Raw genomic sequence first — 144179 nt, 5'->3', positions numbered from 1 at the left:
CAAATGTGCTAAATTAAAACTTAAGAAAATAAATAAAAATTAATAACAAATAATTGAAACTCAATAAAATACAATAGCAACCAGTGGCATAGCCAACAGGTAGGCCTGGTAGGCCCGGGCATACACACTTTTCTTCAATAATGAACGTTTTTATTTAATAAAAATATTCATTGATAATCCTTATTCCATCAAAATATCGGGCATACCCAAGAAAAATTGTCTAGCTACGCCACTGATAGTAATATAACTATTTTTAATAAATATAAGTTTAACAAGATAGTATTAGATACTAAATAGACACTAAATAGTAGTCAGCATAAAGATTATATAGTAGTTAGTATCAAATAGTTAAAATAATTTACCTCACTTTGCTTTGTGGATAAGCAAAAATTTTTTGACAAAACCCGTTATCATCTACAACGTCTTCATCGGGAGACCATCTGTTTTCCTACAAGATAAAAAATTTAAATATTCCATTTATAATTATTAATTTACTTTATTCCACATAGGTTATATTAAAAGAAAATCTTACATTGTTCACTTCAACTAAATCGTGTAAATCTTTCTTTATGATAGTTCTTGCTCTATCATAGTATAATTGACTAATTTTTGTGAAAAATAAATTATCAATATTTTCAACATATTTTATCAATTCATCATTTGATTCTTCAAAAAATCCTGAAAAATTAACATTATATAATGGTATTTTTATTTAATGATATAAAATAATATATATTATATTATTACCTAATTCACTTAAATATTTGTTGAATTCAAGAACTTCATTCAGATCTTCTCTAAAATTATTAAGATTGTGATATTTCACTGGTATGGCATTAAATATTACTATGTCTTTAAAATGTTTACAAAATTGCTGACTTGCATAGGATCCTAAATAAGACATAATTTGTATTTCATTAATGTCTGCAGGAAGAGTGGAACTTAAAAATTCAAATACATTCTTGAGTTTCTTTATTATTGCTGACAGAAATTCATCTTCATTATTGGAAACTTTAAGAGTCATAGTTGAGACATTCACAAATTTTACCACATCAACTTGTAAGTTTTGAATAATAATTGGTTTTACAATTAAATTTATTAGCTTATCTGCAAATTGTTTGACTTCAATATTAAGACTGTCAAAATGTTGCAATGCTAATATAGTATCACAAATATCCTCCTGACTACCAGATATTTTTAAAATCACCCTCCAAGAGTCTTGGCTATCCGAATCATTCTCCGACCATTCTATTTTTTTTCTCCAGGCTGCTATACAATTTGAGTGTAAGACATCTGTTAGTCTTTGGTGCTCTCGCATTAACGGTTTGTACACGTCTAATTTCGTTAAATGTTCATTGTTTAATAAAATGTCTTGAGCAGTTTGCAAATTTTTTATCCTATCAGCTAATGACAGTTTAGTTTGACTGTCACTTGTTAGATTCATGCTTGCTTCCAAGACTTGTTCTATAATAATCAAGCTGTTTTTATTTTCTTCCAAAGTAGATTTGAACATTTTCAAATCAGACATTGCATCAACGACTTCTCGCTTAGTCTAGAAAATTTTTAAAAAATATTTTGTTATTTTTTATACATTAGTATGGAAAAATTATTTAACATAAAAATTGACAAAAATAGAGAGAACACTTTACAAGTACCAAAGTGATTAAGCCTGATATATACCAAAAGTCCATGGCCAAAGCTAGATAAAGTAGATATAGAAAGCAAAATAATAAGTATTTTTCTAGTTGACCTGATTGTCGATGCGAGATATTAAGTTGTTAATTTGATTCGAATATGACTGTGCTGTATCTAATAACGATGCAGCGTCCCTAGATACCACTGCAAACTTCATGTAACGCTGTTCCATCGCTTCTTTGATGTCGTATTCAAGGTTTGTGATTTTGTGTTTAAGTTCCGATACATTTTTGTCCAAGTCCGTCATTTCTACCTCGCCTTTAGTATTCAGTAGCAACAACGAAAAATGAAAACAAACACAACGATGGCAATGATTAATATAAAAAAAAAAAATAAAACAAAAAACGAAAGAAATTTTTAAAACGATTTTGTGTGTACAAAAATATGAAACCTAAAAAAACCTCACACGACGTACCTGCGGAGGCCAACACGGCAGCCAGAAAGCTCATATTTAGGATTTTCCCCGCTGATGTTTATAAAAACATGAAAAATGTCAATTTATATCGTCAGTTGAATCTTGAGTCGAATACTGAAACACACAACATACAATATACTGCAATCATACACTAACACATACGCGTGTCTTGATAACGTCAACGTATTTCGCGGCGTTTTAAAAATACAATAACATTGTCTGAATAGTCTTAGATAACTGTTATCAGTCATGGTTTCACCCACAAGATCAGTAATAGAACCACAAATACAGATGGTTACTTGAAAGTATCAAAATGCTACCGCCAAGATATGGCTTAAACTTTAAATTACACATAGATAATAAAAAATGGATAGGCCATTGCTAAATTAACCAAATAGAAGGAAGTGTGCCGGTATGGAGAAGAGAGAAAGACAGATATTTTTCGAGTAAGTACCTATATAATATTGTAAGCCTTGCCTTACTATAATAATATGTTCTGTACACTATACTGCATGTATGATGTATATAATATACTTTTGTACAGAACACGTATCTATAAAAACCTTCTAAAATTACAATGTGTCACTACTGGTACTTACATATTATCTGTAGACTTGTGAGTAATCACTTTATAGTTCAGCAATTTCTTTAGACCGTATCAATACGTTTTCCCGAAGCGTCTTGACTCCACATCTATTGTCAACATTTCCCTGCAAGGAAATCGTACCTCAATGTTTATGTACACAGCTGCTGACGGAATTACTATGATATTAAAATGCGTAATATTATATATTTATATAGTTATAAATAGGGTTCGGATTCAAAAGCATAATGAGCAACTAAAAATTCACACGATTTTTTTAAAAAAGCAAAAAAGAAGCATATTTATTAAAAAAAAAAAAAAAACATTAATTATTAAAAATGAATTAAAAAATTTAAAGTATTAATTTAAATTAAAAAAAGAGAAATAAAAAGTGGGTAAGTGGGCATCACTCTGCTGTACATTAGATGCCGTGTGCCCGTGTGAATCACTATTATATATTATAGGAGTGTTAAATTATTTAAATTTGAATCCAGTGATAGGTATCATTGTATTCGAAAAACGATTCTGAACGAAGATGATTTGTCAGCCTAGGATATAATTTCCAATGGTTGGTGAACAAGGTGGTTTATGTTTTAATGGCTTGAATACACCAAAATTTAAGTTCTTTTATAATTATTATGTAAACTAAACTTATGGAAAATCTTGTATTAAATGTTCAACTCTTAGCTACTAATAAAAAAATTTTATGAATAATGAATTATACCTACAAAATAATTTGCAAATATTCATGATTTTGACGAATTTTTGTCAATATTTAAACTTCAAATGCTAATAATAAAAAATTGTGGCTATGTATTCTTATAATATTTTAATCACTATAAAAATAATTTATGAGGAACTTTGTATTAAATTTTCAAGTATTTTGACAGAAATAAAACAAAAAAAAACACACATCATTGTAAAATCAATACATTCATATCTTTGTTCAGAAGCTAAAAGAATTAACTAACATGTATTTCACTAGATTTTTAGTTTCTATCCTTACATTACCTGGAAATCCTAACCGCAGACTAAAAAGGAAGTGGTGTCGCGACTTATTACAAAACTTTAATGTCTAACGTCTGTCAAAAAAAAAAAAAATATATATAAATTATGTAATTGTATAAAAATTAATTAAAACAATTAATCAATTAGTCAAGAGTCACTAATGGGTGGCTGCTTAAATCACGCCTGTCACGTATCATGTACTATTATCATATAAGCTTATTGTGCAAATTGTACAGATTGTTTATTTCAAATAAAAATTAAAAAAAAAAAAAAAAGATTTTTAGTAGTGAAACTGACTCTACGTATTGTTCAACAGAATATTTAACATTTAAGTATTTAACATAGGAAAACGAACTGTTTATATCCACTGAAGTGATCGGTGCATACTTCATACAAGAGGTGTCTTTCAAATTACAACCCTAAATCTTAAATTTTGAAATGGTCAAAGTCGATGTCATAGACATACTGACCGTATATGTACTGTACTACTGCAGGCTATAATATACGTAGATCGGTAATCTATACATTTAATACAATTAATAAACAAGCCGATAACGAAAACAATAATAATCTAATACCTGCATTCTGGGTTTTTACATTTTTTATTAATTATTTTTTTTTTATAACAATAGCATAATAATAATAAATATATAAGAAATTCACAGCTGGAATAATTGAAAAAAAACATTTACCTATACATAAGAAAAAGCAAAAATAAATTGGTTTATTTGAAAACAGAATGGGGTGAACGAATTTGTGTATAAAAATTAGATTTCTAAATCATGTATAAAAAAAGAAGCATATTATGCTTTAAAATCCGAGCCCTAGTTATAAGTAGTTATATTAAATATGACATTGGTACTTTCAATTATTTATATATATATCTTAGCCGGTCGCCGGTGATTATAAAGTACATTGACTTCAACTTCTATTAAATGTAAACGGTTCTCGAAATTCGGTTAAATCTATGATGACATATAAAATTATCATCTCCCTTACATTGAAAATGCCTAGGCATAGATACCACTGTAGGAAAAACCTAAAAGAAAATAATAATAAGTATAACAGAAGGGATTATTGTAGGTGATTGTCTATTTATATATTATAAGACTATAGTATTTTACATGGGCAGTGCTAGAGATAAGTCACTTTTTTGATATTGAACCGCTTTTAGTTACTTATTTAGAAAATAGGTCTCTTATGTTACTTGTTATCTAAATTTGTCTAAATTAAAATTATTTGTTGTTATTTGTTAGTATATATTTATAAATAAGTGTATTTTGTTCCGAAAAAATATTTATTCCTATGAACTTTTGTTCTATAAACCACTTGTTGAAATATTTTAATACATAAATGAATAAATAAACATAAATAAATTTGAATACATAAATGTATTCAAGAGCTACATCATATAGTCTATACAATTTTATTTGTTCACTATAGTTTATTTGTAAAACTAATTGAACTTAGTACGTGCATGATTATTTGTACTTGCTAGTTACTATACACACTTTTAATGACTTTAAAACGTTCATGACGAGGGTTTATAGCAGATAAAAAACCTATTTTATTTTTTATTGTTATAACTTTATAAGCTTATAAATTAATAATTATATTTCACTGAAACTCATTCGTACCATCCGCTTTGGTTTTACATTAATTTAAACCTACCTATCTAACAGCTAAAATGCTATCAGTTGATATAATAATATATTATATAGTTGGGTGGGCCACTAGTGGGTGTATTGTGTTTGCGCTGCGATTTTGGATTTGAAAATAACGTAAATCATTATACATTAAAAAAAAAAAAAAACAATAAATCATTTCATTTTAAAAAATTATTTTAAGCAAAGTTCAGATTAATATATTTTATAATGAAAAACCTACACCAATTTTTTAAAAAGCTTAAATTAAAAAAATAAAAAAATGGTTTTTTAGTTTAAAAAACGTAAAACATCATTCAAAGTACAAAATTATATTTTTCTCCTCTGTCCATTTACAAAATTTCAAATATAGCCATTGGATATTTATGAATTTCACGAAGAAATTAGTGTTTTACATTTAATTTTATAACTCAATGTTCGTATACGTATTTCATTATTTTATCAGATACAGATGTACTATAGTTTGAGCAATTTTGAATACTGGTCTCCTACAATTTTAATAACAATGTACTTGCGTATATTAGTTTATATTCAATCAGTAAATTATAACTTATAAATAGCTTTACTCGTAAATTATTTTTATGAGCACTTAAAATTTTTTTAAACGTTCTATAAACACCTGCGTACTAAATCGGGCGCTGCTCAGAAAATCGTTTTTCGAATGCCGTGATTTATCGCATTGCTTTAAAATGTTTAATAATAAAATATTGGCTTCGGTCGAGGTGAGTGAAGCGAGACGAGTGTCCAACATCCCAGTATATATTATATAAATATACAATAATATAAAGTATATCCTGACATCCTGTCCATATACACTTTTAAATTACATCATACTACTATATAATACTATAGTATATAGTACCTATGTATAATAAGTATAAGTATTATGCGTATATATAATGTTATAATAATATACTGATCATGAAATTCTCTCAGCAAGGTCATATCTAACATTCATCACACATAATACTTAATTCTGTACCTACTGTATGATACAGGATGATTTTTTTGAAGTTATAAACTCTGGAATAATGTTAACTGATTTTTTTCTATTATTATCGTTGTTTAAGGTTTTATTTTGTTGAACGACAGTATATATTTTTAATTTCATTTTTTTGAGAACTTCAATACTGTAGGTATGATGATTGAAATTTAAACGAATAATTATACAATTATGACTTTTATAAGTATATTTAAAGTTTACATAAGCGAATTAGTGCAATAACATTTAGTGACAACTTCTATTCCGTTCGCCCATGGGCATGGATGCATACCCATCTTATACCACTTTTCCAAACTTTAAACATAAATTACTTATCATGAACAATTATTCAGACATAATATGTATAATTATATATATATATATAATATATACATAATTTGTATGTGTGAAAATTTTCTAAAAAATATTCTGCTTCATAATGTGTAATTACAAATGTATCTAGTCATTCAAAAATAGCAGTGATATAAGACATAAGTAAATAATAACCATAAAAAATAGTAAAAAAATTGTACTGCAATGGTTTTAAATTATCTAAAAAACATATATTTCAAAAAATTTAAGACTTTTCGAGGAAATAAGTGTTTATTTTTAAAAGACTCATCCTGTATATATACATGTACATTATGTATAGGTATATAATATATATATAGTATATACAATATACATATGTCATGTATACAATAGTGGGCACAATATTATGTACAATTTTTATTATTAAATAGTTTTTAATAATAAATTTTTATGATTTGACGAATATTTATCTCATTTTTTTATATTTCATGAAATACAATTAAAGTATTTATTACGTTGTGTATAATTTATAATTTGAGTATTTAAATCGTAAATCTTGTCAATTTTTAAAATTTTTGAAATTTTTATCACTGATAAGTTTATTGTAATATGCATTTATTTATTTTATACAACGATTTATCTAATTTTGTGTTAATATTTTAATAACACCTAAACTAAAAATTATTGTAAAAATGTATTTTTGACCTGCAGTTATCATTCGGATTATATTTTTATCGGTGTACAAAAGACATTTAATTATAATTAAATTAAAACAGTTAATGCAAAACAAAAATTCATAGTAATGGTAATGGGTAGTATAATATTGTAAATCTAATGTGACGAATTGCAGTGACGATGATGTACGTGGCGAATAATTGTGACACGTCTCCGATCGTTAATTTAAATGTATTATTTATTATTATTTAAAAAAAAAATCTTTTGCGATACATAATTATATATATACCATGTACATATATTTGTTTTAATTTTACACGTCTTCGTTAATAGCCTTATGGTTTAATAATTAGTTGAAAATATATGGTCTGTGTGTTCGTCATGAGACAGTGAATACCAAAATAGTGATTATCGAACATTTTTAGGTGTATTTAATAATTTTACTAAATCTGGGCTATCCTATACAGATTACATAAATACAATAATAATTTTAATGAACATATATTAAATATACTCGTATACTAGTACATACATATTATTTATGAATATTATATAAACCAATAATAATCGATTTTATTATAAAGCAATAAAATGAAATTAGCATGCGATAGTGCAAGTTTGTTTTGAAATATAATATATATACATAATTAATTTTTTTTTTTTTTTACTTCGGGCTGCGGTATATTATTAATATTAAAGCCCTTTTCCATCAAAAATGATAAAAGGTGCGATTTGTTTTTAAACAAAACGTTATTACCAACAAATCGTTAATACTAAAACAATGTTTCTAAAATAATTAATGTGATTTTTTAAATTCATATAAATTGTATTATTTGATCTTGGTCTTGTTATAATTTCTATTGTGTTGTATTGTATTTACTATATTTACCTATGTTTTTTTTTTGTACATACCTATGTAATTATTACATTTTTACGTCGTGGTTCTCATATGATATTTGGCGGAAACAGGAATTGTATTTCTTTCGTTTTTTGCGGAAAAGGGAATCATAACTTTTTCATTATACTAGCAGAAAAGGATTATGTCCGTCATTAAGTAAGCCATTGTAATGCATGTGTTAAATTTTTATTAAATTATACATCATTATTCATTACAAATGAAAAACGATTCTGAGCTAATAAGATGGTCTGTCAGTCTATTTTACTTACAGTAATTACTAGTTAATTTTATTATGATACATAATTATGTGAGGTAAACGTAATTATTTTTTTTCCGAAACACTGTATTCATTAAATTATTATAATAGTATATATTATATTTATAATTAATATCAAATATTAATGATATTTGAATCGGTTCCGACTTACTTGCAATAGATCCGTGGAACAGTTAATGAATTTATGATATAAATAGGCAATATAGCATAAAATTAATCTTAACGTTTTGAAAAATTCATTGTATATCTACTTATAAGTATAAAACATAGATGTATCAATATTTTAAATCTCCACAAAAATAATATTTTCGAATTATAACAAAAAATTTCAAATTTCTATAAATTAAAAAAGAATTGAAATATTATATAGTATATTCTATATACCAGTGGTATAATACCACGTGTATAATGAAAATCATTAAGCGTGGATATACAATTTCGATGTAGGTTCATCAAAATTTAATTTAAAACGCTTATAAAAAATATTTGTGGAATGAAGGCTAAACTTATTTTTGACATATTATATATCTATATATGTATATAAAAAGAAGTGTACATTTTGAATACATTTTATAACTTAAGATCCACCAAACCGATTTCGAAAAAATGCTTAGGGCATATTAAAATTGATATGTAGATGGTTTCTGTGAAGTTTGTATGCTATGCGATAAGTAGTTCCGGAGTTATGGCTTCGGAGAAAATATTAAAAAGCACGATACGATTTTTTAAATACATTAATAACAACTTATGAGAAACTTTGCATTGTATGTTAACGATTTTTGACTAAGCTATTTATATTTTTTATCAACAATTTTAAAAAGAAAACATTAAAAAATAGTACATTTCTGTGTATAAATAGTTTAAAAAGAGTCAAAATATTTTGAAAATTGTACAATGTATAGAAAATTATAATTTTTGAATAACAGCAATAAATAAATAAGAAAATCGATTTTGTTGAAAACTGATTGAGGAACAATTTCGTTTTCTTTAAATTATTTTCTCAAGTATTCAGAAAATTAATGAAAATATTTATCTTTTGAACCCACAAAATACAACAATCTTAAATTTTGAAATGGTCGATATCGATGTTAAAGGCATACTGTCCGTTTAGGTACTGCAGGCTATATTATGTAGATCGATAATCTATACGTTTAATACATTTAATAAACAAGTCGATAATGAAAACAATAATAATCCAATAATATCCGCAATCTTGGGTTTTTACATTAATTATTAATTTTTTTTATTACAACACCATCATAAACATATAAAAAATTTACAGCTGGAATAATTGAAAAAAGTAATAAAAAATCAAAAAAAGCATTTACATAAAAATAGCAAAAATAAATTGGTTTATTTGGAATCAGAATGACGCGAAAAGAATTTATGTACCTATAAACATAAGATTTCTAACTCATATAAAAAAAAGAAGCACATATGATGCTTTAAAATCCGAGCCCTAGATATAACTTTAATGAGTACCTATATATTAAATAAAAATAACTGCAATGTTTATTATTTTGTTATAATTCAAATGCACTAACTAATTTATGGAGACTTAAAACTTTAACGTATTTATACGTACTTATATTATTTACCTTATGCAATGATGACATTTTCAAAATATGTATATTTATTTTAAGCCTCAAGGAATTACCCATATTTAAATTATTGGCTTATTTTAAATTATTCATAATGCTTTTCGGTAAGGTGTTATGGACTCAAAAGTTAATAACAATAATACTATAGAATTTATTAAATCCAATGTTTTTTCTTCAACAATTAAATTAACCTACTGTGATATTGTAATAATAAATAAACGACTTTAATAGCAATAATATAAAAAAAACATAATATCATGAAAATATATACTTAGTGATATAGGCTGACAGACTGACTCAGAATTGTTTTACACGTATTCAATGATAATATATCATTGAATTAAAATTTAATACAATCATCATTGTGACCCACTCGACACCCACTGTATAGTAGAACAGTACGCACTTATATTATTATCTTTTTTTAAATACATTTTAAATTATTTTAATTTTTCTAATTCTAAGTATTTATTTTTGTTTAATTTTTGTTCGCGTTTTTAGTATGATATAAAATATTTAAGGTATCTATATAGGTATATTATACCTAAAGCTATTATAAGTACAATCTTCAGTTATCTTGGCCTATAAAAATATGAAATTATCATCTATATATTTTTTGTGTGATGTGATTAAAGTTTTAACCGTTCTGCCGCAAGTAAAATAAAAGGGCAACTGTCCATCAATATCTCCTCCCCTTTTTTCACCCGACCTATTGCATCCTGGAAACTATATTACCTATTAAGTTCACCTTAATCTAGTATTTATAGCATGGTAGTAATAAATAGACATTGGTATCTATATTTTATTCCGATGTATAATTATTCATTAAGATAATATACAATAATTAAACTTTCAAATCACAATCTAAAAATAAAAACTGGTTTAGACGTTATATTCAAAAACCTTAAATGTAAAGTTAATTGTATAGGTACGCCGGCGTAATAACGTTTTCATATTGACGAAAACAAATATCTATACTACGGTAAGATCCTTCACCTACAAATATATTCCTACAATAGGTATATACTACATACCATTAACTGCAGTATTTTTCCTTCCTAATTTCAGGAATCTTAGTATATTTTATAATATTATCCTATACAGACTGTATATCTACAATTTATATTCGGTAATTATCTATGTCGAACACGGTCGATCTATATCCTACTTCTATATAGAAACTAACTAGAGGTATTTTTATTATTTTATCACGACGAATTAACCTTTCTTCCCCTTTCTCTTTCCCTCGGCACCGTTTTCTAAGTGTGCGTGGCGTTTGTGTACAAGAACCGTGTATATAATTATAATCGTTTATATTAATTTTATTCGTTAACGACAGTATAAGTAGGTATACTTACATCCTTATAATATAAAATATGCAAACATTAAATAACACGCGTATTTTAGTGTGTCTAAATTCGACAACGAAATTATAATAATTTAAAGTAAATTTTTTAGATTTTTTTTTTGTCGTTTCGTTCATATACTGTTGTACTGCTGTGGGGATGAAATACGTTTATACGAGAGACGAATATTGATAACACAATGCAAACCTAATCTAATAATTTACATTAAGTTAAAAAAAATTACTCTTTATTTCTCAACAAAATTAGATTAATATATGACGTGTTGCACGTTAAACACTATTCTACATTTCTACCTATCAGCTGATATAAGAACGATATAAAGTTAACGAAAACTATAAATTATTTTAAATTGGTTAAAATGAAAAAGTGTATGATATAACAATATATTATATAGATATGTATGTACTACATACAGGTATAAAATATTTTTTAGTAAGCATAACCATAAATGATATATTTTTCCTTCGATTAGGATAAATAATGTTTATATTAAACCAATAACGTATAATAATGTAATGATTACAAATTTAAACCTTACATATTATATAATTATATTATAATAATAATTAATATATTATGTCCTATAATAAATTAGTTATACTTAAAATCTGCAAAGAATAATGGAAATTGTATTAAACACGACATATTATCCTGTATATACAATATTCTGTCCGTGATATGTATAAAAATATAATAATATTTTAATATATTTGTTATATTTTATTCTGTTCAGTTGACGTAAATTATGAATAGATTAAATAACAATTAATTGTAATATGTTATTTCAGTACTTGATTACATATTTTAGTATTTACCAACCAAGTTTATTTCGTATAGTACTATAGTATAATTGATAAGTGATAACCTAAAAATAATATGAAAAACTGCCAATATTAATATATGGATTTTTACCTTATACTTACTGATATTGAGATACGTCCAGTCTCATTGCAAATAATTGAACTCAATTATAAAAACGCTTAGTGTTAAACTTAACTATTACGGCTACAACAAACTACAAAACCAATGTTTTTTCTTACTATAACATTATGTTTTTGACGAGCATGCTGGAGATTTAACAAGGCGTTCGCGAAACGCAACACAACAATCATCTGCTAATGTATCGATATTATATCGATCAAGGTATACGATGAGTCTTAATACTCGTATAAAGAATAACAGTTATACATAAAATAATCTTTAAAACACTTTTATTTCATGTTTTTATGTACAAAAATAAATAAATACGGAGAAGATTAATATTATAAAAATAGAAAAAACATAGTTCCTGAGACTATACATTATTAGAATTGGAAACAAAAACTTTATTTTATAGAAGTCCAGAGTTAAGTCAGTCTTTTAAGCCTACGTATTAATACACGTGATTTTTTTTTTTTTTTGTTTCATAGTGTTCTAATGTTTGTTGTTAATCATTTTGATGAATACAATATAAGTTCAATTCCATTATATATAAAAAAAAAAAAATAATAATGATAGTATAATAATAAAAATAATAATATTTATCGTTCATAAATAACATAAGACTGAAATTAATATATTGTTAATGTTTAAATAATTAACAATAAGCAACATTATTTTAATTAAAATCCAATGTGATTTAAGAAAGATTTAAAAATATTTTTCAAGCTTGGAACGTATTCATAATAATAATAAAAATAAATAAATAAATACACAAACCCTATTCCACGGGGACTATGATCAGCTAACTAATACAGATGTCCATATTCCCAATGAAACTAATGTGAACCCAGATGATAATAATAAAAAAAAAGCGAGGAGGAAACGAAAATCTTAAAAACAGACAAATTTAACAATAAAACTATTTTGAGATTTTAAATAGTCAAAAAATAATAATGATAATAATAATATTCTGTTGTGAATATCATCATTCATCGTCCTCCTCGAGTCTTATATGAGGAAATTGAACAGAATTTATTGTCTTCATACAAAATCTTGATTCCAGCGAACTGTTGTTTGAGGCCAGTACAGATGCCTAATTGTGCCGTGGTAAAAGGTGCTGACTTTTAGGGCCATGATCTTGGAATTCGTGTTTTTTCGTAAACCTATAAGCATAAATAAAAAGATATTCATTAGTTATTTTGTAACAAAATACTTATATATAGGTGAACCACTTGATTTGTTCCGTGTACACAACTATTTTATTACCATAATAAATTATTATCTCACTATATACTCGTTATTAATTTTTGTTTTGGTACTTGAAGTTTTATAACGAAATTATTAATAATAAATATCTCGTATTATTTCGTATTTTTAAATATTATTACGATTAAATGTAGAAACGTGAATTATTTTTTTTTTATAATCATCAGAAGGTATTCAAATTTCTAATATTTATATACTTATTCATTTTCTATTCATTTTGCAATTCATCTCGAAAGGATAAACATATTTTTATTATGGAAGATTTTTTTTTTTTTGGTGGACTCGCCTACGCCGGCCGATTATTTGTCGGCCCACAGACTTCCTGCGAATACATCTAAAACACACCTTTCAGGTCCCCACGGTTCATAGTAAATTACGGAACGTGAGATTTTATTTTTTTTTTATCATGCAATTGCGATTTTCCAGGTTAAAGAACCTTACGATTGCTGCTTTCCGGTGCGAGAATATTAACCTACTCCAGGAACCTGCGGTCAGACCCGCGACCTTCGGGATATCCTCGATGTGAAACGTGTTTCTGATGATATACTATTGCCTACTATTTAACTACATTATTTATTTATTTATTTAAATTTAAAAACTTTGAATAAACTCAAAAATTAAAAAATATGTCAAATAATAATTGTACGTTTACGTGCACGAATGTGTACTGTGTAGAAAATATTCGGTTTAAAAATATTTTAAATCAGTTTGAAAAAAAAAAAATTACGAGAAACGCGTTAACGATCAACGAGCTCGTTCTTTGTATAATAACAATAATTAAAAATAATTGTGTACACCGTCAGAGGTATGATGATAATAATAATGATAAATAAAGCTTACCTGATTTAAACATAATGTTGAATTGTGTGTGGCTGTTGGCTGTGAAGTGCATCTACACTGGTTAGTAGAGGCCAGTTGGGTCGAGTTTTGGTCCTCCTCCGCACATAATGTTAATTTTTTGCTGTGGATGCGTTCCGAAATACGAAAGTTGAGATTGAATTTTGAAAAAAATTCTCGGTTCCTTTTCGAATGCGTTATGCCCAAGACCGTTGGGTGCGATTGCGACGGATACAGGTAGATTGTCGTCGTGTGTGTAGAGCTACGGCGTCAAGCGTACTCAGTACAGTCCAGTCGGATCCAAACCCATCGTTGCTGCGGCGGCGGAGAAAATTTTCAAAAAAAAAAAAAATTCAATTTAATCGAAACACTTCGGCGACGGCGATATCTTTCGGTAATATCGTAGTATGTGCGCGAGCTGCTGGCAGAACACGGTCGCGGTATACACGGATAGTAGAAAAAAGCAAAGAGCCGCTGAAGTGTCGTCGGATGAAAAGCCGGTCGGATACTGAATGCTGTTGAGCGCGTGCACCCCGTATTTATAATGGCCCGGTTTAAAAGCCCGGGAAAAAATACACACACACACACACACACGAGAGCGCGGACTGCTGCACCGACGACGACGGAAGATGATAGTGTAATAAATGATAATACGTTCAAGTGGTGTATATATATATATATATATATGTGTGTCGATATTTATTATAATAATAATATTTGCTGCAGGGACGACACTAGAATCGCGGCCGGTCAAGGAACTAAAAAAGGAGAAGACGTCGAGAGAGAGATGAAAAACCGAACACGACCGATGACTCGAGCCGCCGCCGTGTGTGTGCTTTTCGTCGATGCGTCTGCCGCGATTTTAAAAGAAGGTGTATCTGTCGACCGACACACACACACACACACACGGGAGTGCGCACGCACAAACGCACACACACTCACACACACACACACGTACACACTCGTGCGCGCGCGCGCGCGGCGGCGGCGGCGGCGCTCCCACAGGGCTTTTTACCGGCGCGCATGCGCAATGACCAGATTTCCCTCCCCCCGACCGTCAGACCTATACTGACGGACCGCCCGACCGAACGACCGCCCGCCCGCCAGCGTATACAGGGTGTTCCACGTGTAAATATGGTCATAACAGCAGCGACTCGTCGTATTATAATAATAATAATAATAATAATTAATAAAATATTACGTAATCGTACGACAAAAATGAACATTTTTTTTTTTTTATCGTTTTTTCAAAACGAATTCATTAAAAACACGACGCTAAACCGCCGTTCGAAATCTGCCCCGTCCGTCCCCCGAATCGTATTTTCTGCGTTTTACGACTACGAATTTTTATACGATACGCTATACTATACAAAATATCGTAATACCGAATTTGCGTTCTTATTTCATTGTATGCAAATTTCGAAATCCAATGTTTGTAGTTCGGGAAAAAAAACAAATAGTTTTGGTATCAAATATCGTTGGCTTTTTAAGACCGAGTTACTGCTGTGCCTGTACGACTCGTCGAGTGTTATTAATTTCTTATTAACTATTTTATATAACAACTCGAACGAATTCAACACGTCATGTTTACTTATATTTTAATGTATAATATAAATAATTTTATAACCACGTTTTCAGTGTGGTTGTAATCGCGATATACCGCGGTTCGAATTTATCAATATCGCGCGGTATAAACTTTTTAAAGTATTTAAAATAACATTTGCGACGATTCAAAAAAGACAACACGGCGTGATAACATTTTACAGTTTATAATAATATGACGATGATTATTATAATGTTTTTTTTTTTTTTTTTTTTTAATCGTATATTCGACTTCACAACTTGCAGACTAGGTGCGGTGGCCATTGTCGGCGGCGGCTTATATCGACGTATGATCGTCGTCGTTTTATAGTATATTGGCAATTATTTTTCGTAGTCATTTCGATTTGCGTACGTACATAATACGTATGTATAATACGATGTATAACCTACCCATACTATGTGTGTGCTCGTATATATAATAATATTATCCCGATCGGCGGCGATCGCATGTTTTGTCGGCGACGAACGATATTTTCATCGACGGCTCTCACACATTATTAAAAATTACATAATCATAAGGAAACATAAATATTTCGGCATCGAACACAAAATCAGTGTAATACCATACGAACGGCTGTTATAGCAATAGCATATACTGTGCATGGCCTACACTCGATGACCATATAGGTATACGACGATCAGTATACATAATTATTACATCGACACACCCTGTATATAATGTAATATATACCTGTATACTATTACTATATAATGCACTACTACTACTACTACTATTATTATTATTATTATTATTATTATTATTATTATTATATAGGTACCGCGGGAACACACGCACTGTGTACGCCGGCTGTGCGGCTTAGCAATGGACTCTCTGGTCGGGTCTAGGACGGCGGGCGGGTGTCGGGGGGGTAACATAATCGAGTCAGCTGTTCGTCAGCAAAGTCGTTAACCTACGTCAACGCGGAACACTGCAACTGACCCCTTCCGTCGTCATCGTAGTCGTCGGCGGCTCTGTACACTCGCGGCACGGGATTTGCGCCGCCGCCGCCTCCGATTCACGCTCCCCGAACGACGTGCTGCACGCCGATACCTGTTAAAATGTATATTAATATTATAATGTTATATTTATACATATTATTATAATATTATGTATGCTCACTGCTACACCATAGTACTACACGTTCGTGTTCTTTTTTTTGTCTCGTACACGTTTTCGTAGACAAACACTGCAACCGGTTACCGGGTATCCGGACATAATAATATAGTCTCGCGCACCGCCGCCGTGACTTGGGTACAACCCCGCGAATGCGGGCGGACGACGGTTTATTGAATCGCTAAGCTTTTTGCGAGCGCGTCGTCTAAGTTTTTGATAGTCGCAGGTATATATCTGCAGCGTATTGAGTTTATTCTTCGAGTATATCGTTTTATTACGACTATTATAGATTTCCTGTTGGCTGTCGGTCATTTATCAAACTATGGTAATAATTTATTTGAAAAGTTAAAATATAGTAAATATTGATTCAATGTCAGATTTAATATAGGTACACGTATCGACGCATTCGTTTTTTAATTTTTACTTTTTTAACGGGCCAAAGAATGCGATTGACAAAAAATTAGTACGCATACACCCCTTGTGCCTCAGAAAATGACGCATCTGCTTTCACTTACAGTCGGACACCCTCGCGGATCCTGGAAGTGGTTGTGCAATAGCCGGATCTGCGTCCGGTAACTCCCTGGCGGACGATGACTCCGCGCCTCGAGAATCGGGTTACTTGTGCAATGTTTTTTATTATTATAATTATTTTTCCTCTCCCACGCGTTGTTCGCGGTAGACCGTGATAAATACTAAACGTTTTTTTCCTTCTGCTACTTATAAGTTACAAATAAACTTGTTTTGGTAAGTAAATATTACAAGTTGATGATTTACTTTACACCATGACGCTTCGACGGGGTCACATATTATTTAGTTATAATATAATAATATGATCCAATAATAAACAGTCGTGCCGACGACGTGTCGAAAGGCGATCGCCCCGAATTTCTAAACGAGTCAATACTACGACATTGAGAAATGAGACCGAAAAATTGCACAACTTAGGACACACGCGAATACATAATGACTAATTTTTATTTTTATCCATGACGATTATTAAGTATTTGTACATAATATGTATTCTTATGATCTTATGTATTATATATAAATATATATTTTTATAAATGCATACACGAAAATAATGTATGTTACAGATATATAAATACGGCTCAGAAAAAAATATTTTTTAAATTTGATTAGTTCCGACCAATATTATTTTCTAATAAAATATAGACTACTAGTCCCTCCTTCAAGTCTTAACTATGTTATCGACGTTATCGTTATAATAGTATTTTAATATATAATATTATGATGTTGCCGATGTAGGTATATACTATATACAACATAATATACTTTATAAAATCGAACACGCGATGCGATCATATTTCGTCATAATGTTACTTATTTTAGGTACAGTAAGTAGTAGGTACACACAAAAATCTGAAAAATCAACCCAATACCTCGCATAATATTATATATTGAATTAGCTGATTAAATCATTTACCCGCTTATCAAATTATATGACACTACAATATATTATGGACTGTTTTATTAAAATTTTTATTTTTATAAAAATCTAGATGTTACAAAATATGATTGGGCGAATTAATCATGACAAAAATGTAAGTTGTCAGTGTAAGTCCAGAATGATCTAGGCGATGTGGACTTGTGGTTATTCGTTTGTGTGTTAAGATAGATATAATATATACTCACAAATTTGAGTAATACGACTTAATGAATTATATTTTAACGAGTTAAACGATTTAATAAAGTTATGAAATTATTGTTACTGTTCATAATTAAATTACCTATATTATTGTTTAAAACCTTACTATTAAATGCTAAACGTGTTAACCAGTTATTCACTCTATACATAAAATATTGGTAGGTATATTACAAATAACTGAATAAATATAATAAAGATATGATTTAAAACTTTAACCGGAAAACATATACTTGTACGATAACAATATAAAATAAATAATAATATTAATAAAAAATATATAGTTAGCTGCGATTAACGGTGTTTAACTTGATTAAATTAAATGTCTTTCCAGCAATTGTAATATATTAGAAACAATTTTATTAATATTTATCTGAAATGCATTTACCAACATTAAATTTTTACTAATTATTTTATCTTCATATTCAACTGTGGTATGTAAATTACAAAACATATGTGTTGTTATTAAACAAAGTTGGTTTTTTGAATTTAAATTTAACCAAAGAGAAAATAATTATTAATAATATTTCAAACTATTATAGTTTTCTTTGCTAATGTTTTACTAATGACGTATGTAATGTAACTAATTGAATATGTAACTGGTAATTCAATTGTCCTACAAACCAATCGACTAATTGATGGTTTGTATAGGGATATAGTGATCAATAACGACTTAGTATTTACTTTTAACTAGATTTTAACAACTACTGTAACTTTATCGATTCTAGACCCTTTTATTCTATGCATTTCTGTTTTATTCTGAGTTACTATTATGTATATAATATTAAGTCTAAAGTAAGTTCACTGTGACTAAGTCTGTTTCTTTAATTTTTGTTACGCACTGTCTACATAATATAATAAAATAAATACCTACTGAAAACCTATAACCACTGTAGGTCTTGTACCGTCGTTCGATTATCGAATGTGAATATAAATATAAAATTTTCTAAGTATATAACAATACAATTTGGATACTCGAACACCAAATTTTATAAAAATTTAACTACCTATGTTTCTATGTATACAATAAAAATAAATAATAATCTGCATACTACTAAGTAAAAAAAAGGGTAACAAATTAGTAAGATGGCCTGCTTAAAAAGTGTAAATGAATAAATTAAGTATATATTTGAATAATTTTCTATAATATTAATTACCTATTTAATTTATGCAGATTTTCTATATTGGTATTGAAAACATTGTAAGGTATCTATAGAATGTTAATAAAATGTATTTATTATGCAATGGGTTATCGTGTTTTATAATATACCTGCAGCGTATTAAAAATTATAATTTATCTAAGTGACTTTAATATTTTGTTATAACTATTTATTATTCATTCACATAATTAATATAATAATATAATCTTGGTACAAATATGTAACAAAACATTTAAATTTTCTATAGATATTACGTATACACATACATAAAATATTAATTATATATCCGTAATAGCGAACACAGGAATGCAGCTGCTACGCTAAGAAGAAAGCATGAAAAAGGAAGTTAGAAAATTGGAAGGTTAAGTAAAAGGGATAAATTAATAGTAATATATTTGGAGATAAAATAAGACCAAAAAAAAAAAAAAAACAATGAAAAAAAATTAACTATTCATTTTTTAGTACTATTGATCGAATAATATCACGCAAATATTACACACAAATGATCAAATTAAATTTCTCGTAAACTCATTAGGTTTTCGCAGTTATTATTTAAAATAATTCAATAATAATTCATTTCTGATTGATGTAAGTATATAAAAAAAAAAATGGACAAACTGGATTAAGGAGTACTTGTATATAGTTATCGAATTATTATTATTCAAGTTTGTAATGTAATTATTATACGTGTATATATCATCTTTATCATTTTTGTGTATAATTTATAATAGTGTAATAATATAATTTTTTAAACATTATACTTATAAAAATATAATACAATTAGGTACATATATTTATGTAAATATATACATATTTTGTATGGGACAGCACTTAAACAGTGATTCAGTTAAATCACACATATTTAACGTAATCGAATTTTTTTTAATGTTATCGACGCATATAACTACTTTACATCATATTATGTAGGTATATATTATAATAAGTATATAATAATATAACTGTTTATGATAGGTAAAATAATATACGCACCGTCACCCCAAAAGTGTTTGATAATTGATATTTATTTTGAATAGGTCAATAACACAATATTATATGGTTACCTACATTAGGTATAAGACATGCATTATATGACTAATATGTACCTATTACTGTTGAAATATATATTATATTGTGACCTGCAATATGATGTATTATAGTGGGCATTAAATACAAGGTGATCCATCAAAGTGTTTGCACTCGTTATTTCGAAATTTTAATTTTACATAATTCAATATCATCCGCGATCGTAACTAAAACGTGAAAATTTAAAGTCTTGTATTTTGTAATTATATGAAAAGAAGGATATGATGAATACGCTATTACTCAAATGATAAAATCATATGACAATAAAAAATTGCCAAAAATCAGAATTTTTTCAAAAATGTTGTTTTACTGCAATATGCGAATATTTTATTATACAAAATATGTTTTTTTTTAAATGAGTGTAGACTCTTAAACGGATCACCTTGTATACATTTACTTGATGGGTAATACACTAATTCCGAGAAAAATGAACATGCTATAAGTGAAAAAAAAACCTTTAGAAAAAATATATGTCATCACCACGCGAGTTGTGTTATAAATATAAATTATGCAAATGTATGTAGGAGCCAAATTAGCAATCGGTGAGCGTCAAGTATATGCAGTATGTAAAGCAAATACTACATTTATATTATATATATATATATATATATTTATATATTATAATATCGAATCTTTCACCCGCAGACGTGTAGAAGCGAAAAAAATTAAAATTTGCATAGAAATCTCAGACCTAATTATGACAATGGTTACCGACACCATTGTGCGCAAAACCTAACTATAATACACACACACACACACACACACACATACACATATACATACTATATTTATAATATGCATTGACGATGTATACCGCGAAAAACATTGTTGCGAAAATTAATTCGTTGCTCGATTTTAAACGGCACAATGCTGTTCCAATGAAATAATAATATTATTATAATATATATATCATAATATACACGTATACTTATTATATGTTTTATAGGTGTATGCTATATGACTTTTGTCGGCGTATATCTGTAAGTATAATATAATATATAAGTAGGTATACCTAAATCAAACGACGTATTGTGTGATACTAATATACTGCAATATCACGTCTGTCCCGAGCAAAAACGGACGCCGCCGAGTTTAAGCATCTTATTTTGTTCTAAGATTATTTTCCGTATTCGGATTGTGGTTTCCGAGAAATTAGGAAAGTGGCTTTTGTATAGAAAATATACATGCGTTACACAGAACTTGCGTGTTGTACGGATGTATACGGAAACGGTCCTTATAATGTAGCCGCCGTTTCGGGCACACGCGCGTCAAACCGCCATTATTCGCCAGGCCTTTGACGGACGCCGCACCACTCGTTACACATTATTAAACATCGGTTCCGGGTCCAAGCTACATCACATATTTTAATCCTCGTTTATTATTCTTATTCTTGTTATTACTTTTTTTTTTATATAATATAATACATATAAATCCAAATAATACACGATCCGATCACGTAACGGGACGTTGGTGAAATTTGGGATACCTTAGGGCGCAGAGGTGTTTCATTGTGTTATAATATAATATTCGTATGAGTACTAGTATAACGCGAAAGCGCCTTTGATCTCTGCGGGTTAGAACGGACGGGTCGCACGCAGTATATTATAGCGCCTTTTTCTCCTTATTCTTGAATAAAATTCCTGGTCGTATACCCAATCCATATAATATCAATAGACAAGGCATTTATCACAATAACGCTGTCCCGGACGCCGGACGCCGGATAATACGCAACATAGGTATGTAAAAAAAATAATATAAAATATAAGATAAATAGAAAAGCCGATACGGTACGATATGGCGCAGTGTGTTATTATATTATTATATTATGTGATCTGGGGTGAAATTTCTTCATCTCACATGTATAAAGGATATTATATTATATTATGTATTATAATACACTATATCGAAAACCGACATAATATATAATATGTACACACGTCCGTGCACAATAGGACTTAGACTTATCGGTTTCGGGGTAAAAATGTGGGACGTTACGCGTATACGTATATACCTTATACGGGGGCGATAAATCTAGCCATTGTGCGCGCACACTTGCGGCGTTTTTTTTCCTCACACAATACGACGTGACGTCCTTTCCAAACGGTCCAGGGTATTGCACATAACACACGTAACATTTTATTCCGTGTTATTTATATATAAATATTTGATTTGCGCCACCACCATTATTATAGCTATACATATTTATAAAAACACACGCAGTGTACTCGGCCCGTTGATTTATGATGATCCCACAGTCACTCTAATTTGTGGTCGATTCACAAACTGCATGTGTCGCGCGTCCTTTTTCACGTTATTTTCCTTTTTTTCCCTTACAGTTCTTTCACGACGACGTCGGTTCCCGAAATCCGTTACTTTTACCTGGGCAACGGTCGGTGTGTTTATATCTCGTCGCTCCGCAGGTCCCACCGACGCGGGTGCTGCGGGTGGTGGCGTGTCGGGGGCGGATGCGTATGTTATGTACTTATGTGTATAACATGTAAGGATGTGATGCGGGTACCGATTTTTTCTCCACCCATTGATAATATAATTTATATGAAGCTTATTTTCTTCGTGTGTGTTTTCGATTTGAGTGAAATGGTCGTACATTTTTATGGCCGTTCGATAAAACGATAATGGCCATTGTGTGACATACTTTACACCGAAAAAGTAAATAAATAATAGACTTACATTTTGACAAGCCACCACTATATTATTATTATGTGATCTTACAAATAATAATGCGCACTTATGTATACTTGAATTATATTATATCGAACGAAAATACATTCCGTAACGATGACCGTAACGACTTATAATACCTTTTATAATTTTTTTTTTTTATATAAAACTCGAGCATATAATTTATTTTATTCAATTTATAAGCGCTATAACTTATTTTTAAAAAATAGATTAAAATAAATGTATAAAGTATTTACATAAACATAATTTATTAATACATACTAATTCAAAACAATTAAAAAATATGCTGATCCCATCAAACATTTATTAACGAAAAAAATGATTAAAATTCAAAAACGATAATTTAAAATAATATTAGGTATTTAAAATTCAAGAATATCGATGTACTCATAATTAAATAGTGTGGTAATCAGAAAGTCTGTAACCCTATAGTTCGATCAGGATGTAATGTAAACAGCGAATATTTTAATGTAGTTTATGACTTATGGCTCATTTTCTTTTATGATAATATATTTTATTTTATATATTAAATTAAAAAAACTACTCTAAAATATTCTTACTATATATCATGAAGATTACTGACTTTCTAATTAATAAACGTACTATATATTCTACCGCATGTACTGTAACTTATTTTAGACTAGTTTTCGGGAGGGAATCGAATGCAACAAAATTTTTTTACAGTCGCACGGAACTCTATTTTTCAATATCATTTATCCCATACATTGTATTTACTCATCGCAAATGGTAATGAATAGGTAATGTACGAATTTAGCAGGATTAATAGTATCGTGTATACTGCTGCAGATACGAACTGATAGCATTGTTAACATCAAGCCTAATGGTTTACAATTTTAACCTTAAAAATAAATTGAATTCTTAAAAAAAATACAACTGATATACAAATATACTTGTTTTAAAATAGATATTAAACTTTATATTATTAAGCTTACTTACTTATAAACTCAAAATTATATCTGCAATGGTGCGTGCATTTGTGTGCTAATGTAATATAATTTCCACGTCATTAAAAATAAAACTAATCTAGTACATAAAATACTTGTAAGTAATGATAACTACAAAAATGAGTAAATTAATACAATAAAAAAATTATAATTACCTATTAAATTTAATTTCGTTCACATTTAAATGTTAATTTCGAATTCTATTTTTGGGCCAGACCCGAAAAGTGTTTGTGGTCTATACGTCTGTAGACACACAAAACACCATGATGTTCAACCCACTCTCAACCTAAAAAAACAATACTGGGCTTTGTACATTATAATAATATTATATTAAAATAGAAAACCTGTTGGCTATACTATGCGATAATATACAAATTTATTTTACATTTTTTGTCTTAATGCAGTTATTTCATCAGAATTAATTTAAACAATTAACACGTAATAACAGCATGCATATTCAATATAATACATTAACTTTTTAAATAGATATATTCATCCATTTGTCTACTATTTCAGATGTTTAAATAAATTAATATAACAATCAATTATCTGAAACGTAAAAAACATTATATTTTATTTATATAGAATAAGTTATTAATAGGCTAAACGATAAATTAATTCATATATCGAACGCTGAAAAATGAAATATATTATGTATTATCATTATGTATATAATATATATACATATTTCGTCTGGGCGTATAATAGTTTATTACAAAATATTTGATTACATCTATTATTCCAAAGTATAGTATACTTTAAAAAAAAATATAGATACTAATTATTTTTTAATTATAATAAATATATATTTTTAAAATTTTATCTTACTGAATTGAAATCGATTAATAATGTAATGTGCATTTAAAAATAATTAGAAATTAATTCTATATTTTTTCAAAATACTTATGAATTTATAAATCAAAATTTTGAAATTTGTGTAAAATAAACTCGCTATAATATTAGCCAGCCTATTACAAAATTTTTTGTTTTAAACATTTAAAATTTACCTCTTTTATATATACCTACAACCAATTACCTACTACCTAGGTCCTAGACAATAATATTTTACCACACACGTAAGTATATTTAAAATAATGATATAGTACGCTTTTAATGTTATCTCGCCATCAGACATCATTACTTACGAAGTAATATAATATGTACCGTGCGCGTTAGCCGAATCAATCAAAATTTGCGATTGTAAGTGCACTGACTTACAAGTCACAAGTACAATACGAGAGACGGGAAGACGGAAGACATTCTCTTGTAGGTCGGTCAGTCACCGCACGAGATACCAACATCATACACGCAATATATTCTTTTTTCTACTCCTTTGTACGAACCAATTATGTGATGTGTTTCATATGATGTTATATCGTTTATAGATACTTATGATGTGATTTTTTACTTTTTACAGTGTTCAAATATTTTTTTCTGGACATAAATAGCACAAATACATAACTATATACAATAATTATTATTACTATAATGTAAATACACATATCTTATATTATTATATATTATACTCGTATATACCTAATGGCAGCTGGTAGGTTTAACTCTTAACTATTATACTTGGACAATAATTATTATTAATTAGGTATAGCCGGTATAGGTTAGGAATTAAAATTACAACACGAAACAAGATATAATACTCCATTCGTGATTAAAATTGATTTTATGTATAATTTAATCCTAATAATATCATAGGTTAGGATAATTGGATGTAATTATTGAGGACAAACTTTTAATCCGAAGTGTTATATTTTCATATTATTTTCTAGCCATATCTTTTGTTAATAAATGAATTGACTCTTGAGTCTAGATTATATTTATGATGCATGCATTATATTAAACCCATAAAAGAATTTTCATGAAATCCGTATGTGTATAGAGTATAAATTTCATTATTTACATAGTAATAATTTGATGTTATATATTGTTACTTATTAGTTATTACGTAAATATGTAATCAGAAAAAAAAATACCTAATAATAATAATTATAATATTCGAGTACCTAATAGGTTGTTGGTGCTAATTATTAGATATATATAGGTAGGTGCGCAACCGTCAGAAATTCTGAATAATCTTCGAATGTTAATTTCGGTGTACAACATAATTTGTGACATATAAGTATAGTACAACATTTTAAAGTCTAATACAACAATTATAATAGGTACATATTATAATTTATTTTGTAATAGCTATTGGTCAAACTGATGTAAGTCGTGAATTTTTCAAAAACTATGTATATACTATGTATATATAGGTACTACACTATCGCTGCCTGCAGAAATACCGTCGAAAACGTTTCGAGTCGACATTTATAATAATATATTATATTACCATCGCGACACTGCAGGTATACGTGTAACAACGCACGTGCGCAGATAAGTTAGGGGGGGGGGGATTATTAAAAATTGAACTTTTGCCATCGTTGTATAGTAAAGGCACCTAAAGCACGCAACACTGACAAGATGCGAACGTTTAAGTCAAATCTATGTAATACCGCATTATATTTAATATAGATTATATATAATTATACACATAAAACAAACATAAATATACATATACCTACATAATTGTGTTTGTATATTTATTTAGCGTATCAGAGGCGTGTCCTTTGTGTCCACCGCGGCGGCCGTGCGTGTGCTGCGTATACTCGTATTATTATTATTATTATTATTGTATACTCATGCCCGTCGGTGGTGGGGCACCGGTAAGTCTGTCTGACGGTCGTATTGCATATAGGTACCTTAAGGTATATACCGTCGTCGCAGCGCTCTCCCCTCTCCGTCGGGACCCCCACTACCACTGATTTTACCCCCCCTAACCGAAAGCGGGGTACCACCACGGACATAAATTACGTTATGTCTAATAATATTGGGTATATGTATTATACACACATATAACGTATATGTTCGTATACCCCTTACCCCCGCTATCTGCGCCCTCCACTATACCGAACCGCTCCTCTCCTATCACCACCACCTCATCCTCCCCTCCCATCATTCACAGTCCTCTCCCTTCTCTACAAGACTGCCACCGCCACCTCTTCCCCTATCACCCACCCCACCCCCCACTGACGACGGTCTAACTCCTTCCCAGATTTGTGCCGGCAACGAGTCTTTACATCATATACATAATATACATATACACACACACTAATAAGTGGTTCCAACTTATTTTCGGAGTTCGTTAACCCTTTGCCTTTCAAGCTGACCATAACTGGCCTCTGCCCCCCCTCCCCCCGCCCTACCAGCCGTTGAACCATTATTATTATTATTATTATTATTATATATATTTGTGTATGTGTGTGTGTGAGTATAATGTGTATTCACAGACGACGAATATGTGAGTACAGGTATTATAATATCTATATATATACATACTAATATACTATGCATTATCCACACGTGGTGTCGTATTTAAGCCCTGTGAATGATTCTTTGTGTTTACACCCCCTCCCTCACAACCAAACACTCGTTTCTACAAAAACATTATATATTTATAAATATATTATTGTTTTATTATTTACCTCGTGTCGCCTATAGTATAATTGGTCTGCAGTATGCCAGTATGATCTATATATTCCGTGATAAATTGATAAATGATGGATTGCCGCTGGCTGTCTTGAAATCTCCTAAAAACCTTAACTAATAATGATGTAATAAATCTATTTTTTATAACCCTTTATATGTATACAACCGATGGACTGATTTCAAACGGCTCGTAATCTGCGTAGAGTTGCAAATACGCATAGCACTTGTCTTGTACGCTTCTTGGCTTCTTAAACTCTACTGCATGCAGATCAGAGCGATATAATATTATGCATTATTAGATGCGATTATTGAAGCTCGTAATTTTTAAGTATCATGTAGCCAGAGCCGCAACACCCACGTAGTATATCTGAAGTCAATGCTCCGGGATAAGACTTCCGAGCTATTACTCAGATTTAATGTTATCTTTAATCCAAAAATATAATACAATATAGTAAATATAGGTATGAATGATTAACAATTTTCTTTAAAATAATGAAATTGTATCAAATTAATGTTAGTTGCACTTTTTAAATTATTTTAGAAAGTCTTGTATACAGAAATTAAAATCGACTTTAAAACAAAATTGTACTTGATATAGTTGAACATAGATGAATTTCAAAAATAATAAAAAAAACGATTTATGATATTTTCTAAAAGCCAGGAAAAATAATTTGTGTACAATGTATTGTATAATTTTATACTAATAAGGTTATAATAATAAAAAAATTCTAATATTCCTCAAGCGTTGGGAATTTCTGCATCTTTAAAGACTTTATAACATAATTAATATCTAAGTATACCGTTAGTCTGCGTTTGCGTTATTAATACATATTAGGTAAGTAATAACTCATACATTTTAATTTTTAATATTCACAAATTTTAATGTTCCTTGGTTTAGTATTATATATATACATATATAGAGAGAGAGAAATAGAGAGAGAGAGAGAGAGAGAGAGAGAGAAGGAGAAAGATAGAGATAGTAAGAGAAAGAGAAGGAGAGTGACTGCCGACAAGGATTTAAATAAAACAAACAATGTAAATATGTAATATATTATGTAAAACGATAAGATAGTGCCCTATGTCTCCACTACATAGTTCATCTTCCGCTTTAGAGAAACATATTATAATAATAATCATAATATGTATATAGTATGTATACACACATTATACAGATAGTAATATTTTAATATGTATACGTTTATACTTATATAGTAGTCAGTAGGATGTATAATTGAAATGCTGCGTTTAGGAAAATTCGATCAATTTGAAGTATCACGAGTAAGTTAATAATTTATTAAATACGAAACAACGAGTAAAAAAGTAAAATAATTTTTATAAGACGTAATAATATAATATATGATATGCATACTGTTTAATAACTTGTCGTAAAAATGTTCTGCTGTACAAACATATTCGTTTCTATAGCGTAATAATTTTACAATTTGTTTTAATTTTGTACGTTTTAATTTTCTATTACGTACCGTCCAAAGGTATACGCCTATATCGGCCATAGATAGACCCTATACTCATATTATTTTAATCACGCGAGAGAAAAACCTCCTCTCGAACATAGTATTAATATAATACCTATACGCAATATTATTTCCATGTAAAAATTCGCGATGGTCATTAAATGTACAATACTTTCATTATGCTTAACTGCACAATGCGTTCCTTACCCTAAACACACGCCCGTACAGGTGTGCACGGATCGTACCGACTTTTGGAATATGACGAATTTGCCGGGTGCCACGCAACAATACAAAGGGGTCAAATTCACGAAAACTTCAAACGCGTTGAAGATGTGTGTTTCGAATTGAATTTGACATAGAAACCGGTCCTTGACCCCCCTGTCCCCCGCAGTGTCGACGAGTGGCTTCTTGCGAGCTAGTGCATATTTTGACGTTTCGCAGATGACCTCGCGAGAATCGTACACCTAATATTATATACGCGGAGAGGCTCACGATTTCGAAACACTACCAAAACGATGATGTTTATATAATAATATTATATTATTCTCGTCCGGGCCGTTTGTAGCTATTTATATATTATATTAATCAAATCGTTTTACATTACTAAAAAGCGCATCGACGGAAAATTATAACCATAAATACGATGTATATATATTCGTGGTATATCAGTCGTATAAATCACAAACCGTTCGCGTAGACATTTCTCACAGCAACAGTGTGATGCATTGTATGGTACATAATATAAAGATTATAATTTATCGCGACATAATACGCTGTAACGGCTTCATCTGTTCATCCCCTATAAATATTGTGATGTAATGTACGGAATATTACAATACACTACCCCGTATAGGCCATAATATTATAGTGGTGACATAATATTATTATTGTACAACGCACAATATTGCACAAAATACCTGTACGATGTGCAGCGCCCCATCCCGCGGCGTGCATTGAAAAGTCTGCGCAGGTGGTTGCACGTTATCTATCGCAATTTATTTCAGAGGAAAACTATTATAATATTATGTGTACCTACGTTCGGATGGCACGCAAACGGACGAACCACGAACGAATAAAATTATATTATACGAATGCGTCGTGTTATGTGTATATGATGAATAGATGCGAATGATATTATAATCCGTGGATCGAAAAAAAGAACCAAACTCAAATTATAGGAAATGATCTGTGGGTCGTGACTATAATACGACTTGTGATTATAATGCCGATTCTAATAGTATAATTTCGAAACACGACCAGTGTATTGCTATATAATATACATACATTATAATATATATATATTATACGTACAAAAATATGATCGTGTATAATAGAGACAAAATATTTTATGCTACCTATTATAATATGTTATAAATTATAATATTATAACAATAGTGTCCGAAGCGTACGCATTCGTTACGTCACGATGATGATCGCTGGAACGCCGAGCAAATTATCGATTCAATTTACAAACAAAAATCAAAAATTATAAATAGTATTATTTTATAATTACGCGCGCAACGCAGTGCTTCCTTGACCCATTATATAAAATAATAAAATAACTCGGGTGTAACGTTTAAAAATAAACGTTCTGCGTTATTACAATAATATTATGCAGGTATCACGTGTTTATTATGCGTACTTATAATACACCTGTGGCTCGCAAACGTTTCAACGGATATATTATATTAAACTTGGCGTTGTGTCAAAAAAATATTTTGTTTACACGTAAATATATTTTTAAAACGCATTTTAACTAAACGTCGGCTTGACCTCAGTGTTTTTTGTTTTAAAATATACATAGGTATCCGCACTTATAAACGTTTTTGGACATTTTTTCAAATGAAGCGTTTATCATACGTACAACATGTCATGAAATTATTGAAATTGACATTTGAAGCATTAGACATTATCGTAATTATTTGATATGGCAAGGCGTATTTATCATATTATTATACATTATATAATTTAACGTGTTTAAGTCACAGGTTTAATCTTGTGTGAGGAGGTGTGGCAGTTTCCCCTGTTTAAAGCTTTAATTTATTGTAAGCCACAACACTTTTTTTTTTGGTATTATGTATACATTTTGTGTATGCTTCTCCGTTTTATTAAATTACCAATCAGCCTTAAAAATATTTATGTTGCAGAATAGGTACGTATATTTAAAGCTAAAGTTATATAGACATTATTACATGGATATACCTACGACAAATATAGAACTAATTTAATATTTTCGCTAACTATATGATTCTACAAGACTTCAATGATTGATATATACATATATAGTGCAAATAAATTACAGGTTTGGATTATTATAAGCTGTATTTTAATTACATATAAAAAAGGTCCAAATTACATACCATTTTTAGAGGAATCTGGCCAAACTTCGAATTGTCCGCTACCTTTTACAGGAGTGTCCAAATTGCATGACGTTCCAATTTTTGTTAATTTTTTTGGCATACAGGTGCGCTGGATTGTTGATAAATTATTCAAGGAGTAGAGGACGTTATCACCCTCCCCCCTCCTCCGGAGAAATTACTTGGTTCACTGGTTTAAGTGGTATACTCTTTAAGTGGTGTAATATATATTATTACTTATTTAATATAATATGTATATATTAATATACGTAATGTATTATGTATCTAAAACAAATACGTTTAAAAAACTAATTTACCACTTTTTCTAACAGTACATCAGCATCGGCCATCGTATTAATGTATTTTTAGATATTAGATTTCTTGAATTTCTTGTATGTACATTGTATAATTTATAAATACATAATAATAAATCTTTGTCAATTATCTCTGGTACTTAAATAAATGTCACCAATAGTTTTATCTGTTCATTTTGGAAAAAAAAATAGAATTTTCTTAAGAAACGCGAGAATCTACACGATTAATTCGGATTAACTGTAAATAATATCAGGATACATACTATTCAACTATTCGATAATTGGATTCTGGATAATAAATTGATAATTTTTGTAAAGGAAATAATCTTTAACACATCTAAACGTTTAGACCGTTTAGTGTTATTAGTGTATACTCAAAAATAGATTAGACGAGAGACATAGACGAATAATCGGTTTCATTACTATCTTATATTTTATTATTAGTATAGAATACAACAGTTTTATATCGGACATATAAGATAATTAATTATTATCATTACAGCATTCTTTAACTGATGTAAACTCGGTAAATTTATTAGATGAATTCCGACATTTGAAATTGAAAGTATGGTGCGAATTGCATATTATAGGTACCATTTGGTTTTTCGACGTGTTGTAGAGCTCTAAAATTAATGTTTATAGGTGTGGATGATGTCGCATAAATTACTATATTGTTTTTTTTTTTAATATTTTGGAGTAGATTATAATGATTTTATACTCACTTAAATGCACTTATTGAAGATACAAACTACCATCTCCTGTGACCTGTATTATACATGTTGGGTTTACATATTAACATATTATACATTTTTGCCAAATGCTATGTATATAATATTATGGATAAGCTCGTCCAAATTATTCTTTAATACATACCTATTAGTATTGTTTATATAAGTTTCTTCCAAATGACATGTGGTTTTAGAAATTTCGCCTCAATAAAAACCACTCTGAAATAATACTTATGTTGGTGAATAGGGAAGGAACGATTCAGGGTATTTTCATCACTCATTTAGTTGCAGTATACATAAACTATAGATATATACCGCATAATACACGAATATAATATTTTTAAGATCTATCGCGTTAAAACGACTCGTTGCCATCGGCTTATTATTATTTATTGCATTTGGTCGTGTTGAGTTTAAACGATTAATCACGCCTCACATTACGTATTAATTGTGCTAAACGTAATAGATTAATTACGTGTAATAAAAGGTGTAATGCCCGAGTCACTCGCGCATAATGTAAAATGTAAAATACGGTGTCGAACGCGGTGATTATTTTGCACATGTATGTAGATGCGTATGCGTAAGCAGTGTTCATATACAAATATAAGACATTAAAAAAAAAAATACGTACATATATTATGTATAAATATATGCACGTGAGTACAACAACCCTCATTACCGTAGCACACATATACCATGTACAACATTATTATATTATACTGAGGTACACGCGCATCACCGCAGGTATTTCGCTTATAGGCGTTATTATTATATAAAGGCATTATGCATTTGTGTTTTACAGATTCATGGAAGGCGATTTGAACTTGAAGAGCTCGCGAGCGTTACACGTATACATTATACTTTATGAATGAGCATAACGAATTTGAATATTATAATATAATAATATTAAGACTGAGATTTTAATATGTAATCAATTTTTTTTTAAATCTCAAATTGTTGTCCCGTTTCATGTGTTTAAGATGATCTGCAGTTCATTTTAATAATAATTTTATTTAGACATTTTTAAAGTTTTTTAGAGCATTTTTTAAATTTTTAGAGCATTTCGCAAGGTTTTAAATAATTTTCTTACAATCAATTTTTCTAATGAACATATAATGTTTTTGTATAAAAATATCTCGACCGAGTCTCGAGAAGATAACACATTTCTCCCAATGTAATAGTGCTCACAAAACAGTCCATTTTTTAGATTTTTTAGTCATTTAAATTCCAGCCTTAATTCTAATAATATATAGGTAAGTATTACAATATAATATGGTGCCATTTGATTATTCTTAATTTATTATTATTGTGAGTTGCTACTGTTTAATAGTTCGACTGCGTAAAAGGTGTACCTACTATAATGGGTATCGCATTATATTTTAATGATCGCGATTGAGCACTGAAGTGGTTAACAATTTTAGCTTGGAAGGGAAAGAGTCGAAAAGATAATTTGTATTTGTTATTAAATACAAAATGATAGAATGGTTACAAAAAAAAAAAAAAAAGGTTGTTCAAGTAAAAATAATATCCTTTCCTTTACTAAGTTATATAATATTAATGATTGCACTCGTCATCCAAACGCAAGCGTATAACAATAAATAGTTAATATTATATACTTTTTATTTCTTATTTCTTAAGCAGTTGGGGGAGGAACGACAAACCCTCTACCTCCCCACATGTGAATATGAACTATCGTTGAGTATTTTGATTTTGGACAATTTGTATTGTATTGGGTACTTGTCCCTTTTTATATACAAATATTATTCGGCATTGTTAATTTTTTGGAGATTCATCTGGCACATGACAATAGATTATAATTAACTGCGAAAAAACAAAATTATAACCGCAATGCCATCCTATTGTTACGCTAATAGCTGACAAAATTAGGAGATGATCATATTTTTTAAAATAAAATGAGTAAATATAGGTACTTTTAAAAATCTTGTTCGATTTATTTTTATCCAATTACGTTTTTAAGACATTAACATACGTGGTACGTAACATACATGCCATATTCATATCCGATTAAAAAAAAAAATGTAACTATTTGGAGTGTAGTAAAATAAAGTATCTTTTTTAAATGATCTTTTTACATATATGTATATATTTATTTATTTTAAATTTTAAATTTCTTTTAATTTTTAATCAAAATTGAAAACCATCATTTTAGTGTGTTATAAAATGCGAGAATGTGCGAAAATCTAATATGTCAACTGTCAAGATTACCTACAACGACGACTTAAAAATACCACTTAATTATGATAAATACCATGGATAAAAAGTAAACCTATTTCAAATTGACACCACTGTACAAGTGTTGACAGGTATTGAATGCTAAATATACAGGGTGATTCATCAAGCACGTTCACCCCCATTTATTACATATACAATGAATTTATTCGAATTTTATTTTTGTTATTTTTTAATATGCTCGAGGACCCATATTATTTTAAATTATTTAGATTTGTATAGAATTTTTATAGGTTGTATCCTTGCAAAAAAATTATGACATTAACGATGATCATATTATATAGTACCCCATATCCAACTACATAATAGGTATATATATTTAAAAATATGATCGAAAAATTCTCGATCGATTTCGAGTAAACGCATTGTTAAACAATAAACGGGGGAGGGGGTGTTAGCGTATTCGGCAAATCAGCCAATATATATTATATTATATACGTATATATATATATATCATATAGCGTAGCGAAACGTATCGAAATCTCTCGCCCCCGGGCGGCACCGGTGCCTACGTGCCGGTCAAAAATATCAGTCAAAATTCGTCGCCGTCGTGACCGCGTGCCGTCGAGAAAAGACGAAGACCGCGCGCGCGAGCTCGAGTATAATAATAATAATAATATATAATATCCGACGAGACCCACGCGAATTTTTGCATCTCCCCCCCACCCGCGCGCAACGTTTTCGGGTCCCGCCGATCTCCGCTGATACCGCGCGCAATCCGTCTCGCGAGAGCGGTCGTAACGACGGCGGCGGCTCACCGCGCGCGACCGATCGCTCGCCCGCGTACATTTTTTATGTACGCGTATAGTATATAATATACGTACGTATAGGAAGTAGGTCGAACGCGGCTATTGACCGTGCCCCGCGCCACTGCCCCGTCGACCGCCGCCGGAGTGGGCCCCCCTCCGTCCACCGTTCCCTCGTCGGTCGATGGCCACCGCTCCGATGTGTGTGTGTGCTCGCGCGCCCCTCGCCACTGCACCGGTTTACCCGCCCGCCCGCCGTTCCGCATACGAACGTGTCTTCCCGGTCCACGCACACACCACCGCACGTTCGACTGCGCGAGACACGATCCCGATGATGTATAATAATAATAATATAATATATTATTATTGTATATTGCCAACTGTTTATACTCCGCCCGGGAGAAAGAGCAAACATTATTATTATTATTATTATCGTCGTCGTCGATATATTATAATATTATTATCATAATAAAAACAATGTCCTATAATGACAATAATAATATTATTACAGTCGGCGATGAAAACGAATCGATTGGATCATTACACGACCGTCGCGTCTTTTGTAAAACTTAGAGCAATATTATTCGAAAAAGAATTTTGTTTAGCGCGATATTTATTACACGCGTCGATCGCAATCACCGCAGCGATCCAAACGGTGCTAAAAATAATGAGCCCCTGCTGCCGATTATAATGAAATTATCGCGATACTCGTCGTTTTTTTGGTATTCGTTTAGGATCGTTTCGATCCTACACGGGTAAAATTTGGATCTATTTCTTCGAGACGTGCGATTTTTTTCATTCGATTTCGCGCAAACCAAAAATATATCACAGCAGTATACCTACGCCTAAACATCAATTATTATAATAATATACGATTCCTGCTCGTCGCGCGTTATATCATATTTTGACGTTTGTGTATAATAAATCGTGAACGCCTCGGCGGCACGCGCTCCTCGTTGCCCGACGACTATAATATTATTACAGTCGTAGTATACGCGACGCAAGTCGTGACGTCACGAAACGCGCAAACGACCCTTTCACCGCGCGCCGCGCGACGACGGTGACGTATCGCCGGCGCCGCCGACGACCGAATGTGCTTCCGGTCTCGACGACGACGCGTCATCCCAGGGCCATACCGCTCGCACACGCCGCCGCCCATGTGCGCTCGTATACCTGTAGCGTATACAATAATATACGCCGCGTGTGTACAATTATAATAATAATCTGTACACGATATCGTATATCACGCGACCCGCGCTCGTCCAGCAACCGTCCACCGCCCGCAGCCCCGTCCGACACATCATAAGCGACGACACGAAATTCCACAGGTCTTTCCGTCCTTGACGCGGTCGTTACGGAACACGCGCTGTTAAATAAATTTTAATATACGATGTGTGTGTACCTATATTATAATAATATATACCTACGTAACGTCGTCGTCGTCGGAAAAGGAGAGCACAGCCCCTCCCCGCCCCTCGCCGTCCCGAGACCTCGTATAGGCTCGTCGCAGCGGCGTTATAATAATAATAATAATAACGTCGCGGCTGCGCGGAAGGCGGTCGTCGTCGGGAACTTTATGGGCCGCTCGGGTTTATGAGACGGAAACACCAGCTGTTGCAAGGACGTCGTCGTCGTCATCTCCTCCATCTCGTCTGAACGTCATTATATAATATTGTTGTGCACCATCACAAATCGCTACCGACGTCCTATGTGTATATGTATAAATCGTATACTACACACGTTATACGGAACGACAAATACCGTCTAATAAAAAGCAATGTTTATGTGTGTAGTAGCGATTCGCGACCTATCGCTCTCGTACTTCTGAATTTTGGTACACGCATAACGCGTACAGATATCCGCATCCGCGAAGACGTGCACCTAGAAGCAAAATTTTTAAATTTTACACCTTTAAGATGGATTTGTCGGCTACTCGCGAAAGACACGTCATGTGTTGTTGTTAGTTAATAAATCGAAATAGTCATATTATTATATAATTTGATTTGATTTTAGACCTGCGTATTTCATATGTGTCTGCAGGTGAAAGCCACCCAAAATGACGCGTGTTAAAAATATGCGTAGTTCACGTTTAACGCGCGCGGAGTTAAATACGTGGTAAATCCAAGTGGAATTACATAATATTTTGTGACGGACAATGGTATCAAGCGGAAAAAAGGTTTCGTAAACAAAAAATAATACGTATCGTGAATTTGTTCAAATGTCAGGCAGAAAAAACTGGTACATTGACTATTTGAATCAACTGAGCGTTAAAACTCATAAAACAGTTTAATATTGTATTATCTCAATAATATAGTGTAGCATGTGGTATTCTTTAATATATACGTATATTAAATAAGGACTACATATTATATAAATTGATAACCTATGACGGCTAGACCGTCTGCGCTATCATAATGAATATAATATGATCAACGCGTGTCTCTGTCTACAATACCTTGTGTATTTCGTCTCAACCACGACGAGGTGATTTGACCATAACCGTTACAGCGAATTTTTATCAAACCAAAAGAAAATCGTGCATCGAATCCGTTCCAATAATATATTTTTATTAACATTTCTACATTTACCTTAAACAATGGACAATACTAAAACGAATTTATACAATATTTGTCGTAGATTTATTTACACGCACAAATACGGAATTTGAATCGAAAACGACCGACACTATGCCACTACATACATTATATACTACAATACTATAATACTACAGAATGTAAAATATATTTTGTAGGTACTAGGTAGTATTATACTCTCTCGTTATTAGATTCACATGTACAAAGATTTTTGTTAATTTTGTAGGATAGAACTAGGCGCCACCAAAAATTCAAAATGTCAGGGTCATTAAAACCGTCTGCAGAACATAAGTTAATTACTGAGTCACCATATATAATATTTCTGAACCGAAATAAAAAATGTCAAAGCAAATAATCACTATATAGTGTAACTAACCATCAATCATCAGTCATCACTGCACGAATTGCAAAGACTGCAGCAGCATTTAAAACGTTTTAAATCTAAAAACTGATTATAGTTACGTTCGGTTGGAAGTGGAGCGTTGTTCGAAGGAGGGTTGATATTTTACGGTTACCTACCCTAATAAGTTGCGCACATGTATATTGTCCATCGGGCCGTGCGGCACTTGCCGACTTGCGCGAATCTCAATACAATAGTACGCGTAATCGTGTAACATTAATATAATTACATATCATAAGAACGTGTTAATATACTATATGTATGGATATTATAATAATTTTATAATTAAATCAGTACATCACATTATAAGCGGGCAATGCGTGTGCGCGAAGTGCGACTGTTTCGTTTTTACTTTTTACACTCAACGTAACTGCAATGATTATAATAAAAAGTAGGTATATAATCATTAATATGTATATATATAATAACAATGTAATGATGCATAAAACCAACACGATTGCATGGTGTTAACTGCAATTTTAGTGCATCGCGCGCGCAGACAACCGCAACAATATAGCTAGTCTATATTATGATATAACATATTTTATAAGTTATAAGTTATAACTATATAATATTACATAAGATCTCGAATATTGATGAACCTACCTACTATCAACATCTTGTAATTATTATTTTAATTCAAATTTTTCGGGATTTCGACAGTCAACACGTAAATGTGAAATTTATTTGACTAAATATAAGTCTAATATAAATAAAATTAAATCGTCTCTGCACAAACTTCACTGACGGAAAAATGATACGGTTATCCGATATATCATACAGTATTATGTGTATGCGTGTATTTGTCTATATTAATTGTGTTCATCGATTTTTTTTTCATCTCGTTTATTTTAAGTCACCTTGAACTTTGTAAATTAAATTAGTTCGAAACGAATCATTCTATATACACCACATGGTCATTAAAGCGTTATATAAATAAACATGTAATTAGTATTACAAAATAAAAATGTATCTTATAGAAAGATGAACATATAATGTATATAATGTTGTGTTGATAAAAATAAGTGTTATACATACATAGATAAAACCTGATGACATGCCATGTACTTGATAAATAAGCGTATAAATCAAATGTCTTTAACGTTTTAACGACCATTGTAAACGACTGTTGGATTTCTTCGTTCGTCGTATCTATAATAATATGAAAACGAGATTAAAAGGTCTATAAGACGGGTGTGAAAATGTGAAATTTTGTAAGAGCCTAAATAATATGACAAAATATGATAATCTGCCGTCGAGCAATACATTATATCTAAGTATTCGATAATAAAGAATTTGTTAGTGCGAGTTTAATATTCATATATAGTATAGTATTATACTAGTGTAAAAGTGTACATTAATACATTATGCACTATATCGATCGAAATCGTGTTTTTACAAATTTACAGCTATACCACATACGATACACAAACAGTCGCATATTACTTTTTAATTATTATCTATATTTTACGTTTTAGTTAGTAATTGCAGTATACACGACGGTGAAATTTAATAACAATAAAATACCTTAACACTGCATTCGACCGAGTGTGCAGAAGCATAATAATTTATGATTCATCAGTGTGTTGATTATGTGGCCTACACGTCAGGCATGTACCTACAGAAAATACGTGTGCTTTGGACATATCGCGTGTAATAAATTTTTTATTTTATTTTTTTTTCATAATTTTTTTCCATCCATACCATGAAAATGTTTTATGAAAATAAGAAATTCCGATCAACTTCAAACACACACACACACACACACACACACACACACACACACACACACACACACACACACACACACGTACTCATATATATATCATATATAATGAATGAATGGCGTGGAGAAAAAAACTGGTTCCGCGTTTTTGTGCAGTTTGCGAAGAAAATCGGATGTTGTGCCCGTAACCCGTTATTTCCGTGCGATAACTGCCTTTTTTCTTCCCTGCCGTCTCCCGATCACAACTGCTGGTTAAAAAAAAAATAGATTTCACACGATCATAACGCGAACAATTATTATTACCTATATAATATTTGTATTAAATAATAATATGTAATAAACATTATATTATTATCATTATTACACGAGCGGTGTGTACCTACGTACTTATCTATGTTAGCCCAGAAAAATAAACCGAAATCGTAATCCTAACTGAATATCGTGTATAATATTAAGACAACAAATAAAAATGTATTAATAACAGTTAGATAATTTAAGTAGGTACTTAAAGTACTTAACTGTGAGTATTTTTAAAACACTTGAGCAAAAATAGATCATAATTAGTTTTAATATTAGAAACCTATAGCAGTACAGCGTATATAAATATTTTTTTATGTCTCGATGAAAATAATAAAATCAATTTTTTAATGATAAAATAAAAAAAAATAGTTTTTAAAAACGTTATGATACATTTAGTTAGTTACGATAATCAAAGTATTTATAGTATAACATAGAAAACAACCGTGTTTATTATAGGGTGTGCCACCCTGTCTGTATTTATAGACCTTATAAATAATTTTTATAAAATAGACATAAGAATTAATATATAATTATAAAATTACGTGATTGATTGTTATTTGTTAATTAGTTTTATCTAATAACGCCCCAAAATGAAAATAATAAAACGTTACTATAGATAGGTACAACAGTGTTATTGCTGATAAATCATTTCGAAAACTAAACATACATATAGCTAAGTTTTTTTTTTTTTTTAAAAAAGATAATATTCTTTTAATAAAGTAGTATAATATTATAATAGTTTTATCTATGATTTTATTATGCTGGCAGACTGCTGAGGTCAAACCGATACACGGTAATTTGTATGCATATAGGTATGTATTTATAAAATCGTGAAACACTAATACTATTATATAATTAGTTATTTTTTAATTGGAATATCTTTATGATGTGCCTACCTATATACGTGTGTAATAAATATTTAACTATTATTATCAGAACTATTACGGTTATGTAAGTATTATTTTGGTCACCGTCACGAAAAATTTACATACTGCCCGTAACTGATAGATATAAACCTGACCTATACAAGCGGTTATGTCAAGAATCCAATAGAACATCATATACAGGAAAAACACCGGAGATCGATAATAATTCATCATTTACATACATATTATACATATCGTATCATATTATTATGTATGATGGCTATATAATACGTATGGGTATAGGTAGGTACATATTATATAGTTTTCGAACGATCTGATGATAATAATATATTAATAATAAATAGAGTTACTTTAACGAGAGATCGCTCACAAATATTATCTGCAAGCCCGTGGCACCATCAAGAGTGTTCATTAAAACCGAACAATGAAGATACCAATATAATATGTGTCTATTGATAATAAAACTTCACTTCGAATGAATCGGTTTAAAACCAGTCTTGGCCAATGGTGATGGTGATGGTGGCGGTGTCGGCCGTTGGGTATACAATCAGTGTGAGTTATTATTTATTTCGTCGTACTTTGTTGTTTTGGGTCACACACAACAGCATAATAATATAATAACGCACTGACATTTAGTGTTATGAACTCATCTTATTTTGCCATCTTATGATGATTAAACAAAAGACGTGAAAGAAATATTGAAGTACTTGTTCAAAAAAAAAAAAAAAAGCCAAGTCTTATAATGTTGTAATCATACGAAGAACGAAATTAAACTGTACTAAAACACTTTCGGGAATTCATGGTGACAAATAAATAGAATCTTGAATGTGTATTATTATTATTACATAAATCTTCTTTTTTTTTCATTAAAACTCCAAAAATGGTTTGCTGTATTATAGGAAGGAATTTATATCATTTACAATTTATAAAATATTATACTAATATAGTGTATGCACGGGGCCATATTTACGCACTGACAAAATAGACATTTGTCCTGGGCCCACTGGTGACTATCACTAACTATGTAATATTATTTACTTATTTTGTTGAAATAAAAATTTATTTTTTAATTTGTCCTGGGCCATATATTTGGTAAATCAGGCTCTGTGTATGCATATCGACAGCTATCGTACTCGTAAACACAACGAACAAACAAGTGATAGCCATAAAAGAGTATAATATGAAAACAATGAAATTATACACTACGTTAGTTTTAATCATGACACATTGTTATAATAATTAATAAGATCAAACCATTGATAATCAAATGGATAATACTGATTACTAATAATAGTATATAATTAATTATTATTTTTTGATTATTGCATTTATTTAAAAGAAAAATTTTATTAAAAATGTTTAAAATATGTATAAATGAATCATTAAAATTTAAAAAAATACATTTTATATGAGTTAAAACAATATTGATATTAAATCATATATCATATCTATAATTAAACTCAAAGAGACATTGAACATTGCATTAAGTTATAACGAGTTAGTTTAAAATATTAATTTACGATCATAAATACAATGTGATAAACTAATAACACTTTACTTATAAGTACCTATAGTTGTACTTAGAATACGTTTATTATTACTGCAAATTAGAAGTTTTATTGTATTATAAAATAATAATGTCTACTTAAACGATTTGAAATACGCAAACTTTCAATTTAATGATTATTATTAAATTGCAGGTAAGACTATTAATAAATTAGTGTTTTGCACGAAAATATAAATTTATTTAAAAGTACCATATAAGTACGCGTAATTTTATGCAAACGTACAATAAATAATGCCGTTATGGTTTACAAGTAAACGTATTAATAATATACGCGTACAACCATTATTGAAATTGCATCCTAAAGGTTTTTGTTGTGATATAATATTTTGAAATTACCTCATCGAAGATCCAGTTTAACACGCCGATGGTTAAGGTCAAAAAATACTCCTTATAGTCGTGTTTAAGCTTCGAGGCGGTTATTCGGAACGGAGTGGGGCGCGGAGGGTTTATAGCTTTTGTTTTATGTCCATCAGCGTGGCTTTTTTTTTTGGACCTTGACCTCTGTTTTTTCGGGGCTGCATCCAAAACCACTCGCAGGTCGAGTTGATCATTATAAAAATAAACCGGTTCTAACACAACACATTATTCAGAAAAGTTATTTAACGTTGATGACCTATACACTCTTATCTATTGATCCATCTGTGAATGCCTCCCTCGAGACTATCGCGTAATACTGAAAGTGTCAAGACAGAACAATCGACTACCGTTTTGGCGAATTCGCAAAGTGAAAAAAAAATTCTTTCGTTAATTATAGTTTTTCTATTGTTTTCATCCAGAATTGTTTCAAACAAAATGACGTATATCATTTTGACTTTTTTTTTGGTGTTTATAAAATTGTATCTATTATACGATTCTATTCGGTTAAAAGCATTTTTTTATAATATACCTATACCTATACGTGCTTGGGTTTGATTCTTTGGTGTAAATATTATTATAATATGTAGTATAGCTAGGGTGATGGCAATGTGGCATCAACCGAATACTTCATAAAGCAGAGCCAGAAAGAAGCTGTCAAGTGGTTGGGTAATTTAAAACTACGTTTATAATCTATCGTCTAGACTAGAGAATATTCAAAATTGAAGTATGGTCATCATTTTAATGATATTTTGAGCTAGTCACCCTGTCTGTTTTGTATTATTATTTTATTAGTTATAAGAATGAATTATTTTATTTATTTATTTGCAAAGTTTTCACGAACAAACCAAAATTATGTCATATTATGTATAGTACATTATAATAGGTACCTATATGTCAGGTACCTATACAAAAATACGCACTAAGACGCGTTTGTGTTATGGTTTGATGTAAATAATAATAATAATAATGGCAACGAAAAAACGAATTTCGCAATACACAGAACGTAAACACAAAATACTTTCGAAGAAAGAACGGGAAAAAAAAAAATTACTCATAACATAAACAACATTCTGTTATGGGAGAAATGTTTTTCGTAAGAACGCACTTACGAGTTGTGGCGTCGTAGAAAATTCGATAATAGAAAAACCTTTCTTCTCTTTCTTCTCATTCTTCTTCCTATTCCCTCTTTCTCTTTCCCTCGCGTCCGCGACTGCAGTAATAATAATAATAATAATAATAATATATCGAGTTAACGTAACCGAATAACGGTACACGCCCACATGCACTTTATTATTACTATTATTATTTTCTTTCCCGTATATAACTACATTATCATCGTCATCGACTCATCGTTGTCATCGTGCGCGCAGTCGTCATCGTCATCGTCATCATCATCACAACCGCCGCCGCTTTACGGTCAGCAGCGGTGTAGCGGAAAAGCGAGTGACCCGGTAACGGTAAAATCACTCCCCCCTTCCCCACCTCGTTCACCTCCCGCTTCTTGTTATCACGATATTATTATATATTATACTTAACATTATTACGTGGCGGCGGCGACGATCGGCTCCCACTAAATTCCCGACCGCGGCTCCGGTCTCGCGCGATGACTACGACTACATAACGGGCACGGCAATTATTCCCTCCGCGCGCGTATTCCCTCGGCGTGCGATTGCGCTTGCGCGAGGTCCGCGCGCGCGTGTCACCGAAGTCCACTGCGCGGCACAAGCACACAAGCTGCGGCCACCCCCGCTACCGCCCCTCCGTCACAAGTTGGGCGCGCAACCGGTTTCCAAAGGGGGAATCGACCGCGCGGACGGAGGAGACGGCGGCGGCGGCGGCGACAGGAACGTACAAATGACCTATATTATAGTCAGCGGCGGCGGCGGCGGCATTGGTTGTTTTTTATATTTTCTTTCCTACCTACACACACACACACACACACACACACACACACACACACACATATATGTGCTCTCGCGCGAAGGACACATATTATATGCCGCCACGTAACGGTATAATCGATTGATCGGTGTGCGACTGTGACATCGGTCCTACATATATATAAACATTATACACCCAGCAAACGTGATGTATATATATATATATATATATTATGTATTACGCGTATAAATATTATGTGCGTGTGTCGTCTACGGTATTACGTAGTATACTGCACTATATAGACGACGACGGAGATGACGCAGCCGCGAAGGATGAGCTGGACGTACGTCTCGTCGTCGTAGTTTTTGTAATATAATATAATAAATAACGATAAATTCGTCCGATGTTATATTACGAAAAAGGGCCTGTCCGCCACTTGAAGGCAAAACAATAATAAACTACGTTGTATATTATATATTATACGAGTTGTATACTTATCACGGTTACGCATATTGTTTGCTTAAACTTGAAAAAATATAACCTATTTCTTTAAACATTGTTCACCGCGCACTTTATCGCGTTGATGTAATAATATCGAATTTAATGCGTAGTTGACGTATAGTTATAATATCGTACGTTATATGCGCGTTTAACTCGTTCTTACCAAGTTGTTTCTCTTACATAACTCGAATACTAGACGTTTGAATTTGAAAAAATCACATGCTTTACCGTTCGTAGTATAGGTTTATACAAAGCAGCGATATTCTCGCATTTGAAATGACGATGACGAATGAAATTACGTGTAAATCGATTTGACATTATTCTTTAATTTTTAATTATTTTGCGACTGGAAGGAAACCAAAACCTTTGTTGGAAAAAAAACATCGGATCAGAAACATATATTTTGAATTGTAATTTGTAAGGAAATAATTGTATAATTATTTATGCGTTTTTAATACAGCAACGAATTATTATATCTCCAAAACAATGCAATATTAAAATTTTTAACAAAATATTTTTTTATGAAAATAAAATAATGTTGATATTTTTCAATTTTCTATAATTAAAAAAAAAAAAATCCTACAGAGTATATTATATAATAATATATAGACTTACATTATTTTGATTCTAAGTGATATGTTTAACTTGGCTTGGCTCGATGCTTAATTTGTTAGTCCAGTTGTTTTTTCTCTGGATTTATGTACTTATACATGAAATATTGAGATACATAAACATGACTGTAATTTTATTATTTTCTGATATTTATAAAATATAAAACCACTGTAACAAAGTATATTATTGTTGTAGAATTGTTAATTGGGGTGTGGGGTGTGAAGCCCCCACGGATCTGTGTTATAAAATTCAGATGGTGGTGGTGATCGACCTCTAACAGCAATATTTGTCACAAAAATAAAATATTTCACGCTGCCACCGTATATATGTAAATTTGGATATTCCAATGACTATCATCTCAGCATTATATTTACATTAATAATTGTAAGATATGGATATTTTTTTAAACCTCGCAAGTTTGAAATACGCAGAAATACCTTACCGTGCGTCCGTGTTACTATAATATTCACTTTGTATAGTTATTTTATACACGCATATAGTTATGTCACATATTATCATTTATTTTATTTCACTTAATAAATTATCAAATATTTGTTTAGTAAACTGCGTTGAATTATTTTTAAAACTAATTTAAAGTAACCCTAAACTATTTTTAAATTGTGAGTACTTGAATTAAAGTGGAGTATAAAGTTATATCATCGTTTTTTAGCTTATACAGTTATAGTAATTATACAATAAATTATTATTTTTACTCATGTTTATAATTTATATTACAGTATATGTAAGCACCAATAAAAATTCAAAACTCAATATAACTATTTATAACTTTTAACTACCTATATTTATATTTGGTTTGATCGTAAAGTACTTATATAATCTATAATTATACATCTTCGTTAGTGAAAGAAGAGTCAACAATAATATAATTAGCAATTTTTATCTCGAAAAGTTATAAATTAAAAATTAAATAGGTTTATAGGACTTCATTCAATGCATATTTTTAATTGCGTTAGAGTTATTTATATCCCATTAGTTGATATAATGGCAATTAAATAATATCATTATTATAATTTCTAATGACTCACGTTTCCTATTGTATTATCCCAATATAAAATAAAAGTATTTAGTATACATACAAAGATATTCGGTCACAAAATAAAAACCTTCGATAAACCGTAGTACTATCAATACCATATATAAATAAATAATAAAAAGTATGAATGTATAAGAGTGACAATATCACAATGAATCTTCAATATTACATGTATAAATTCGTATTGCAATAAATAACTTGCAATAAGACCTTTTATTGTTGTTATAACTTTTTTTTCGGAAATAACTAAAACCCCAATTACCTGCTACAGAGAGGATATCGGTGAAATTTCTTTCTCTTTAGCCATAAGGTTATACACATACATATTTTTTTTTATATTTGCTCGACATTTTATACGTACCTATACGAGAGAAATGTGTGAAACGGACACCTATTGTAATATTGTATACATCGATTGACCCTCGGCGGTCTCATTGATGTTATCCTAGAATAGTATTCTCAAATAAAAAAAGGTGCAAAATCGATGCGTGGAGCAAAAAAAAAATATATAATTTTACCTGTCCGAATACATCGCGTCAATGGAGAAAAGTATAAATAGGTATTAGGTAGGAATACGGAGGTATTGCCATGTATTACATTATTGTATAGTTCGCCAATTTCATTAATGATAAAATTTGTCCAAAAAAGATTGTATTTTAGTTACTATATATACATGGAGTATATATGTACATATACTTTATATATATAAAGGAAAATTAAATGTGTGTACCCATTATCTGAACTCTAAAAACGATTAAAACACAATGCTCCTGATTATTGACCTTACCAGAAAAAATTTCACGACTAACATATGGTACGGCTGTCCATAAATATCAGTTTTTTTTTACTCGTACTTTCAATTAAATAACAAATTATTAAATAACCTATGTCCGTACGAGTATATAATATTGGTATATACATATTATTTGTATTGTTACTGTTCACCTTTCATTTTTTCTTCTATTTTTCCGACAGGTTTGTCCATTCGTTACACTACATAGATATTGATGTTACATCAGGCACTGTCTACCTTTCGATATATATTCTATTTATAGTTTGCTGACAAAAAGCCAAGTGTTCAAAAAGCCATGTATGTACATAAGATATTACATCAATAATTATACGTACATGAAACTATGAAAGCTTCAGTAGTGTCTGCACAGGGTTACGATTATTTAAATACTTCGTTTTCTTGTAATTTGTCATAATACCTATAATTGTATTGTAAAATATTATAAATTTAATGTTATACAAAAATTAATAATAATTCAATAGAATTTTATCTGATTAAATTTATTTATGTGTTGTATAGGTAATTGCATGTGTAAGTGTTATATTTTTAATTCTGAAAGAAACGATGAATGTATTGGTTTTACAGTGACGTATATATTTTTTATTGTCTTACCTATACGTGAATAAAATTGACTATTCAATTCTTAACCATCAACCAGTTTTTTATGATAAGCAATTATACATTGTATACAAAATAAATACTTCTTTTTCTTCAAACTATACAAATTGGTTTAGGATCGCTTTTGTTTTGAAGACAACATTATACCGCTTACAATGCTTACATATTATTATGCCGTAATGATAATTTTCTGAAAAATGTGTTTTCTGTATTTCAACTTTAGTGTCTATTATATGATTTTTACAATTATTATTCTTTGCACATTCGTAATATTTATTTTTCAATGATTAATTAAGCTATAATAATATGATATAACGGTTATATAATAAAATATGTATTTAAAATAATAGCCAATACGCACTTGTATAATGTTTATGTGTTATCGAAATAGTAATGTACGAATTTAAGTTTAAAAAAATAACATACAGCACTATCATGATTTAAGGTAAATTATTTTGTGACTGTTTGTTTTTTTAGAGGTTCTCAATTATCCTGTTATTTTGTCAGTAAGAACAATTATAAAATAATTTAAGTACAAAATAGTATATGATTTTTTAAGTTTATAGTAGTCTTATTAAAACAATATAGTATAATATGTAACCTGTACCTAAATACTTTCCGGTTGGTGTTTTTTTTTTCGTATTTTCAATTTCAATCATGCGTGTAGTATAACGAATGTGAATATTGAATAATATTATGCGAATGCAACTTGTTGAGATATTATAGCATTCTTAACGGTATTATGAAGTATCCATTTAGATTATACAAATACTGAAATACCAACCTGTCCTACAACACTCCTACCAGTCCTAATAGTAAATATGAATTGCACTATTGCAGGACTGAATTTAAAATTCAGGATAATGAGATAATTATAGTATTCAACAATGTTTTCAATGACATTAACATTTTTCTACTTTTTAGTTTTCATTAGTTTATATCACATTTTAAATTTTTTTGCAATTAAACAATTTAAAATAATTATACATTTCTTACGCTCTTTAATTAATAATACTGTAATGTGCAAAATAGGTGTTTAGAAAACTAATTTAATTAATACTCCATGTGTTATATATTATGATTAAATTTTGTTACTTGAAAAGTTGAAAACATTAAATAAAAGTAGGTACATAAGGTATAAAAAGTTAAAATATTAAATACCTACATATTTATTTTATATTAATATATTATATAAGTATACAACAAAAGTACCTAATTGGCAGAGTATATAAATGTACCTCAACAATTTTAAATTAAATATTATTATTTATTAATAGTTTATGCAATGATAAGAGTAAGAGATTATACTATATACCTTTATAATACATTAATACATGTTTAAATATTTTAATATTTTGATAAACGTATTGTAATAGTATTTACAAAAATATAAACATTTTTAAAGGAAAACCATCTATAGTTATTATCACCATTCACCACGTACTTGACTCGGTGATTACTTAATTTATTTTGTGAAAATTAGACGATATCAACATAGATGAAATATTCTTATTTTTTTAAAAATTATACTTGAAATTGAAAAAATTAATAAATTATTCGAACTAACGAATATCATGTATATACTTACTTGAGTACAATATATGCAAAACCACATTTAACCAATAGTATAAGTTTTGAATAAGCACTAAAACAATTAAATTATGAGAATTTAAATTTAAAGTAATTTTCATAACTCGGAAGCGTATATATTGTATGTGTTTTACAGCGTATTATACATTTATATTAAGTATAATATTCTACAATATGTCATTAAAATATGCTTTAATAGTTTAAATACAACTATATAATATTTCCGGTATTTACTGACTACTGCTTTTCTCGGCGGCACATTTGAAATGCTGGTTTATCCATAGCTTCCCTTTAATACTACCCTTATTATCTAACTCTGGTAATACAACTCTGTCATGCAGCGTCAAAGTGAACTCGTTATAATGTTTGTTTTAAAAAACACTACCACCCTGAACAAATAACCCAAAACAACATAAAAATATTATATTCATCCCCAATCGAGTGTCTAAAGCACATAATGTTTGTTATGCATCTTGCATTTAATATACGAATGCATTTTTTTATAATATGATTTGGTGTATTATATACTACCTATATGTATAATATATTTTTGCCGACGAATATAAAGCACGTTCGTGATAACGAAGAAAACAATGGTTATAATATTTCGTATAGTCATCAGCTGCTGCAGCGGCTTTTGCCCACTCGATGATAAGTGGGCAAAATCTATCCAACCTATATATACCTACATATGTTTGTGTGTGTGTGTGCGGCGTGTTAGGTAGTGCGATATGTAAAAAAAAAATTACGAATAAAAACCCGGTGGGTAGGTATATACTATATAATATAATCGTTGGTTTTAAGTTTATTGAACTCGTCGCACACATAATAATATATAAATACGCAAACTATTATATATATATACATACATAAGTGTGCGTATATAATGGACCTGGCCTATCTTCCGCGACTTGGTCACAGTCAGCGTTTAGGTCATCCACCTTTGGTCCAAATTTCGTGTTCTCCCGATGAATTATTCACAATACGAATATAATATTGTGTTCGCGCGCCGCTATGACTGTACACATATAGTATATATTGTATAAAATAAACTTATATACATATACACATTGCAACAATCTCTGTATATAATTTTATTATTACAGTTCGTTCCCAGACCAATGCCGTGGCGGTGGCGTTACATCTTTTATGCTTATATATGTGCACAATTGCAGCACAACTAGGACACTGGCCGTGCTAAGGTGAGTGCATATTATTACACACACACACACATACACGCGCGCGCGCGTGCACATGCATATGTATATAATAATATTACTATATAATATGCATACAATCGAGATTAGAGTGAGAGGGGTTCGCAACGGGAAATCCCCCTGTTGCCTAAATTAAATTTATGAATATTCCTCTCTCCACACCCTTTTACCGACGACACACGAAGACGATGTTTTTCACGTAATCGAATAGTATCTGTTGTAAGTATGTTTGTATAGGTAGACTAAACATCGTTTATTTAGTTATTTCTAAGATTTTGTGCCATTCGAAGCTTTTATAATGATTAAAATATAGTCGGGTATGATTCAAAATTGTTTAACAGTTATTATACCCACATAAATAATTAATTATTGTTAAAAAATAGTAGTTGGCCCACGCGGGTACGAAACCCGTGAATTTTTGTTAACTATAAGAACATCTTCCTTGTTAGAAGAGCATTCTTAACAAAAATAGTTCGACTTACCAGTAAGTAGAAGTTTCCCTGAAGATTGTTATTACTCGGGAACGAATGCAAAATCAATCCGGACGGATAAAACGGTGACTGAAGATCTTACGACGTTGGTATGAGGATTGGAACCGGATTATTACAGCTTCCGGCAAACCTCAGAAATTGCTTCTGGACTTTAACGAGTTATTTTCGTAGTATGAGTCTTATGCGAAAGGTCACTAAATGAGTGATATTGACCACATGTATCCGGTAAATGAACTTAATCTGACCTGGAAACAAGCATTTTTTTTTTTGATAATGAATTAAATGAACTTTTCATTTATTTATTTTTTAATTTGTTTGGTTTCTTCTCATTATTTATTTTAAATAAAAATTATTTCAAGTGTAAAGTGTATTATGGCGTATAAAATTACTTCTCATGCACTTCTATCTATACGGAAAAAACTCGTATATATGCATGAAAACTATTTTCACCCTCTATCTACCCTCGGAACTTGAACCGTCAAGACGAGAACCGTCCCTGTTACAGGAGATCCCAGACAATAACTATATTGGAATATTTATGCTGACGTAAAATATCGCATGTGGATGTTGTGTGCCTCTAAGACCGATTGATGGCAATAAAAATAAACTAATGCAGATATACATATTGCAGGTATAATAGGTATGTATACATTATAATTTATAATATATACCGGATAGTCATATATAGATACATTTTCGATCGTCCCGTGTTATTCTGTCGTGACGATGTCAGTCTGCCGCCCGCCATATATTATACAGTATATTGTATTATATAGCTGGGTTTGAACGATGAGACTTGTGCGGCGTAAAAACTACACATAAGCCTGACGTTTTTTTTTTTTGCTCGACAAACGTTATTATTATATTATTACATGTTGTACTACGGTCGGTCAGCTTAAGGTATCGGCGACAAAAAAAAAAAAAAAAATCGTTGACGGCATTTTTTGTTCCTAAAATTTTGTTCGCTCTCCATCTCTCTCCCACCCTCTGTGTGTCACCCCCCGATGCCGCACTTTTTCGACGGTCCGCAACTATATAATATACTGCAGTCGTTGCGCTGCAATATAAAATAATATAATACATAGTTTATGTAGAGAGACACGCCATATATATATACGATATACCCGTTTCGTCCTGTTTTGTTTTTCGTCGGTATTTTTTTTTTTTTTTTTGGTGATGTGATTTCCTATATACACTACCTACCTACATACACAGCAGTGCACCACGCGTTGCACCGGCCGACCCGAAATAATATTCCGGCGGTTATGTAACTTCCTGGTCGACGTTTACGTGTAGTACCTATATGCATCGTGTGTATATTAACAGTCGCGATGAAAAAAATCCCGAGCTCCACGGCGTACCGCACACGCTGAAGGGGGGAGGAGTGGAGTCGAGGATGCTGCAGCGATGTACACGTATTATACCTGTCTATATATTATATATACGCGGGCGCGTGTGTGTGTGATGGTATAACATAACATCGCGGTCGGCCCGCGGCCAAATGGCCGCCCGTCCTGCTGTCGGCTATATTATACGACGATGTACCGTTATGTTTCGTATATAATATGTAATAATGTACACACTGCACACACATAGTTACTGTGAGTATGTGTATGTGTGTGTTCACTGTATATAGGTACCTACCTTTTGGATATAAGTTATGTGCATCTGGCCCCCGTCCGTGGTTTTTGTGCGGCTATTGTGTTACCGACCGTATATGACGTGTATTACGCGTGTGTCCGCGGGTGTGTGTGTGTGCACTATATATTCTTCCTTGAACCCCATAACATAAAGCTGTTGGACCGCGCACGTTTTCATTCCAATCGATTTATTCTCTTCCTCGTCTCCGCATCACTACCGAAATATTTATCGTATTTTCTTCCCTCTATACATAATATACGCCTATCCGTGTGTAGTACACGACGATATTACATTATATAGGTAGGTACCAGCTATTATAGCTGTATATATAGTGTATGCGATGTGCAACGCGTGCACGGCGCAATAAACTGCAGCAGGAAGAGACGAGACTACCGATAATGCCGCTTCCGTCGCCTTCGCCTTCGTTATAAAAATATATACATGGATTACCGGTGGTTTTCGTACACTCACACATTTACTATACGACGTGCTGTTATAACGGAAACTTCCGCGAAACGTATTCGTATATTATTGATAATATTATGTACAATAAAAATATACATTATATTATATGTATGTATTAGGTATACATACCTCCGTGTAAGCTATAAACGCGTATAACCGAGCGGGCTGGTTTCGCGCAGTGTGTAATAATAATTTGTTGCACTTGTTCCGATGCATCGGTATTATACACGTCTGTGTAACTGTGTGAGTTGAAGTACTGGATACTGTGCTGCAATCTCCGTCGTATATTATACATACCTGTACACACGAGAAATAGGAAATTGATTTCGCAAACGGTTAATAGTTTACACACATACATACACCAACGAGCGTAATGATAAACATAATAATATAGCTATAATACTAGATATAATCTCACTCGATTCATCAGTTAAAGAATGTATATTATATGATATGTATACATTGCCAACGTGTGTGAAGTGTTACAATAATAGTCTTTAGAGTGATTCGCCAAGAATGCTCGCCTCTTTTTCGTCTCCAATAATTCCATATCGTTCAAAATTTAATTTTTGCGAATTTAAATATATACTTAAAACTATAGATCAAATTATTGAGATTTTTTTTTATTACTCAAGAAGTGTCCTACGGAGAAACAAACTTTTGTTTTTCAAACGAGAACCTCATCTTTCTACAACAATATAAATGTATTCAGTTGATTTGTTGAATATAATAATAATACAATTAAATGGGTTTACAAGATATGGGAGTTATGGAAATTTGAAAATTTTAATAATTAATATTAATTTAAAAATTGTAAAAATGGTCTAAGTATAATAAATCTAATATTAAAAGGTATTTTATATTTTTGTAAAATAATTTTTAAAGATAATTACCTTTAAAATAAACATTTCAATAACTGAAAAATTACTCGTTTTGAATTAGGTATATTAACATTTTTATCCATTAAATAATTCGCAGTAAAAATGGAAGAGGAGAGGGGTTCTTGTTAAAAAATAGAAGTTTGTATCATCACAGGATATTCCTTAAATTGTACAACAAATCTCAAAAATGTGAAAATATGATCTTTATTAAGTATTTTTGAAAATGTCGAAATCAGAATTTTAATTGTGATCAGGTTTATCATAGTAATATTTAATATTTAAATTTTATCGTCTCTGCAGGTTTGAGTCATTGTTTAATTTATCATCAAACAAGTTGTAATAATTATTATCTCGTCTTCTATTAAGGAGACAACAGGATATATGCATATAGTTGCGTCCGTTGTCAAGTATAATGATATGATATAGATTAAATTTAATGTTGGCCACGTGTATACAATGTGTAGATAATTTAGTTATTATAATATAATATAGTATTATATAGTATTATATTATATTATTATATAGTTGTGGCTTTGTGACCATATTCTTCACGATTTAAAAAGTACAGATTGTAATTTGTAGATTATTTGAATCATATTATACATATAGTTCTTGCCAGAAAATTTCTTTCGACTTATTATAAAAAAAATTCCCATTTACCGAAGATGGGTCCTAGGTCAAAAAGTCTGAGAACAAAAATATTTTTTAAAAACTTTACAAATTTGTAGAATGTAAATTTTACCATAAATACAATTTTGTACGTATATGTAAATAATATACTAACATCAATTCCAAATTTTAAAATAAATATATGCATTACATGTCTACAGAACATAAAAGAATTTAATCTTTAAATTGTTGTATTTTATATTTAGTTTTTAAGTTAAGAACGATTAAAATACGGTTAATGAAATTGTTTAAGATTTTGTTTGTATTATTAATAATTCATATTTCATAATACTATATTAATTTATTACTTTTCATACAATAATAAAAATAGATTCAATTTTGAATTTTAAATTTTCGTGTATTCAAATTATTTACCAAATTTTAAAAATTATCAAAGTGAATATTCATAAAAACGTCTGATATAGCAAGTAGTTGGTTGTTTATTTATGCAGTTGTAAATTATGCCATAAAAACGTCATTTTTCTTTTATTCATAAAAAAAAAAAAAAAAAAAAATGAAAGCGGATGTACACAGAATTTCATTAAAACAATTATATGTTGTTATACTTGGCTCTTCATAAAATCGACGTAAACAGTTTTAGAGTGGTGCGTTCAAGTTAAGACATAATTATTAATATTGACAATGAATGATATAATACTACAAAATATTATAAGTAGCCACCTACACTGTTGTGTAAAAATAACTATTATATTAAAATTAAAATTAAATAATATCTGTTCAGAATTCGATATCGCAGAAAATACTCTTATCGAGAAAAAAATCTATATACAACGAACTTGTATTCCTGCATAGATTACTGTTTGTGTTAAAGAGTTACTTCTTTAAAATTTTGGATATTTACAATCCCTAAAAAAAAAATCCTTCATAGAACCACTAAAGACACGGAAAAAATATACACCGATACATATATAATATATATATGAACATATCAAAAAAATACAGAAGATTAAAAAAAAAAACGTGCCAAAAATTCGGCGATATAAAAAAAACTGCACCAAAAAGAAAATAAACAAAAGCAAGCAAAAAGAAAGTGATTTTGACCTACAACTCCTTTCACCTAGCCAGAATGAAGTAAAAGTGCCCCTCGTGTAATTGTAGTGACATTGGGTAGGTATACATAAACACAACACACTCACACACACATAGCTCAGTAACGCCCTAGATGAATGAGTCCGCCTTGGACGCCTTTCTTTCGCTGGGGGAATTTCAGATGAGGAGAAAGTATGATAAAATCTGATGTTATATATTACCTACAGGAGCTTTTACTTTCGTCAGTCTATATACAACCATGGTCACGTGTCCCTTGTTAGGATTAAATCTATGAATTATTATACCCATATAAGAAATAAACATAAAACTATAATATACACCAAAAGAAGAAAAATAAAAAATTTATAATGATATTAAAACGTAATATTTTACAAGAAATATATTATTGTCTTATGACGTGAACGTATAGAGTAAATTTTTTCCCTGACCAACACACTTGACCTGAATTTTACTTTTTGACCTTGTCGCCGCAACCGAGGTCCGAGGCTGTTCGGATATGATGACATGACCTTCAACTTTGGTCAGGTCACGTTCAAGGTCAACTTTATAACAGTTAGATATTCTATACACTTCCTTACAAAAAAATGTTAAGGTCAATCGTTGATAAAAAAAAAAACTGAACCATTAGTATTAATTTATCCATATTATGTTATACGTAAGGAACACATATTATATAGGTACGTTATAATATATACGGTAAATATATTATATGCTTCGAAACATGGTTTTTTGAAAATAGTTATTCTAATACCTAACATAGTAACCTTATCATTAATAATTTCGTATAGTTCTCTAAAATAAATAAATTAAAAAATAATAATTATATATTACTTATTAGGCGTTAACTATATTAACATTATAATATTTATATATAATGTATTAATATATTGATATTTTTACAATTGCTCTTTAATATTTTATTAAAGACTTTAGGTACCTAAATCATATCATGTACAATATATAAACAATAATTACTTTGTACTATGTGAAAATTATAAACAATACTTTTTCATTGTAAAAGCATTAAAAACAATAGTAAATAATATAAAAATGTTGCCGTGTTAATAACAAAAACACTTTTTATCTGACATTTTTTACTAATTATTAAATTTATCATAATGATGACAGTAATCTTGAAATACATTTAGTTTGATTGTTTAACCATTATGATAAATTTAATATATTTCCTTCAAACAGTTTTTAACATTAGAGTGATTGAATTGTTATTTAAACGGCTTTATTGCTCTCTTGTAGTATAATTAAAAGTTTTAGACACGTGGTGGTGTCATTAGTGAAATAATTTGTAGAATGTGACATCAACATGAAATATAACAAAACATTATGTATACCTAGTTTAAATACACAGCAATTCATTTATAAACACAAAATTTAATAAATTAAATATACAATTAACTATAATATATTTTAATGTATATTTTATTAGGAAGAAACATAATAAAAATAATAATTTTTTTCGAAAACCTGGAAAGTCAATGATGCACATTGTAGTGTTAATTTTGATCGAAAATATCAACCTATACAAAATCAACTATTAATAGAATTGTCTAAATGTTTGACATTTGAACAAATGTAATTTATTAATCTATAAGTTAAATTATCATATAGTTGACATAAGTAATTAATTACCCGCTCATATAATTGGAAGTTTCTCGGGTAAAAGGGGACAACTCAATTTTGGTCGTTTTTGTTTATTAAAATTGTTACCTATTTCGTAGGACGTAGAACAGCGTTTTATATAGTTTTTATAATAAAAATATAAAAGTTTTTATATTATTTGTTACCTTAGATAAACTATAAAGAATGAAAATCACTTTTAGTTAATACAAAAATAACAAAAATTATTTTAGATTTTTTAAAATCGTCGATGTTTTACTAAAACTTTTCATACTATTATAGATTATTCTTATATAAAAACAATAACATCAATTTAATGTCATAACACTAAAAGTATATTTTAAATTGTAAAAATAAAAAAATTATATTTCTTAATTACCATTGAATAAGTTATATTTTAAATCAAAATCAAACATCATTGTTATCGTATATAAATTATAAACTATGTATTTATAAATAAATATATTTAATATTTTCATGATGTACTCGTATACCTACAATACGTCTTGGTAATGCAATAATAATATGTCATTGTTAAGTAAATGAAAAGTATGAGAATTAAAATTATTATTACAATAATTAATAGTGTCACATATTATAAACGATTAATATACTATTAAAGAGTTTCGAAAAATGAAGTAGGTGTAGTTTTTCAACACAGTTTACATACTGCATTTAATATAAATAGTTGACACGTTTTAGATAGTGTATAAAAAGCGTTTCGAATTTTTAGCGACAAACATATCGTTGTAGTTAATTCCTCGTGATTTTACTTTTATCATTTCACTTTCGTACATGCTATCACTTTCTAAATTAAATAACATTTTAAATATAGCGTTTTCACTAATCGATTAACACTTTCTTCTGCAGAACTTTCTCTAGCTTGAGTAAAAAAACACAAAACCTATCACATAAAAAGTAATGCCATCGCGCATGTGTAGTGTAATATGTTGTGTATAGTTACAGTAAACTAGCGTGTATTGTAACCTTATATATATAAGTATAATATACAATGTGTATATGGATACATTCACGTCCTATGTCCTTAACCCATTTCACCGGCGTCGTAAATAATGTCCTGCAGACTACGCTCTGCGTTCTATAATGATGCTACGACACACATAAAGCCCACGCAATGATGACTATATAGTATATAATAATATAGTATCGCAGATTATTCTCGCAAATATATAGGGGCTCGGGGGGGGGGGGGGCTCGAATCTCTAAAACTCTGTCTAGTTCCTTCAAAATTAAGTCCTCATCAAGTAAATACGCTCGGTAAAAATAATTTTTTTCTTTCGTTTTTGAAATTTTAACCTATTAATATTATTGGGGAAAAATGTGTTCAAATTTTATTTTAGTGGTAGGTACGGGTACGTATTTCTGATGGATGTCAACATACCGAAACAATAGGACGATAAGAATGTCGTGATTTCCGAAGAAGTCGTGGTGACTAGACCGTGTAATAGGTATACCTACGCATTACTTTACCACATACTATATATAGTCATAACTATAAAGTGTTTGTCAGCTATGAGTTTTACTTTGTTTGTTTATAAATTAATTATGTTCCTAAATAAAAATTTGTATTTGTAGGTCGATAACTATAGTTGGGATATCCGCATATTTTTTATAAAATCAATATTATATGGAGAATTATGTTCCGCTAACTACATTCGGCCAAATCGCGAGTGTAAACGATAACAACAATTACAAAGAATATGATAAATGCCATTAAACTGGTCAAACAGAATATTATTATGTATCAATAATTAATATCGCATTGATCGGCGTTAGTTAATCAGTACGGTTCTATACTTAAATACTTATAAAGCGTATGTATATTACGTATGGCATTTTTCCCTTTTTTACTCTCGCAAAATTTGACCAGGTAACTACCCTGCCGCGTCGTCGCTTTAGATTTGTATTTTTTTTATATATATATGTTTGTATGTGTCTATAGGTAGTATATATTATCGCTGGCACATGAGATTTTAAAGACAGATGGACAGACGAAATCAGATACATCCAAACAATAATAATGCCCCTTTCAGCTGTTAGTTAATTTTTTTCGTGTATATGCGCGCTCGTATGTATGTGAATGTTGTCTATTTCTTCTGTCGTAAAACTGCTTCATCAATAGGCACGATGTATTGGGTCTGTGTATGCGCGTATACGTGTATGCATATGCATGTATGTACGTGTGTGTATGTGTATGTGTATGTGTGTGTGTGTGTGTGTGTGTGAGTGTGTAGATTTCGGAGCCGGGTGGCTTTGGTTTATAAGAAGCCCCTTAAAAAACCGGTGTGGGAAAGGAAACGAAATGCATAAAAAACGTGGTGTGTGTGTTCTCTCTGTTTCGGACCACGGATTTTTTTTTTTTACTATTCATTATCCACGATTGTGTGCGTGGGTGAAAAAAAAACGCGCCTTCGAACCGGTTGTGTTATTATTATTATTCGTTGTGTACGCAAGGGTGGCTTCCTGGTTCATCGCCATCGTCTATATGTATGCAGAGGGTTTACTCGCACTCGTATATATTATTATATTATTACACTACATATATATGCGAGCTGCCTCCTGTTGCAACACGGTTTTTACTGCTATATGCTAACCTTTTCAACGAAGGCACAATATTTATTAGCATCGCAATAAAAGCTGCATCATGGATGTCGCATCCTGAACACGGTTTTTTAAAATACTTGTAAATACCTTTTCAAGATATATAATATATATATATATATATATTCTACGCGTTAATGTCAGATGAGTTGTGTGTTATTGTTTTTAAAATTTGTATTATTAAATATAATCAGTCGTTCGCGACAATTATAAAAATAAACAAAGACATACTATTGGAACAAAACAAAAACAAGAATAATGGTCTGCGTACTTAAGAGAAGCATTGTAATATCTTTTTATCATCCCGGTCAGATAGGCATTATTATACGCAATGTTAGTTTGACTTGGAGGCAAATAAAAAGTGTATATATATGTAAATAACCTGGTGTTATTAGGTTACTATATTATGTAGGTAATATTATAGTATATACAGCAAGTATGCTAACCCCTCATTTATCTTTTAATAGTGTGTTTATTTAAATATTCTGATTTCGGAATTTTTAAGAATTCTTATAACACTTTATTTTGAAATACACGTAGGCACAACCGTGTAAGTAGCTTTTGAGTTAATAAACCTTATATACTAAGAAATCAGGATATATTTTTAATATTTTATAATAGTCCTTATTAATAAATAGTATTATATAAAGTATAATATTTATGTAATATTATAATAATTAAGTAGGTACTTAGTATAATCGGTCATTCGGCAATTTTTACAAATTTTAAAATTTTTATGAACCTACATCTTCTAAACTTGTTATTACAAACTATTATTTATTATTATCCCCAGTATTTGAAAAGTTGAAATTTACTATATACATAAACATTTTCAAAAATTCATCTCCTTAATAATTTAAAATAAAAAAAAAAAATGGTTCTTATTTGAAAAAAAAGAAAATATTTGTTCCATATACTCAAAAAATATAAATATCTAAAAATAGGGTCCTTTAAGTATTAAGTATATATCTAATTATCAATTCTAAAAATCAGAATTTGAATAGATTCTATGTTAAAGGGAAAATGGAAATATTCATGTTTGGTGAATCACTCTGTATATGCATACTGTATATTATAAACAGTTTGAACGTTGAGATCGGAGACTAGTTTTCGTATGTATACAAGTACCACTGAATTTTATTATCACAAATTATTGACTGCTACTAATTACTATGCACGAACAAGGTACTACGAGAAACGTATTAAATGTATTCATATTATAATGTTTTTATTTACCTTAAGAAAGTATGAAATTAAAATAATTGGATTCTTTTTCTGCAAACATATTCTATATCTTAATTTGATAGATAACTTTTGTTTTAAGCAAGGTCCTCTCTGCAGACAACAAAATAAAAACAAAATATAATAGAGTTTATGATTTTAACAAAAATTTAGTTTTTTTCCAGTTCTTTGAAAAGTTTAATTTTCATTTACTATTATTTATATTATTACCTTGATGTAGTGGATCCGGAATTCCATAGTATTTATTTATCACCACATGTAGGTACTATATATCTTAATTGATTTATTGGAATATTATTGTTGAAATATTCATTCTGCCGTTTAATGTTTAAATTATTTTTAGTACCTTTAAATTAATATTTTTAAAATTAAAAATCAACATATAAACATATAAAATTGTATATACTACTTGTTTATTGAAGACTTATCACCCGCTGTAGGTATTTATATAAAATAACTCGATAATATATCAATTACTTATTACATACTGAAACGAAGTTGTTTTATGCAAAATCTGAAAGAAATTTTCAATTCTACATAAAAATATAAATCATTTGTTTATGATTCACAAAATTAAAATGAATGTACTTATATATTTTTATTTTTTTACGATTAGTATTTTATGTTTGTGTTTTGTTGTTAAACATCACTTTTCATTTAATATTTTATATCTTGTTGATGTACTCGTATAATAGTAGTAAATAGTAAGATACATAATATGTATTTATTTTGGCTATAATAATTGACTTACTTATTTTTTTTTTATTATATAAACAACTTATTTTGTATACACGACGAACTTGTACAATGTACATATATTTATATATATCATCATTAATCGAACAAAATATAAAAAACATACTATATAATTAAATAAAAATATACACGACACTATAAGTCTATAACACATTTTATATAGCGATTAAAAAAAATGTCTGTATAAATTTAAATTACTACTAAAGTAGGCGCTAATATAAATAGCGTCAACATATAGAACCATCAAAATAATTTGTTTTACTTTAAAAACTGTGTTCAATTAAATATTTATCGCAAAACAGTAATATTAAATACAAAGGTTAGAAAAATCTAAAACTAAAAGAAAATGCACACAAACTTGAGTTTTGAAAGATTCAAAGTCTATAATATGACGTTTTATTGCAGACGGTTAGTTAATATAATATATACTATTGAGTGCTATATTATTATGATGAGTGTTGCAAACATTTAATTTTTTTATTTTTGACAAGTTTAATTTATATTATTAGGTTTAAGCGTTTAACAGATTTTTGGATAAAAAATCAAATAGGTACCTATCAACTATAAATGATCTAAATATTTTGAATTTGTCCGAAGTCTCAGATATGATAATACAACATACAACCTAACTCAAAGAAAATTATTGTTGGTAAGAAATCGCTTGCATACAAAATCATAAAATTTATGAATATAATTTTATTATAACCCGTGGATCGCGGATGTGTATACTATCGCTGCTGCAATGTACGATACCGTTGTACCATCTGTTCTCATGCAAACCTAAAACCTTTATAATACAAGGAAGTAACTAGATATAAATTTCCCTGATCCCATTATCAGCATGTAAAAAAATACACGTAAAAAACAGGTGTTCAATGAAGACCATTAAAGAAAACTTCATTTTTTTATTCCCTTCTCTTTTGATTGTGTGTACCTACGATAGGTATATATACCTACATGCCTACGTGCGTATAATACGGGGGTGTGGCGGCGGGGTCATGATTAAATGCGACGACGGTCTTGTGCTGCACTGTTCCCACGATGAAAGGGAACGCGGAAGTTTGACGTCTCCCCCGAGATTACGGGACCTCGCGCACTGGTATTACTATATGTATCTATACATGTAGGTGTATAACATATATAGGTATACACTGCAGCACACTGCAAATGGCACGCACACGTACCTGCGAACCCGCCATCCCTTATTGCAGACGGGAAAATTATTAACCCTTTACCTGGTTGCTTCTTTTTTTGTGTTCGTTTTAACCCTATCTTCACCCTCTGTATGAGAAATGTAAACGATGTTGCGGGTGTATATATATATTATATATATGTCTTACCAGACGATGAATCAGCTACATTATATGATATGGTTGTATTTTATTATTATTATTATATATATATTTTAATAATGAAAAAAATGTAATTTAATCGTCTGAGCTGCAGAAAAAGACAGTTGCCAGTTGTTGTTGTGTGAGAAAGATAATCTGATTTGTTTTGAAATATTCTCTACTCAACAGAAGAATCATTGTACGGAAACGATTTATTTAAAGCAAAACAATTATTTCTATTATTCATTATTTTTACCAAGTGTCATATTTTTAGAACTAAAATTAGATCGAAATCGCTGTAGTATATAGTGTCAACTGTCAATATGGCACATATTGTGATAATATATTTTACAAGAATCGCGAACTAAATTGGTATTCAACGATTTGTAGAAAGTGAATGTACGTTATCATCAAATATGTTGTTTTTTTTTTAAATACAAAAAAACGTATAAATATGTAGGTTACTAAATAGTTCACGGAAATAGTAACATTCATTTTTCGTTATAAATCAATAATACGTAAATGTAGTAGGTATCATATTTCATCTTTGTCAATGCTACTGATGATATTATCCCCAATACATTTTTAAATAGCTACATAATATTGTTTTAACGATAGACAAAAATACTTAACAATTAAAACGTTATGAGTAATAAATAACTAATTTTTAATGATAAATTATAAAAAAATTCATAAATCTAATATTATTTTAGAAAAATACTGTGGAGACTGTGGAAAGTTGCCCACTAAAATTTCTGGTGTCCCTTATTTTAAAAATTTAATGGGAAGGGGGAGGAAATTAGAAATATTATTCGCAGTTAAAACTTAATTATAAATCTACTGTTGCCCATACGACAATGTAGTTTTAGAACCACACCTGAAAAATAGTGTATAAAAATTATTAGTTACTATGAATACATACATAAATATATAATTTAACAACAATATTATTTGAAACGACTCACGTGATACATGGTAATGTTGTAGTGACATATATATGTAGTGTATAAACTATAAATATATGAAATATGTGTTATACATTTATTGAATATAGATAAATGATAAAATTTTGCATAATATATGAAACTTTTAAAAAATTTTATTATACCTATTGAAATTTTACGATAAGCTAAACAATTATTTTCTGTATCAACGCAGTTTAATACGTTTAATGGTTAAGAAAATTCTAGTTTGTTACACTTGGGTTAGAAAAGAGTTAAGAATTATGGTAAATTATGAACATAAATAAACATGGTCACGAACACGTTTATAACATATTACCTATTACTTCTTATCCAATTTTGACCAAAAAATGTATAATAAACATTACACGATTATATTTTATAGATTTTATTGTAATTGATTTTAATCATCATAATAGCATGACAATCAAATATTTATATGCTGACATTAATATTAATTAAATCATTACTATATAGTACTGTACTATAGGTAATAGATAATCAATTACTGGTTTTATTTTATACAAAACCAGAGAAATTTCTATAGTTTCATTTAATCAGTATATTTTTAAATTTAATAAAAAAAAGAAATTTGTAGTTTAGTTACTTGTTTATTACTACTTATAAGTTATAATAACTATTTAGGAATTCCGAATTCAATATAGGTATAACTTCTATATGTACACCTATTCGTGTAATAATGTTACTGATATTGACTAATATACATTTTATCTCAAACAAGGTAGGTATTTTTGCTACTACTTATTATACTACTTATTTCGAGTAACACTACTCGATTATTCTTTAAAAGTTCGAAATTTTATTTTGAAATAACTTAGAAAATTAAGTAATTTTTATTAACTATGTTAAACTATTACAAGAATAATTTTAGATTTATGTCTTGATAAATAAATAAAATTGAATAATAATAATTAGTATATGCGAATATTCAAGTAAACCTAGCATCTAACCTATAACCTATATACATCGACGTATACAATAACGATATTAAAAATGTTTACATAAAACGTACTGCCTTAACTAGGTACTGGAAAAATTAATACGAATAAAACATTATTATAAAACCAATTCACGTTCGCTTTGTTCTTCAGAATTTGAAACGTGTACGGGCGGAGGAGGCATAGATATCAAATACTTGATGCATTATAATTTATAATATTATATTGTTTTTTATACGAAATTACTAATTGTATATTCCACTCAATTAAATTGCATAATCTCGATTTAAATCGACATTTACCGTTACTCGTATCCATATATATATATAAAACAAACAGTTTACGTGTTTTTTCTCGATATTCATTGCACGTTCAAACCTCAGAAGGACTGCGGATTCTATTATTCCGCGTGTTTCTCACAGATAACATATACGTATTATGCACTCGTACTATAGAACGGGCCAAAATGTTTTCCCGTTCTTCGGCATTCTGTACTTGATTTGAATCGATTGGCTAAATTATTCAACATTGAATTAATACAATACGTAATATATAATAAATATTATATATATATATAAATATATGTATATAATAGGCTGCAGTATAAACAATTGACATTATAGTATAACTGCGATATTACCAATAATACTGTTTTATTGTTCGGCAGTATCATCATGCCATAACCCTTTTTCCTTCGTCCAAATTTGTAAACGGAATTTATGTAGTTCTATTTTTGAATGTTTATGTAGTTTGGAGGGGACTAAAAGAAGTTAAGCCCCTCTAAAAATGTGTGCAAAAATCCAGGAATAAAATCTATTTAAATCTAAATAATTTACATCTATATAATAATTGTTTTAAATATATAAAATACATCGAATTACATTTTTTTACAAACAATTTAGTATTATATAACTTTTTGCGATTACGAATATCCACTCTTATTATTGGTACCAAAACTATTTATCTATAATGTTTACCAATACAACTTTAAACGATTGAACTATTGGAGTCATGATGCATTAACCACGCTACCACAGTATCATATTACGTATACAATATACATACATATAAGTATAAATGCAAAAAGTAAGCACTATACAAGGTATACTACGTAGTTACATACATATATATTTTTTTTTTTTTGGTTTCTAAAATTGTATAATACGTATACTTAGACTAAAAAAAAATTTTTAGAAAATAGCGATGGGAAATTAGATCTGTTAGACTATTACAACTTCATATTAATCAAATTGGAAAAAGATTATTTTAGAAGCATAACATATCAACATATTTCTTGTGTTATAACTTATAAGTAATGAATCGTGGTAGGAGGAGGGTGTATATAAATGGTACACACAATGGACTACTTGGTCTAAATTTAACCTCCCCCCATAGGTGAGTTTTAAAAATAAAATTGTGCCTGTTTGCATAGACGTATATACCAATACCTATACTTCAAAACGAAGAAATCCACGTATAAAATTACGTCATATTAAACGACACGTCACGCGCTAACTTCTACGATTGAACGGTTCTTGGCCGACACACGCGCAAATCCGCGTACCCTACCCCAAGTTTCTTTAAATCGCATATTTAAAATTCCTATTTTAAAATTTTAGAAATGACGCATCTCCGGTGCAAATATTTGAAATATCGTCTGTCGCCAACGTGTTGAACACAAAAATATAGCAATTAAATAATATTTTAATATAATTATGCGTAATCGAGCTTAGTTCGCGAAAAACTGCAAATTTGTGCGAACTCCGCTTAAGGCGAACGACCCAGGACGTGGGCCCCACTGCCACTCGTCCCACCATGCAGGGGACAACTCTCTATTGTAACGAGACACCAAACTTACGCACTATACGTATACGAGTATACGTATAGATATCATATATATATAAATATATATAATAACTGTTCACGCGTAACGATAAATTCAACAGCTACAGTGTCACAATTTATGACGTATAGTCGAAATATAATTATTCTGCAATAACCATGCGGTGCAGTATTTGGTGTAGGTATCTCAAAATAGTAACCTATAACCTATAGTGACTTTGCTTGGGATTGCGATTCGCCAAAGACCGCAAAAATTGCGTTATGACACGAGTCACACACTTGACTGTTTTTTTTTTTATCACGCCTGTACCTATACATTACATGGTAATCTACACAACGAATTCTCGATATCTATATAGGTAACCAGAATTTTTTTTTTATAAAAGAACAACACAGTTCAATCCGATCGGACTGCATCCCCCCAAACACCCCAGTATTATAGTAGTTGCGCGGCACATGATAAATCGGTAACAATAACGATGGATTTTGCGACGTGCAGCGGGTTGGCGTCCAAAAAAGCCGAGAAACCGTTGTCGTCGTCGTCCTATTGTCGAGCGTCGAGCGTTACGCATGACTACGCGCGCCGCCGCCGGGTCCGTCTGCCGACGGTTATGCGATAAAATTGTCGTCGGACAATAAAATTTTAATAATATATAATTGTACATCGTCCATTACGCGTTCACACACATCATACATGACTGCTGGAGTTGTGTCGTCGTTGGTTACGCCCGCGGACAATCACGGACAAAATAGTTTTGGGTTCTATATAACAATAATAAATATATCTATCGAAATTCCTTACTGACACGCATATACGAGGTAGGTTATTATAACGACAACGACAACGACAACAACAACAACAACAATAATAATAATAATATTACATTATAATACGCTCGCGTTCCAGTGCGAATAATAAAGTTATATAATATTGTATGGGTATTGTTATGAGTTCTGCGGTTGTAGTCGGTCGAGCGGGTGGCGCGCGAGTCGTGCGATCCGGCGAACGATCGGGCGGATCGCGAGCGCGCGCGCGCGGAAGGGAACCGCCGCCGCCCGATCGGACACCGGTGACGTCACGTGAGTCAACGGCCGGGCGGCCGCCGACCATCGTGCCACTGTGACCTACTAGTCAGGTTGTTGGCCTCGACTGTTCGTCCGCCGTTGCCGCGGCGGTGGTGGTGGTGGTGGTGGTGGTGGTCGCAAACAGAAGAAGAAGAAGAAGAAGAAGAAGAAGACGACGACGACGGCTGCGGCCGCGCGGTCGACGCGTTCACATCACACACACACGTATATAATATATCGTGCGCGCGCACACCGCGCACCCGCGCGTCGACGATGAGCAGTCGGGTCCGGCGGCCGCGTCGTCCTCCCTCGACACTGGGTCACCTAACCGCCGCCGCCGCCATCGTCCGGATCTATCTATGCAGGCCTCGGCTTTTCCTGGTTCGTGGAACTCGTATGTTATTATTATATAGTCGTCGTCCCTCGCCGCTGCCGCCACCGCCACTGCCACCGCCGCCGACGGAGTTTGTGTGTTTTCTACGTATATTTTTGTCGGAACTACGCACAGTCGTTGAACCCCGTTCGCACGCACGCACCAGGAAGTAAATATAATAATACACATATATACATATATTACATATACTGCAACTAGAGCGGCGGCTGCAATGCTGCTGCTGATGCAGGTGGTAACGCGTATAATATAATACATAGTAAAATGCACTCGTCTTCGGTGCACCGTATGATATGTTAAATGTACCGTGCGTTCCACTGCGGAAATCATCCCTTAAATATCAGACTGTTGTCTGTTATATGCATGTCTGTCGCATGTACGCGCGGTGTGTGTGACCATAGGTATTTATTTTTATTTTTTTAGTTCCGCACGACTCTTTGTGTCGATTGGTAGACTAAATAATATATTAGCTATATATATAGTGTCGGACTTTAGTGAGATATGGGTATGCGAACATAATGTTTTTCGAACGAGGGATTTGAACGCACGCTCGATCGGGCTCGTGCACACGTATTATATTTTTATCACATTAACTGTTTCGGCATTATATTTAATGTTTTTACAAGTTTACAATTAAAATATTAGGTACTCACTAATTCGAACCGTTGTCGTTATTTTTTTTATAAGTATAGTCTTCACGGGTTGCTCTTCGGGCGGTCTTTTTATAAACGTAGTCTTGAGACAAATGTGATGTCAGCCTTGATTTGGATATTTTTTCATTGATTTTGAAAAGAATACTTAACATATTAAGGTTTTCATTACTACCGTATAGCCTGAAATAGATAACATTTTATCTGCAGGATAAATTCTTAATTTGATAAAGGATGTAGGATTTAAATCGTTGTGTATTCTTGATTTTGTTTTTTTTTTTTTTTAATATGTATTCTGTGTAGCTGGTTATATCTTTTCGTATAAGTGTGTATCCCTAATGCCGGTGTCACACTTGCGGAATTTTCGTAATATCGAAATTCATGTATTTAAATACTACTGAACACATTACATATTATAGCGAAATTTCCGCACGGAAAAAATAAAATCGCTACATGTCGCGATTATTCCGCCGTGGAAAATCCGCAAGCGTGACACCGGCCTAAAGTGTTTTACGTTTCACCGACTTGTCCTTAATGTTTTATTTGATTTTTTTTTTTTATTGTTAATTTCAAACTTGTAATAAAGTTGGATATGTGTATTTTTTCAAGTGTTCCATACTGCCATGTTGTTAGTATTTCATACTATTTAAATTCATACGCCACATGTATTTGTAATTTCATTTACTGCATACGTTATATTATGTTATCTATGATGTTTATATTTGTAATATTTATAGATCAAAATTACGTCCAATATTCTGAAATATTAAATGAGCTGCATAATATGTATTATAACCATTTTCAGGGAGTTAATACACTATAATTTATTCTTTTTTTTACTCGCACGTAATAACTAATAATTTGTTCGAGGTTTTAGTTAACGAATTCTGTTGCCCAGATTTTGCTTTGTTCATTTTCTTTGATGATTTGTTATACTGGCGAGACTTAACTAGGATCCGACAAAAGTTTAGTATATGCTTTGCTTATGCCGTGGTCCGTGGCCAAGTGTTTTGTAGCAACTTTCATACAAATTACAATATTATTATATAGTTTTTACATATTACGTAATACGTTCACTCAATGCCGAGAGAATTTTTTAATTTTCCTGTAATTTTAGGTGAGCTATACAAGCCCCGCCTGGAGATATAAAGGCTTTATATAGTTTATTTACACATATTTTTAGTCGTTTAGATACTATATAGGCAATAAAAGTGTTATGTATGAGTGTGTATGCATTATATATACGTATTTCAATGAAACGATTCGGACTGAATACAATGTATCTGTATTTTGGGCGCATCGATAAACTTCTATAATAATACGCGTGTTCAGTGTTCACTCGTATAGGCCTTATAGTATTACCTACTACACATGTATTATTCGGGAGATACGATGATAAAATATTACAAGAACACATGACGTCGTATTATGAGGTCTCTATGTGTATTGTGCTCATACAATATTTATCGCTCTCAAACCGACAAAATATAATAACAACATATTGTCATATACATAATATTATATACCTGCAGCGACGTGAACGTTAACACCCTTAATTGTGTACACGTCTTAAGCAACGCATCCGTAAACCATAATATTTACGACTTGTATTATTATTATTATTATATATTTAAAGAGACGAAACAAGCTGCGTGTATCATATATTATTGTGAAACGTTGGTCGTTAATTTTATAATCGATATGACATCTTAATTTTTACCCCACATAATTTAATCTATAATTTACTTATACTGCACATATTATTGTCATCTGTGGACTTTAAAACTACATAATTTTTGAAAAAAAATATCTATACTTAATAAATATTATGTATTATATGATGTATCATTGTACCTACAATTGTACATTGTATATATTATATTAATATTGTATGACGGATGTTTTATGCCAAACAAATATAAATAGTTACGGCTACAACTAACAAAAATATGGATTGCTATTTTATACCTGTAAAATAATTATGATAATATTTAATGTATAAATAATATTAATATTATTAACTATACATATATTGCAATAATTAAAAAAAAAACAAAAATGAAAATTTTATTCACTGAAATCAGCTTTTAAACCATAAACCAATTACATTTTATTATTTTCACATAAACTGTATAGATATTTATTTCAATAGAATTATTTTTTCTAATACTAAAATCATATTTAATCAAAGTTTTTAGCCTTATAATTTAGTAGATAAGTAGATAACATAATAATATGTACACTTATATGGTTTAAATAAATCATGATTGATTACATTTATTTGTATGTTAGTAAATTAATGGTTCTATGCTAAAACTATACCATTAAAAACTACTTTTTGGCTTTATTAAGTATGGAATAACCCCGCCTACTCCCATTTAGAGTGATAAATATATATATGGATAGGCACCAAGATTTGAGCTCATTATACGCAAAACTATTGCCAAAAAAAAAAAAAATCCCCACCTGGAATACACATAAAATTGAATTGAAAAAAATCACAAGGCTGTATAGATGTTAAATTACAACTAAATTGAATAATGAGTATTAATTTATATTTTATTCGGCTAACATTTTTAAATTATACAGGTTGTTTTATTTCGTGATTAGTTTTAATCCCAATGACTCAACCAATTACCTATAAATATAGGTATGTATAAGAACATTCAACGTGTATGCATGAAAGGAATAAGCTTCTTAATATTTTCTTTTGTATTTGTGTGAGAATTACGATTTCCGATATTTTCATCACTATCCAATTGTATAATATTTAACATATGTCAAATATACAGTTAACGACGCGCGTCATTGCGTCAAATGAAAAGCAAAAATTATTTAAAACAGTGACCTAGTTGCATTTACTTCATTAGAACCGCATTGTCTGATAATTCATTAACTTCAAATTTAAAGTAAGCTTATATAGATACCAGTATACCTATACTAACCGACTAGCTGTTGCAACAGCAAACAGACAAAGTATATCGTTTGTTTTAAATGTCTGTTCTCGTTGAAACCCGTTAAAATTGCAGGAGACAGTCATTAATATAATATTTTATTATATATTTTGTTTGTTTGAAATATATATTGAATGCATTCTTTCTTCCGGGGTAAACATTATGGTGCATTAATGCCTATACTATAAATTAATATTATGAATATAACCGCCCGAACAGCAATAGACAACGATAATACAGTGTAAATACAATATTATTATTACACTTCGCTCATTAGGAAATGTACGTAAATCAATGTCCTAAGCATAATATGCACGTTTGTTAAGAACAAAATTGTTTCACCTCACAATATTATGTTTTGAACTATCATGAATGTTTGACAATAATTTTAGTCAAACTGTTGGTACATAAAAAAAATATGTAAAACTTTTATGACAGATATTAATTTTGTACTTAATATAATAAAATGTACATACCGACATATTTCATTAAAATTAATGCTATATTAATGTAATACTTAATGTATAATATAAATTTATCGTATATTTTAAATAAGTAGGAATAGCTGTATCTGTCGGCTTATAAAAATATTAGATAATATTATTTTTTGGAATTTTTTTTGATATTACAATTATTCTGTATTGTGTTCTTTAATCTCAAAATGTTACTATGAAAAATAATAACAAAATAATACCATTAACTTTGGATTTTGAAATTTATAATTCTATTCAATGGTATTATTACTATTTATTTCATGATATAATTGTAAAAATAATATTTATACCAACGCTTTATAGCATGGGTTAAGTGAATTTTTAGTATTAATTAATTTTTTATATTTGTTAACGACTATTATAAAAAAATTATTTTAAAAATAAAATATAGAAATATTTTCATTCATTCAGTGCTATGACATAGGTCATCTAAAAAATAGAATAATAATTAGAATATATTCTATGTAATTTACTGCTAAGATATTTTTTTAAAATACAGTATAATACAATTAACACAATTAAATTTTTACTTATATATTTATCACGTCATATTTTACATAATCAATTTTGTTATTAAATACTATATAGATAAATTAAGAAGATAATATTTACAACAAGAACCTATAACAATCCTAAATTTATTCGGGATTATTTTTGTTTTTATTAAGTTTAAAATGTAAGACTGCATATTACAATACGATTACGTAAATATTAATATTAGCATTTTTTAAATATAAAATCTTTTAAAAAGTTTTTAAGTGACAATGAAGTATTTGTTTATTATATAATATATATCCTATACAGTGGTTAGACAAAATTCGCTTTGGTTAGGATAATAGTGCTGAGAAAGTAAAAATATTTATAAATTAAAGGCAATATTTTATATCTTGAAATGATGCATCTAAGCTAGAAAGAACTGTTATATTGATAAACAAATACAAATTATTTTTTATACTTTATTTTAGTATAGTTAAATATGTAGGAAATATTATTTTTGGTGTCTCAACATTTGAATAATAAGTATAGAAAATAACCAGTAGTGGTTTAAAACGCAATGATAAATGACAACATTCTTAAATGCAGAGTCGGCAATTTAAACTTCAAACGTTTACCGCGGTGTTCACGACCCGCACAAGAAATCCGATAACTTATACATAATAAACAATATAAACATTTGTGTAAGTGCATAATAATATTATAACAATCTGTTGATATAAAATACAGTGCGAGTAAATTATCACGGGTTTCAGGTACAAAGGACAAGAGGCATCTATTATTTTTTCTTATTATAAAGATATCATTGTCAAACATATCAATAGATTTTAAAAATTTAAACCTTCAACAATTCCATTATCGTAATTTTTGAATTTCAATCATTATATAAATCAGATGAATAATGCTTATAAAAACTGTTTTCCGAGAACCAAATCTCCAATGTATTGATTTCATATTGAGGCAAAATATTCTTTTGCCTGACAAGAAATTATACGATTTTCAAAAAATATTGACACACTTTTTGTTTTTATTTAGACATTTATAGATATTTTAAATTGTTAAATAACTTGTTAAAGTTATTAAAATATAATAATAATAACATTAAATTATTTTTAAATTGTATTATAATTTCCATTAGGTATATAAATAAAGCCTGCAGAAGTGTAGACACGTCTTCTCAACTCGTATTATGATTAATTATTACATTGAATATAAATTTAACATGTCTAATAAAATGACTTACTCGATGACGAGTTACAATAATTGAAACCTGTGATATTATACCAACGGCAGAGTATTTTTCCCTGCTTTAAAAACCACGTGGCTTTAAATATGAGAGTATCGTATCAATAATATACTTGTGTCGTAATAAAATATAACGAAAACGCAGAAAAATTTAATAACATTATAAAATGTTAAGTACCTTGACGTAAAAATGACATCGTTAACTTAGGAATTAAATATTATTAAAATGATTGATGTACATGTATTAATTATAATTAATAAGGTTAATAATGATATTATTAAAATCATACATATTGGAAGTTTGTAACTTTAAACCTTCGAATGATCTATATACGTTTACTCAGAACAATTAGTTGAGTTTTGAATGGATATAATAATAGTGATAAATTATAATACGATGTATAATTGTATATTAAAGTTTCCATATTATTTAAATAAAATATAATTTTAATCAAGTTTAATATTTTATTATCAGTGTATTTGATATCTATTATTATAATACTATTGTGTCAGTATAATATGTCATATTTATTATGATTTTTTAGAATATCATTCCGAGTTTATACAACACCATTAGATTTAAAAGTTTAGAGATTATGGATTTTTACAATCACACATATGTTACGGCCGCGGCGTGCACATATCAAGAAAACCCTAGCAAGATTACTAGCACAAGGGTAATGACACAAAACAATGGAACAGTGATATATACACCTGTCGTTTTATGCAATTAAGAAAACATATTATGATGAATGAACATATACTTTTTATTTGAACTTGAAACTATACTGCCAATATTATTTATGTATACCTACGCAATATGCATTTCTAAGTATAGGTACTCGCGGCCGTAGTATATCTGTGCAACGTGAAGTTATATTATTATTTAGTATTATTAATATTATTTTATTTTTCATTGCTATATAATTTATAATAATCTAAGAAATTTTATATTTAATTATCTTGGTCACACTTGTGATAAAATAAAAGGTCCACGTATAAATTAATGATCAGTTCAAATATCTATGTAGACTGTAGGTATGTTTAAATCAAAAGTACATCTGCTATTTAAAATTATTTCCTAAATTATAATACTCAAAAAAAAAAAAAAAATACTCTATTCATCTATTCTTTATCTCTTATCTAATTTTCAAATTATGATATTAAAAAAATTTCCGAAAAAATAGTACTTATATAATAAATATTAAATATATATTATATACCTGATGGCTAATAGGTACAAGTGATTCTTTTATCGGACAACACTCATTAAACGTTTTAAAATTTTTTTTTATAATTTTTATAGCCGAAATAAAAAAAAAAAACATTGGTTTTAAAATATTACATTTTTTCAACATTTTTTTTAAATTTAAAAATTTATTTTTATGATAACATACATTTTACATTTCATATCCTGAAACAGTGTATTTTTCGAATTATTTCAATACATAAAATACGAAATTCGGTTAGGTTAAAACGAGTGGTTTTTGAATTAAAAGTATGAGTAGTTAAAATTTAGGTGAGTGGAGTTAAGTAAGGCGGGATTACCTCATGAAATGTTGATCTACTATACTCTGCTCGTCTATGCTTTAAATAACTATATAACTCTTAAAATATTCGTTCTAATTTCGATTTTATGTACCGAGTTACTCCGATTCATATTCTGCTTCAGAATTAAAATTAAAAATGTATGCTGTCAATCGAAAAAGTAAAAATTAAAATAATATTACGATCAAAATAAGATTTTATTTTGACTGGAACTTATGTAAACAAATATTTTCAAAAACGTTAATTTAATTTAAGATAGTGAGTGCTGTTTGATAAAACAATTATTCAATGTAGATACCTACGTCCTACCATAATATAGTTGACATTTAAAATAAGAATTCAGTAAATCCGGTTTTTTCTATTTTTACTAATGATAAAAATTCTAAAATGACAATTAATTTATGATACAAATTAATAATTATTAATTATATAATGTATCAAATAAATAAGACAATATACTGTGGTTGCACGCGTATGTGCTATAAACAAATTATACATGTGTAAATTAAATTAACCTGCTTAAAAATGTTTTTTAATAGTTTGGTAATTTAAAAAAAAAATGTGTGGCGATTAACAAAAATACTCAGAAAAACATTAAATGACATTATAATTTTATTATCATTTATCACTAGATATATACATTTATTTTTAAGCTTCAAACAACAATTTTACCATAAAAAAATCACGGATTCGTGTTAAAATTTCTGAACATAATATTATTATATTATTATGTATTTATCTCTATCGTTACATTAATATTGGTGAAATACAATTTTGCTTATCGTATACAGGTATTTTGAAATAGGTATTCTGAAGATAATAGCGCAAAAATAAATTTCCTATTTTACCTGATAAAATAAATTTGTTTGTTCACCATAATATGTACAACTTAATAAAATTAAAAATACCTACATGTTCTATGTATTTATATGTTATGGTGTAGAAAATTGATTTAATCATTCAAAGTTAGAAGTTACAAATTTACAATACCTTAAGAATATATATGGCGTTTATTTTATGCAACACAAATTACCCCATCAAAAATAAGGTATTATTTACTTCTATATAGTTCATGAATATGTTAGTATATGTTATTATGTATAATAAATGTAATTTGACTTTTAAAATTAATATAGGTATAGGTACCTATATAAATTCTTTGTAGACTTTAACGAAAGGCATTTATATATAATGTATATAATACCATTTTATGATTAAATATGAACAATAAACATGTACCTATTCTATTATGATAGTATTATTAAATTCATTAATGTATAAAAATTATTTTGTATAAAATAATAATATATATATGATATAGGTAGTACACACTATACACAGTTTCTGAGTGAGTTATTAAAATGTATATAATAAAAATAATAGTCCTTACAAATGCGTTGAAAATAAAATAGGTATGTAAAATTATTAGTGGGAAAGATATAGGCGATACGCGAGTATGCTTAAAAATGAATAAACATTATTTTCTAATATAATATGTAGGATATATTCTGAAACAAGATTATGTATAGGCAACACTATAATATGGTACACACCATATGCCGACAATATATATAATATAGCAGTAGGTAATAATATAATTGATTCGAAAGAAAATTCAATAATTATTTCACAATGCGTTCTAAAGAAGTTTACATCGTATACAATAACAGAACCAGTATTGAATCTCAAAGTATAGATGTGTAAAAGAAGATACGAGACTGTGAGAGTACCTATGCACGTATTCAATAATATAATATATAAGCCATGTGATATCAACAATGTTGTTGTGTGCAAAAATTATGATTACATTGTTTATTGGTCGCGAATATAATAATAATAATAATAAAGAGAAGAAGAAATATAAGAATAAGAATTTCGGGCATTCACGGGCGTTGTTCTCCGGCGTGTCGTCCTTGCCACGGCCTCGGGGCACTGCGCGCGTTTGTGCCAAAAGAAAGCCAAAATAATTTTGTACACGTCCTGCACAATGGGTGACGTGCGGGTGTGGTTTCACATCGATCTGCAAAGAAAGGAAGAAGGGAAAACAAAAAGAAAGAAAAATCGGTTCAAATTATCTTTCTCGGCTTATTTGTAGAAAAAAAATAATAGTATCTAATAATAACAGCATGAACAATACATATTAATATTATAATATACAACTATACGAGAGGCGTGAATCGCGATCTTGTCTCTTTCTTCGCTGTACCTAATTGTTGTATAGTATGGATAATATACTCCCAAGATATTAGATTTGGAAAATTTGGGGGGGAGGCTATAATTATTTTAAATCTATAGTTATTATTTATTTATATTAATCTTACTATCACACTTTATAAAATGTGTGTAGACAAGTATGGTTTATAAGTATAATAAACATTAGACTCAATTTGATGTTATTTTATTGTGTTTTATTTATTTTTTAAACTATTATAAGGACTATTATCCTTTGTATAAACATTAAAGTAATTCAGTAACCATAATTCATTCTAATTTTGATTTAGATAGGTACATCAAATACTTATATGTATTTCTATAAAGTTTCAAAAAAAATAATAATAATAATTTGCATAAATTTATGGCAAAAATGGTTTATTATAAATTAAAAAAAAAAGAAAAATGTATCATCACGGGACAATTCTTAAATGGTATAAGAATTTAAATAATTGAAAATATATAGTCAACGAGTATCCTTAAAAATTCCTAAAATTATATAATGGTTTAAATAAATTTATTATTATAAGAATAATATAGAGTCGAGTAATAAGAATGCTAGGGAATAACTCTGTATAAGGAAATATAGTCTTCTATAATAATATATTATATTAATGTTGTATATTTTATGATATACACATTATTTAATAACACAAGCTTTTATGTATTATATGTTATAGATACGCATACACTTACTAATTTTATTCGACTTATATATAATATGTAGTGTTACATTGTATTTTAATGGCCTGGAGGACAGCAAATATAATATAATATATACATATTATAATAATATATGATAGGTACCTAATATACGAAAATAGGAATGAAAATGTACGCGAGCTGGTACAATTTCATAATACGAGCATAGTAATAATAATAATAATTCCGAACTCGACGACGGGGACTCAAGGCAGCCGAGAGGAAAATGAAGATGAAAAAGAAGAAGAATATTATTACAGCGACGTCGACGGCTGTGTGTGTATATACCTACCTACAAAACGCGCGATAATAGAAAGAGAACTCGGAACTAGTATACATATAAAAAAAAAACACTCCTTCCTCCTCTCGTGATATTTCATTGTATACACATACGAGAGCACACTCTCGTCCGACACTATACCACAGCGATATATATCATATTGTTATACTATATCATTATTATTACACGTTTAATAATAGGCATATATACGTATATATCGTATAACACATAATATTATAATATACACATATAGAAGTTTATTATACGGCTGGCGTTTTGTGACGACGCCCGGCGACGACAAGTGAGCACATATCGGCGACGGCTTCTACGTTAAATTACATACAATATACATTTATGATATACATATATAAACGATATTCTGTGTACACCGCATGTACGCGTACAGCCGGTCAACGAACTTCACGTGACCCCCCGCAACAAGTGTGTACGCGCTTTTTTTCTCCTTCCCTACACCGTAATTAATATTATATATGTTACACAGCACGTCCACATAATAATAATAATAATATATTATATACGCGGCTGCCAACGACGAAGACGACCATCGCCGCGTCCCTTGTGACACACATTCTGTTATTATATATACATAAACGCTCAGCAGACATAAACATATATATATATATATATAATACGCATATTATACATACCTGCGGCGTGAGACGATATTACATAAATACGAGTGTCGAGCACGATAATATTGTCGCAAATAGCCTATAAGTTTAGTTTTTAATTTTCGGAGTGAGACCCTCGACTCCGGCATAATATTGATTATTTAAAAAATATCGGAGAGTATGCAGTTCCCCCGCAACCATATATACATATTATATACCTAGTTATCGACCTGTAGTGTACATGGGAATACAAATTATTGTTTTCATTTGGCAATTCAGCTAACGGAGTAGCCTCACATTATACCTATACATGAACTATTGCAGGTACTTGTGATAAAATATTACAAAGTCGGGTCAAATTTACTCTATAGCCACATTTTCTACGAAAAACAGCAATTTTATCGTTTGTGTTAATGGCGCCTACAAAAAATGCTGTACTACAAAAACTAAATTTTAAATTATTTTATTTTCCAATTAAATAAAAAAAATAAATAAATAAACAAATTAATTGTGCTTAAATTGTATAGCTCCTCATACGTAGAGAAATTTAATTTACCGGTAAAAAATTTTCGTAAAATTCGGTAAAGAGTTAAATTTTTGGTATGATTTTTATTTAATTTTAAAATAAATCTTACAAAAAAGTCTTACCTTTTTAAATCCTTGTTATGAAGTGTTTAAATGTAGAATGAATATCTTTTTCCTTTTTTCTTTTATCTTTTTGAATGTCTCTTTGGAAAACATTTTCTTTGTGCAGACTTCTGTTAATAGTCATTTAAGCTAGTGGCTATACTATGATATAGGCTACCTAAAAACAAAAGTTATTACGCTTGTAAAAACATTTAAAATAAAGAGTCACTCAACTTTTGTCAATGGTAAAAGATTAGGCAAAAGAAACTTGGTAAAAATTATCGTAAAATTTTCCGGTTAGATTTAAAGAGCTCACATAATAATTTGGTTTATATCGTAATATTTTATTTTTACATCCATCATTTTGAAAAAAATACCGAGAATCAAATTTCATCATGCTAATCGCTTTGTGATATAAATAATCTATAAAGATAGGTATATTATATTAAATTTAGGTGATTCAACCATTTGTGTTAATGACCAAGACGTAGATACAATGAAGTTTTTAAAATATATCTAAGCATGCTTTGTTTGTTAAAATGTTGTGTGTCAGAGATTTTAAATGTAAATTCAGTAATGAAAGACATATTTTTATAGAAAAATAGGCCTTACCAACGTATATTTTTTATAAACTGTAATTTTGCAGTAGGTAGTAAATATAATAACATGATCAATAGATATACGTTTTATGTTTATCAATTTTTTAGTTTTAATATTTCGAAGTTTTTTGTATCATTATCGTTAAATGAATAATAAAAAAAAATTGTTCATAACAATGTTTTGCATCCGATTTTTTAACATATAGGCCATTTATAATTTTAACTTGAGATTACAATCCTTTCTTACTAACGACTTTTTTTAAGACGGAGAATTTAAGATGCACTCGCATCTGTATACTGTTTAATACCTAGTAGTATATAGTATATTAAATAATTCGTAGTATCTATACTGCAGACACTCGACGATCATTACCTAATAGTAAAATGTAACAGTATAGAAATTTTCCAACTCCTAACACGTACCTAAATCAAGTATGCTACGTTCTTGAAAAGTTTTTACGCCCATATAGGTAGGTATCTATGAAGTCATGTTATACATACAATAAAAGTAAAAATTATGCGAACGAGTGTATTACATGAGTTTTTTTATCTCAAAAATTTGATTAAAAGTACAATAAATAAATAAATAAAAATCAGATATATCCGATGTATCATCAAGATAGGTAGGAATGTGAATTCTAAATCATATATACAGAATACAATTATTAATTCATACCCACACGAATACATAAATAATAAATAAAAACTAGAAGCATATACGCAAATCAAAACATATATCACCAAAGGTCATTGGTCCATTGGTGTATACAAATAAATGAGCACTGAGCAGTGTATTATTTTTATTGAAACGATTTATAAGCAAATGAATATTGGTTACTTAATTTCAGTACATATTGGATACATAGGTACTCCATAAATAATAAATTATGCAATATTGCATTACAGAATTTCAATTGAAAACTAATACTTATTGCATAGTTTTTTTTTTTTACTCTTTACCGAAAGGATTGTTTTGGGGTATAATAATATTAAATAAAGTTTTATTAAATAAAATAAAATGATTTAAATACCGTCAACTATCAAATATAATTTTAGATACTGAGTGGAGCGATAAATATATTAGTTATAAAACGATGAGCGTTTTATTCTACCCAATGTCATCTTATTTGGAAAAAAATTCTTAAATCTTCAACTTCGAGGGTGGTAACAAATTAGATCAAGATGGTACTTAGGCTTTCCCCTAAATAAATTAAATTTATACCACCGAACCTACTCAACCGTTCTAAGATACGCATTATTCAAGTATAAGTCAATACATCATATTATAGTTGTTACTTATTGATAACAATGATATTTTTACCAAAAAAATACATCTATATATTACCAATAGAAAAATTAAACCCTAAAATGTACTCTACCTTTTACAATTTAACGACGTCTTTATTCAGGATTGTTTTTCTTATGTAACGATTTATTACTGAATTCAAATTTAACACGTCCACCGCTGACCTTACTCAATCATGAGATACATACGAATCATACTATGTAATAGAAATTTCACTGGTATTTTTAATTATCTAGGTATACTTTGAAATGTACAAATGGATTAATGTGCATTTTTTATTTTTTACATGTGTTATTTTTAATTATTTAATTATTATATTTATTACACAATATTACTAAAATATGGTACACTCAAATTTCCTGTGGAGATTAATAAATAAATAAATTTTTTGCGTGTTGACTGTAAAACACATAGAATATTTAATATTTATTTATTAAAGAATGTACACAATAAAATTACAGTGTATATCATTTTAGTTATTGAAAAGTTAGTTAAATTTATATTATTTATGCATTAGCAAATAAAATCCTATACAATTTATTTTATTTAGACGAGTCAAAAATAGTATAGATAAATTGTTAAATAGGTAATCTTTGACCCGTAAGTGAGTTGCAGGCACATGCCAATTTTTAATACAATGGACAGCTTAAATCTTATATATATTCCACTATACACTATGTGTTTATTTTGTTACAAAATTTTTTAGAAGAATAACTTAATATAATAACTAATATTGCAGCCATTATAACCGTGCAGATCTTAAAAGAAGTTAAACAAAGTAAAATTTTAGAATAGTATTTTTAAAATTGTATGTATTAGTTGTATCTATGAAATAGTAGCAATTTTGTTACGTCAAAGACAAGACACTATGTACGTTCTTTATGAAACATATTATATACATATAATATGACGTACTTATATATTTAAATTTCATTGTAGTATTCAGAATTAAAGAAAAAGAACATTCACTGAGATGTAGTATAGAAGTCAGCACAGGTTATAGTCTGAATGCATATATGCGTATTGTGCTTCTCGTAAAGGTGAGTGACCACAAAGTTAAACCATCATAACTATTATCACTACCGTTATCTAAAATATATATACGTGAGAGCAATTTTACAGTTGTGTATATATGTATATAGTACCTCCAACAACTACAATTTCTCGGTTTGCTATATATATATGCAATCTATTTTACTAAATACACATTGTTTTGAACATAATATTACTCATAAACCAGAACAAAATATAATCATGAGAAATTTAAAAGTTAAAGATATAACGAGCTTTGTTAGTTAACGGTATACTACAAAAAATTGTAATAGTTTGTCGGTATTTTTTGTCGTTGCCAACACATTATAAACATACGATTGTATCGTACATTATACCTACACTATAGGTATACAATAAAAGTTGTCACGTTGGTTGTGATGGTTTTATGACGTTTATATAGGTAGGTACCTACATTCAAATAGTAAATTTTTTTAACGATATAATTGTAGATGTGAAATATCATTGCAGTTATAAATCAAAACAGTTAATACGTACCTATATAGGAATTTGTACGATTTACATTTGTTATATGTGTTCATCGCTGAATAATAAAATCCATGGAAAATAACTCTGCTGTATAGTAGGTGTTGAATGTATTACGCGTCATTGAGTAGGTCACTGTAATAGAAGAGTTAAACTTTAATTTAATGATAAATCATTAAAGAGGAAGGATGACCACTCTCAAGATTTTCACACCATTATAATCAGAATAATTATGCACTTTATAGTATATATTTATATTGATATTAGCAATTTATTATATTCTACCTATAAGTAGTATTTAACAATAACAAATTGCATATTATATTATACGATATTACACTTTTATAATATTATTTCATACATATGTAACAATACTAGCTATTATTTATTTAAAATTAACTTATAAGTAGCTAAAAGTCAATATCGATGTGCTATAACTAGTGTATATAACGATGTGAATACGTTAGGTGGTATAATTAGCTTAAATTTATTGTTATTATAAATGGTAGAACATAATACCTAAAAAGTTATACATTTTTATTTAAAAATCCAATTTTGAAAAATGTCGAGCTTAAAAATAAACTTGATTGTATATTTTTAAAATTAATAGGTCACTAAAAAATAACTTTTGAGAAATCTTATTTTAAATTAAAAATCGAAGATAACGATTTCTCCTTTAACAATTTGTTTTAACGAAAACTTCACACCATTAAATCTTAACTATAACTTTCCATATACAATGCAATTTTCTTAATACTTAAACTAAATTTTAGCTAATTATAACTTAATTTAATCAATATTCATTTTTTGTTATTTATATAAGCATTTAAAATGTTTGATATTTTTTTTTATAATAGTTTATAACAAAAAAAGCTTGAAATACATGTTCTTTAATAAGTTTTCTTAAAAGAATTAATTAATATCAAAATTATATAGACACAACCTGTTTTATAAACATTTTATGTTCATACATATTTGTATTGTAATTCAACAATATTTATCGCAGGCGTACCTATTCAATGACGAAGTACAATCAATGTCTACTAATAATACTATACAGCTAAACGACTTCCGACGATTTTATTTTTTTTTTCCTATATTATTTTTAAAAGTATTCAAATATTTTTGACGCCTATCATAATATCTACCAATTAGATTCAATATTCTACTAAAAACCAACTTCAAAGATCAAGCTTGAAACATATATTTAGGTCTCCTAAAGCCGACGTCCAACTCAAAAACACATACATCATTGTAAAGCACTAAAGCCAATATATTCATCGATTCGCTCACAATTTAAAACGCAATTGTATAATAAAACGTTAATGTTTAACTGCATAAACATATATTTATTTTAAGCTTAAATATCGCATTATTTTTAAATTATAATATAACGTGTTTTGCATTACTAGTTTATGGCATTTTCTACATAGAATAAAATTATGCGCAACATAAAATATACACACCCAACACCCATTCTCATCCTATATTATATAAAAGTATCTATCCAACATATAATAATTAATAGCTGCAATAATATAATATTGTAAAACATGTAATATTTGATTAATTAATTTAATTCACTGGAACATGTATACTATATTATATCTAATGTAATAGGTACCTACAAGTTACAACCTACCTAATCTATTTTAAATGTACAGATCACGGGTTACCGATTACGTTAATTTTTAAATACATAATATTACAGTTAACAAAAATAATTGAATTTAATATGATAAAATTAATTTTTATGTTATTAGTATAATACTAGAAGGAAATAATTATCATTGTTTTCGCAGCGTAAGTAGGTATGCACGTGCCAAAATGTAAATACTACTATACACGGAGTAAGTATCGTTAAAATTTGTATTGTGACCTGACATCCGTAATGTAAAAGACGCAACCGTACATTAAATTCCAATGTTCGATTAGAATCCGAAACATTTACCCATTCTTTATTCTTAAAATCCAGTGCAACCGGTTGAATTCTGGAATAAAAAAAAAAAAAAAAACTGGAAGTCAAGACAGGATTTTCGGTTTTTTTTTTCATGTAAAGAAGCTCAAAATATTTACTAAAATGAATACATTTCTTTCTTATCTTTATTTGTAATTTCTTCTACACTTGGTCGTTTTAACTTTGTTTAGTTTTAATAAATACTGTTTATAACGTATAATATATCTAATGTAATACTATACAGTATACAGGCACAGAAATGATTTTATTTGACAAAACCCGATTTTTTGTACCACTGGAATTATCCATTAGGATATAGTTAATTCTTTAAAATTGTAAACTCCAATACTAGTTAGGTTAGGTTAGAAGATTTTTCGTAAACAGCATAATATTATTTTATATTGGGTTAATATATAGTTTCCTATAACTTATAAGTAATGTACACGTTATTCGTATACTTTATAACAAGTGTGATTATAATTATTATACACGATTGATTTGTATATTCATAGTTGGTTATTTTTATCTTAAAAAAAAAAAGTTACATAAATTAAGTTAAAAAAAACTATGTTTTGCAATAAGTGTAACAACAGTTAATGCAAGTTAACAAGGTACGAATAAGAAATAGAATATTATACAACTACGAAATATTAAATAATAAAATAATATATCTGTATAAAATTGTATACGATAATTTCTGAACAACTTATACATTTTCTTGGTATTTCCTCATTTGGTAGTAATATCAACGTATCGACGTTATCGTTAATAATAAAAATGAAAAACTTGTTATTTTTTATTTTAGCTAATTATTAGGTATGTACTCGTACTCATATATAGTTAAATTATTTGAGGCGCATTTTAATATATTTTACTCAAAATGATAATATGACTCTGAAGAATTTAAAAAACGTTTGCGTTAATCTGTTCATTAATAGAAATAAGAATGGTCAATATTATTCAAATTCCTTTTTATCATTAAAATATTGCACACGTTTGTATAGATAATAACGAACATACAAATGCAAACATATAATATAATAAACACTTATGGTCTGTATATAGATCATAGATGGCGGTTTCATTGTGACGTACCTAATTAGTATAGTGGTACTCATAAAATAATAGGTACGTAATTATAATATAATAATTAAGTTTAACAGACGCAATTCATTATTTATCTCATCGTATTTTATTCGTACAACAACGTGCGTACTGAAGTATGAAAAAAAATCGACGTAGACAACACGCCCTAATAATTTTACTTGAAGCGAAATACCTACACACAGGTATAGGTACATCAATAAATAGAATGAGAACGTCCGTATAAATCACATAATATAGTCAATCGTTACATATAATATTATCACACTCCTGTGGGACTAAAAGCATTCAAAAATCATATAAGCCCACAAAGAAACGATATATTTTATTAAGAACAATACGCTATTAGTACCTCTACTCGTACATAAAATACAAGTGGACAAAATTTTATATATTGTTATAATTCTAGGAATAAGATCTGCCTAGGTATATATATATATATTATATTATATAAGTAATAATATGGTTATTAAAAAACAATTTACACGACACACCGACACACCAACACACCAACACTATTATGTGTCTATACATATTTATACTTGTACTACTATGATAATTTATAACTAATAATAAGCGCGAGTAAAAAACGTTGGTGGTGAGTCGAAATCGATCGATTTAGCTATCGTCCGTCAATCACACCAATCGACTATACGTACGTACATACCTGCCTACACGCAGCAGTTGAGCGTATATACTATATATTATATATATTATAGCATAAATTTTGCAATCATGTCGTCGACCGGTATTTTTCAGAAAAGACAGCCTCGGATATACTTTATTATAGACGATACTGAGGTCAATCAGTAGATAAATATCAAAATTACACATCGATTTTTTTAATATTATTATTACAAATATTCATTTTTAAACGATTTTTGTCAACTCCAAATTTTTAACATAACTTTAATTATATAACATAAGGTTTGATATAATATATACATAAGTATAGTATTTATATAGGTAGGTACTCGTGTATTCATTAAATACGTTTAGTGTTACACTAATATATAATATAATAATAAGTAATAAGTAATAACATATCGGTATAGGTATAATTATACGACCAACACTAGTTTTTTTTTATATAAATATTTAATCTTCTTGTTAAAGACTTCCACGAGAACGATAATAAATTATGAACACTTTATTTTTACGACGTATTACACATATCATAAACGATCGTCTCAAAAAATAGTATACGAATATATTGATCGGCCATAAAACGAATATCAGCGTAAACGAGTACAAGTGAATTATCGAACTTCATACAATAAATATTTAACATAATTATATAATCGGGTGGTGTCTATAAGCACGGAATGAATAGAAATATACGCGTTGTTTCAGTCATTTAAACTTCTAATACATTTAGGCTGCACAAATTACGAATGCGCCACCGCCAGAAAACGTTGCTATATGTGTGGGTACTATTGTATAAAATCATTCCTCATAAATCATAATGAACTTATTGAGAATTTTCATATTTTGCTCTATCGTTGCATTTAATTTTTATGTTAAACCATTTTTTTTCTTTGTGTATTATGTACTGAGTTTAAAACAAACAAAAAACATTATCATGCAAACACGGGAAATTATATGATTGAAAATTAAAATAATTTCAAATCCACGCACCAGACGTTTAAGCAAGATAGTGGTGGAGTTTTAAGTAAAGAATATGTACAATATTTAAGACTTAAGTACACACTAAACCGTTAAAATGGAGTGGGTAATTGTACCAAAAGGATCATTTGAGTTTTAACGCACCGTATTGTATTTAGGTAAGTAGTTAAATACCTCTATGTATACTCCAACTTCATTTATTAAGATCAAAAATATAATTTCAAAGTCGGCTTATAAAACTTAGCTATTTATTATTTTATTTGTTCGTCTTTATTTCGCATATATGAACTGAAAAATCGATCTCCCACAGTGGCGTATTTAGGGGGCCAGCTCCTAAATGCCCCCCCCCCCCTATCTATTTTTGTATTATATAACAATACTACCTATATAATTATAGTATCAATTTTGGGCATTTTACAAACGGAAATAATAGTATATACCTACGTTGTTTTACGATGACAAAGTTAACAAATAAATACATAATTCATCAAATTTTTTCACAAGATAGGCAAACAATTTATAAAGACATATTTTTATTGTGTCCGGGAAATTGTATGGTTATTAGGATTTGATTATTGTCTTAATGAATTTCCACTCGAACACGGTAAACAAGGAGAACTTTATACTTTCTCAAATGTTTTTCAGCGTTTTATAGGGATTTAGTGAGGTTCTTATTCAAATAAAAAAGGTAAAGGAAACGTATAATTTAACTACAATATAAAATTTTTAATTACGCGATATTACGGAAGGATCCTTAAAAATGCTGAACAAGGAGTATAGCTAGTATTTACAACTAAACAAGACTAAGATTGATAAGAATAATAGATAGATAGGTACTACCTACTTAATTTTTTTAATAATAATTTTCACTGTTCAATTGATATAGTTTTTTTGTATTATGACGCAAATACATATATTCAAATGTATCCACTGGGTGTTTTATATCTAATGTGCACCGCCCCCTTTTGATATTTCTATATAGCTGCGCCAATGACCCCAAGTCCCCATACATACCGCAAAACGTAGCAGTAGGACGAACCCATCCAAGTATAATATTATAGTATTATACAAAACGTCAATACGGTTTTGTTGACAAAACGTTTTGTACGAAAATCCGCACGCGTCTTGTATGTTTGTCCGACAGCGGTCAACAACGTAGGTAGGTATAATATATAGAGCATATATTATAATAATAATATAATAATAACGAAGTACAATCACACATCCGCGTATTGTGTTTATTTGTGTGTAAGTATAATGTATATAATAACTGATGGCGGAATATATAATATGTATATAAAAATAACAAATATACGGAGTGATTCTCCAAGCAATGGTAGCGACCGGCTATTTCTTCCAAAGCCTTAGCGTTTACCTACGTGAGTATGCAAATCAAAGTGCAAGATAATTCATGAATTGTTTGACATAAATAAAAATAAAAAGCATAATACTTATTAGTGATAAGGTGGAAAGTTTTTTATTGAAAAATTTGAATATTCAATAGATTTAATATTTTTGTCGTCTACTAACAATATAAGTTGATACTAAGTACATACAACACATAATATATATACTTATTTTTTGGTTTCCCTAAAGCAACGTATTATTTTGTGGGGGGGAAACTAACGGAGTAACGTTAGGTTTCCAACTACAAAAGAGAGAAACTATAAAGGTTTTATGTAGAAGACTATAGTATTATTATAAAAGATTTATCTATATTATTACCTGAATTTGGTTTGATAGTTGATCACTACTCGTTTGAATTTTGATTTAAATCCAACACGCAATTATTTCAAAAAAATCATCCGAGAAACGATTTGTACCGTTGAATGCGGGCAGTAATTGTTTGAAAAAATGAGTTTAATCTCGACATCAGACACTATCCCTATAAATAAAGTGTATAAAATGTTAATATCTGGAAAGATAATATTCTTGTGTATAAGTATATAACGGATAAAATCGCAGAATTCGGATAAATTCATTATCGAATAAATATAATGGGAGTGAGCATACTACTATTGGTAAATCACCCTGTAGACAGGTACGTCATATATTATAGTATACGCGCGCATGGATGGCAGCTCTATATGACCGCTGCAGCGGTATACTGCACTCTGGTAACGGGAGTGACGAGGTATGACCCCTCGACGGGTCTTTTGTCGGACTCGGACGCGCGCCCGCGGTATACACAAATATGTACATAATAATAATACATATTATTATTTATTATATTAGAGAAATATGAACAGATTATCGACGGACGACCAGCGCATATGCAGTGACGACACAAAAGGCAGGTGTGACATTTCGTCTTGTCCAAAGCTCTTTTGGTGTAGCGGTTTCGGACACGGCCCGTGGTCAGGGAGCCGATGCAGAGTCGTGCTGAGAATCATCGGGTGCAGCGCACTAACGTAAAGGTAAAGGTAGTACCTACTGCGTGTACACACACACATACACACACGGTAGTACACAAATCCTTTCTTTCTCCCTTCGAATCCTTTATTATAGTATATTGTGATGTGTCCGTCGCCGCCTTGCGCCGCTGCACGCACAATAAACCGCCGCCGCCGCCGCCTCGTGTCAATAATACACGGATCGACCACACCGCAGTATACCGTGTTCGCGGTGTGAACCATCTGCGCGCCGGAGGGTGGTCCGAGATGGGGCTTGACCGGTCGATTGACTGACTAATGACCGCGGCGACCGTCCGTCAGGTGTGTACCTATACCTATCGGTGTATATATTATAATAATAATATACATGCACTCGTATGTGTGTGTGTGCACGGCAGCAGATGCTTATGCGCACTACATTACCATAGATCGGGGTCAATCTGCCGTCGACTCAGTTTTCTTTTTACACGGCCGTCAAAACCGTTTCAAAGGGTTGTCAAATCAACAAGCCGCTCGCCCGCCGTGACCGCAGTCTATGTAAATCGTCAGCTACGCAGCGCCGTCGATGCCCGGTGTTCGAGGAACGCGTACGCTCGTCTCATATGCGTATCTATCAGCTATAGACTGTGATATACAAAACGATTTAACGATAGATGACATTAATATTGTACAATATTTAGAGTTAGGACGTGTCATTTGACCCTAAACTCTAAAAAAAATCCATGAAAACAAATCCAAAAAACATCAATATAATTATGCCATTATAAAGACTTAAAACTATCAAATAAAAATGCATTTGATTTCATGATGTTATAGACTTCACTCTTACATTTCCAAAAGAGTAAATTAAGCTGGTAATAAATAAAGTCAATAGCCAATAATGTACGTCTGATTAGCGCTGCAGCTAATAATAATTTAATTAAGTTCCTTACTTGATAAGTTGGCTTCTGCTAGTTAGGTTAGGTACCATTATATCGTTCATTTACTCGTATATTTTTGATATGTTGCATTCGTTATTTGTTCGATTGTATAATTGTAAATACATTTTTAAATGAAATAACAAATATTATGTTATAAAATGCCTGTATGAAAAAATTATTATGTACAAAACATCATTGGCACAAAAAATGTGTGAAATATAATGGCTTGGAAGAAAATCAGACAACCCCCAAAACTATGATACGTCTCTCCCGCCAAATCATTCGTATACAAAATAGTAAGTACCAACTACCAAATAAATATCATATGTTTCTATAATAATTATAAAATTAATTTTATCACACGAAATTATTTTAAATATTATTTTTATGGTACAATATTATGCTGATAGATGGTATCGGTCGATAAGAATAATTGTGGTTTTTCGGGCGTCATGCTTTTGGGTGAATTATTTTTTTACCCACATAATAAAAGTAGTGTCATTGAGTATAGATAGTATCTATACTATCTATACTCAATGGTAGTGTGTTTGGGCAAGTATTATACAAATAATAATACAATACAAAAAATAATATTGTAAAATTAAGATAAAAATATTATACAAAATTAATGGCGTATTTTATATATATCTAAAAAAACATTTAAGTTAAAGGCTTAAAACTTAAAATTTTCATAAAAAATAGTTAATATGTTGAATGTTAATTATGTGACTTAAGTAAATAATAATTTATACTTCATGTCTAAAATTATAATTTGTATTGTGTATACTAAGGCTCCAGGTATTTTAAATTCAACAAAATTATTATTATCTGCTCCCCCCCCCCCCAAAAAAAAAAAACAAAAACATGGTAGCAGAAAATACGTAGTATGGAGCAATATTCATAGTGTCTACTTAATTTAATTTCTGTATGTTAAAGTATATAGATATTATTAAAAAAAAAAAAAAAAAACATAATTTTTCGATACCCATGTATAGGTAACATACTTGCAACATTTCACATGCGATCAGTGCCCGCTGGATATTTTTTTACCAATAGGTACATCGGAATCGGGTTTCAATAATATCAGCCGATGGCCATTGACTTCAAATATAAAGTAATCGGGCATCGATTTCATGTAGGTACGCCGCGGTTGGCAACTATTTATTGGTTTTCGCGAGTACCTATTACCTATTACCTATTACCTACCTAGTATCTATAGTCTATAGAGGAAAAAAATAAATATATCAGATCATCTATATAGTCATCTGTAATTATTATTCGCATCATGCCATATTTATATAATCTAATGTTCAGCTATATAACTATATAACATAATATTATATGTATATACACGTAAACATTAATTTAATCATTTTTGAAACATTTAGTATTTATACTGTAGTAATGCAGTATCAAATAAGTATATATCTACTTGATGTAATCTTAATACATTTATACAATATTAAATAGTAAATCAGTAACTATATAATGTATAGATACAAATGTATAAAAGGCATAAGCGCGTGTAGACTGCTGTAGACATTACATGTATAGCGTATACTATATATAGTTGCAGCAATATGACGTTTTATGTACATGCAGGTGATCGAATAACGGAAAAGAGCCCATTACATATTTCTCTGCGATTATTTCAATGTCTGGTATAGCTTATTACTTACTATTATAACTGCTACACAATCAATCACGCTTGTGTGAGTGAAAAAAAAAAATTATCTGTGTATAAAAATCACTTACTTCGCGGTCCTCAAGTCCAATATTCCGTTAAACATACAAATAAACGTTGGTGTACAAGAAATTCGCACGCTGCGCCGTCTACGGCGAGAAAGAAAAACCGTTACTCATTAGAGTCACATTTAGTCTCATTAAGAATATAAAAAAAACTGTCAAATCATTCTGCATAAATAAAATAAATAACTACCTAGCAGAGTTGTCTGATGTGTCCGGTGATTTTTTTTTTTTTAATCATTTCTATAAGGTACGGTAAGATTACAGGTGCATAATATAATATTTTTGCGACAATAACGATGCTAATTTAAACGTCGAACTATGGACATTTTAATAATCATATACCTACTCACGTTTTGCTCGAGTCCAGCTTCTACAGCTATATAGTCGTGCACACTCGTATATAATGTATAAATATAGTTGTATGACAACTGAGTATCATCTGGTAGTTGCAACGTACTACCTATATAGACTATATAGACTATTTAAAATTTATTCAGAAAGTTCATTGGATGACAGTTACCACTACAAAAATACAATTATTACAATATTATTAAATTGATAATTGTTCTTGTTTCGACTATATACATAATGTAGTATAAAAAACATATCAATTTATCTCCAGGGTTCACAGGAAACACAGTTTAAGAAACGCTGAATTATATATTATATATTATGATATTATTAGACAATAAATATTATATTCTACTTACATAATTTTCAAGAAAATAGACTTTTTTATGTGTAGGCACGTATTTCACGTTTTTAATTTTACTATTAAATTTTTACGATTTTTTTTCTTTGCAAAATTCTAAATTTTTTCCAAATACCTACCATATTTTGAATTTTTCATTATTGGACAGGGAACACGTTTCAAAAAGTAGTTACAAACCCCTCCCATCTAATCCAAAAAAATGTCATCTAGCGATTACCTATTTCTATTTTTAATCATAACTCATAAGAAAAGACTGACGGGGATTCAAATGTGTTTAAAATTACCTAATATTGATACGCAGTTTTTTGATAAGAAATTTTATAATAATTTGAAGATTTTTATTTTTTTTCACAAAGAAATGCCGCTATTCAGTTAGTATAGCAATCTATAATGAACAAAAACACGAGTTTTTCAAAAAAAAAAAAATACAACTATAATAATACTATAAATCAAATAAATAACAATTATTTATTTAATCTCAATTCGTGTAAGGGTATGTTATAAGTAGAAATCAGAAATGCCTATAATCCGGTATTTATATTTTGAAATACCGCAATGTACAACATAATACATGACATTCGAATAAATATTTACCCGATTAGGAATAGGATGATAGTTACAAAGGGTGTTATTTATGCGCACGTATATTATATTATATAATATAATATGGTTCAAGTGCGAGCCAATAAATCGTGTGATACAAACGTGAGAGGGACCGTCGCGTCAGCACTCAAGACCTCTCGAAAACCAACCCTCGATCCCTCCAGTGCCCGCCACCCCCGCAGGCTCCTAATCGTTTACATGTATACAGTATTATATTAATAATATGTATAGGGATACACGTTATTATATACCTAAACAAATATAATCATTTTGTGGGTAACTAAGAGCGGGTACTTTAAACATGGTCATATGTTATAGACTATAGTATAATATGTAATATATATATATAGTTATACTATTGTACAATATTATGAAATGTTGTACTTTTCCGTTGCATTGTATATAGTATTCACAAGAAATGCAATTTTTGTTGAATTTATAGGCTACTACGTTAGGTAAGGTAAGATACTTAAATAAGACCATAATATTTCTTTAAATATATAATTATACCTATATTATTTATATATAATCCATCACTTGTGTTGAAGCCCTACGCTTAAGTATATAATTAAGTATATTAATTTACAATACACCTTTAAAAATTAATTTAGTGACCATTATTTTGCTTTGAGAGGAGGTAGACTGATAACTTATTATGAATTCTTCTATTCCTCTCCTGGCTTTACTGGAATCTTTCCTCTTTCGTAAGTTTGGTGTGTCGATGACGTGAGTATAGAACGATTCACCAAGTAGCAAGCACACTCATCCCAATTATTTACTTATTAATAATTTATTTGTTGAACTGTTTTAATAGTTACGCATCAAAATGTCTAGTAAACAATCTATAAAGACAATACTTTCAAATAATTAAACTTTTTGTTTTTTTTTTTTTTTACAACGATCATCAACCTTTTTTATTGTAGTGTTAATATGATTTTATCGTTAATATTGAAAGATTGAAATAGAAATGCATAGGAAAAGTTTCGAACTATTCAACTATAATTACCTATAGATAATGACTAGGGTTCGGATTTTAAAGCATAATAAGCAATTAAAAGAGCACACGGTTTTTTTAAAAAGGCAAAAAACGACCAAAAAGTAACTCAAACTAGTTATAAAAATGAATAAAGAAAGAATTAATTTGCAGTAGTGAAACTAACTCTATATATATTGTCCGGCGGAATATTTTTATACGTAGAAAACGACTCTCTACATCTACTGAATTGATCGGTGCATACTTCATACAAGAGGTTTCAAATCACAACACTAAATCTTAAATTTTGAAATTTAATGATCGATATCAATGTTAAAGGCATACTATGACCGTATAGCCCGGTATAGGTACTGCTTGCTATAATACGTAGATCGATAATAATCTATATACGTAAGTTTTATACATTTAATAAATAATCCGATAATGAAAACAATAAAACCCAATACCTATAACACATTCTGGGGTTGTACGTTTCTTATTAATTCAATTTTTTATTATTACTCTAATAGTAGCATGATAAATGTATAAAAATTTTACAGATAAAATAACTGAAAAAGCAAAAAAAAAAAAAAAGAAGTATTTACATGAAAATAAAGCCGAAAAAATCCAAATTAAATTGGTTTATTTGGAATCAGAATGACATGAAACGAATTTATATTTAAAAATTAGATTTCTATCTCATATATAAAAAAGAAGCATGTACTTTAAAATTCAACCCCTAATAATAACGATTTTTTAATTTGTAAAAATGGTCCTACCATAATAAATAACAAATACTTACAATAGTTACCTATTCCACAGTGTACCTATATATTTTACGTTTTATGAAAGTAAGCCTTGTTATTAAAGATTGTTATGTTATTCTTATTATATAAAACGATCAAAATTCGTAGGAATCTTTTTAGATCAATGAAACATGAATTTAAATCGGACATATACCTAACCAGTTACCTCAAACATATTATACATGAATAATACAACCATAATAATACATCTACCTATAGTATTCTAGTATGAAGTGACGGACGACGGTACAGCTATAGTATTAGTATTTAATAATTAAAACAGAAAAAAACATATTGTAATAAAAGATTTTTAATGATAATATAATAAGTGCTATACATTGTAATTATCGAAAAATAAAAAATAATAAATTTAAACGAAAAAAATGTTCCGTCTAATTTCACTATTATAAGCATGCAGGGAAAATTACCCTCTTTATACCAGATGCGTTACGTTGAAAGTAATTGTTATATTCAGTTGAGGACAACAACTAGCACAATTTTTAAGTGTCGAAACCACCACTAAGGCAACTGGTCATCACCCTTCTTATCATTTATATAATATGATTATTAGTATAAATATAATAATATATAACATTCACCAGTTCTCCGCGATTTTCCAGCTGGTATTATACGACAAGACATCATATACAGCTGGTAAAATGTACATCGATAAAAAGTGTACACTCCTTTTCTGAAAGGGTGTCAACAAATTTATGTAACACCAACACCACTTTTTAAATATACTATAATAAAAAATATTTTGATCAATTCGTTACTTTATTATAGGTATATATAGTTATTTTAAGCTCATAATGAAATAATCAACCATCAAAATACCATGGTAAGCCTACAAGCCCACTTAGCACTTACCGCCCATTTTGATAAGAATGTTGTCATTTTGTGAAAACAAAACGAAAAAAAAATTGATTTTTAATTTTTGTACTTACATATTGTAATGTGTATGTATATATTTTATTATGAATTACTGTAATGTAAAATTTAAAAAAGTTGATGTAATTTTTCAACAATTTTCAATTTTCTATTTCCAAATATTCCGTCATTTTTGTTGGTTAGGCAACCAAATTTTCAAAGCAATGGTAGAAGCTCTAGAAGCACTTTAACCGATGGTATCAAATTTTTTTCCAAACGGCTGAACATTTATTTTTCGATTTTGTGTATCGGCTATATATAAGATGGTTCCATTGTGCATAAAATATGTGAAAAATTTTCTAATGATACATAATTACATTAACTACTTGACTCGGTGATCAAAATCAAACTGATATACGACCGAATGAATTTGTCAAACACTATCATGTCAAATGAGACATGATTATGTCAAATTATCAAATTCTATTTTTAGCATCAATAATGATAAATATTTATCTTTTATTTAATAATATTTATTTTTGAGTAGGTATAGCGATTAATCGGAGTGACTATTATAAGTATTAACTGTAAATTGAGTAGGTAACGATTTGTTCCAGTGTACTCTATTATATAAAATTGTCAATTGACTCTAATATAAAAAAAATTTAATTGGATTATCATTAATCATTTTTTAAATACGACTATTTATTTACTATTTTTATTTATTTGTTTTATTTCGTATTTATATACCGTACTTCTTATGCAACATATTGTGTGCTAAATACTACTATAATATACTACACTGTATAGATTTAAAGTGGTTCAAAAGTACCTATTGGCTACTTATATTATAATTTATAGATTATTTAAGAAATAACATAATTATTAATTTTATTTAATAAATATTATGTGCCCCCGATGTGGGCATGTAGCGGTCACTATCCAATTTTCAAACTTTGAGTGCCTATACATAGTTCTGACTATAAATAAATAGTCTATTAATGTCCTGGTGTTCTGGATTCTCCGTGTTAATGTGTTTTTATGCAAATGATATAGGTGCCAAATATTATAATATTTTAAACATTATAATAATGAATCTTTAAAAAGATATTTTCTAAAGAAAGTACAAACTTGACTAATAGTGTTAATAGCTTTTTAATGTTTGACTGTTTGACTATTCAAAAAACCTTATATAAACCATTATAAAGTAGGTTAATTATTTGTTTCAAACATCAAACGAAACATTAATGAATAATAAATTATTTATTTTTATTTTTATTTAAAATGTATTGATGTGGAAAGTTTGAAAGCAAAAATGATGATTGCAAAATGTCTTTAAAAACAATCAACCGATAATCAAATATTAATACCTCTGAAAATTGCAAAAGAGTATTCCCCAACATCTTTCCAAATTTATATAAATTGTTGAATTTATAGCTTATACATTATACAATCCCTCTTAGCAGTGGTACTTGTAAGACTGTGAGAATATTCTCTACTAAGTCTACAATACGACGAGTAAAAAATTAGTTACGTTCATATATATCGCAAGATCGATTCACAAACTTGACACTATAAAGCAAAAAAAAAGATTTAATCAATGTCATGGAAAGTGATTCTGTATTAAACTATTTTTTAGCTGACAATAAAAATAGATGAATAGATCATAATCTGTTAATTATAATTTATATCATATTTGATATAAGTACGAGTAGGATTAAGTACACATTTTTTTCCATATTTTATTAAAATATTAATACGGTAGTATGTACTTACCTAAGGTTTATTTAATGTAATTATTGCGTGATGGTCGAAGGGACACTTTGCCTAGTTTGCCTTATTGTATTGTGCTTGAGTTTACTTCAGTCTTTAGCCTCCTCCCTAATATTTCAAGAGTTTGGGTGTGCCAATATGTGCGTACAAGGCATTTCTTCATAAATCCGTTTTAAAATTCATAATTGTAACTTGTAAGTAGGTACCATGTGTGATGTGTCCATGTACTTAATTAGTAATTACTAATTAACAATCATTTTAACTATGAATACACATCGTAAAAATTAAAATTATGTACTTATATATTTCTTATTTAATATTTATCATAAAAGTTTATTTAAATCAAAACATATTATTTTTAAATACTCAAATTACTTTGATAAATATTTATCATTAAGAGGACGTCTGTCTTCTCGCTGTTTTCGTCTTAACAACGTATACTATTACAAAATTCAGCAGAATCCATTTTATGCTGTTTGCTTAGACTAGTTATTTTAACTATTATTAAACTTCAAGGTAATAATATTAAGGATTTTATTGCTAATTTCATTTTAAAACAAATTACGAACATTTTAATATCCTAATATGTTATGGTCTATGGATATAACTCACTTAAAAATTAAAACACCTATAAATGCCTATAAGATTCCATAGGTAACACTATTACCTTTAAGTTTTATAGTAGATAAATTAATTCTAATACTAAAGCAAACAGTATAAAATGAATTCTGCTGAATGCAAATTTGCTATATTGTAGGTTAGTTAAGATGAAGACAACACATACAGGTACAACTTTTCTTAAAAAAGTTAAAAATAGTTTAAATGTAATTTAAGTAGATTAAATATTGATACCTAACTACCATCTTTTAATTAGATATTTTGAAATTGTGAATAATATTGTAATTTTTAATTTTTATACAACCAACTTGGTCGTATGAAAATTTAAAAATTTACATTGTACTGTAATGAATAGTAATTGATAATAATTTATAAGTTTGTGACATAAGTACCTAGAATAATATATACTGTAAAGTATTTTCTATAGTAACGTACTTACTATGACAGCAAATTACTTTTTTATAGATCTTCTAATATTTATTTCTTATCAGTCGAGTTTAATCTAATAAGTAATAATTATATTTTATCATTTTATGAATTATATTTAACATAAATAATACAAATCTATATTGTTACCTTAATTCTTTGGTAATAACAAATAAAATAAATGATTATATTTTATCAAAATATATCAGTTTTAGTCTTTATCCTTAATAAATTTAACCATCACTTGGTAATCAATATTTTCCCAGCTGGTTTTATATCATGAACATGTTTCAATCTTTTCGTTTTATGCTATTTTTAATACAATAATAAATATTACAATTTTAATTAATGGTGTACACATAATAGTCAAAATACATTTATTACAAATCTATAATTATTTGTTTATATGAAAATAGAATAATTTATTCTTTGATTTTAGCAATATACTAGGTATGATCTGTATAAATAGAAAACTTTATACAATTTAAGATTTTTTTTAATAACATTATTGAGATCCACAATACTATTTCCATACTATGTAGAAATATACATCATGTTTTAAAGATAAATTTTATCTCAAGCATTTATCTATGGACAATATTAATTTTTAAATGAATATTACATTAATGATTCAATAACAAATGTTTTTTAGTAAAAATAAAATAATTAAAAAATTAACCAATTACAATTTACAATTTATTATCAATCAATTTATACTTGATATGATAGATATTAAGCAAATAAATAAGAATAAAAGTGTATTAATATAATTAATAAATTATTTATGTAATATGATTATTAATTAAACAAAAAATAATAATACATTGAAATGTTAAATACATATTATGCTCATGCACTTGGCATAACTTTTAAACGGTTAAATGCTTCTTTTTCTAACCATTCTCTATGGTCAGGGTGGGCAATATTTATCAAGGCATGTGCTCGTTGTCTCAAACTCTTTCCAAATAATGAGGCAACACCAAACTCAGTTACAATATAATGGGCATGTGCACTGGTAGTAACAACCGTAGCTCCTATAAAATTATTTTATGTCATCAATGTTTAAAACTAATGTGTACACATCTAATATTTTACCTTCTTGAATTTTAGGCACAATTTTACTACTTGGTAAACCTCTGGCATCTTTAGTTTTTGGATTCACAGAACCTAGAGCAATAATAGGTTTACCCTTACCGTCGAAACCCTCAGCAGCTCCTCTAATGAAATCAACTTGACCGCCATACCCTAATACAAATTTTAATTTATATTAATTAGCTAATATTCCAATAACTAACTTATATATTATTTACCTGAATATAATCTATATCCAATAGAACCAGACACTATTTGTCCAGTCAAGTCTACTTCAATACAGGAGTTAATTGCTGTCATTTTAGGTTGTTGAGATATTATATGTACATTATTGGTGTAAGATACTTGCCTCATACCTATAACATTTATTAAATTAGGTATATACATTTTATAATTAATCAATAAAAAAATATATTACATATTAATGGATTGTTATCAACAAAATCATACAACTTCTTGTTGCCCATTAAGAAACTTGTTACAATTAGTCCTTTGTCAAATGTTTTATTATGATTGGTTATAACCCCTGAATTTACTAGATCAATAACACCAAGACTGAACATTTCTGAATGGATTCCTAAATCTTTATGATCTTTAAGGCAAGTAAGCGTGGCATCCGGAATTGCACCAATACCCATTTGTAATGTAGCACCATCTTCAACAAGGTTATCAGCAATATGCTTGCCAATAGCTGTTTCGGTAGGATTTGGATCTTTGTGTTCATGAGCTGGTAATTCGCGATCACATCTGACGGCATAATCAATATGTGATTGATGGATGATGGCTTCACCAAATGTGCGTGGAATACAATTATTTACTTGTGCTTTAAGAAAAAAAAAATAAAAATGAAAATATTGTTAGTTAAAATGTTGAATCAATATTTGACTTACCGATAATTATTTTTGATTTCCCCAAAGCTGAACGAATGCAATCCACGCTTGTGCCAAGACTGCAAAAACCATGATGATCAGGAGGTGATACCTAAAATAAATATTATATTAAACTATTACACAAAACATGTTAAACAGTAAGTATATAATTATATACATAGAAAAAACACTATTAAAAATATATTTAAATATTTTACTAGAACAAATAATTAATATAATAGTATAATTATTACAATAAAAAAAAACTGTTACTCATAGATAATTGTTATATAATATTATAAATGGTACAACAGATTGATAATTACTACTTTATGGAACTAAAATAAATTCTTAATTATATCAATAACATACTACCTGATTAACAAAATACATAATAAAATATACTATTGAATATATAAATATATCAATTTGTATGTTAATTTACAATAAATTAACTATGTATAAAAAAAAATGTTAGTTAGCAATAAAATCATTATTTATATTTTACTTGAACTTAAAATGAAAATGAAAATATATTATACAGTATCTATTAATCAATTGATTAACTTTTATTCATACAATTCTATTTATTTAGCAAAATAATATTCCTTCAAAAGTATTTTTGAACTCCTCTATAAAGTAGAACTACAATATTATAAATCTAGTTCTGATTCACACTAAAGAGAAAATGTATACATATTTTGTTTACGTTTTATTGACTTGAAATTAAAAAAAAAAAGCAATACTAGCATATACTAATAACATTTTACATTATGACTTACAATTATTGTTTTTCACTGCCTATATCAAACTAGATGTAAATAAAAAATTAATTGTTGTTAGGGTGGAATAATAAGGTATGTGTGATGCCAACAGAACAAATATAGAAAAAAAAACACTTTCTAAACTTAACAGATTGTGAGGGGGTGTTAAACTAAATTTATACCATAATTATTAACAACTATCTTAAAAATAATTAAATTAAAAAATGTTTCTGGCAAAACAAATAATATTGTTCATAATAATTATTTGACTGTATTATATTATTGTAAAACAGTGAAGACTGTTACATTGTTACATTCTCTTAATCTAAATGAGTGAGTTAAATATAGCACTAAGTATACTGTATTACTAAATAATAAAGTATAGAATTGATATTTCAAACATATATGCATATACATTTTATTACTAATTGAGATACAAATGTAATAATAAAACTTAATTTAAAATCATAAGGTGTTCATAGATTAATACTTAATACTTATTATTAGGTAATAAAAAAAATAATTTCTATTTGATAAAAATATTCATATTATAATATATTAATTATTTATACATAAATACTATTGTTTATGTTTATTTTTTAACTAAAACAACATTTATCAATATTTATAGGTACAATGTTTAATTTTAAAAACTTTCTCACATTTAATAAAGAAATATCTGAATATATTATCCTGATAGTAAAATTAATAAGATAAGTGGTTATTATAGAATAAATATTTGATCACACTATCAGTTATTACCTAACCTCTAATATAGGGTTAATCTATTTTTTAAGTTAGATAACTCTTCTAACCTAACCATTAGTTATCAAATTATTTAATAATTAATATTGTAATTATTATAAATTTTGTATAAATATATAGTAAATAGTAGGATAATCTATTTATTTATTTTTAATAATTGACGATTGCTTTAACAAAGTAGAAAGATATATATTTTTACTTTTACGGTATGCAAAACTGCTATTTATAAAAAAAAATTGATAAAATTATTAAAAAACTAAAACCAAGAAATCACTATCAAATGAATCAAGATAACTTACGTAAATATAAATAATATTTACTTTAACAGTCATAGATGAAAAAATCTTTCTACAACATAGTATGTTGAATTATAATGAAATTAAAATAATATAATTATTATTATGTAAATATTAACAGGTTATGGTTTCAAATTTTAAATATTAAATAATTTTGTTTAGCTATAAAAATAATAATTATAACTAACTGTCACTTATGTCACTATTCGTACAGCTTATTAAGGTTATAACTTATAATTGAATTATGATGATTAGTTAAGGTCAAAATGGACAATGAACAGTATTATGGCCTTTAAACGAAAATTAATTCAATTTCCTTACCGAGATAATTGATACATCTACTGGTATAACATTCCGTTCAAATACGTAGGGTATATCGTGTAAAAATATTGGTACAGCATCGCCACGGCCTTCATTTATACACTTCCTCATATTGGAACTAATAAAAAAGGCCATTGGTCGAAATATTCCTAAAAAAAGAAAACTATTAAAAAAAATTTCAGTTATAAAATTAAAAAAAAATGTGCATACCTTCACATTCTGGGGATGAATAAGGCGACTCAAATTCCGTGTGAATGCTACATACGCGTATATTTTTTAATTGCTTTTGTTTTCCATGATCTGTCATACTACGGAGAATTTCAATTGGTGTAGTAGCAGCACCGCTCACAAAAACTGTATTATCTGGAAACAAAATACTTTTTAAGAACTGAAATTACCAGAAGTGTGTAATTACTGCATCTTACATTATTGTTATCATTTTTAATCTATTCTATAAACTAATTAAAAATTAAAAATTAACATTATTATTTAAGATAAAAATATAAATTCTCAATATTATAAAATTTAATAGGATCTACTAACTATTTGTACAACTGTATGTTCAATAGCCAATGTAATATATTTTTCTAATTTGTAATTAATATTTTTGATGAGAATGTAAATATTAATTATGTTTATTATTAATCTAAAGAAATTTACAGTGGAATTAATTTATTTTATATCATTATTTTTCAGACATCTAGTAATACATACATTTTATTTTAATAGTATACAAATTCTAAAAGGTACAAATAAACTGTACCTATTACCTAAAAATTATTTATTATTTTTATATTCATACAGGCAAATTTAGGATACTTTAATTTTATTTTCTATTATCTTCATTAGAAAAAAAAGCATATATTTGAATATTTCCAATTTGAATGTTAGTATGTATAATAATTTCATATTAAAATGAATTTCAAAATTTACAAAACACATTTTTATTATTTTAACCTTCACAATTTAAAGCAATTAAAAAAGCTTAACAGGTGAAACACAAGTAGGTAATTAAGTTGATAATAAGTAAATTATTTATAAAAAACATTATCTATAGTACCTATAACTATTTATTTTTTTACAATTTTGAGATAGTACACATTCTATAAATATTTATTTTTTATAATAAATGATAGTCTATGTGATATTTTAAAAGGCAAATTTTTTATGCAAATAAGAAGAAAAAATTTTGCTTAGGTAAGTATATGATATCAGAGCTAAACACTTAAATTAGCATAGGTATTAATGTGAACCTTTGAATTAGGTAAGGTAAGTTGTATAACCATTAATGTAATTTATTGTTATATAAAAGTTCAAAAGGGCAAGAAAATAATAATTTACAGTGAATAGTGTTGTACGGCTAGTAAGTGGCATGAACTGAATAACTATTTTACAAACATAATAATAGGTAATAATATTATCCATTTCTAGAGGAGTTTATAATATGTTGGGACACACTTAAAAACTTATAATTTTTAAATACATAATATGATTTCCTAAATATATTATCTTAACTTGACCAAGATTGAATTGTTTTGGATGCACCGCCACAACTTTAATGATCCATATCCCTTCCCGGCACCCTTTCTACTAATAAGCCAACTTTAAATAATATTATAATGGTATAGGACATAGGTACAATACGTTTGTACATACTTAGTACATTTTTCTTAACTTACTCCTCTACAGCAGCGTTTCTTAAACTTTTTTACCCGTGGAAACCCTTTTTTGTGTCCACTATTATAGAGGAAAAAAAATGTTAACTATTTTTATTTAGCTCTCGACAATAAGTTGCTATAGTTCGATAATTAGAACCCCTACTCGGTTTCAATAGTTTTAATGCATAACAATTTTTTCCCCGCTAGCCACTACTAATTTTTAGTTTGATTTTTTAAAGAAATTTTCGAAAACAGGGCTCAAATTTCGGGGAACACTATTTAAGAAACACTGCTCAACAGGATCGACAAGATGACTACGTATAACTAAAACTTAAAAAAAATCAGTGGAACAAAGTCTAGAAATATTTGCAACACAGGCGCGTCGGAACGCATCGAGTCGACCAAGTGGCAGAGAATTAACGAGAACGGAAAACACTAAATTACCGGACTTGATGCACTGGACGGCTTCGTCGGCGGACACCCACTTCGGCTCTCGGTCCAATACTTGCGACACTTGAGGCGTGTAGGTGAAATACGTCTTCGGACCAACCCGGCCGGCCAGTGAATTCCATATCTTAGCCCTGAGCCCAATCCTGTTCACGGCCGAAACCGACATTGTTGGTAATGCGTGCGGTCGAGTAAATGGAACGACGAACGGATAACGAGAAGATAATCAAAACGATCGAGAGGTTTTGAAATAATCTCTATAGACCGTGGTTTATAGACGAATTTAATGATAAAAAAAAAAAAAAAATACGGATGCGACGGTGGGTCAGTAGGTGACGAAGATGCGGCGGTCAGCTGGTGCGAAAAGCGGACGGGCGGCAGTGATGAGCGCGCTTACTTGAATGCGGACACGAAATACTACGAGTCTACGAACGCGACCAGCGAATATATCACACACACACAGCCGGTTCGGGCGACACGGCACGATTAAAGTATTAAACAAAAAACTAACGAAACGATATACGACGATTAAGCATTTACGCGTTATCAGTGGATTACTCGTTTTGGCCACCACCAAAGACAAAAGCGCGCGCACCGACTATACCGACGACTGTGACGACAACTAAACTGCGTGTCAAGCTTTGGGGAAGGGGCGGTAATCGTAGAGAAATACGTAACGATTACGTGACACAATATTAATAATGTTAATAATGTTATTTCTCGAGTACTGAGTAGTGATATCCAACTGTGTTTAGTAGGAACGCGCAAAAGTTTTCAATTACGCGGCGGTGACCGTGACGTTGGTCGGCGAGCAAAAATACCCATTACCCATAGACGGTAGTCCATAAATCAATAAATAATAAATAAATCGTAGTTTTGAGTGTTTTGACGAGACGTAAAAGAAGGATGAACGCGCCACGCGCGTCATTTATCCCGACCATTTAATCGCAGATTACCACCTAGGCAACCAGCAGATTAAAGTCCCGGAAATGAACGAGACGCGTAAACAACATTTTAATTATTATTGTTATTACATTGTAATTGTATTACCATTAACAATAACAACAACAAACGCCTCGGTGCAACCCGGTTGTAATCGGATCGATTCAGGTCAACATGTGCACGGGGGAATACGTATTACGTTGTGTAATCGTTTCGTATTTACACACACACGCGTGCACACACATTGCTATGAATAATAATTAATAATAGAACGCTCGAACACGTAATTGGACCGATGTGTAGGAATAGTAAAGTTCACTATATATTAAATAAATCGTAAAATAAAGATGTTCAATTATTATTAAAGTCCGACGACGGCGAGAGCGTATTTTAAATTATTTTTACCTACACGGTACATTGTTCTATTCTGTGGTACAGAGTACAGAGTAGCTTAATTAATCGTTAATCATTATTCGTTATATTATAATATTATTATTACATAAATTTTTACTCGATAGAGTTGTACACCAGTACGCGTGTTGACTGGTGGAATATTTCAATATTATGAATTGCGACGTCTAAATAATATGATCGATCGATGACAAAATTGTCATGGATCACCACTGTAGTGTGTACTGTGCACCAATCAACAGTTCGCCTCGTAAGAACCACTTTGACGATGTCGTATAATATGTAATTGCAATGGTGGTGTTAGTTAGACCGTGCCATGTTTGTATATTTTAAGTCCGTTAGGTTGGCCTGGAAATGGATAAATTCCAGAAAGGTTTTATGGCTTACATAGAAAAAATGCACATTAAAAACGAGAATTGTGATGACGTTACCAACTTATATGTCGTCTCCGTCTTACAAACATACACCACAGCAAATTCACATTAAGTAGAATTATATAGTTTTATTATGATAACTTTAATATTACAGTAAATACTAAATTGACCTATAATATAAAATACCAACATTATCGATGATCTGTCGTTGTTTTTTCATATTTTAAGTTTTATATAGACGAGTTATTAAACTAGTATATTGAGAATGTGAAATAGTAAAATGCTCACACTTGAAAATTCAAATATCGTTAAAAACCTACGACTGATCCACTGATCACAGATAATGTTTTTATGTCTTACCTAACGTAAATTCTTAAAAGTTTGATCATGGCCTACAAGACAATTCTAACAATATTAATACTGTATAACAACAAAACCTACTGTACACAAATTTGCCATATTTTTACGTTTTATCGGACTTGGTAGCGTAATCTTCTTGAAGTTTAAATTTCATTAAATTATTTTATAGCCCTATAATAGGTAATAGGAATATTCACAATATTAGAATAATATTCATTAATTATTTGTATTTCTGTGGCTGTAGAATTGTATACAACTATTTGTTTTATTGTTCACTTTTCCGACACTGAAACGCAAACAATTTGCTAACCTGTAATAGATCACTGTTATCACTCCACAATTTTTGTTGATACTCTTTGATACCTGATAAAGTGATAAATTAATGCGTGATCACATCACACCGCACGCGACTTTAGATTTGGAGTCTTGGAGATTGAAGTCTGGCCTGTGGAGTATTGGAAATTGGAATTTGGAATGGATTAAAGTTTGTTGAATTTATCAATTGCTTTTTTTCAAAGCTTGACATTTGCAAATACTGGAGTGAAATCTCCAGGAATTGATATTTTGTATTGACTTACGAGTTAAGAATTACAATCCACTTGTTTACATCTTAAATATAATGGTAAGTTAATTAACCACTTTCAAGATCGTAACTAACACACTGGTTTCGTGTTGATATAAAATAATATATTTTCTATTTATACAAATTGAATTATAATATAATAGTTGCCATTGAATGTAATATACATATAGTAAATTTAATGATTATTAAATAATAAAAGTAAATTTTACTTGTGTATTTACACATCTTAACAACAAATTTAAAATATAGATTGTCTCAACTTACAAACCCTAGAAAAATGATATATCTTTAATTAATCAATTCACATCTTTAAATTATTTTATTTATTATTGTTCATTGAAGACGGTTAGGATAAACATTATAACTATCTTTTTTATTCATATTTATATTTAACTATTGTATTATTACATATTGGTAAAAAACATATTTCAACTTTAAGTTAACTAAATTAATATATTTATTCACTATTAGTGTTGACAATATCCATTAAAGGTATTTAATTAAAAACTTTTTTTTTTTTTAATTAATTTAAATCGAATATATAAAAATCTATTCATAATTTATGTGTCATATAAAAGCAATTACATGAATTATGGTATACTTCCATTACTTTTGCAGAGTGATTTTAAAACAGTTATTGAAGGCACTCGAGCCTCTAACAATTTGCCAAATGGAGTAAATTGGAATTTTTATTACAGTTACCCTAAATTTAAAAAAACTGTTTCATCACGTCAACATCATGTTCTCAAGTTGTATGTATAATAGAAATGAATATTACACATTATGCTATTTGGTATAAACTTATTTAATTCCTTGACTTACAGAATATCTGCATTATTGAAAAATCAAAAAATCCCGGGTAATATTCGAGATAAAGATGAAGATCATCAATTTGAACTTATTGAAGAAGGAAATGACACAATCTTAGACCGAGTGGTATACCTTATATGATAAACATTGATTGTACATAATAATAAATTAAATAATAATTTTTTTTTTTATAGACACATAATATTGATACATTAAATGGGTCTTTCAAGAATGTGGGTGTATCTGTTATCCCTAAAGCTTTTGTATCAGAAACTACTGACAATACACAAGCAGCAAACAAAAAAAGAATATTAGTACATGGACGTAATATTGAAAGACCACAATTAAAATTTAAGACCAAAGTCGATAATAGACCAGTTCCGTTTAAACCCCTTCTTACTAGTAAACCAAACAGTAAAATACCATTAGATTTATGTTTAGAAACTAATGAAGATGGAATCATGTTGTAAGTAGTTATATTTCATTGAAATATGTACAAAAAAATATATATGTATATTTTAAAATTATTTTTTCTTTAGTTATAAACATCCATATCAATTAGAATTAGAAGAATTCAAGGTTCCAGATGAACACTTAAAAATCTCAAAAGCTGTCAAGCCTGCATCACTAGAAGATACAAAATTTGTTGAAGTATATACTGAAGAACAATTAAATTTAATGATTTCAGATTTAAAAAACGTCAATGAATTAGCTGTTGATTTAGAGGTAGGATTCAAACTTTTTATTGATTTAACAATCAATAAATCAAATAATTTTTTTTTTCTCTTTTCAATAGGCTCATAGTTATCGAACATATCAAGGGTTTACTTGCTTAATGCAAATATCTACTAGAAATGCAGACTATATTATAGATACACTACATCTTCGTGAAAAATTGCACATACTCAATGAAATATTCACTAATCCTGCTGTAGTTAAAGTAATAATATATTTAAATTGTATTAAATGCATTATTTAATATTACCTTTTATTATACCTTTTCAGGTATTTCATGGAGCTGATAGTGATATTCCTTGGCTGCAAAGAGATCTGGGTCTATATGTTGTCAATATGTTTGATACGTATCAAGCTGCCAAAATATTGAACTTTTCTAGAAAAGGGTTAGATTTCTTACTAAAACATTATTGTAATGTAGATGCTGACAAAGCATTTCAACTGTATGATTGGAGAACTAGGTAATAATCATCTAAAACCAATAAAAATAAATATTTTGATTATCTTTCACAAATCTTGTTCTACCATTCAAAACTATAACAATGTTTCTGTATTTTGGTTTAGGCCTTTATCGACTGAAGCCATATTTTACGCCCGTAGTGATACTCACTATTTACTCTATGTGTATGATATGATCAAAAAAGATTTAATGGCAATGTCTACTAACCAGTGCAACTACATTGAATTAGTATTTCAGCGAAGTGCTGATGTGTGCAAAACGGTAAAAATTTACTGATTGATATTTTATTACTATTAAAAATAATTAAATTTCATTTTAGAGGTATGAAGTGAATATTTTAAGCGAAGACAGTCACTTGAGTATGTATAAGCGCAGTAAAAAAATGTTTGACATCCAGCAAATGTATGCACTCAAACATATATACGCTTGGAGAGATAAATTAGCTAGAGAATTAGATGAAAGTCCAGGGTAAGGACTTGATAAAATACTTGTGAAGTTAATGAGACGTTCCTATATTTATTTTTATTTTTTCAGATATATTCTACCGAATCATATGTTGCTTAAGATATCAGAAATGTTGCCCAAAGAATCATTTGGCATATTGGCTTGTTGTTCGCCTATACCTCCATTGGTACGACAATGTCTCCATGAAATCCATTACATCGTTAAAAAAGCAAGGGAACAAACTTTTGAAAATGTAAACAATATTTTTTATGTTTCTTCAAAGTAATTTATATGTTGATGTGATTACTATGGTATGATTATTTTAGCAGGCCGAGAAATTAAATGAGGATAATAGTTTTACACAAGATGTGGTCAAGCATATAGATGTTGACATGATTAGCTTACATGATTATTCTAAATCAAAAGAGAATGCAGAAGACTCATTGCCTACATTATTAAATGATTTAAATAAATTACCTGATGATGAAATTGAAATTCTATGTTTTACGCCACAGGAAATCACTATATTCCAAGTACTTAATTATAGATTTTAATATTCTTCAGTCTGTTTTTGTTTATGCGCTATAAATATAATTATTAATTTAGGAAGTGAACAAAAAAAAATCAAAGAAGCATATTGGTTTAACAAATATTGTATATAAACAGCCGTATGAGCTGTATTTGAAAACAATTAAGTATAATAATGTTCTTAAAAAATCACTAGAGGTGCAAGAGAAAAACAGCGGTAACAATGAACCATTAAATACTAGTGTCCCAATGGAATGTCCAGACAAACTTTATTTAACAACTCAAGTGAGATTAACTTTAAATGATTTTAATTTCCACATAATATATTTGATTTTAATATTTATGCTTAAATATTAATAATTAATTTATTAAATCATACATAATTAATATTTGAATTGATGTTTCTAAAAATATTTGAACATGATTTTAAATAATTGTTTGTATTTCATATTCTTGCAATACTTGATGCATTTATATGACAAAACTACCATCGCATTGTGAACAATTTATTTAATTTTTTTTTATTTTTAGGTTAAAGAAATTAAAAAAGAAATTATTGACCATACAAATGTAAAAAAGAATGTTCCAAAAGTTCTAAATGCTCCAAATACAATTATAAGAGAGATAAAAGTTGATAACCAAAGTTCTAGTACAAGTTCAACTTCCCAAAACCCTACAAATAATTCAAGACAAAACAGTTTTAAACCTCATAAGTATGAAACAACTGATTTTGCCAAATTTCATAATCAATCAAAAGAGGTTATGTTAATTGCTAAACGATTGCAAAAGGTAAATACAAAATTTATTAATGTATTGGTAGAAGAAATATTATCAGTATTGAACGTTTTTTTATTACCAGTGTCAAACACAATTGTTTAAAATTATAATTAAAATAAAATGGTTAATTGTTAACAAAATGTTTGATTTTGATTTTCAGAAAAAGAATAAAACAAAGAAGAATAAAAAACCCAAGAGATTGCAAAAAACTGTATAAAGCATTAATTATATTAGGTTTTGAAAATTGTATAACAATTATATTTTAACATTAAATAAAATGTAACTTGAACTTTTATGTACCATCTTTCAACTAGATTTTTTAACTTCTTTTGCATTCAGTTTCAGTTTATTTATAAGTATATCACTCTCAGACATGTTGATGTGGTTTTTAAAGAATGTTCTGTGACTAAATCACATGCATAGCATTCGTTAGTGATAGGACAAACCACCATGGCATAGCTTTAATCCGCTGCTAAGTGCTAAAATTAAATTAATAATGTAGCAAATTATTAAAGAATAGTCTCAATTATACTTAGCAGAACATATCCATCACAAGGGATTAAAACCTCCATTTTTATTTAATATTATCCAATATTAATTGCTAGAACTAACTAATTTAACACAAATTAAACTTGTGACTGTATTCAAGCCAACTTGCTCCAATATTTAATCTGTCATTAAATTGGTTTTACCATTGATTATAGAATGATTCTACTAAACACTAAAATGTTACGTAGTGTGTTGGTAAAAAACAAAAAAAATCAAAGAGCTAATATTCTGTAAATAGTCTCCAATAGTTACAAATTAAGATTCTATTCACTTTCAGATTTGATCAATCGTTATTTCTATGACAATACATTATCAGAATACAACATAGCAATTTTAGTTTCACGTTTGATATACCTTGCCTAATATCTTTGATATTTACTATTTAGTAATGTCCTACCTTTTAAAATCGAGAAGTTTTTCAAGCTATTCCTACTAAAAGAAATAACAGATCTATTCTATTTTTAAAAATAGTAATTATTAGTTTAGAATTTCAAATAAATAAATAGCATATATTAAATATACTCAATTATTAATATATGTTACAGCTGTAACAGGTAATTTGAACACTACCCGAGCCTATTAGATAGAGTAAACATATTATTTGTAATACATTTATTTTATCCATCAATCTGATACTGAAAAAATATCAATTGTAGGTAATATTTCTATAATAAAATATGATAAAAAATTAATTACGATATAGTTAAGAGTCAAATTACCAAAAATAGGCAGAAACATTGATTAAATATACTAATTTAATCAATGACAGAAGTAAAGATGATCCGCAGAATGTACTTTTTTCGATTTTATCTATTAGTGATAATCAATACTATGAACTTTAAAATAATGACTTTTTTACAACTTAATTCAAGAAATATGTATGTTCTGAAAATTGATTGATATTTTAAAAGTGACTGCTACAATAAAATCATTGTATGCAATAACTATTTCACAATCTCTTTCTAGTGATCAAGGTTTAAAAAATGTCTATTAAGTATAAGTCTGTAAATCTAAAACTACTGGGATAGTTTGCAACTCTAAATGCCATCCCAATTTTAATTGTACCTATTTAATTTTACAAATTTTCTTATAAAATATTAAATAATAATTTAAGAGGATGTCGCAGCTGCATGTGTTGTCTGTCTTACACACGTGTGATTTAGACAAAACGTGTTTACACAGTCTGAACTATCATTTGCTTTATAGTTACAGCTCCTTCAATAATTTAATTAGAAGGAATGTGCTTAATTTTGTTGAAGGAGATGTTAAACTATGCCTCCTCAATAAGTTTTTTTTTATCGATTTAATATTTCAACCAATATTCAAGCTTAAAAATGTTAAGTTTTTTTATTTTTTTCCTTCACGTAAAAATTAAACCAAAACATTCTTTTTAAAAAACTCATCGAGGAAGCTTAGTATAAGTCATGATCTTTCTATTGGAGTTAAAACCATGTTCCTACAGTATCCATGCATTGTGTTGTGTGGATAGAGCTGAAGCTTGTTTTATACTTTCAAAATACACATTCAACGTCCTCTTAATAATATCTAAGTTATTTAATAAATAATTTTTTTTCACATTTATATGATTTAGTCTTTTCTACTTCATACTTTATCCACAGCACACTAGATAATGTATATATTGCCCAAGTAATGGGTAGCCACCTATTATTGTACTCTACCCATAACATATATATTTACTTTAAGGTAACAAGGAAAAAGGACTTAATATAATATTAATAAAACATGATGTTGTGACTTTAAAATTAGTTATGTGAATTTTAAATTGAACAAAAGGACAATATTATGAATTATGTACTAATGATAATGTATTTGACAGTACTTATTTCAATGCAAGACACAAAAAAAACTATGATTACAACATCATTTTTTATTACTATTGAAATAAAGAAACAAAAATATTCAATGATTTTTGGAATGAGTTTTATATGACCTAAAACACTTTGTACAATTTCCAATTTTAACATCTATGCAATAGACAAAATATCTCTTAACATGTGTCTAATGAAACTTACAATCCATTTGTACATACACATGAATTTAAAAAATATGTATAAAAAAAAAACTAATAATGTTACTAATAATTAATAAATTTGATTCTTATAAAATAAAACATCGAGAACAACACATAACTAGGATAGAAAAATATTTATGCCACTTGCGCGATGTCAGTCTTTGTGATTTCTAAAACAAATTATTACATCATGCCGCCCATTCCTCCCATACCTCCCATACCACCCATGCCGCCCATTCCTCCCATACCACCACCAGGTAATGGCTCATCCTTCTTTGGTAATTCAGTGATAACTGCTTCTGCTGTAGTCAACAATGACGCGACACCAGCAGCGTCGGTTAATGCTGTCCTGACAACCTAGAACAAACATATTTATGATATAATGAGAAGTAAAATATTTTATAGCTTAAAAACTGCATAAAAACATTCAATTCTCGAGACTACAAAAACTCTTAGTTACTAATATATGATTATTAAGTTTAAAATACTAAAAATAAACAATAACTAAAGAAACTTTATACGACTCTAGGGTATGTTATGTAACGTTGCTATATTTATCGAGAATGCATTTTTCTAATTAACAGCATGCAAATTCTTATTTAGTCAATTTTGAAGTCAGAAAGTAAATCACCTCATCAATGGACTTTTTAAGATAACATGGATAAATGAAGTGATAGAGAATGAAAGTCTAAAAAAACGGATCAATAATTCAATGAAAATGTAACCACTACAAAAGATGGTTTGAACATGATTTTAAGCATTATAAATTATAATATTCCACCAAAATTAAATCACTAAGGCACTAAATGTAATTAAATAAACATAAATTTACTGTAATAATGTAAATCAATATATTATATTCTGTATGATTGAATAGGTACCATTTTATTTGATTTACTATAAAAGTATAAACCCTAATAATTAATTGAACTTACTTTGGTTGGATCGATGATTCCTTTTTCGATCATGTTAACATATTCATCATTCAATGCATCATATCCAAAACTGTCTTTACCTTCCAATACTTTAGCAACCACAACACTACCATCAACACCAGCATTTCGGGCAATTGTCATACAAGGCATTGTTAATGCTTTACGAACAATTTCAATACCTATCAAACAAATTATTCAAATTATATTTACAAGTTTTCTATCCTGTTAAAAAGTACTGAATATTTACCAATTTTTTGATCTGGATTGGCCACTTTAATTGTATCCAATGAAGGTGAGCAACGAATTAAAGCAGTTCCACCTCCAGGAACAATACCTTCTTCAACAGCTGCACGAGTAGCATTTAAAGCATCAGTAACACGGTCTTTCTTCTCATTGACTTCAACTTCACTACTTCCACCAATTTTTAATACAGCAACACCAGACGCTAACCTTGCAAGACGTTCTTGCAGTTTTTCTTTTTCATATTCAGAAGAAGTATCCTTAATCTGCTCTCTAATTTGTTCAGCCCTTTGTTCCACGTCAGATGGTACACCATTACCCTAATCATTATTTTTAGTATAAATAAAACAAAAATGTGAGTGTATTAATAAATTTACTTTTAAAAGCAAAGTATCGTCTTTGGTGATGACCACTTCTTTGACTTCACCAAAATCACTAGCTTTAATATCTTCAAGTTTCAACTCATTGCCTTCTTGGCCAAAAACAACGCCTCCAGTTGCAATTGCCATATCAGTTAATGTTGATTTACGATTATCTCCAAATCCAGGTGCTTTGACAGCAGCAACATTTAGACCTATTTTCAACCTGAATAAAAAATATTAATTTATTTATGTCATTTAAGTAGTTTAATAAACACCATAAATAATATCAAATACTTAAAACCATATTATGATGTATTTTGTAAAAATTATATTTGTAAATTTAATAATACCTATTTAAAACTAGCATTCCAATAACTTCACCATCTAGGTCTTCAGCAACAATAACTAGTGGTTTACGTTGTGCATTGGCTAATTCTAAAGCAGGAATTAATGATTGAGCAGATGAAATTTTTTTCTCACTGAATAATACTAAAGCATCTTGGAATTCTACTTTGCCACCTATAGAGATTTGATTAAATATTAATGAAAAGTTTTTTATAAAAGTAGTCTATATTATAATTAGGTTACCTTTAGTAGAGTTAATGAAATATGGGGAAATGTATCCTCTATCAAATTTTAAACCTTCAATAACTTCCAATTCATCTTCCAAGGTTTTTCCATCTTTAACTGTTATTACACCATCTTTTCCTACCTATATAAAATTATCAGTAGATTCAGTACAAATTAAAAAAAAAAAAAAGAAGGCAAGTCATTCAATAGTTGTAATTCCACAAGTAAAACTATTACCTTTTCCATGGCAGAAGAGATAAGTTTTCCAATACTAATATCACCATTAGCAGAGATTGTGGCAACTTGTGCAATCTCATCTGAAGACTGAACTTTCTTTGATAATGTACTTAAATGTGTTTTCACTGTATCAACAGCTAACATTACTCCTAATAATAAAAAGATAAAATTGTTCAAATTTCTTAAATATTATATTTTTATAAAATTGTATTCCCAAGTACCTCGTCTAATTTCAACAGGATTAGCACCCTTAATAATTTTTTCAAATCCTTCTTTAGCTATAGCACGTGCTAATACAGTAGCTGTTGTTGTGCCATCACCAGCTTCATCATTGGTATTATTTGCTACATCTTGAACAAGCTTGGCACCAATGTTTTGGAATTTATCCTGCAATTCAATACCTTTGGCGACAGTTACACCATCTTTGGTAATTTTAGGAGAACCCCAACTTTGTTCTAAGATGACATTACGGCCCTAATAAATAAAATATAAATAGTAAAATGATAATATAATTAATACTAGTACAACATAAAATAATCTGTAAAATTTTAATAAATTTAGTGATTTACTTACTTTTGGACCCATAGTTACAGCAACAGCATCAGCAAGGATATCAACTCCTTCAAGCATAAGTTTTCTCACTTCAGGTCCAAACCTAATGTCTTTGGCATAGTTTCTGGCAAAGTATTGGGGTACATTGTTTCTAGCAAGAGCGGCAGAGATACGATACATCTATTGAATAAAAAAATTATTTATTTATATATAGATAGGTATGCATGTAAAACGTATTTTAAAAACCATAAAAAAGCGGATTAATTGTAAACATTACCTTCAGATTAAAAATTAAAAATGTAATATTTTCTGAGATAATCACGAAATGTAAATAATTTTTTTCTTAGTAGCATTGTAAACAACTATTATGTCAAATTAAAGTATATATTCTAGTTATAAATTACATAATATCAAACAAAATAATACATTTTAGCAAGTAACAGTTATGATTTCAATTATACAAATGTTAATCCTTTTACACTTTAATTAAAAGATTATTTTTAAAAAAACCACATGGGTTGTCCCAACGTGAGTTTAACCTCTACATAGATTTTAATTTATTCATAATTTCAATCGGTTAATAGTGTAAAACCAGGGAAATGTCGAAAATTTGCAATACGAAAAATATTCAATTTTCAAAACTTGTAGACGAATTAGGTTATCCCGATATCGAATGAAGCCGGCCGGGTCGTGCAAAGGTTAGAATACGTGTTGTTGGTTTTAATTAATGTAGTACACCGAAGTCCAAAAATACGAGCCTTAATCCATAATCGAACGAAAGTAAATTTTTCTTACCTTGAATGATTTAAATAATTCAACAGAACAGAAATTTAATTTAATTAAGTAGATTTAACCACTGAAAGTCGAACAAAAATTATTCGTAAAACTGCACCACGCCACAACACAGAACGAGTAGAGTGTGTAGATTATGAAGCCGGGAGCCGGGACCAAAGTGAGCAATCTATGGAAATTTCTAGAAGGAATAATGTAAAAAGTTCGATCGCTACCAGTGTGGCCAATAAACTGACAGAAAATATTTCAACTGCAATCATCGCGCGATAATAAATCTAAAAAATAGAATAATTTTGATTGATTTTGAGTTTTACAGGCATTTATTTACTGTCACTAGATCTTGAATAACTAATATCGAATAGCATGAATGACATTATTATTTATATATGTATAATAAACATATAATATAACAGTATACATTATATTGTATAGTATTTTGAATTCCTATTTTAATTGTTAGTAAGTACCTACAACCACATTTATTTTTAACATTATATATATTTATTTATTCTGTGGTACAACGACTAAGAACCCGAAATTGATTATTTGGTTGGTTTTTTTTTTATGATTTATTGTTAAGGGGATTGGAAGCGTTGATTTTCTGTCTTTGTCTTACACACGTGGAATATAAGAAAAATAGCTATACGCGCCTGACAAAAATTAAGGTACTTCTAGTTGTTCGATTTAAAATATGTAAAGATGATTGAATTGGCATACAAGTTTACTTTGCATCAGTTGAAGTATATTTTTAATATTTTCAATATATATTTAATAATAAAAATTGACAAATTTATTAAATTTAAAATATTTATTCTCATCAAAATATTTATTTTAAACAATAAAACAATCGATAAAGTGCTTCGACCGATGCAAAGTAAACTTGTATACCAATTCAATCATCTTTACATATTTTAAATCGAACAACTAGAAGTACCTTAATTTTTGTCAGGCGCGTATAGCTATTTTTCCTATATTCCACGTGTGTAAGACAAAGACAGAAAATCAATGCTTCCAATCCCCTTAACTAATAAGTACACCTTGCTGTTAACAATCAATTTTTATTTATTATAATATTAATATCACAATAAATAAACTCATACCATGATAAATATTAAATAGTCTTTATATATTATTCATATAAATACAAAATTTAAAGTACACATAATGTACGATTTACCTTCTGCAATCTACTATTCTAGTATTCTACTACCTATATTATATATTATTACAATATTACCTATCTAGTATACTATAGTCTATAGGTATATACTGTATATATATTAAATAATATTATTTAACAAACTAAATAGGGGGACCAGCTGCTATTAAAGAGGGCAAATACGCAAGATAACGTATTAAATGGCAGGTATAATTATTCACGATTTCACTCATTGCAACGAAGTTTCAACACGAAAAAAATACATATAGACTATAGAGTGGATATGTAAATTATTACACGAATAAAAATGTTAACGATAGAACGTCTATAGCTTCAAGCACAGATTAAAACTATAAGCTACAAGTTTCTTTACCGCTGTATTGCTTGTATTCAGACTTAAGAGTTAGCATAAGCGTGCACACTGCACGCGCAACAAAAGGTAAGGTTCATTTGCTGCATCTGAAACATTTTTGGACCGATAAATAGCCTATGGCCTATGGGCCGTGGCATTATAAGTTATAGTAATATAGTCGCTTAATCACAATCAGTGGCAGGCCGGCCTACCTAATTCATTATTTAATGGTTATAGATAAAATGGATCCGATCCAATGGTTTCATTAGATAATTATTGATACTTTGAACAATAATTGCACCTACCTAATTTACAACAAAAAGGTACCAAGTGCCAAAAAATAAATTACAAACTGAATTCTGAAATAACAATAACACAGCCCACATATTTAACATAATATCGTACAATTAATAATTTCGGCTATTCGACATTTATTTGGCCGACTGTAAAAATAGGCTGCTTTATTATGTCTGGAGAATGAAATTAAAGACTACGCAAGCCTATAGGAGTTCAGACTAACAACTTAGATTGATGAATACCTATAGTTGCTGACGTTGCTGTGGTTATCAATTATTGTTTTTTATTCATCCCGTAAAAAGCAAAACATCAAATTAAATGAAATAAAATAATAGTATTTCCGAATCTATGAATTATATAGTGTGTAAAATGTGGTTATCGCAATATTAAAGCCATACTGCCATCCAATATCCAAACATCACATTCACATTATTTACAATTGTTTCGAAAATCTTATATTAGTATCACATCAAAATATAACAATTTTATTTAATTTATAATTGTCATTTATTAGTTTCTTCATAGTTCATGCATTGAACTCAATAGTCAATATATTACGGACTTATACTATAAATTATAATTAATAATTATTATAAGTCTATAATTTATTTACTTATAGGTACATGTTTACATAATATTTTTTCCGTATGGGAACTTACATATTATGTAACCTATATTATTATTAGCCATTTGCTATGATTTGTGTGAGAACTTACCAAACTCTATTAAAAAGTATCCATTGGCCATTCATTATATTATTTCAGTTTTGTATACCTACTTGCATAAACACAATATAGGTAGGTAAGTAAATACTAAATACCAAATAGGTATTATAGTTTAAATTATTATTAAACTCCTAAAAGTTTTTTCACAAAACGAACTTTCTCTTTTGTCTATAACATATTTATGTATTATTATAATGTATTAATATGAGTAATAGAAGTGTCACTATAAGAAAAAAATCATTAAATTAAGGGGACAACAAACGTTTACGAATTATATTATTATAATTACCTATCATACCGTGACACTCTTAATCAATCATTCGTCTTTTATATTGTAGTAGGAACTATAAACTCCAAAGGTGATAAAAATTTAGTTATTTTTTATGTAGCTACTGTCTACTGTAGTTATTAGTTAGCAGGGCCGTATTTATGTCTAGGACCGTAAGGTCCGGGCCTAGGCGGAACATTTTGTGAGAAATGAAAAAAAAAATCATATAAATATTTACTAAATTTTTTTTCTTGGGGTAGGGGCGGCATATTTAAAAGGGCCTAGGGCGGCACCTGTTCTAAATCCGACACTATTAGTTAGTTAATTTTCTTATTAACTTAGTAGATTACCTAAGTCTTAACAAGACACTAGTTAAATAGTTAAAGTTGATCATTATCGATTGTAATAATACTAATAACTCATCTTTTAATATAAAGGCATATGTTTATATATGTATAATATGTAAAATTGTAAACTGCAATAATACATTATAGTTATCTCCTATCTATAATTAATTAATTATTTTTTGTTTTTTTAATAACATATTTAAATTATTTTAAATAAAAATATTCCTGTTTTTAATCGTATTGACATAAATGTGTATAAATATATAATTGCCGCCTAAGACCATTTAGCTAGCGTGTAGTAAGAAATACAGGATTCTAAGATTAAGATTTAGAATAAACTTAACAATTATAACACGTAACTTAATTAATAGTAAATTAATAATTTATTTATTTTTAATTGAGCTAAATTGATATATTTCTCAGTATTATCTTTAAATAAGTATAGTTAAATTTATTGTTAGTTAATTATTAACTTGTATAACTTGATGTTCATGACTTTAACGTAATAACGTAAAAATAAAGAATTAACTAGGTACTATATAAATTAACGCATTTTCAATTCAACGGAAAACACCGTACATAGCCCCAGCCTAACTCTATTTGATTTTTTTTCATTAACTTCATCGTGTTCATTGTATTCCATTAACCGAATGAACGTTATAGGTACCTATAAGTAGGTATTTAATATACAAACAAATGAAATAAGTAGGTACCAATTACATAATAAATGAATAATACCATTGATTATAAATACTATATAATATTTAAAATCAATGATAATACCTACAACCTACAATACAAGCAATTAATAGTCTAACATTATCTTTACATATAAGTTGCGTACTACATTACTACTACTTACCTATACGCTGAAAGTAAAACAAATCGATTGTAATAATATTTATGATGAGAGGCGTGACGTGAATTGACTGATTATTTTTTTCAAATAGGTATCTTATTTATGTATAAGTATAACTTTTGTAATACTTATACTATTATACTATAATGTCGTAAATAATAGTAATACAAAATTTAAACAGTACCTATAATATTTTTTAATGATTTGCTGATATCGTTTTTGATTATTATACTAGTGCATGAGTGAGGGTTAATTATAGTAATGTATGTTTTCAGTGAACTCAAAACTTCAATTACCAATTATAATTTTCTCTAATGAACAAATTATTTTAAAATTTTATTTGTCAAATAATAATAATCTTCTTTAAATTTTAATTGTTAAAAATAAAAATTTGATGTTAGGCTACTTCATTCAAGAGGTTTCAAATTACAACACTAAATCTTACATTTTAAAACGATCAATATCGATGTTAAAGGCATACTGACCGTATAGGACGTGTTGCAAGCTATAATATTATGTAGGTAGATCGACAATCTATACATTTAGTAAGTTTAATAAACAAGCCGATAACGTTAATACCAATAATACCATTTAGTCTGCATTTTGGGTTTTTACATTTCTTATTTTATACTCATTACAATAGCTAGCATAATAAACATATTATAAAAAACTAAAAAATCTACAACTGAAATAAATGAAAACAAAAATAATAAAAAAGTAAAAGAAACATTTACATAAAAAAAAAAAAATTTGATTTATTTGGAATCAGAATGACGTGAAACGATCTTATAATCATAAATAAAAAAAAGAAGCATAATAATTGTTATGCTTTATAATTTGAGACCTATTAATTACGGAAACAAATAGTATTCTAGTATTAATGGAATAGCCAAGTGATGAAACACAAACAATAATAACAAATAATTTTAATAAATAATATAAAAAATATTTATAAGTAAAATTAAAATAATATCTAATATGTAAAAGTAAAATAGCAAACTAAAGTTAGTACTCACCACAAAAAATAATTTACTTGTTTTTCCCACTTCGCTTATAAGGTTTATAATTTATATTCGGTTATAAAACTCACTTTGTACTGTTCCCAAAGAGTGTTTTGTATGTTACGTTCACTGTTTTAGGTAAAAAATTAGTTGTATGATGTACATAGTACTTTTCACAATTCATATTTAATGATTTATAGTTGAATTTATTAAACATTTTTCAACATAGTTCGTAGAACTGCATACTAACTTGATCGGTTTTTATTATTACTATCACATCTTTTACAGCGATTGCACTTCGAATTTAAGCGCCAAATAATTGATAACAATAAAATTATTGTAAGTCAACTTCATTAAAGCCGTGAGGTTGGTATGCTTTTAATGAGATAATGTCTTAGGGATGATAACCTCAAAATACGGTTAGCAGCCTGTGTTGTTTACTTTTATTCGCTGTGAGTACGACACTTCGACGTACGTCTACTTTTCCCGTAGGTAAATCCTATAAAATGTAAGTATATTTGTGAGATTTTATCCAAATTTATCTTTTCGATCCTCTAAAATATCATTTGTATGATTTCATTACGAATCGTATGTAGTGTTTCTATTTAGTCCAAATGATATTTTATTAATGTTTATATACGTTTTTCGTTTCCTAAAATCTGTCAAAATCTGTACATAACGATATTAATTTTTATCTAATTATTTTAGATTAACCATGTCGATCAAGCCAAAGTATCGTCCACAAATCATCAAAAAACGTACAAAGAAGTTTATCAGACATCAAAGTGATCGTTATGACAAACTCAAGGTAAGATTATTTGAGCAAATATTAAATCTTAACAGTATCATTTTTCACAATTGCTTTTTTTGTGTAGCCCAACTGGCGTAAACCCAAGGGTATTGACAACAGAGTTCGAAGACGTTTCAAGGGACAATATTTGATGCCCAATGTTGGTTATGGTAGTGACAAGAGAACTAGACACATGTTGCCTTCCAAATTCCGTAAAGTTCTTGTACACAATGTCAGAGTAAGTACATCTTACACATTAGACATAGTCTACATTGATTCTAATGAAATTTCAAAATTCTAGGAATTGGAAATGTTGATGATGCAGAACAGGAAGTACTGCGGAGAAATTGCCCACGGTGTTTCATCCAAAAATCGTAAAACCATTGTTTCTAGAGCCCAAGAGTTATCTATCAGATTAACCAATGGAAATGCACGTATTCGTACACAAGAGGGTTAAGTTTTGTAATCATTAATTAATAAATAAAAAGTTCTTAAAATCCATTTTTTTTGTTTTTGTATAATATACTAATCATATATTTTTCAATTCCTGATTAAATTAACAAAAGAATATTTATTTAAAAATATACATTATTAAGGTAACAAAATTATTAAATAAATGCCACATAGTATTTAAAAATATACACAATTTTTTAAAAATTAAAATCCATTTTGGTTACAAAATATTATTGATTTTGAAGACCATCCTGGCACATTTTTGATGTCATTTCCATTAATGGCTCCAATTCTTTATTAATGACTAGATCAAACTCGGTTATGAAATAATAGAAATGCTTATAACATGTGTTCACATGTGGTTCCTGAAAATAAAATTAAAGTATATAGTATTAGGCTTTAAGGAAACAACATTTTATAAATATGTTCATTTGAATTTTATCAAATGCACCAAAAGTTATAAATCTAAAATGTTACTGAAGTATAAAAGTGTGACTATCGTCTTGGAAAAATTTATTTAGTTAGTAATGTGATTTAATATTTAATGATTTAATAGCCCTTGGTATTTGTCGTTTTTTCCAAGTAAAATAATAATTTTTAATTTGTGAATTATTATTTATTATAAATGTTATGTATTGGTTAATGCTAGTGATGAGATATAAAACATGCTCAACAGTTTCAACATCCCATCTCTGCAACATAAAAATAACATTTATTTAAAACAATAAAACAAATAACTGATAACATCATTTAGCAATGAGGGAATATGATAAATAAAACAGAATAGATTTTGCTTTAATATTTTTAGTTATTAATTCGATATTTTTGAATGACAATTGTAATAGAAATATGAAATATATTATGATAAGAATATTTTGCTCTATAAATTATACTAGCCTTGAGTTATTAAATTTTACTTAAACATAATATATGGTAATTACAAATTTTAACCAATTAATTAATACTTACTGCGCCTATAGATATAATTCGATCAAAATGATGTATATAAACATGCACAAATACTCTAAATAATCGAGTAAGTATTTTTTTGCAAACTGGCATAAAAGTCTTTGGAAATGGTACATCTAATAACAAGTATCAAAAAGTACAACAATTTTAATAATGTAAAATCTTTTCTAATAATAACACTTTATTTAAACATACCTGTTGACACTGGGAATAAGTTCTCGTTATTAATTTGTGTTTCAATCCAATCCATGAGCAGTGAAACATACTGAGGTGCTGGTAATGGTGTTGGTTTTTTGTATCTTTCTTTATCAGCCCATAAATATTCAAACTTAGGGCCACCACTCATGGTTGGGCAAGATGTATCTGTACAGTAATCACAGACTGTGCCATAAATCAAATTAATTCGATTGAAGAAATCGACCACTGAAAATAAGAATTAAAGTATGTAAATATATTATAATAGTGTGCAGACTATATGCAGAAAAAATATTTCAACAAAACAATGGTATTGAAATCAATTTAAACTGTGATATTAATGGAAAAGTTGAGTATATTCGTGAACCTGTCATTAAAATTTGGTTAAATATAAAATTATCTAAATGGCTATGTATTCAGATTTATTTATTTTAATCACATTCTAACATAACTATACTAGAAAATTGTCAACAAATATGTGTATGCTGTTTACTTCTTAGTTCTTAACCAAAAAATCATTGGAAAAGTAATAATAATAATAGAATTTTATTGTACTTTTTAGTGATCTGGTTATTACTTAAATATTGGTAGTAGTACTGAATAAAATTTATATAGGTAGTTCAAATAATTTAATTGACCCAACCATTTTCAATTTCCAACCCCTCTGATAATTATTTTTTTAGCAGTGCTAAAAATAACTTCATCATAAAATTTAATAAAATTCTCGTGTTTATAACAATTATTGCAGACAAATATGCTGCTAAGCCTAGTGCATTTAATTTTACCAACCCAATATTTATGGCAGTTTATTTTAACTATCAGAAGTGCGTGTTTGACGACACTGAAAAAAGGTATTAACAAGATATCAATTTTTTTCAAATAAAATTGCATACTACATACAAGTGATATGGTAATGTAAATATTCAATTATATTTAACTTCAAATATTTTAATTATATTTATTAAAAGTTTTGTGTTTACATAATTTTAAATTTATTTAAAAACCTATGATTCCTTATATTGCATAATATCTTCATAGGCATGTACTGGCGTTGCTATGTAGCTAACTGTTAACTGCTAACAATGAATTTACCATTTTTATGTTTTGTGAAGTATAGATTCTGGCTTAAATCCTAAAGGTTATACATTATATAATATTAAAATATGATCGCTTATTTTTCTTTCACAAACAGTATACAACTATATGAGTACACTTGTATTAATTTTGTGCTTTTTGTCAATAACTATATCAGTTTATAACGAATGAAAGTTATTTTAAAGACTTTTTAAAAACATTTAGGTCTTAAGCAACACTTGTTGTTAAAGTTTAGCCAGAACTATGTGCATATTGTGTACATAAGTATGTGAAAAACTTGTTTAAATATTCAAAACATTGAATAAGTATAGTTTCAACTTTCAAGAGAATTTGTGATATAGAATAATGAGTATATTTATTGAAATATAGGGGCTAACGTTTTTAAACTTACTGCTAAGATATGATGTATTTTCAATAATAAATACAAGCATAAAATTTAATAATAATACCGTGAACAGCAATCCAATCATATAAGTCTTCGCCCTGTGGTAATTGTACTGCATTCCTTAAATTGATGCCAGAGTTTAACGAAGCTTGTGCATGTTTATACAACGAATAACGAAGAGTGCCTGGTGAAAACTTTTTTTTCGGTCTAAATGTCTGGAAATGTATTTTTTATGAATAATTTTTCTTTGTATACAAAAGTATATTTGTAATATATTACACTATTTTGTCACTTACTTTTCCTTTTTGAAAAAAATCAATAAAACCTCCAAAAGACATTTTGAAAATATATAATACTCAGTGAATACTGTTCCAAAAATTAATACTTAAATTAAATTATAATTAATAGTAATATTAACTTAAACTTAAGATATTTAAGTGGTTTTTAACTTCTATTATCTTCCCATTTTAATACAATGATATACAAAAACAGTGCATTGGGATAACATTATCAATAGTCATTTTCTGTTGTGGAATGCGATAATAACACCAATTTTAAAATATCTTAGTCCGTGATAACAGTGTAAAAAATTAAAAAGTTTGGCAGTTGCTGCAGCTTGCTGCTTTAGAATTTAGATATTATTGCTAGTATCCAAAGATTTAAATTAGTTGTTTAAAACTCTGCTAATATCTTATGATCTTATTAAATTACAGTATATCCATGAAGTTTACTGAGTAAGTGATTAAAATATTAAATAATTGATCTTGATCGTATTTTGTTAACAAAAGTCAAAATATTTAAAAGAAGTTAAAAATTTGAAATTATATTGAATTGCGATGAATCATTAAATAACCAAATCTTTTAATTTTTGTTGCGTGTGTTGCGGTGCTATGAAGAAATATGTTAACTATTAATAATTATAATGGAAATATCAAATTTTAGAAAAATAAATAAAGATCGTTTATCTGCATTTTTGAAACATTTGGAAAACAAAAACTTTTCTGGCAATTCTGATGAGACGTTTGGAAAATGTTTAGTAAGTCCTTATTTTTATACATTTCAATAATGAATAAATTAAGAGTATTCAAAATAATTAAGTTAAAAGTGTCATTAAACTAAATTAATATTGATATTATACTTATACTTTAAAATATTAAACTTAAGATTTATAATTAATTTTTTTTTTTTTGATTTTAGATGATTTTGAAAACATTATTGTACACTTCATCGGACTTTATACCTGACAATACGCTTAGCACACAGTCTAACATTCAAACATTTCTGTATTCTATTAATTTTGATGTAATAGAACCTGATCACTTGATCAAATTAAAATCAATACTTGATCAAGCAGCAGACTTTGATGTATATGCTAGATACATAGAATCTATCTTAAATAAAAACAATAAGTCATTGAATTCAGTTTTAATGACTCTTTGGACTCAATTAGGATCAAATGTATTGAGATTGCCTATAATTATTCTAGAAAAAACCATCAAAGTGAATCCTTTAATTTTTGAAAAAACAATTTTGTCTACAGTATTGTTGTGGGAAGTCAACGACTTAATTGATATATGTTCTAAATCACCATTAGTATTCCAAACATGCTCAAGTATATTTAATGAATTGCTCATTAAGTTAAACTTTACCAATAAATTTATGGAGTTTTTGAACTACTTCGTAAACAGTGTTGGTTCACGGTGTATTGAAAACAACATTGATATTGCTGATATCTATCCTAACAGATGTAGAAGTATATTAACCTTAAGAGACATTAAGAACAAAAATTCAACTTTAGTAACAGAACATGATATAAATGACGAAGTAAAAAAATTAGCTTTAGATTACCCCAAGGAATCTATTTGTTTGTTAAGTCATTTTCCAGATTTATACATATCATACTGAAGAATCTGTTACCATTTACTGTATTAGACGTGAACATTTTTTTGTTTATCACAATTAAAATACATGTTAAAAACTGAGCTTAACTAAACAATAATAATAATTTATACTTTATAAATTATAATACCTACCTACCAATATATATTATTGTACCCATACAATGTACTTTCCTATGTATTATTATCATACTAACATGTAACATATATCTATGTGTATAATTTTTTTTAATTACCTATACTGAAAATAAAATAATTATAATTGTACCATTTTGATGATGTATATACCTATATTGTTATTAATTTATTATGATTTATATTAATATTTGAAAATGTCTTTATTATGAAAAGATTTAAAATTTAATAAACAATAAATTTCATTTCATTTTTAAGACCTAGTTTGGTTATTACATACTTATTTGGTAACAAAAAAAAAAGTACAATCACATTGATTTTCCTTCTCGAACGATCTTTCAAAGTTTGAGACATCTGTAATTTTTATCCAATCTCCTATAATGTATTGTACCTTAGGGGTATTGTTTTTTATTTTGTTTTTGATAGTCTATTTGTGTAAAAAATGTTTAGTAAAATTTATCAATTTCATGGTTCCTTTAATATTACCTTTTTAAATTAAAAATATATATTATTTTGATAAATTATTTTTTGCATAAAATTTATGAAGATGTGATTTTCATTGAAACTAAAATAATTATTGAATATTCATATATATATATTTTTTTTTTTTTGATGCTAATAGCAACAAAATATGTAACTATATAGCCAGTGCAAAATAAATTTTCTTTAAGATACAAAGTTTGGAGCTTAAACTGCTTAAAGTATACATTTTCTCTTTGAGATGATTTTAATTATTATTTTCTACAGACCACAGTCGTGCATAATAATAATTACACTGTTAAAACTTTTTGTCAGTGTGTCTTTTGTGATGGCTTGTTGCAACCTACATTTCACGTTTGTAAAGGCTATTATAAGATGTCATTTTATAGTTGTGTAATTTAAACAAATTAAATCAACTTTTTATTTTTAAAAATCGATTTAAATTTATCTAGATCAGCGGTTCTTAACCTATGGTTTGCCCCTTCCCCTTGGGGGGTTCGCGATACTCATATCTGGGGTCTGCGCCAGCCTGAATACGTCGTAATTTGTATTCGAAAAAAATTGGTAGGGGGTCCGTGATTTTCAAAAAGTTAAAGAGCCACTGATCTAGATTTTAGACTTACCTAATTAAATATTAGGTAAGTAGGTATATAAAAATTATTTTTATTCATATTAAAATAATTAAGTAATAGATAATATTACAGTATGTAGGTAATTATGTACTTAAACATTTTTTTTAAATAATATGCGTATAATGTATAGGCATACCGCATACAGTGTGTTAACTCTACAATCTACGAAGGTACCTATAGGATTATTCATTGTCAATTTCACAATTTACAATTTTTGTTTTTTCTAAGTATATAGTATAATATGTACCTTGCTTCTCAATTAAATCGATGAATGTTCACCACCATAAGTTATATAAATACAAGAAAAGGGGGGGGGGGCAAATGCCCTATCTTGCTCCCTCAATGGGCGCCCATGCCTTATTAGTACCATTCATACCTACATACTATGTACCATGTTTTTTTGTCATGCCTACTCACGAGATCCTATTAATATAAATTAATAATTATTATAGATTCTCAAAACATTTAAGTGTGTAGGTCAGTGGCGTATTGGGGAGGTGTAAGGGATTTCTCCCCAAAACCAAAATCTTTTATATAATGGTTAGAACAAAATAAAAATGACGTAGGTACTAATAATTTGTAATTAGTATCATAAATATAATATTATATAACCTAACCTAACCTAACGTGTTAAAGGACCTGCAAACGTGCGTAATTTTTGTTCCTTATTTTTAAATAAGTGAAAGTGAATTAAACATATACTTTCTGTGGTCCGACACCTTTTCTAAGTCCTAGAATTGTAGGTACTAGGCAAATCACATTTTTAATTGAAAGTGTTTTCTAACAAACATAGTCCCGTCAACAACGAATAGATCCATTAAAATCGAACTTCAGTAATCATCATTAATTAACTTAATTAATTTTTATTTTAAAAAATCCTTTCTTAGTGAGTGTCTACACCATAAAACAAAAATACTGTCCGAATTTCATATGGTTATAGCTACGGTGGTTTTTTCTATTTTTACACTTTTCTACCATTTTAACCCCCTTTAGGGGTTGAATTTTCAAAAATCCTTTCTAAGCTGATGTCTACGTAATAATAGCTATCTGTATGCCAAATTTCAGCGCGATTCGTCCAATGATTTGAGCTGTGCGTTGATAGATCAGTCAATCAGCTTACTAGCTGTTTTATATTTACAGAAGATAAGATTTTGCCTGTTAATGTAAGTAATAATACAACCACCATCGATCATTTATCTAATTTAAACAATATTATAGGTAGTTAATAGAGAATAGCTATATGTTGTACATAGGTACTTCCTACCTACTTCAACAGTAGGTATTGTTCAAATACATGTCTACATATTATATGAGTACCTATATGGCTAAAATATAAAATAATGAATAATAATTCGATAAGGACGTGTTGGCGTTTACTTAAATGTATATGACCTCAAACCAGTTTGACCTAAGAGTATTTACTATTTAATACTGATACAGTGATATTGCATTTCGTACGATAGACTGCATATTATTATATAGAAATATTTCAAGCAAACCAAACAACCAGTTTTAATTTAATTTTCGGCGAACGTAGTTATTCGTACTTAAATGTTACATATATAGTTGGTTTTAAATTTTAATGTTAATATATTTTGTTATTCGTAAAATTAAACATTCATAGCGTATTAAAAAAAAAAAAAACATTTAATTTTTGTACACAAATAATAAGTTGATAACCATCTATCGTTGCACTATGGATTTCGACAAATTAATACTAGGAATAGACATAGGAACAAGTTCAGTAAAAATTTCACTTTTAGACAGTAGCACTTCAAAATCTATTTATGCGAAATCTGTCCCAACCAAAGCAAAAACTAGTTCTAGTCATCAAAAAGGTGACGAGCAAGATGTTTTCAACATTTTGAAAGCAATGCAAGAATGCTTGAAATCACCAGGAAAAATTATGGAAAAGGTAAATATTTAAATCAAAAATTAAACTACCTATATATCTATAGGTATTCTTTATTCTATATCTACAACCATATTATTATTGAAATCATAAGCGTGCGCAGGTCTTCTTGGCAGGGGAGGCAATACCTTAGCTATGGAGGTCCAGATTTCAACCCCCCCCCCCGTTTGTAGGTATAATATAAGATAGCGGTGAAACGGAAAATCTCGCAGGGGAGGCAGCCGCCTCCCCTGCCTCCCCCGTGCGCACGCTTATGATTGAAATCATATAGATTATAGATATATCTGTACATTGTACAATTTACAGTGTATATTGATAATATTTATATAATATATCGAGTATGAAATTATTTAAATAGATAACATTGTATCTATATATAATATTTTACAATCTATATTGAATATAGATACTGTTATAAATAGTTTGAATTTTGTAGCATTTGCTATTATTATAGAATAATAAACATAGATTTAACTAGCTTAATTTATAAGTTACAGAGTAAGTTATACCTATGTACCTACATTTTCTAGCATTAGTTAAACAAATTGAATATTTAAAATGTTTATTCAATATAGCTACTTTCTTCAAACGCTTATAAAAAAATCGTGAATGGATGTATCAAATACTTTTAAATTGCTAAAATAAGAGCTCAGTAAATTTTTGTATGAAATTTTCAAGGTTTTTAATTTTATTAAGCATACACATTTTTATCAACACTTTAAACCGTGGAATGTTATAAATGTCTACGAATAATATTTTTTGAATAATAAAAAAAAAAATATTAAAATCGTCTGATAAGATATTGCGACTTTACGCGTAAATATTAAATTCGTCAAAATGTAAACTTCATAATATGCTCCATATGATAGGTATACTTATGCTATAACTAAGAACACTTAAAGTTAAAAAAAAAAAAATTCAAATATCTATAAATTACAACATAAACATTTGGAGAGAATTCTATGGAAAAAATAGTTACGATTTATTTATTTTTTTGTTAATACTTGTTTTGATATAAATTTTATGAAAAATGGTGCAGTCAGAACATTTATTTTTTTCAACTTCTTATTGTTTATGCAAAAAAAAAAAAACACTCATAAAATAAACAAATATTTCTAATTTTTGAACATATTTCAATGTATTTTATTAGTTTATACTTTATAATTTTATAATATAACATATATTATAGTTATTTTTAGTACTTTAAATTTTAAGCTCTGGTTATAAGTATTTTGTATTCAAATACAATTTAGGTATACTTACTCGTATAATTTATAATTTATTATTTAAAATACATTTTAATTTTAATAAATGTATCATTTTTAGATTTTAATATTAAAATAGATATAGGGGCCTATAAATAATTTCCAATACTTAGCATAGGGTTATCAATATTCACCAAGTATGCTCACTTCAAACCCCATGTCCACTATTTTATCCATTATAATGAATTTATTTAAATTATGATATTTTGGATTTTTCAAATACCTATATTTAAAAATCAAATTTTCAGTCTCAATTTTTTGTAATACTTAAGAAATAGGTGTAGTAATTGAAACTTCTGTTTTTCTTAATTAAAATCCTTTTTTTAAAAAAGCCTAAGAGTCAAGCAAGGAACATGCATCGTTTACAAATAAAATTAAAAATTAATAATACTGTTGGATTTATCTAAATTATTACAATTTTAAAATTACCATAGCCTCCATGGCTTTAAAACTAATTAACATACACAATGTAAAATAATCCAAAAACTAGTTCCAATTTCAATTTGAATACAAAAAAAATCTCAAGAATTTGAAATCAAGTTTTTTAAATTTATTTATAAATACCAAAAATCAAATTAAAAATAACTAAAATGTATTAGGTTCAAAATTTACTGAATATAAATGAGGGTATGAGTATGCTTGGTGAATCATTCTGTACACCTAACTATCTTAGAAAATATAAATTATTCAATATTTTAATTTCAATCAAGTATTTTATATTTGTTTTAATGTAAATACATACATACATAATTATAATTATAATTTATGTAAATAGTTTTAATCCAAAAAGTAAAAATTACTTGAGTATTTTTAATTTAAATAATTACCTAGATAAAAATTTGATCAACTATCTGATCCTGGTAATAAGGTAAAAGCGATTGGTATTTGTGGTCAAATGCATGGAATAGTTTTTTGGGATGAACAATTTGTACAAACATTTTGGGATAATGAGTTTACCAACGAAACAAAGAAATTAGTATCTAATTTATATACATGGCAAGATGCACGTACAGATTTAAAATTTTTGACAAAGCTGCCAAAACCTCGTTCTCATTTAAAGGCATACTCAGGTTATGGATGTAATACCATTTTTTGGTTAAAAGAAAATCAGTAAGTTTTATGAGTGCAACAAAAATTGAATATTTAAAAATAAAATACAATACAATATAATTTTATACATACATTTTAGACCAGAAATATTGAGTAATTTTAAGCATTGTGGCACAATTCAAGATTTAATCGTATCAATACTTTGTAATCAAGGAAAACCAGTCATGTCTACTCACAATGCAGCAAGTTGGGGATATTTTGATGTAATTGAATGTTCCTGGAATACAGATATTTTAATTCAAGCAAATTTTCCAGTTCATCTATTACCATTAGTTGTACAGCCTGGAAAAATTTTTGGGACATTATATGAAACAATTTACCATATACCAAAAGGCGCAGTAGTTGGTAAATGATTGACATTTAAAAAAAATATAATATACCATGTAATTAATTAAATTACCATTAAGGTGTTGCTCTTGGTGATTTACAATGTTCAGTAATAGCCACGTTAACATCAATGACAGATGCTGTTATTAACATTTCAACTTCAGCTCAAGTAGCGTTTGTGACTAAAATAATTGAGAAACAATGCGGTAAAATTAAAGTTTATTAGTGTTTTGGATAATCCTAATTGTATTTGTTGTATAATTTGATATTGTTAGATTAGATGGCGTTGAATATTTTCCATATTATGATAATCACTTTTTGGCAGTAGCAGCTTCTTTGAATGGTGGAAATGTCTTAGACTGTTTTGTTAGATCTGTGCTTAGTTGGGTATCTGCTCTTGGATTAACTATTACTGAAGGTAATTTAAAATAATAATATTATTTATTTATCAATACTCTACAGCATTTTAATGAACTTAAGGCTTACAACTAAGTTTTGAAGATCAGTTTATAATTATTAATTAGCTTGTAGTCAGATAAAACGTCAGCTTTTTATTTTTAAACAGTATAACCCAAACTAGTCTTAAAAACTAGTTTATACTGCGCAAAATATTTTTAAATTCTTTTTACTTTTTATTGATACATACATAATTATATATCAATTTTATTTCAGATGAACTGTGGAATCGACTGTTACATTTACCAGACGAAGAACATTCGACACCTCTTATAGTAAACCCTTTAATTTTTGGCGAAAGACATGATCCAACAACATTTGGATCATTAATAAATGTTACAAATAATAACTTCACATTATCAGAATTGTTTTCAGGTTTTTGCAAAGGACTCATTAATAATTTACTTAAGTAAATATATTAATACAATGCAATAATAACATAAAAATATAAAATCATAAGAATTTAATTTATGATTTTAGAATGATGCCAAGAGAAATGTTATTGAAAGCTGGAATTCAAAGAATCATAGGTTCAGGATCAGTCATAACTAGAAACCATATAATAAAAAAAGAAATAGAAAATTGTTTTAATCTTCCACTAAGTCTACAAATGCCAGAAGATTCTGCTTTTGGCGTTGCTTTAGCGTTATTGAAGAATAATCCTCATTTGTTTAGTTAGAAAATAATAAAATTAATTTTATTATTACAAATGTCCATTAAATTATATATATTATAATAAATATACATATTAATATATTATACATAAAATACATAAGAACAGAAAAGAAATGTTTGGTAAATATAATAGATGTACAACTTGGCATTATCAATTCAAAAATGTATTTAACACTTCAATATTGCAATCATCATAACTACTATAATATTAATTTATATGTAAATAATAATAATAATAAAAAAAAATATTAAAAAAATAAAATTATATTAAATACTTGAGTAGTTGAATAAAAATAATTAAACGTCACAATAAAAATTGAAAACTAACAAATTAAGTTCTTTTAATATTATTAGTTTTATCTTTTGGATTATTCACAGGTCAAATGCTGAAACATAAAATAGACTTGTTATCGATATGTAAAATATATTCAAATTAAATGTATAGATAAATAAAAATAAATATATATTGAGCATACACAGTTAAATAAAATACAATTTGCACTTCATAATAGCTCTAAATTTTTAATTTGTAGACAATATTATTCATTACATTTTTATTATTTTTGAAAATACTCTCGAAGTGTTTTACTATATTATTATTATTCAAATAATAATTTTTCAGGTAATATAGTAATATATTATATACATATGTTAGAAGTAACGTTTATATTTAGATAATGTTGATATTATTTGCCATGAATATTATAAAATAATGGCGTATATGTATTAACATTAACTGAATAATAAGATATTAGCTAAGAACTATTGTCTTAACAACTATAAAAATGTTTCATACATGAGATAAAATAATTCAAATTTTTTATCAATATTCTATGATATAATTTCTATCATTAACCCTTTCTAACAATATGAGTTTATTTTTAATGAGTTACTTACTAATTATACAACATTAAATTGAGTTACTATCAAAATTTTAAATTATAACTTGAAATATAATTTTAATACATAGAATTAATGTGTTATTCTTTATTATTACATGGCATGCTTCAATGACATTTAGAATTGCACCAAATGCTAGATAATTTATACTTATACTGATATTAATAATTTCAAATTTATTCAAACGATGAGATGTATTGCCGTTTTCCTATTTATTAATTATATATAAGAATTTTTCATTTAATAAATAAGATGAATTATTATCTTCTCATTTTTGTTTTTTTGTTAAAATAGAAATATTGATTACTAAATTTAGTCAGTTTAAAGAAAAAATAAACTTAGGCATACTACTTAAAAAGTAGGAACTACCAAGAATAACTTGTATTATATAATATGCAGTTAGTCTTATAACACATTAACAGAAAAATCTGGTTAGAAATTATGATAAAACTAATTATTTGAAGTTATAAAATTATAAAATATTACCAGTAATTACTAAGTAGTAAAATTTAGAATCAATGTAATCAATGTAACTTTTAAAAATATATAATATATAATATTACCTTAAGAACTACTATTCAGGTGCATTAATTGTTCTTGTAAAACAAACGACATTGTACATGGTGTTAAAACCCCTTTATTTAACATTTCTTCTCGGGTTTTGCCTTTAGTCTTTGGAGTTTTCAAAAAACTGCAATCTTTATTTAAATTGTTGAAAATTCCATAAGCACCAGTCATTCTAGTATAATTTTTTTCTTTTACGGTTTCTACAGTGCTATTTGATATCTGTGATTCAACACTGTCATTATTTCCGTCCTGAACTTTTTTCAACAATTTATCATAGTTTTCATTAACTTTATTTTCTATAATGCCAAAATGTTTTTCAATTTCTAGTTCAATTTCTTTGAACCGGGTCTTCATTAAATTACAACATTGTAATTTAGTTTGGCGAATATCATCAATTTCTTTTTTTTTAAGCTCCTCAATATCTTCAGCTAATAATGACAGATTCAATTTTTGAGTTTGGTGAATATCATCAATTTCTTTGTTTTTTAATTCTTCAATTTCTTCAACTGATAAAGGCATATTTGATACTTGAGTTTTGTAAGTATCATCAATTTCTTTATTTTTCATTGTTTCATCTAATACAGGTACATTTGATACTTGACTTTGGCTAAGAGACTGACATATGTCTGGCTTTAAAGTATTACTTAAGTCTATTAAACTTGGAGTTACAAATTTATTAAAATTATTTTCATTGACAGGAGTCAAATTTTCATCAGGTATTGAGACATTGAATATGTCTGCATTATTTTGGACAGATTCTAAGTGTCGGTTTAATAAATACTTAGAGGCAGATGATAATGCATTGTTAAACTGTACTTTTTCATACTTGGTACAAGGTGAGTCAATTAGTGTGTTAAAAAGTTCTTTTGATTGCATTACAGGTTCATGAGGCTTTTGACGGGATTTCCCCATCGATGATTCAAGAAGTTTGATTCTACTAGGTGGAGATAAGGGAATTTTATTATGGTTATTAAACATATCCATGTATGTAGATTTAGGTATGTCAAAAGTATTTTCTGTATAAAGTTTATCATGACTTTTGGATTTTGATGAAGAAAATTGAAAATTGTTAATCTGAAAATAAATAGTAATACGTTAATTGTTACTTTAATACTGTATTTAAATATTTATAAATACCTCATGTAATGGCTTCAATGTACGTTTCATAACAAATGTATCATCATCAAATAAAGCTTTTTTTGGTCCTACTGATACTTTTTCTTCTGAAAAATAAAAATACAGACATAAAATATTTCATTTTACATAAACAGTACCTAACCTACCTAAACCATTGATTAAAAATACAGAACACTTTATCAATATATAAACTATGTAGGCGATAGTTAATTAAAATATAAAATTATTAATAAATAAATTAAAAAAATAAAACATTTTTAAAGTAATAAATCAGAGCAATAGTTGTTCCTCTATAATTATTAACTAGAGAAATTTTACTCGATACTGGAATAATTGTCCTTATTTATTATTAATATCTAGCTACTATATATTATATAAATACGAATAGAGTACCTAGTATTCAGAAGATGGTTATAGACTATAGTTATAGGTTGACCATTTTCTATTCTAAAGCTTGCATACTTTGTCAAAGTTATATTGTTTGAGTAATTATTAGTGAACCCTAGACCAAAGTTCTATGACTTATAGGTAATTTATACAATATGTAATATAATATAGAAAGTAATAAATACATAATTATATTATAGTACTTAGTACTTACCATTATCATATTCAGGAGTAAGTTTAACAAGATTTTGTACAACACTACGACGGCCAACGCGCCTTTCTTTATTCATTTTGTAACTTCAAGACTATTAATGTACACACAAATTAGAAAACAGACGGATTTAGAAAAATCCAACAAAATATAAAATCGATTAGTGTTAAAGAGTTAATTCAATATCTAATAACAAGTAACAAACATCTAAGGTATTCAACAATATAAAAATTCGAAATTCGACAGTTAAAATGTTAAATTGAATAAATTGAAAATTGATAAAACTTTAAAAATTAAAAGCACGGTTATAGTTGTACAACACTACAGTCTACAACCGTGATCAAAAGTAAATTCCGTTAGAACACGAATGTACCTTGATGGCTTGATAGTTGATGTACATAGATGATAATATTATTATGGTTGATATTTACTTTGAAATTTGAATCGGAATTTCAAACACTCCGGAAAAATAACCGATATTTTAAATCTTATATCAATTATTATCAGGTGAAGATTTGAAGGAATTTCCGCGGTGCATGGAAAAGACAATTTATGATTAATATTATTCCCCGCCAGTTTTTTAATTTCATATACTATCACAACTTTTTGTATCACAAAATAATTGTTCCACAATAAATTTGTTCAAATTGAAATAATATATTATAGTAGTATAGACCATATACGTATAGTAATATACTAGTATAGTACCATAAGTTATACAGTCCATATTTTTGGTGGTGGTGTTGGTATTTAATCTTTATTTTTAAGTTAAAAAATGATCAACGCGTTAAACGTCTCTAGAATCTTTTATTATATTTTTAAACCTTAAGTATTATTGTTAAAAACCGTAAATTTTAAAATTTTCACCATAAATATTTGCAAATGTCTATGAAATTATAGAATTTCACAAAATTTTGAGTTCAAACGCTCATAAAAATTATTGTTGATTTCTATCGACAAAAGTTTAAAGTTTTGAACATCAAATTCTATATAAAATATATTTTAATTTTTTCCGAATAATAAACAATGAATATTATATCGATTTTATTTTTTCCTGAATGATTACACAATAAGTTGTATGTTTTGATTTTCAAAAACAATGTGGTTTTGGATACAAAATTAGATTTAATTTAGTATATACTTTAGAGAAGTCAAATAAAAAAAATCCAAGAACAAACAAAAAATTTAAGGGAAACGTGAATTTTTACGCAAATCCAACTTTCAACAAAATCGATAATGGTTTTTTATGTATGTTGAAAACGAATAACCAGAGACAATTACTTGTGAAATTTTCACTAGATATTTGAACTAAAATCTTATATTAATATTATAATTTTCATTTCTATAAATGTCGATAAAAAATTATTCACTGGATCAATATTCTTAATCGAAAATTTTTTTTACTGAGGCCATAACTTATAAATAATTTTTTTTTTTTTTTGTAGAAATTTGAAGTCCAAGTTTATACAAAAAATAATGATTTTAATTAAAGAACTATAAATTAAAAATATTATTTTTGGGTAGGCACTTGAAACTTTTAATCTAACATTCTAACCTTGGTATATTATTATACTAATAGGTACATACAATATTTTATTGAATATAGGTACTTACTATTACTTGGTAATTTAGGATGACAGTTTTCCCATAGAATTTTTTGTACACCCCATTACAGTGTAAGCTTATAAGGTGGTAAAATTGCATGAAATCAAGGACATCTTCAAACTTGACTTAACCATTAATTTGTATGTTTTAAATGTACAGAACACACTGTATGCATTGGAACAAGCTTTATTATAAGGATTTTTTTTTTTAACTAGAGGATTCCTAAAAATCCTTACAAGGATGTTATTTTTCTTTTAGCATTAAAAGCAAATATGCTTTTAAGTTTAAGAAATTAAAAGTCAATAGCTATCACCAGTATTTGAATATTTTTTAACATAATAATTAATAACTGCCAATATGTAACATTATTTCTTAGAACTCAATTAATATTAATTCTTTTTCAACTTTTACTAAATTCAAGATGTACATTTAACGTTTAAATTAATTCTATACAAAAGTAATAAATACTTAGTTTTAATAATATTTAGGGAAAATTCATGAACACAGTTTACTGGTTTATTATCATTAATGTTTCTCTTTTCTTTTTTAAAAATG

The 144179-nt window shown here is 28.5% G+C and overlaps 9 protein-coding genes and 2 long non-coding RNA genes across 18 annotated transcripts in view; 5 read left to right on the top strand and 6 right to left on the bottom strand.

The window, feature by feature from the left end:
* LOC114123167 (centromere/kinetochore protein zw10 homolog) overlaps window positions 1–2291 on the bottom strand; it is a 4540-nt gene extending 2249 nt beyond the window's left edge. The window contains exons 1-5 of one of the 2 annotated variants that reach the window (XM_027986058.2): window positions 2111–2291; window positions 1751–1953; window positions 748–1552; window positions 533–678; window positions 363–448 (exon numbers count right to left, since the gene is read on the bottom strand). In XM_027986058.2, the coding sequence (XP_027841859.1) occupies window positions 363–448; window positions 533–678; window positions 748–1552; window positions 1751–1953; window positions 2111–2144 (1274 nt within the window). In that variant the 5' untranslated portion in view covers window positions 2145–2291. The remainder of the gene's footprint in view (window positions 1–362; window positions 449–532; window positions 679–747; window positions 1553–1750; window positions 1954–2110) is intronic. The other variant, XM_027986066.2, reaches the window with a different exon arrangement.
* A 10380-nt stretch (window positions 2292–12671) lies between these two features.
* LOC114123179 (uncharacterized) lies at window positions 12672–15449 on the bottom strand. The gene is made up of 2 exons (XR_003592331.2): window positions 14505–15449; window positions 12672–13561 (listed from the first exon to the last, which is right to left on the bottom strand). It is a non-coding gene; the product is annotated as an uncharacterized LOC114123179 (long non-coding RNA).
* Window positions 15450–70136: 54687 nt separating this feature from the next.
* LOC126551406 (uncharacterized) lies at window positions 70137–94040 on the top strand. 2 transcript variants are annotated; one of them, XR_007605304.1, is made up of 3 exons: window positions 70137–70469; window positions 92520–92998; window positions 93106–94040. It is a non-coding gene; the product is annotated as an uncharacterized LOC126551406 (long non-coding RNA). The 2 variants fall into 2 exon arrangements; XR_007605305.1 differs by having other exon boundaries at window positions 93079–94040.
* An 8769-nt stretch (window positions 94041–102809) lies between these two features.
* Window positions 102810–109070, bottom strand: LOC114123337 (4-hydroxybutyrate coenzyme A transferase). Its single transcript, XM_027986273.2, has 8 exons — window positions 108337–109070; window positions 106445–106597; window positions 106235–106383; window positions 104110–104200; window positions 103638–104042; window positions 103438–103575; window positions 103223–103372; window positions 102810–103161 (listed from the first exon to the last, which is right to left on the bottom strand). The coding sequence occupies exons 1-8, from the start codon at window positions 108506–108508 to the stop codon at window positions 102977–102979; spliced, it is 1443 nt and encodes a 480-aa protein (XP_027842074.1). The 5' UTR covers window positions 108509–109070; the 3' UTR covers window positions 102810–102976.
* A 905-nt stretch (window positions 109071–109975) lies between these two features.
* LOC114123313 (exosome component 10) lies at window positions 109976–115058 on the top strand. 2 transcript variants are annotated; one of them, XM_027986252.2, is made up of 14 exons: window positions 109976–111048; window positions 111628–111761; window positions 111834–111945; window positions 112014–112285; window positions 112359–112545; window positions 112616–112759; window positions 112825–113015; window positions 113119–113275; window positions 113334–113482; window positions 113549–113711; window positions 113788–113991; window positions 114065–114271; window positions 114518–114775; window positions 114924–115058. In XM_027986252.2, the coding sequence occupies exons 1-14, from the start codon at window positions 111046–111048 to the stop codon at window positions 114978–114980; spliced, it is 2238 nt and encodes a 745-aa protein (XP_027842053.2). In that variant the 5' UTR covers window positions 109976–111045; the 3' UTR covers window positions 114981–115058. The 2 variants fall into 2 exon arrangements, with proteins under 2 accessions (XP_027842053.2, XP_027842044.2); XM_027986243.2 differs by having other exon boundaries at window positions 113785–113991.
* Window positions 115059–117236: 2178 nt separating this feature from the next.
* On the bottom strand, window positions 117237–121204 carry LOC114123326 (heat shock protein 60A). Its single transcript, XM_027986260.2, has 10 exons — window positions 121036–121204; window positions 120262–120420; window positions 119910–120162; window positions 119689–119837; window positions 119470–119593; window positions 119232–119400; window positions 118897–119104; window positions 118527–118839; window positions 118280–118458; window positions 117237–117701 (listed from the first exon to the last, which is right to left on the bottom strand). The coding sequence occupies exons 2-10, from the start codon at window positions 120418–120420 to the stop codon at window positions 117528–117530; spliced, it is 1728 nt and encodes a 575-aa protein (XP_027842061.1). The 5' UTR covers window positions 121036–121204; the 3' UTR covers window positions 117237–117527.
* A 5183-nt stretch (window positions 121205–126387) lies between these two features.
* On the top strand, window positions 126388–127331 carry LOC114123217 (60S ribosomal protein L32). The gene is made up of 4 exons (XM_027986120.2): window positions 126388–126548; window positions 126749–126848; window positions 126916–127068; window positions 127132–127331. Exons 2-4 carry the CDS (start codon window positions 126756–126758, stop codon window positions 127285–127287), a joined length of 402 nt encoding a protein of 133 aa, XP_027841921.1. The 5' UTR covers window positions 126388–126548; window positions 126749–126755; the 3' UTR covers window positions 127288–127331.
* LOC114123228 (MOB kinase activator-like 3) lies at window positions 127328–130404 on the bottom strand. The gene is made up of 5 exons (XM_027986130.2): window positions 130224–130404; window positions 129992–130142; window positions 128448–128675; window positions 128253–128368; window positions 127328–127648 (listed from the first exon to the last, which is right to left on the bottom strand). The coding sequence occupies exons 1-5, from the start codon at window positions 130263–130265 to the stop codon at window positions 127514–127516; spliced, it is 672 nt and encodes a 223-aa protein (XP_027841931.2). The 5' UTR covers window positions 130266–130404; the 3' UTR covers window positions 127328–127513.
* Window positions 130405–130474: 70 nt separating this feature from the next.
* Window positions 130475–132016, top strand: LOC114123207 (uncharacterized). Of its 2 annotated transcripts, none has more exons than XM_050203340.1 (3): window positions 130475–130661; window positions 130870–130963; window positions 131125–132016. In XM_050203340.1, the coding sequence occupies exons 1-3, from the start codon at window positions 130621–130623 to the stop codon at window positions 131830–131832; spliced, it is 843 nt and encodes a 280-aa protein (XP_050059297.1). In that variant the 5' UTR covers window positions 130475–130620; the 3' UTR covers window positions 131833–132016. The 2 variants fall into 2 exon arrangements, with proteins under 2 accessions (XP_050059297.1, XP_027841910.2); XM_027986109.2 differs by having other exon boundaries at window positions 130502–130661; window positions 130824–130963; window positions 131125–132015.
* A 2556-nt stretch (window positions 132017–134572) lies between these two features.
* Window positions 134573–138965, top strand: LOC114123199 (sedoheptulokinase-like). 3 transcript variants are annotated; one of them, XM_050203330.1, is made up of 7 exons: window positions 134573–134987; window positions 137118–137359; window positions 137439–137704; window positions 137767–137892; window positions 137967–138104; window positions 138359–138551; window positions 138603–138741. In XM_050203330.1, the coding sequence occupies exons 1-7, from the start codon at window positions 134769–134771 to the stop codon at window positions 138607–138609; spliced, it is 1191 nt and encodes a 396-aa protein (XP_050059287.1). In that variant the 5' UTR covers window positions 134573–134768; the 3' UTR covers window positions 138610–138741. The 3 variants fall into 3 exon arrangements, with proteins under 3 accessions (XP_050059287.1, XP_027841898.2, XP_050059288.1); XM_027986097.2 differs by having other exon boundaries at window positions 134577–134987; window positions 138623–138965; XM_050203331.1 differs by having other exon boundaries at window positions 134840–134987; window positions 137081–137359; window positions 138623–138965.
* Window positions 138966–139065: 100 nt separating this feature from the next.
* Window positions 139066–142544, bottom strand: LOC114123488 (uncharacterized). Of its 2 annotated transcripts, none has more exons than XM_050203333.1 (4): window positions 142023–142544; window positions 141422–141504; window positions 140281–141358; window positions 139066–139203 (listed from the first exon to the last, which is right to left on the bottom strand). In XM_050203333.1, exons 1-3 carry the CDS (start codon window positions 142096–142098, stop codon window positions 140282–140284), a joined length of 1236 nt encoding a protein of 411 aa, XP_050059290.1. In that variant the 5' UTR covers window positions 142099–142544; the 3' UTR covers window positions 139066–139203; window position 140281. The 2 variants fall into 2 exon arrangements, with proteins under 2 accessions (XP_050059290.1, XP_027842298.2); XM_027986497.2 differs by having other exon boundaries at window positions 141422–141507; window positions 142023–142525.
* Between the last annotated feature and the right edge of the window lie 1635 nt (window positions 142545–144179).

The sequence above is a fragment of the Aphis gossypii genome, chromosome 3 (assembly GCF_020184175.1).
Source record: "Aphis gossypii isolate Hap1 chromosome 3, ASM2018417v2, whole genome shotgun sequence".
Taxonomy (NCBI): domain Eukaryota; kingdom Metazoa; phylum Arthropoda; class Insecta; order Hemiptera; family Aphididae; genus Aphis; species Aphis gossypii.
This window is presented reverse-complemented; position numbering and strand designations above follow the sequence as displayed.

Bases quoted from the DNA above. Each gene is read 5' to 3' on its own strand.
- LOC114123337 (XM_027986273.2), bottom strand. From the start codon at position 108,508: ATGTCGGTTTCGGCCGTGAACAGGATTGGGCTCAGGGCTAAGATATGG. The intron at 106,384-106,444 runs GTATGCACATTT...TTCTTTTTTTAG, and splicing joins TTCATCCCCAGAATGTGAAG to GAATATTTCGACCAATGGCC. The intron at 104,201-106,234 runs GTAAGGAAATTG...TATTTATTTTAG, and splicing joins TAGATGTATCAATTATCTCG to GTATCACCTCCTGATCATCA.
- LOC114123313 (XM_027986243.2), top strand. The intron at 112,286-112,358 runs GTAAGTAGTTAT...TTTTTTCTTTAG, and splicing joins AATGAAGATGGAATCATGTT to TTATAAACATCCATATCAAT. The intron at 112,546-112,615 runs GTAGGATTCAAA...TCTTTTCAATAG, and splicing joins AATTAGCTGTTGATTTAGAG to GCTCATAGTTATCGAACATA.
- LOC114123326 (XM_027986260.2), bottom strand. From the start codon at position 120,420: ATGTATCGTATCTCTGCCGCTCTTGCTAGAAACAATGTACCCCAATAC. The intron at 119,401-119,469 runs GTAACCTAATTA...AAATCTCTATAG, and splicing joins TTTCATTAACTCTACTAAAG to GTGGCAAAGTAGAATTCCAA. The intron at 117,702-118,279 runs GTAAGTTCAATT...TGTTTGTTCTAG, and splicing joins GAATCATCGATCCAACCAAA to GTTGTCAGGACAGCATTAAC.
- LOC114123217 (XM_027986120.2), top strand. From the start codon at position 126,756: ATGTCGATCAAGCCAAAGTATCGTCCACAAATCATCAAAAAACGTACA. The intron at 126,849-126,915 runs GTAAGATTATTT...TTTTTTGTGTAG, and splicing joins ATCGTTATGACAAACTCAAG to CCCAACTGGCGTAAACCCAA. The intron at 127,069-127,131 runs GTAAGTACATCT...TCAAAATTCTAG, and splicing joins TTCTTGTACACAATGTCAGA to GAATTGGAAATGTTGATGAT.
- LOC114123228 (XM_027986130.2), bottom strand. From the start codon at position 130,265: ATGTCTTTTGGAGGTTTTATTGATTTTTTTCAAAAAGGAAAA. The intron at 128,676-129,991 runs GTATTATTATTA...TCTTATTTTCAG, and splicing joins TGATTGGATTGCTGTTCACG to TGGTCGATTTCTTCAATCGA. The intron at 128,369-128,447 runs GTATGTTTAAAT...ACTTGTTATTAG, and splicing joins CTTATTCCCAGTGTCAACAG to ATGTACCATTTCCAAAGACT.
- LOC114123207 (XM_050203340.1), top strand. From the start codon at position 130,621: ATGATCTTATTAAATTACAGTATATCCATGAAGTTTACTGA. The intron at 130,662-130,869 runs GTAAGTGATTAA...ATCAAATTTTAG, and splicing joins ATATCCATGAAGTTTACTGA to AAAAATAAATAAAGATCGTT. The intron at 130,964-131,124 runs GTAAGTCCTTAT...TTTTGATTTTAG, and splicing joins AGACGTTTGGAAAATGTTTA to ATGATTTTGAAAACATTATT.
- LOC114123199 (XM_027986097.2), top strand. From the start codon at position 134,769: ATGGATTTCGACAAATTAATACTAGGAATAGACATAGGAACAAGTTCA. The intron at 137,893-137,966 runs GTAAAATTAAAG...TTGTTAGATTAG, and splicing joins AATAATTGAGAAACAATGCG to ATGGCGTTGAATATTTTCCA. The intron at 138,552-138,622 runs GTAAATATATTA...TTATGATTTTAG, and splicing joins CTCATTAATAATTTACTTAA to AATGATGCCAAGAGAAATGT.
- LOC114123488 (XM_027986497.2), bottom strand. From the start codon at position 142,098: ATGAATAAAGAAAGGCGCGTTGGCCGTCGTAGTGTTGTACAAAATCTT. The intron at 141,508-142,022 runs GTAAGTACTAAG...TTTATTTTTCAG, and splicing joins TACTCCTGAATATGATAATG to AAGAAAAAGTATCAGTAGGA. The intron at 141,359-141,421 runs GTATTTATAAAT...ATTTATTTTCAG, and splicing joins CATTGAAGCCATTACATGAG to ATTAACAATTTTCAATTTTC.